Below are 122,114 nucleotides of genomic sequence, written 5' to 3'. Positions count from 1 at the left end.
AATAGAAATACTCCAAACTAGATCTACAAGAAAATAAGATTAAGAAAACACGGATTTACAAAGCTTGTAGGGAGAAAGGAGAACACAACCACTGAGCTGAATACAAAATTGTATAGAAAAAGATAAAAAGAGAAATTAGGGAAGCCAAGAGAGAATTGTGAAGATACACAGCAACAGGTGCATAAAACATTCTTCCAATATTACAATAGTAAAAGAGTAGTCAGGGAAGAAGATAAAATCCTAAGGGATCATTGCAAAGAGCATCACAGGATTTACAGTACCATGTAGTTACTCCTTAATTTTATAGGCAAATGCAGCAGGTATTCCCACAAACAGTCATGAAGTGAGTGACCAATTTTACTTTGTGTGATTGTTCGTCGGAACACCGGGAGAAATTCCCTTCTCTTTTTGAAAAGCGCCATTGGATTTTTAACCTCCACGTGAACAGTCAGATAGGACCTCAGCTTAACGTCCTCTGCCACTATCTCTCCTCTCAGGCTGACGAGAGTATCTTCCATGTTTTCATCACCTCAACAACAAGAACAACTTGCATTTATATAGTGCCACTCACGCAAGGTAGCAGCCCAGAGCGCTGACAGCTTGTATCCTCTACCACACTAAGATCCATGAATCGATCACCCCCATTATTGCCCAGATTCACTGGCTCCCCATTTCCCAGAGAATCAAGTTGATGATCCTTGTCCTCACCTTTCAAGCCCTCAAAGCCCTCCTCCCTACCTCTACGACCTACTAAAACTTTACCAACCAGTCTGTTTCCTCTGCTTGGCGGGCACTGGCTTGCTCCATGTCCCCTGCCTTGTCACTCCATCATTTGTGGTCGAGCCTTCAGACTTTCTACTTCATCGTGGATTCCCTCTGCTTCGCCCTCTCCTTTGCCTCATTTAAGGCCCGTCTCAAGTCTTTCCTCTTGACCGTGCCTTCAGTCATCCTCCCACCTCCACCGCCCCATGCTTTTCACTCCTCCAACCCCCAGTATGGGTGCAAGCCCTTGACTGTCCAGCAACTTTGGACATCCTCCCATCGTGAAAGATGCAATGTGGAGTCCTGTAGCTTAGTGGTTGGAGCACTTGCCTCGCACGCAAGAGACCTGGGTTCAATTCCCAGCAGGAGATTGAAACAAATTAAAACAATCATTGATTATTGAGACTTCCAGAAGGATAGACTTTAGTTGTGGAGGGCTGAGGAGACAGATGTGGTCAATGGATAATGACTGAATAATAATTACACAGTTAGAACATAAGAACATAAGAATTGCTAGATGAAAGAAGACCAAGGTCCATCCAGTTCACCTTCCACCATCACAGTAGTCGCATGATATTATTTCCTAAAAGAAATCTATCTAATTTGCTTTTGAAAGAATCGACACTTTCTGCTTCCGCCGTCTCCCCAGTGAGCCTGTTTCATACATTTACAACTCGCTCACTGAAACAGTATTTCCTCAGATTCGTTTTAAATTTATCCCACTTCAATCACAGGCCTTGTCCTCCAGTTCTACTGTTTTGGACAAGGTAAAACACTTATCATGGTCTACATTATCCAGTCCCTTTAGAATCTTAAAAAACACTATCATATCGTTTCTCAACCTTCTCGTTTCCAGCTTGAACATGCCCAGTTTACTTAATCGCTCCTTATAGTCCCTCCGTCCCATCAATCATTTTGGTTGCCCTCCTCTACATCCTCTCAATCGCCTGCAATATCCTTTTTCTACTGCGGTGACAGAAACTGCACACAGTATTCCAAGTGTAGTTGCACCAATGGTTGATAAAGTGACAAGGTTGTCCCACTACTTTGGCTCAATATTGCCCTTTTAAAACAATCCAGCCTTACTCACTGCCACCTAACATTGTTGGGAGAGCCTCAATATATTGTCAATCAGGACAACCAGGTCCTTTTTCATTTTCCATACAGATTATTTTCTTTCCATTTAAAAAATAGTTAATGTGAAAATAGAAAATCACCATCCCAATGCCATAAATATATCACAATTGAATCACTAAAGACTGGATTCAACTAAATAGAATCAGAAAGTCAGTAATAAAATAATAGAGGTTTTGATTATCATTTCCCAGAAGTCTGTAGATACAGCGGTTGTACCAGATGACTGGAGAGTGGTAAAAGTTCAACAATACAAATTTACATTTATATAACACCTTTCACGTCAGAAGGACACCTCAAGGTGCTGGGCAGTCTAAGGTTGCATCCAACCTGGGGTTAGGGGCTCAGGCGGTGATGTGGGGCTGGGGGGAGGGGTTCAAGGACAGTAAGGGGAGAGATGGCTGAAAGTATAGTGAGAGAGGAAAGATTTGGGGTGGACCTTGAAGGAAGTGAGGGATTCAGAGAGTGGAGGTAGGTACACTGAAAGCCTGACTACCAATGGGCCAGAGGATGTGAAGCAAGCTAATGTCCACTGAGAGGAGGGAATAGATGGGTTTGAGGAGGTTGTAGAGGTGGGATGGGGCAAGACCACGGAGGGCTTTGAAAGTGAGGACCAGGATCTTGAACTGTATCCTCTGTGTGATGGGAAGTGCGAGGATGGGGCTGATAGGATCATGGAGGCTGGTGCGGGAGAGGACATCGGCTGCAGAGTTCTGGATGATCTGCAACTTACAGAGGGAGGAGTTGGGGAGGCTGACAAGAAAGGAGTTTGCATAGTCAAGCCTGGATGTTATGAATGCTTATATGAGAGTCTCGGCGGCCTGCAGTGTGAGACAGCGGCAGAGCTAGGCAATGTTGCGGAGGTGGGAGAAGGCAGAGCAGGTCAAGGCACGGATGTGGGGTAGAAAGGATAGTTGAGGGTCAAACAAGACACTAATGTTCCGGATTGGTAAGATGGAGTGTGCATCCATGGATGGTGATGCTGTCAGCGCCTGAGGTGTGGAGGCGCTGACGGGAGCCAATCAAGGGGTTCTCGGTCTTGTTGACATTCAGCTGTAGAAAGTTAGCTCTTATCCAGGACTTGATGTCTGACAGACATTCTGCAGCTTGTGAAGGGAAGAGGCAAATGACTCACATGGCATAAGTGAGCAGACAGTTGGCATAAACAATCCCGGACATGATAATAATCTTTGTATTTGATATAGCACCTTATCACGTCTTCGAGACATCTGAAAGCGCTTCACAAAATATATTGTAAAGTGACTTGGCTATATTTGTGGGTGAAACGTAGCAGCCAATTGTGCACAGCAATGTCTTACAAACAGTCATGGATTGAGTGACCACATTTTTTTTTGAAGGGTTATTACCCCCCGAAAAGTGATCTGCAATTGACTAACAACTGGGTTCCTACTTTCTGCAAGGTAAACAGAGGTGTGTGGAATAAGGAAACTTGCCTAAGCTTTCACTCCGACCGAGAATCAAACGGCAAGCAGCAAGGGCTCTAACCTCTACATTACACCATTAAATCATCTTAGCCGTACTTCAAGGGCCGTGAGGTAGACACAAAACATATTTGAGCTTGGGCTGAAGTGTTGCACACAGAAGGAGATGGAACATGCACATTGAAAGCTGCATTAAAAAATTGGACCAAAGCCTATGAAACGAGCAATTCAGAATCACAAGAGGCTCTTGAATCTTGGTAATCACTTAGGTCATGGCTAGGTCCTGCTTCAAAATATCGTTGAGGGTTGGCATAAACCCATTGATCATGACATATCCCTGTCTGCACATCATGATGTTTGCCAACGTGGTCATTGTTTATAATGAAAGCAATAAAAGCAATATATATTATAAGCTATATTGAAAAAGTTTTGGCAATAATGACTGTGTAGGAATTGCAGTTAAACATGATCCAGACAGATACATTACAAGTATCTGTTCACAACTTGGCATTCCACTATTCCACCTCCTCGCATGGCCATTAAATACAAAAGCATATGTTGATACTCGCTCCAGCCTGAGAAATCCTGCGTTTCACCTGTGGAGTCCAAGGTTCCAAAGCAATGCCATTTACATGTTAGTTCTTGATGCTGTTTCCTAGGGAGTTACAGAACATCTATTAGAGACCTACTGACATATGTGAACTTATTAGTACACTCCAAAGTTTTAGCAGCTGGTAAAAGCTTGGCATAAATATATAGCTGATTCCAAGCATCCCCACGCTCCTCACGATACTGAATGTGCAGTAAGTCAAGGTGGGTAATAACAATGATAAGCATGATCATCTCCGACAACAATAATTTCTAGGTAACACTACATGGAGCCATAGAAGGAGCTCCATTCTGTCTGTTTTTCCAAGTCATGCTTCTCTATTATATTATTATTATTGAAATGATATTTTGGTAATTTTTAAGCGTTTGATATGATAATAATCACCAGGTGGACATTATAGATCCTGAGCAGGTTGGTAATGTGTTAGCTAGTATGTCACAGAGATAAGGCTTTGTAACTGAGGACAAAGCTCTTAAACTCGATCCTCTGGGGGCTGACATTGTGAAGCCGCGTAAGGATGGGGATGATTGACTCAAGGAGCTGATGTGGGAGAGGATATGAGCTGCAGAGCTCTGAATAATCTGCAGCTTGTGGAGGGGAGAGATGGGAAGTCCAGCGAGCAGGCAGTTGGGGTAGTCAAGCCTGAATGTGATCAACTGGAAAAACGTGATATCTCGGCAGCCTGAGGGGAGAGGAGGTGGGAGATGACTGAACATGTCAAGGAATCAACAGCTGGGTTCCATGAACAACAACAACAACAAGATTCCATTTATTGAGCGCCTTTCAAGTCGGGAGGACGTCCCAAGGCGCTGGACAGTTGGGTCAGGACCCGAGCAGGGGGGAAATGGTCAGGGTGAGGGGAGGGAAGGGAGGGAGCGAGGAGGGAGTAGAGAGTCGAGAGGGGAGCTGAGGCACGGTCAAAGAGAAAAAGTCTGAAGTCTGGAAGATGGTTGAGAGAACATTTTCTTCCAGCTGGTCAGGCTTTGATGTGAATGTGCTGAAACATATTTAAGTTAGCCAGCGACAATGACCACTTTCTGAAACAGCTTAACTTCAACAAGTCATTTGAAGCAACAACAAACTTCAGTGATTCTTTAAGATCAAAGACCTTTTTTTCAGGTGTGAGAAAATATCTGAAATTGTTTTAACTAATATCGGTGATGGCGAGAAGGGACGTCAGATCACTGGGAGGAACAAAGAGGGAGAGAAATAGAGAGAGAGAGAGAGACTTGATTATTTCCTGTACCATGAAGAAAAGTACTGTTTTCCTAAGCAAAACAATTTGTCAACAAAACTTTATTCTTATTAATTGTATTAATTATTTTATTTACGACTTTTAAAGTCTATGTACAGTATATATAAATTTATGGTATTCTTTTAGCATTTGGAATTAAAAGCTTATGTTTTAATTGGACAAAGTTTTGGTGAGATTTTTGATCTTTATTTCATGGTGCTGAATCAATAGAGATGAGTTAAACAATCAAACATGAGTGACCTTAAGCATTCATAAGACTCACTCTTTCTAAAAAAGAGTGGGTGCACTTATCAGACCCTTGACCGTACAACTCACACACCTACAAATTTCTGGAAAATAATAGTCAGAGCCTCAATTATTTCATCATTATCTTCTTGCAATATTCTTGGAAGCATACCATTGTGACCTGGAGATTAATGTTGTTTAAGCCCAATTCACTTGACAGTATATTCTGTGAAGCGCTTTGAGATGTCTCGAAGATGTGATAAGGCAGGCACTATATCAACTGCAAGGATTGTTGTTATTGTTTATGTTTCTCTGCAGTCCTTTTTGATAATGTTTCTTAGCCATGGTTATCACTTTTTTTTCCCACATCACTCCTGTGCTTAACATATAACCTGGCTCAGTCGGTAACATTCTTGACTTTGATTCAGGTGGTTGAGGGTTCAAGCCCCATGTCGGGACTTTGGAGTCAGTAGTCTAGGCTACTATATTGCTAGTGAGCACTGACTGACTTTAAGCGCTCTGAGACGCCGCCCGGCGTGGAGGACGCTATATAAATCCAAGTTGTTGTTGTTGTTGACTGCTGGTGGTGCGTTTCTTTGGCAAAGATATTAATCTGAGGTCCATTCTGCTCAGATGGATGTTAAAGATCCCATGACGCTAATCGTAAAGAGAAAGGATTTTCTCTTGGTGTGACTGGCCAACACCGCCCAGTAAAATTGGTCAATAACCTAAATTTTTTTGGTGAGATGTGTGCAAATTGGCTGCCACATTCTCCAACCTTAGAGCGGTCACTGCCTTGAAGTCGCTAACCTGCCTTGGCTCATTGTCCAGCACCAATACAAGCACTACATTTTTTTCTCCTTACTGTCATTCTCATTATCACTGTTATTTCTTTCTATTGCTATACTGACGCATTCTCCTGTAAATATACGTTTTCCTGTTCAGTTTCCACAATGTGACAACAGTGTCACGCTCAAGCGACTAGTTTTGAAGATTGAGGGGGATTATCGAGAATATATAATTTACCAGAAGTATGACGAGCAAACTTTCTGGCAATCCCTCTGTGCGGTGTATATAAACTCAGCGTCGCCACCGCTCAACAGCACCTCCAGCAGCAGAGATGCATCTCAGCAAAGCGGTGAGTGATTGTCACAGACACACAGACACACTGACCGACTGCAGCCACGAGAGACGCCTCACCATCCGCATGTACTGTATTGTGCTGGGGATGGGCTGGGGCTGTGCTGGGGCTGTGCTGGGGCAGTGCTGGGGATGGGCTGGGGCTGTGCTGGGAATGTGCTGGGAATGTGCTGGGGCTGTGCTGGGGATGGGCTGGGGATGTGCTGGGAATGTGCTGGGAATGTGCTGGGGCTGTGCTGGGGCTGTTCTGGGGCTGTGCTGGGGATGTGCTGGGGCTGTGCTGGGGATGGGCTGGGGCTGTGCTGGGAATGTGCTGGGGATGGGCTGGGGATGTGCTGGGAATGTGCTGGGAATGTGCTGGGGATGGGCTGGGGATGGGCTGGGGTTGGGCTGGGGATGGGCTGGGGATGTGCTGGGAATGTGCTGGGAATGTGCTGGGGCTGTGCTGGGGCTGTTCTGGGGCTGTGCTGGGGATGTGCTGGGGCTGTGCTGGGGATGGGCTGGGGATGTGCTGGGAATGTGCTGGGGATGGGCTGGGGATGGGCTGGGGTTGGGCTGGGGCTGTGCTTGGGGCTGTGCTGGGGCTGTGCTGGGGATGTGCTGGGAATGGGCTGGGGATGGGCTGGGAATGTGCTGGGAATGTGCTGGGGCTGTGCTGGGGATGTGCTGGGGCTGTGCTGGGGCTGTGCTGGGGATGTGCTGGGGATGTGCTGTGAATGGAGCCATTATGTCAAACTGGTAAAGTAGAAGGTAACAGCGTAAGTCACATCAGTCGATGTGCAACCGATTCATGACGAGGGTTTTAACTGTTTGCGAGTGATGCATACACACGTGAGCTCTAATGACAACCTTATTCAGTTTTGAATAAGAAGATATTATTGAGATTTACTTTAGTGATTAATGCAGATGAATATAGCAGGTCATTCTTAAATATGAGAATAACAGATACCTGGGGTGATTGGCAGTATAGCAACATTATGAGGTTCAAAGCAGATTGAAATTCCAATGAGAAAAATAGGAAAACAGGAACAGGAGGAGGCCATTCAGCCCATGGAGTCTGTTCCACCAGTTTATTGGACCCTAGCAGTACCCCAACATAGACTCCGGAGTCCCTACATTTTGGCTCTTGCTAACTTTCCGGAATTATATAAGCGGGATGCATCTCTCCAGGGAGAGAGTGCACATTCCACTCCAACAATCTATCTCTAGGATTTCCATGTGGGATGGGTGGGATGCACGCAAATCTCAGTTTGGTTTGGATACTCTTAAGCATGCTGATTATTTTCCTCATGTGTCAGACACCGACCGGGCTGACTGAGATTTTGCTAGATCTTTTAATCCCCGAATACTTCTACTACACCAAGGAACACCGGACCCATTATCACTTAGTCTACTCATATCCACATACTCTTAAACTCAACACCATTGTCCTAAACATTAAGAATCCTTAAAATACTGAATTTTGGAAAATTCTATAAAGTAGCCTTATTTTGTAAAGTGCAAGTCCGTTTAAGAACTGCAGAAAAAACTTACTTCTGATTTGAGTCTGAATTTAAGATTCTCTTGACAATTCTGCATGATTTTAAAATTTGCGCCAATGACTTTAAGGCAAAGGCCAGGTGAAAATCAAGGCATGTGAGTCATAAGCCCATGGGAGATAGACGGGGAAGTTTATAAACATTATTTGAGTCCAAAACGCAATATCAGGTGTGAAATCATTGGTGTGTATTTTTAAATGTTTTAATAATGGTTACTGTTGTCAGTTTCACTGTCCTTTGAATCAGTTTTCTGAAAGGCTTTTAGAAAATGTAGCTGCTGAAAGATTAATTTGACACCATTTGACCCATCATCATCATGTCATTTCCTCCAATATTTTATCCTGACGCTGCCACTCATTCCGATGAGGAGTATGCCAGGGCTCTATTTTTGGCCACCTCTTTTTTCTGATTTACACACTCACTTTTGTTGACATCGTTCACAGATATGGGATCAATTTTCATATATGTGCAGACAAAACCCAAATCTACTTTTCCTCCTCCTCTAGTCGCGAACCCAGATCCACCGAAGTTCTCTCTGCATGCTTGTCAGATGAGCTCCAACTTTCTGCAGCTGAATGAGGACAAGATGGAAGCCCTCCTCCTTGGCTCCCGTCAGCGTCTTCACAACTGCAGTACCAACCTCCTTAATCTCTATGGCATATATTCCTCAGACTCATCAAAACTGTGTGCAACCTATGTGTCTGGTTTGATCCTCAGCTGAACTTTCTACCCCATATCCGATCCCTGACCAATACACTTTCCTCCACCTCTGCCACATACTTCCAAAATAATGAGAAGACAGTCAATATCTTTTACAAGGCAATTACTGTAACGAGACAGCTAATTTCTTAAAATCTGTCCAAAGAACTCAACTATGACTATCATAGGAATTCCTGAGAGAATATTTTAGTTTTACGTAAGGTAAAATTCCATTTGGGATAGTTTGTTAAAGCTGTACTACCTGTACTGTACTGTGTGAATTATCAGTGTGTCAATAGAGTGGTCTTATACTTGATTTAAACTCCAGTCAAGCCAAAGAATGAATGGAATGGCTTAAACTGATTCTAATTTGTATATTTCATCAAGAGATTCCTTATTAAGTATTCAGAGTCAAGCAAATGGAAATGCCTTCAAAAATATGTGTAATATGTCTGCGCAAAATCGAATAATTCACCTACAAAATACCCAGTCACTACACTTTACAGTAAATCCTGCGAAGCCCTTTGAGACAGCCTCCTGACATGAAAGGTGCTATTTCAAAATTAAGGATTATTATTATGATAAATATTAACTTCACACAACTTCAAAGTATTTGTTTTATTGATGGAGAATCTTTAGGTGGTTTCCTTCATTCTGTGTCAATGTGGAGATTGAACTGTTTTTTCATGAGCTTTGATTCAAAGCTACATAGGCTGTGTTAATGAATGTATGAATGCTGTATTTTTAAACAGGTGCTAATCTCAGTTTTCCTTTACACACTGTAGTGCTTGCTTAGTTTGGCCAGCGTCCTTATTGTTTGTGCAAATCAAGCTGAATGCCAGCAAACCGTACCCACCTACCAGCACAGGGACCAGGAGACAGGACAGATGCTGACATGCAGCCGTTGCCCTCCAGGAAAGCATATGGTGAAACACTGCACAGGTCAAGATGATACTTTGTGTGCACCCTGCTTAGAAAACCACTACACACAGTTTTGGAATTATGTAAAGAAATGTCTATACTGCAATACTTTCTGCAGTGAAAACCAATACACTAAACAGGAATGTAACTCAACTCACAACAGAGTGTGCGAATGCAGAGATGGTTACTTCTTGGAATTTGAATTTTGTGCAAAGCACAAAGAATGTGATCCTGGATTTGGAGTTAAGATTGCAGGTAAAATAATGATAATCCTTGCATTTGATATAGCACCTTATCATGTCTCCGAGACGTATCAAAGCGCTTCACAGAATATACTATAAAGTTAATTGATTGTATATTTTGTGGGTGAAAATTCCTTAAGTGCTCTCTTGTTTGCAATCTGTTTTTTGTCAATGACACAATTCTTTAATTCTCTGAATTGAAGATTTTTTAAAATTTAACAGAATATATATTTATTTGTTGATAAATAAAACTTTTTTTAATGGGGGGGGAAGGTTTCCTCTGCGCACTCCACTTTGGTGCAGGGACCAAGGCTTCTGCTATAAGTAGCAAATAATGCATATTAAAATAATGAGGTTGATAAGTGTGCATCTTTGACCGTGCCTTCAGCTCCCCTCTCGACTCTCTTTCCCCTCCTCGCTCCCTCCCTTCCCTCCCCTCACCCTGACCATTTCCCCCCTCCTCACTCCCTCCCTTCCCTCACCCTGACCATTTCCCCCCTGCTCGGGTCATGACCCAACTGTGCAGCGCCTTGGGACGTCCTCCTGACGTGAAAGGCGCTCTATAAATGGAATCTTGTTGTTGTTGTTGTTGTTGTTGTTGCATCATTTGGTTCAGGTGATTCACTTTGTTTGGGTTCATCTCTTACAAACATTCTATTGTGGCCAGATGTTTTCTGATGGAAACGCATAGTTTTCGCTGTAGTGATGTAACACATTTTGTGTACATTAGAGTTCCCTTGCAATGTATGTCTGAACCATCCATCTTCATTTTCTGGACTATAGTGCGATTTCCCCATTATAAATCAATAACAAAAACATCACCATTTCAGCAATAGCTGCCCCCCATTGTGACTTTCTGAATGAAACACACGTTTGTCTTTTCGTAACTAATAATAATAATTCTTGCATTTGATATAGCGCTTTTCACGTCTTCTAGATGTCTCAAAGCGCTTCACAGAATATGCTGCAAAGTGAATTGACTGTATGTTTGTGGACTGTCTTTGTGTCTCTACGTTTTTTACACAATACTCACCATAATTGTGGAGTCCTGTAGCTCAGTGGTTAGAGCACTTGCTTTGCAAGCAAGACACCTGGGTTCAATTCCAGGCAGGGCGAAACCTTGGGCAAGTTTCCTTACTCCACACGCCTAATAATAATCCCTCCAAAAAACCCAAAACAATAATAAATTGGTCATTTTCAATCTACGACTGTTTGTGGGACATTGCTGTGCGCAATTGGCTGCCGCGTTCGCCCACAAATATACAGTCAATTCACTTTACAGTATATTCTGTGAAGCGCTTTGGGACGTCCTCCCGACGTGAAAAGCGCTATATCAAATGCAAGGATTATTATTATTATTATTATTATTATTATTATTATTATTATTATTATTATAATGTATTTTTTCACTCTGCTTGTCTTATCAGGCACTCCACACATGGACACACAATGTGAAATATGCCCTGACGGTTTCTATTCATCGATAAGTTCTACCACTGAGCAATGTAAGAGACACACAGACTGCAGTGCATTGGATTTAAAGCTGGACGTTCCTGGTACTTCATTATATGACAACTTGTGTGGTCCCTGCCAGCCTGGTTCCTCCAAAGGTGTTTATAAACTTTTATTCTCTCACATGCAAATTTGAACAAATGTGCAGCAATAGCCCAAAATCTGCTCTTTTAGACTGGCCGATAAGTTTTTAGTAAGGCATTATACAAATGTAATTTGTTGTTCTTGTTGTTGCAAGTATTAATAAAGTGCTTTGTTAGAGCATATTTGACCACCTGTAGTGATATGGTAGTACAGTTTAGGAATCCAGTTTTGGTCAGGCTTTCAAGTTTGGGGATTTTCTTTGGAGATGCTCACCTACACATCCACAGTCATTAAACTTCACAGTAAATCCTGTGAGACATTTTGGGATAAATTGCTGCATCAAATGGAAAGATAATTGGTATTTTGGATTTCAGTGAATAAACATAGATTGAAAATATAGGAACACCCACCATAAAAGGTAGTTTTTATGAAAGATGTTGGCATGATCTTCAGTGCTCCCTGTCTCCATTACAGTAGTTAATAGTAGAGTAGAAGAACCTCTTAGAATGTTAATTCACACTCAACAAAAGAACAATCTGTTGCCAGAAACCACTGGTGGAACTTAGATAGTTTGATATACTTGGTGAAACCTGTTTGATGAATTCTTCTGCTTTTAAGAAGCCAAAACTACCCTCCACCTCCTATTCCGGGATCCGTAACTGTGAAGCGCTCTGAGACGCCGTCCGGCCTGGAGGGCGCTATATAAATCCAAGCTGCTGTTGTTGTTACTCCAGCTCAGGTGCCCAGTCAGTGCTTCAAGACATCCTTCCAACTTGAAAGGCGCAATATAAATGTAAATTGTATTGTATTGTACAGTAGCATCTGCCTATAAAATAATTTTTTTTCTTTTTTTTAGTACTTAAATTGGGCTTGTTTTTTGGGTTGGAGCATTTATAACAATATTCACAACATTGAATTGTTAAATTCAATGACCTTTTCTATTAGGTTATGTCATACCATATATTTGCACTGGCGCTAGTGCTGTCTCTTTAAGCTTTGTACACAGATGTTACAAGACTACATTTTTGAATGAAGACGGAGACTGATTCAGATTCTGATCAGGTTTAACTTTGTTTGGATGAACTTGAATCAGAACAGAAAATCTCTCTGTTTGAGTTTGAGTCCGTCTAACTCCTGCCCATTAATCTTGGTTTCTATTATCTTCATTGAACATAATGTTACATCCTGAAATAGCTGATTAACAGACCCCAAGTTATTCTCTATGACGTCTAGAAACATAGATGTGGTTAAATAATTTCCTGCAGTCCTGCATCCTGACTTTGATGATAGTTGGGACGTTCTCCCGACATGAAAGGCGCAATACAAATGTAATTTTGTATTGTGTATGTGCTCTTTATCCAAAACTCTTATGAGTCTTCATAGTCTGAGTCACTACATCCCTAAACAGCAAGTGGAATTGTTCTCCTATGCTCTTCTATTGTGTGGCTGAGGGCATCACCACAGTCAGCCAGTTCAGTCATTGATGCCACCGGGGAGAGAAAATTCAGGCAGGGAGGGAGCAAATTTATTGGCATCTCTTCTAACAGTTTAAAAGATTTGTGCTTTTCTTTTATATTTGTCGTATGCTTTTTTAAAATCTTAAATCAATACAAAATTTGCTCTTTTTGTTCTTTCTTCCAGAGGGTCTTTCCAAGTGCGAAGAAATATTTTTCTATTTCGTATCACAACAAAATTTGAAGCAACGCCAAATTTTCAGTATAGGAAAAACTCTGCTTAAGCTGCCCAGAGCTAATATATTGGAAAGATGGAATAAGGGACAGCATCAGCAGCAAGTTATAGATTATCTAATAGAATGGAAGAGAAAGCAGAAAAAGAGGATAACCGTAGAAATGTTAGTGGGAGTACTGAAGAGAAGCAAAATGAACTCACTTGCCAGAAAAGTGTCAAACAAGTTCCTTAAAAAAATGATGGATTCAGTGCAAAATAACGAGATTTAATATCGACTGCCTTGCAGAGGTATTTTAAAGAAAATCAAAGGCAAGTTAGTTGCTTCCCAGATTCTATTCATTTTTCACAATATATTTCCATCTCAGTATTCTTCAAGCAGTTTAATAGTGATTAATGTGTGAATTTCTACTCATCTACCAATGGAACTTAGAAACTGTCTTGATTTTAAAATGACATTGTTTCAAAAAATTTTGTAAATTAAATAGCATTTATTGCACAAAGTCAATGGATCTCATTGTATTATTTGGACTGATTCATGGAGATGTGTGTCAAGGGAAACCCATCATTTCATTTCACGAATCACATATACAGAACTACCACACTGAAACAGACCATTCAGCCCACCCTGGTGTTGTTGATACTCCACCTGAGCCTCATACCCATGCTAATTCCCCACTTCTCTAGCCACACCCATACTCCTCTACGCCCTTCACGTTTGTATAGAATTTCCTCTTAAATCCATTCATGTTTTTTGTTCCACCTGTAGCATCTGACATTGAGTTCCACATTCTCATCTCGAAAATAAATTCCTTTGAACTTCTCTTTTAGATCTGTTAGTGACTATCCTATATTTACACACACTTGTCATGGACTCGCCAACAAGTGGAAAGAGTCTATTTATGTTTACTTTAATGAGACCATTTATAATTTTAATCATTTCTAGGTCCCCCTTCAATTGTTGCAGATTACTTGAAAGGCTAAACTGGCAATTGGACGTTGACCAATGAGAAGCAAGCAGGAAGCATAAAAGGATTTTGGGAAAGGGATTGGGCAACATAGTCACTAACAGATCTAAAAGAGTTTAGAGGAATTTACTGGGCAACAGCAAAATTACATTTGTAGAGCACCTTTCACGCCGGGAGGACGTCCCAAAGCACTGAACAGTCAGGTGTCGTGGCCCGAGCATGGGGGAGGGGTGGGGTAGGGGTGAGGGAAGGCACAGAAGTGGGAGGGTGACCAAAGGCCCGGTCGAAGAGAAGGGTCTTGAGACCGGCTTTCAAGGAGGCAAGGGAGGAAGCGAGGCGAAGGGACTGTGGGATGGAGTTCCAGAGTATGGCAGCAGAGAATCTGAAAGCCCGGCCAATGATGGTAGGGCGGGTCAGGCAGGAGACATGGACCAGGCCGGAGCCCACTGAATGGAGGGAGTGGGCAGGTTGGTAGGGAGTCAGCAGGTCAGAGAGGTAGGAGGGGACAAGCCCATGGATAGCCTTAAAGGTGAGGATGAGGATCTTGAACTCGATCCTCTGGGGGATGGGGAGCCAGTGGAGTCGGGCGAAGGTGGGAGTGATGGGGTCGTGGAGCCTGGTGTGTGAGAGTACAAGAGCTGCAGAGTTTTGGAAGTTCTGCAGCTTGTGAAGGGAAGAGTTGGGAAGGCCGATGAGAAGGGAGTTCCCATAATCGAGCCTTGATGTAACAAATGTGTGGGTGAGGGTTTCGGCAGCTTGAGGGGTGAGGCACTGGTGGTGTCTGGCAATGTTGTGGAGGTGATGATAGGCAGTGACGGTCATGGCACGGATGTGGGGGAGAAAAGACAGTTCAGGGTCAAACAAGATACCCAAGTTCCTGACTGGCTTAGAGAGGTTGAGTGTGCAGCCGTGGAGGCTGATGCTGCCAGTGCCTGAGTAGTCCCGGAGTTCAATGTGGAGGCAGAGAGGTAGAGTTGGGTGTCATCCGCATACATGTGGAAATTTACCCCATGTCTGAGGATGATGCCACCAAGGGGGAGCATGTAGAGGGTGAAGAGGAGGGGACCAGGGACAAAGCCCTGAGGAACACCACACAAGACGGTGTGGGGCTGTAGGAGAAGCCGTTTGCTGTGACGAAGTGGCGGCGGTGTGAAAGGTAGGACCTGAACCAGTCAAGGACAGAACCTTGAAGGTTGAGGTGGGAGGAGAGAGGTTGGAGGAGGATTGAGTGGTCCACGGTGTCAAAGGCGGCAGAGAGGTCGAGGAGGACCAGGATGCAGAGGGAGTCCTGGTTACACATGGTCAAGATGTCATTGTGACCTTGACCAGAGCAGTTTCTGTGCTGTGAACAGCTCTCTCAAGGACCTTGGATGGGAAGGGGAGATTTGAGATGGGCCGATAGCTGGATAGCTGTGATGGGTCAAGGGAAGGTTTCTTCAAGGTGGGGTTGATAATGGCTGTCTTGAGGGAGGAAGGAGCAGTGCCAGATGACAGGGAGAGGTTAATGATATCAGCGAGTAGTGGGGAAAGGAGGTGGAGCTGGGATTTAAGGAGAGGGGAGGGGATGGATTCCAGTGAGCAGGTAGTGGGCTTCATGGAGGATATGGTGGTGAAGACAGAGGAGGGGTTGACAGGTTCAAAGGTGTGGAAGGAGGAATGGGTAATTGTCAGATGGGTATCTGTGTGGGGTGGGGTTAGGGAAGGGTTGAAAGTTGGGAGGGCAGTGGCAGCTGAGCGGATTCCCTCGATTTTGGATGAGGAAGTCCAGCATTTTCTCGCAGTGAGAGTCAGAGGAAAGAATTGGTGAAGCATGGCGGGGAGGCGGAGGAGCCAGTTGGTGGTGGAGAACAGGAGCCTGGGGTTTCCCTTCGCCTCCAGGATTAACCTGGAATAGAAGGATGATTTGGCTGAGGTGAGAGCAGAGCAGTTGATCTTGATGAGGTCCAGCCAGATGTGGTGGTGGACCTTTAGGCTGGATTTGAGCCAAGTGCATTCGGCAGACCGCACCTGTCCCTTAAGTGAGCAGGGGTGGCTGGTAAACCAGGGTGAGGATCGGGAATAGGAGGCAATTTGGGAGGTGAGGGGGACAAGGATTTTGAGTGTGGTGGAGAGGGTGCTGTGGACAAGAGTAAACGCAGTGAGTAGGTTGTTGCAAAAGGTGGGCCAGAGGAGGAGGAGGTCAGAGGACTCCAGGGCAGTGGAGAGGGATTGTGGGGAGATCTTCTTCCATGGGTGGTAGAAGATGGTGATAGGTTTGGAGGCAGTGGGGAGAGGGATATTGGAGTTGGGGGAGATGAAATGGTGGTCAGAGATGGCCTTGTCAGTGATGGTGACATCCGAGATACTGAGGCCCCGGGTGATCACCAGGTCGACCGGGTGACTATGGGTTTGGGTAGCAGAGTGGATGTGGAGGGAGAGGCTGAGAGAGGAGAAGTCTGAGGAGGTGGAGCAGGAGGGGGTGAAGTGGCGGTTGAAGTCGTCTAGGATGATGAGGTGGTCGGGGCAGAGGGAAGCAAGGAGGGTGGAGATGTCAGATATGAAGGTGGGAGAGGATTTTGGGGGGTGGTAAAGTAAGAGAATTTTTAGAGAGAGGTGGGAAGGATGGCAGAGGCTAAGATATTCGAAAGAAGGGAACGAGCCAGTGGAGTAGGGGGATAGGGAAAGTAACGTCCTGGATATGAGGGCCACACCACCGCCATGACAGTTGGGGCGTGGGGCATGGTGGTAGGTGTCGCCGGGTAGTGTGGCCTCAATAAGGGGGAAGGTGTCACCTGGGGTGATCCAGGTTTCCGTGAGGGCCATGATGTCAATATTCTCATCGAGAATGAGATCATCGACGGCCAGGGTCCAGTTGGAGATGGAGTGGACATTTTGAAGGCCAATGCAGAGTGGGCAGTTGACAGGGGGATGTGTGGGATGGGAGGGGGTAGTGAGTTGGTTGGGAGGGAGGGAGGGTGGGGATGCAGATGAGAGAGGAGAGGTTAGCCCCTGGGGTCAGGGTCCGGGGTGGCTTGCGCCTGTAGTGGGGAATTGTGGATTGAGGACTAATACATAATGTCAGAAGTAAAAATGTAACCTGGAGTGAAATGGACGGTTTGAAAGAAATTTTTGGAATAGCATCAGAGATGATGAAACTGCCACAGGCATGTAATGAAACAAACTGTTGAATGTCTCACTGCAGATTTGGCGAACATGACTAAAACGATCTAAGTTGGGAACGGAGAAGATAAGCAGTCTGCGATCTTTTTGAATATAAGGGAATATTTTGGAACCCTAGAGAGAGGTGGACATGCCAGTGGAGGAGTTGATGATTATTATGGTGGAAAGATGCTGTGGGAAAAATAATGTAATAATTGACTGATTTAAATTTGGAACAGGAAATAGGGACCCAGAATCATTCCACCAGAATTGTGTGGAACTAAGATCCCAAAGTAAATGCTGCAATTACGGAATATTAAGAAAGGAAATGATACAGGACCAGATTGTTGTTGGCATAAAAGATAGTAGATTACGAGGAACGCTTTTGAAAAAAGGAGATCTAACGTTACTCGCCTGGCTCCCCATTCCCCAGAGGATCGAATTCAAGATCCTTGTCCTCACCTTTAAGGCCATCCGTGGACTTGCCCCTCCTATCTCTCTGATCTGCTGACTCTCTACCAACCTGCCCGCTCCCTCCGTTCATCAGGCTCCGGCCTGCTCCATGTCTCCCGCCCTACCGTCGGTGGCCGAGCTTTCAGCCTCTCTGTCCCCACACTCTGGAACTCCATCCCACAGTCCCTTCGCCTCGCTTCCTCCCTTGCCTCCTTCAAGGCCGGTCTTAAGACCCTTCTCTTCGACCGGGCCTTTGGTCTTCCTCCCACCTCTCTGCCTTCCCTCACCCCTATACCACCCCTCCCCCATGCTCGGGCCCCAACACCTGACTGTTCGGTGCTTTGGAACGTCCTCCCAACGTGAAAGGCGCTCTATAAATGTAATTTTGTTGTTGTTGTTACAATCGGCAATGGAGATAATAAGGATTGAAGAAGTGACAAAAATAAATATGTGAGATATGGGAAGAGACACAGAAATGGAACTAGATGAACTGCCAACAGACAAAGTTGAAATGATACAGATGAAGAGTATGGACTACAGAGAATATACAGGGCTGGAGAGGGGCCAAACAGAATGGACAAGTGTGGCAATGCGAATTAGAACATCCTATGAGGTGATGTCCTGCAGAAGAAAAAGAATGCTATAAATGCAAACGATATGGGCATTATGAAGGAATAAACAAGAAACTATGGAGAGATATAGCAGATACAAAGCACAGGAAAACAGAAAGAAGAGAGTACAAGAGGCCAAATAACCTGAGGAGAACCAGAATTGGGCAAATTAGATCCAGGGAATATGAAAGAAATGTAAGACTATATTTGTGATGTTTAATAAATGTTTAAGGCTTTTAATCAATCTTTATATACATTTAGAATGTAACCTACCTATAATCCTTTGGATTAACAATTAAAATTCTGTAGCCATACTGTTTATGTTAATCATGTTATTGTTGAGAATGATATGTTGTAATTACAGATACTAAAATTAGTTGAAAGGATTGATGTGGTGGCTGAGGTAAAAGGGAATCGTGAAGATTCTGATGGTGATAGTGGGCCTGTGCTGTCAGCTTGACCCACTCAAGGTGGGGACTGGAAATTTCTCAATCCCAGAATTCTAGTTCGTCTTAAATTGACCAAAGAAAATCACAAAATTCATGAATTTGTTTTGCTGAAATAGAACTGACTCTACGTATCACAAAGACATCAGTATTGATAACATCAGTACATTTAAACTGCCAAGAACAAAAGGAGCGTACCGACCTTGAAGGATATGTTTTTAACCCTACAGTGAATGGTAAAAACAAGCTGTTGAATGTCTCACTGCAATTCGGTCCTTGAGCATAGATGTAAGAACCAGAAAGAACCACAGAAAGAAAAGGCTGCAGCCTCAGACAACTGCCTATCGCAAGGCTGAGAAACAAGCAGACTGTGGGAGGCTGCCCAGAAGTTGTCCATATCTCTCTCTGTGCAAAGCAGCCAGCGAAGGGTGGGGGCTATCTCTGTGACAAGAGGAGATGGCGTTAGAAAGACATAAAAGAAAGATGTAATTTTGAAATAGTTGGAGTTGCCGTAGAGGTTCAGTGCACTTCCCAGTGGAATCAATATTGATTCTATTGTATCTGTGGTCTCAGTTTTAAGGATAAATTAAACTTTGTTTTACTTAATAAACCTTGGATTATTACACAACTGTATTGGTCATCTCCATCCAAATCTCTTACAGGAGAGACAGCTCAGATAAAGAATCCAGAGAAAGTGAACAAGAAGAGTACAACATTGAAGCAGTGGAACTCATAAAGAGAGTACACACAATAGAAAAAATGATTGCATGGTATATCTATGGTGTAACCAAGTAAGGAAAGTCATTTAGTGAAAATTAGATACAGGAGCACAGGCCAGTGTAATAGTATGGGAAGAATATATAAAATTAGGAGAACCAAATAAGGAAAAAATGGAGAAAGATAAAGATAAACTAATGGCACATAACAAAGGAGAAAATAAAACAGTCTGCAGAGTAGAGATAGAAGTGATCTACAAATAGAGACATCTATATTAATAAAACTACAATGCCTGTCTGCGCTTCAAGAAGGATCTCGATAACCGATTGACGTAGAGATGTGATTTACGCCTCATCGGAAAGGTCTTGCGTTTAATAATAATAATCCTTGCATTTGATATAGCGCTTTTCACGCCTTCTCGACGTCTCAAAGCGCTTCACAGAGCATACTATAAAGTGAATTGATTGTATATTTGTGGGTGAAATGCGGCAGCCAAATTGCGCACAGCAGTATCCCACAAACAGTCGTGGAGTGACGTGACCAATTTATTATTGNTTTTTTTCTTGAGGGATTATTATTAGGCGTGTGGAGTGTGGAAACAAAATGAAGTTCAGATTTTTATTTATAAATGGCTTCAGATCTTGAACATTTTTGCAGTAAATTATAAAGGAAATATTCAGATGTTTAAACACCATATATTGAATCTCAGCATTTTGAGTTATATTCCCATTTCTTGCATCAAAGTAAACAGACTAAACACTCTACAATTGACAGAAGATTTTAGTATCAAATGCAAGGATTAAGGTAATACCAATATGTGAATTCTCCTTGTGACAAGTTTCACAAAGATGACTCATGAAAAACTTTTCCTTTGTAATATACTGGTATAAATTATACTATACCTGCTGCCAAGGATTCAAACCTGAAAAACCAAATATTGAGCTCAAACAATTAACTGCAAAGGTGCTCCAGAGATTGCAATGTAAAATGAAATGAGAGATGGAGGACGATCGATCTGTAAAAATGGAGATATATGACACAATTTTGCAGGAGGGTTTCCGCACTTAATAAATGATTAAAAAAAACATAGAAACCCATCAAACCTGATCCACCAGTTCATCATCATTGCTGTATTTCAATTCAATTAATTAATCCGTCATTAATTCCCCAAGGCTTAATCCACTTTTTAAATCTCCCAATATGCGTCAGGGCATAGCAATCAACAACACCTTACAATTATATAATGCTCTTCACTTGGATAAAGTCTTGGAGCAGATTAATACTTTATAACCTCTTTGAATCCAAGAGAATGAAAAACAATTCAATACGTGTTCTGTGACGCACAATGCACAGGACATGGTGAGACAGCGTGGCCACCAGGTGTAACTGTAGTGCACCTATGACGCACAATGTGCCTCCATCTGTCTCCTTCCCCTGTCCTTCCCCTGTAGGCTGCTCATTGCTAATCACAATGAGCGCCCTCCCCACTCTGCACCATCTCTAGCCCCCCCAGCCTCCTGCAGGCTGACAATGTCCCACTAATCTGCCGCTTCTCGTCTCAGTGTGCGCAACAACTTGGCTGCCGCCTCCGAGCCGAGCTGGCTCTTCCTCAAAATGCCCCCCTCCTGGGAATCCTCTGCTGGGCTCATTGTGGCACTCAGTGTTGGCTGTCCAGGAGCAGCCACACCGACTGCCCTATTCCCCACTACCATCGCAAGCCACCCTGGACCCAGACCCAAGAGCTAACCTCTCCTCTCCTCCCTCCTGCATCCCCACCCTCCCTGCCAACCAATTCACTACCCCCTCCCATCCCAAACATCCCCCTGCCAACTGTACACTCCGCATTGGCCTTCCAAACGTCCAATCCATCTGCAATAAGACCTTGGTCGTCAATGATCTCATCCTTGATGAGAACTTTGACATTATGGCACTCACTGAAACCTGGATCACCCCAGGTGACACCTTCCCCCTCATTGAGGCCACACCACCCGGCTACACCTACCACTATACCCCATGCCCCAACCCCATGGTGGTGGTGTGGTCCTCATCTCCAGGGTGTCACTTTCCCTATCTCCCTACTCCGCTGGCTGATTCCCCTCTTTTGAACACCTTACCCTCTGCCATCCCTCCCATCTCTCATTAAAAAGTTTCCTAATTTACTGCCCCCCAAAATCCTCCCCCACCTTCATCTCTGACATCTCTACCCTTCTAGCTTCCCTCTGCCTCTGCTCTGACCGCCTCATCATCCTAGGCAACTTCAACCTCCACTTCAGCCCCTCTTGCTCCACCTTCTCAGACTTCTCCTCTCTCCTCTCCCAACCTCTCTCTCCACATCCACTCTGCTACCCACATTTATGACAACCACTCGACCTGATGATCACCCGGGACCTCAAGGTCATCTCTGACCACCATTTCATCTCCCTCAACTCCCATATCCCTCTCCCCACTGCCTCCAAACCTACCACCATCTTCTGAGATGCTGTCTGTCGTGGAGGGCGCTATATAAATCCAAGTTGTTGTTTTTATTGTTGTTCTACCACCTGTAGATCTCCCTGCAATTCCTCTCTGTTGCCCTGGAGTCCTCTGAACTCCTCCCCCTCAGGCCCACCTCCTGCACCAACCCATCCTCTGCATTTACTCTCCTCCACAGCACCCTCTCCACCACACTCAACGCCATTGACACCCTCACCTCCCGAACTGCCTCCTATTCCCGATCCCCACCCTAGTTCATCAGCCATCTCCGCTTGCTCAAGGGACAGGTGCGGTCTGCCGAACGCACTTGGCTCAAGTCCGGCCTAACTGGCACACCTGGCTGGACCACATCAAAACCTACCACTCTGCTCTCGCATCAGCCAAATCGTCCTTCTACTCCAGGTTAATCCTGGAGGCGAAAGACAATCCCAGGCTCCTGTTCTCCATCACCAAACGGCTCCTCCGCCCTCCTCTCTTTCCTCCGACTCACACTGCGAGGAAATGCTGGACTTCCTTGAGTCCAAAATCAAGGGAATCTGCTCAGCTGCCACTGCCCTCCCAACTTCCACCCCCTCCCTACGCCTTCCCCACACTCCGACTGCTACCCATCCCTCCTTGCACACCTTTGAACCTGTCACTCCCTCCTCTGTCATCACCACCATATCCTCCATGAAACCCACCACCTACTCCCTGGGCCCCATCCCCACCCCTCTCCTTAAATCCCAGCTACACCTCCTTGCCCCACAACTTGTCAACATCATCAACCTCTCCCTGTCATCAGGCACTGTTCCTACCCCCCTCAAAACAGTCACTATCACTACCCTTTAACCTTCCCTTGACTCATCACAATTATCCAGCTACTCTCCCACCTCCCTTTTCTGTCTGAGGTCCTTGAGAGAGCCGACGCCTCCCAGCTTCGCTCTTTTTCTCCTCCCACTTCCTCCATGTGACCTCCAATCGGGTTTCTCTGCTGCCCACAGCACGGAAACTGGTCTGGTTAAGGTCACAAACGACATCCTGACCATGTGTGACCTCTTGGTGACATCATCCGCAGACATGGGGTAAATTTCCACATGTATGCGGATGACACCCAACTCTACCTCTCTGCCTCCACCCTCAACTCCAGGACTACTGGCGTCCTGACAGACTGCCTATCCAACATCAAGTCCTGAATGAGGGCCAACTTTCTCCAACTCAACATCAGCAAGAACGAGGCCATCCTGATTGGCTCACACCAACGTCTCCGCACCTCAGGCGCTGGCAGCATCAGCATCCATGGCTGCACACTCAACCTCACTAAGCCAGTCAGGAACCTGGGTATCTTGTTTGACCCTGAATTGGCCTTTCTCCCTCACATCCACGCCACTGTTCCAGAGCGTGGGAACAGAGAGGCTGAAAGCCCAGCCACTGATGGTAAGGCGGGAGACATGGTTCAGGCCGCAGTCTATTGAATGGAGGGAGCAGGCAGGTTGGTAGGGAGTCAGCAGGTCAGAGAGTTAGGAGGGGGCAAGGCCTACAGGACTCCACTCCACTTGTGGAGTCCTGGAGCTCAGTGGTTAGAGCACTCGCCTTGCAAGCGAGACACCTGGGTTCAATTCCAGACAGGGCAAAACCTTGGGCAAGTTTCCTTATTCCACATGCTTAATAATAATACCTCCAAAAAACAAAACAATAATAAATTGGTCATTTTCAATCCACGACTGTTTGTGGGACACTGCTTTGCTCAATTGGCTGCTGCGTTTTGCCCACAAATATACAGTCAATTCACTTTACAGCATATTCTGTGAAGCGCTTTGAGACGTGTAGAAGATGTGAAAAGCGCTATATCAAATGTACGGATTATTATTATTATTATTATTACTGCCTACCACCACCTCCCAATATTGCCAGACTCCGCCACTGCCTCACCCCTCAGGCTGCCCAGACCCTCACCCATGCATTCATCACATCAAGGCTCAATTATGGAAATTCCCTCCTCATCAGCCTTCCCAACTCTTCCCTTCACAAGCTACACATCATCCAAAACTCGAACTCTCACGCACCAGGCTCCGTGACCCCATCACTCCCACCCTCGCCTGACTCCATTGGCTCCCCATCCCTCAGAGGAACGAATTCAAGATCCTCATCCTCACTTTCAAAGCCATCCATGGCCTTGCCCCCTCCTACCTCTCTGACTTGCTGACTCCCTACCAACCTGCCTACTCCCTCCGTTCAGCAGGCTCTAGTCTGCTCCATGTCTCCTGCCCTACCATTGGTGGCCGAGCTTCAGCCTCTCTGCCCCCACACTCTGGAACTCCATCCCACAGTCCCTTTGCCTTGCTTCCTCCCTTGCCTCCTTCAAGGCCAGTCTCAAGACCCTCCTCTTCGATCGTGCCTTCAGTCCCCCTCCCACCTTTCTGCCTTCCCTCACCCCTCCCTCACACCTCCCCCATGCTCAGGTCCTGACCTCTGACTATCCAGCGCCTTCCAATGTGAAAGGCACTCTATAAATGTAATATTGTTGTTTTCTGAATACTCTTTGGTCAGCCAGATGTCTGACACAGGTGGAAACCCATTACCATACTTAAGAGTATCCAAAACAAACTGAGAATTCCATAATAATAATAATAATAATCCTTGCATTTGATATAGCGCTTTTCATGTCTTCTAGACGTCCCAAAGCGCTTCACAGAATATACTGTAAAGTGAATTAACTGTATATTTGTGGGCGAATGCAGCAGTCAATTGCGCACAGCAATGTCCAACAAACAGTCGTGGATTGAAAATGACCAAGTTTTTATTGTTTTTTTGTATTTTGGAGGGATTATTATTGTGTATCCCACCTACACAAGAGATCAGGTTTACCTCCCTCAAACTCCACCCCCAGGATAGTCTCTGGTTAGTCATTTGCCATCCAACAAGCACAGGTTTGAGCATTGGTTAGGTGGTACTCATTGGGAGCTTCCTTGTGGGCAACACAGCTCAGCATGAAATGCATGAGAGCATTGTCACCATCTTCCTGTGTGCAGCTTGGACGCACGGTCTTATCACATCATTGAGACATCTCAAAGCACTTCACAGGCTTTTATTGTGAAGTCTATTGACTGTGCATTTGAGGTAACTGTGCCAGCCAATTTGATGATTGCTTAAAAGTTACCTCTGCGCTGAGCAAGTGGAGGAAAGGGCAAAAAATTCTCCCCTCTTTATTTAATGAAGTCCACAAAACATCACACATTCCCCAAATAGAACTGACTGTCCAGCAGGTCCAGTGTTTTCTTCGAGGTTGTTAGTTGAGCTGCACACATTGGCTGCGGGGGTTCACCTGCAAAACACACAGTCTCCACTTTATAACGTGCCCTGTGAAACACTGAGATGGGTGTCCTCCCCAAGAGATGGGACCACGATATCAAATGATCATTCTCTCCATCACTATTATTCTTTCTATTCTGCAGATTTCGCTGGAGTCACATTTAAGTCTCAGTGTATTAGATGGATCTAGTTTTGTTGCTGAAACGTAAAATGCTGACTGCTTGTGCACTGCAGCCTCTGCTGGAGAATATTACAGCAAAGAGGCACATCCTCCTGAAATCCACCACTAAACTCTATTTACTTTGAGTTTTTCTATAACCGATACCGGTAACTTGCAGGGTTGGTTGGCATATTAAATATGAACGGATCTGTATCATTTACCAGAAGTATGACGAGCAAACTTTCTGGCAATCCCACTGTGCGGTGTATATAAACTCAGCGTCGCCACCGCTCAACAGCACCTCCAGCAGCAGAGATGCATCTCAGCAAAGCGGTGAGTGATTGTCACAGACACACAGACACACTGACCGACTGCAGCCTCGAGAGACGCCTCACCATCCGCATGTACTGTATTGTGCTGGGGCTGTGCTGGGGCTGTGCTGGGGCTGGGGATGGGCTGGGCTGGGCTGGGGCTGTGCTGGGGATGGGCTGGGGATGGGCTGGGGATGTGCTGGGGATGGGCTGGGGATGGGCTGGGGCTGTGCTGGGGCTGTGCTGGGGCTGTGCTGGGGATGGGCTGGGGCAGTGCTGGGGCTGTGCTGGGGATGGGCTGGGGATGTGCTGGGGATGGGCTGGGGCTGATCTGGGGCTGTGCTGGGGCTGGGGCTGATCCGGAGCTGTGCTGGGGCTGTGCTGGGGCTGGGGCTGTGCTGGGGCTGTGCTGTGCTGGGGCTGTGCTGGGCTGGGGCTGTGCTGGGGCTGTGCTGGGGCTGGGGCTGGGGCTGTGCTGGGGCTGGGGCTGTGCTGGGGCTGTGCTGGGGATGGGCTGGGAATGTGCTGGGGCTGTGCTGGGGCTGTGCTGGGGATGGGCTGGGGATGTGCTGGGGATGGGCTGGGGCTGATCTGGGGCTGTGCTGGGGCTGGGGCTGATCCGGAGCTGTGCTGGGGCTGTGCTGGGGCTGGGGCTGTGCTGGGGCTGTGCTGGGGATGGGGCTGTGCTGGGGCTGTGCTGGGGATGGGGCTGTGCTGGGGCTGTGCTGGGGCTGGGACTGGGGCTGTGCTGGGGCTGGGGCTGTGCTGGGGCTGTGCTGGGGATGGGGCTGGGGCTGTGCTGGGGCTGGGGCTGTGCTGGGGCTGGGGCTGTGCTGGGGATGGGGCTGGGGCTGTGCTGGGGCTGGGGCTGTGCTGGGGATGGGGCTGTGCTGGGGATGGGGCTGGGGCTGTGCTGGGGCTGGGGCTGTGCTGGGGCTGGGGCTGTGCTGGGGATGGGGCTGGGGCTGTGCTGGGGCTGTGCTGGGGCTGGGGATGTGCTGTGAGTGGAGCCATTATGTCAAACTGGTAAAATAGAAGGTAGCAGCGAATGGATGTAAATCACATCAGTCGATGTGCAACCGATTCATGTCAAGGGTTTAACAGAAAAGTATTCACTTGTGATGCCGAATGGATTACTCCTGAATATATTTATTATTTATATTCTAGTATTTAGTATCTGTGATATAGTTATTCTGAATGCATTGGGTAATAACTCAGAGCTGATTACAGGTATCAATCAGAAAGTATCCGTTACAAAGTAGTTAATGTAATGAGACAACTATTTACGACTATCACATGAATTCCTAAGAGAATATTTTTACATAAAGTAAAATTTTGGTTGGGATATTTTGCCAAATTTGTATTGACTGGGTGAATTATTCACTCCCTTGGGACATCCTCTAGACATGAAAGGCTCCATATTAATGCAATTTGTTGTTGATATCAGTGTTGTTCAAAGCTACATAGGCTGTGTTAATGAATGTATGAATGCTGTATTTTCAAACAGGTGCTAATCTCAGTTTTCCTTTACACACTGTAGTGCTTGCTTAGTTTGGCCAGCGTCCTTATTGTTTGTGCAAATCAAGCTGAATGCCAGCAAACCGTACCCACCTACCAGCACAGGGACCAGGAGACAGGACAGATGTTGACATGCAGCCGCTGCCCTCCAGGACAACATCTGGAGAAATATTGCACAGGTCAACATGATTCTGTGTGTGCACCCTGCTCAGAACTCCACTATACACAGTTTTGGAACTACATACATAAATGTAAATACTGCAATAACTTCTGCAGAGAAAATCAATACGTTAAATATGAGTGTAACTCAACTCACAACAGAGTGTGTGAATGCAGAGGTGGTTACTTCTTCGAATTTGAATTTTGTATAAAGCACAAAGAATGCAATCATGGATTTGGAGTTAAGATTGCAGGTAACATGTCCTAAATGCTGTCTTGTTGCAATCTGTTTCTCGCCAATAATAAATCTTTATTTCTGACGATAATTTTTAAACTTCCGATTTAATAGAAATGGGAGCCGTAATGCTTTCTTTCACTCTGCTTGTCTTATCAGGCACTCCACACATGGACACACAATGTGAAATATGCCCTGACGGTTTCTATTCATCGATAAGTTCTACCACTGAGCAATGTAAGAGACACACAGACTGCAGTGCATTGGATTTAAAGCTGGACGTTCCTGGTACTTCATTATATGACAACTTGTGTGGTCCCTGCCAGCCTGGTTCCTCCAAAGGTGTTTATAAACTTTTATTCTCTCACATGCAAATTTGAACAAATGTGCAGCAATAGCTCAAAATCTGCTCTTTCAGGCTGGCCGATAAGTTTTTCTTGTCAGCCAGGGGGCTGCCAGAAAAAGTGGATTGACTGTGTATTTTATACTGAGTATTCCGTACTTGCCAACAAATGGAAATTGCTTGGAATGAATGGATGCTCCGAGGGATACAAACTGCTTACTTAATTCTGGAGAGTATTTGACACAGGTTGACAAAAGCTCTAAGAGTGTGCTGGAGTCCAACCAGCTAAAACCAAGTAGAGTGTCATTTAAATCCTGCTGTTTATCCAGCTAGGACCATCATATTTGTTAGGTTTTAGCTTTCAGCGTTAACAGCAGGAAAAATTCCTGTCCTTAATAATATCCTGAATCATTCTATATCTTTAGCTAAAACAAATAATGCAAGTATTAATATAATGCTTTGCTGGAACATTTTTGATCACCTGCAGTAATACATTAGTACTATGTAGAAATCTAGTTTTGTTCATGCTTCGAGTTGGGGATTTTTTCTGGAGATGCTCACCTATAATTCCACAGTCACTAAACTTTACAGTAAATCCTTTGAAACTGTTTGAGATGTTTTGCCAATGTAATGAGGTTCTATATGAAATGGAAGGATAATTGGTATTTTCGCCCACAAAATACACAGTCAATCCACCTTACATATCCTGCAAACCATTTTGAGATGTTTCTATGACGTGATAAGGCCCTATATTAAATGCAAGGTGTATTATTATTATTTTTAGACTTCAATGAATAAACATTGCCTGAAAATACAGGAACACCAACAATACAAGGTAGTCTTTATGAAACATATTGGCATGATCTTCAATTATACCTATCCCCATTATAAGTAGTTAACAGCAGAGTAGAAGGAGTCAATTGACGCTCAACTAAAGAACATTCCGCTGCCCGCAACCAAATTGAAAAGCTGATCACTCCCTTCCCAAGTCTTAGGTACCAAACCAGCCGTGAAAAGCACTTGATATATCTTCATAAATTAAAACAACAACTTGCAATTTGTAAAGCATCCTTCATGTAGGACAATGTCTCAGAGCACTTTATAGTGGTGGGGTTGCACTCCAAACTAATAGGAAGGGAGGGAGATGGCCATAGGTGCGGGCAAAGAGATAGGTTTTAATGATACTAATCCTTGTTTGATCTAGTGCCTTATCACATTGCTGAGCTGTCTCAAAGTGTTTCACAGTATATATTATAAAGTGGATTGCCTGTGAATTTTGTGGACAAAAGATAGGATTTGAAGATAGGTAGAGAGAGGGGAGGCAGAGGGATAGTGGCAAATAGAGGTTCGAGGCATAATGACTGGAAGCTTGGCCAGCAGTGGTGGCACAAAGAGGGCAGGGGATATGTAGCAGACCTTTGTTAGCTGTATAAATATAAGAAGCGTTGAATTGAACAGTAGTATCTGCACATGAAAGGAACATTATTTTATTGCTGGTTATTTTTATTACTGAAAAATTCACTTTTTTCCACTGCAAAGTTCTATATCCCAATGGGAAAACATTTTAGTTGGGAACAACCACTTGATTCAGAAGATGTTATACATCGTGTATCAGTGCAGAATGATTACAGGATGAGCTGGAAAAACGCAGTTTGGCTTTCAGAGATACCTGGGCTGATCAGCTTTTCAGGTCACTGTACTATAACAATATTCACAACATTTCAGATTAGTTGAAATTAATGAACTTTTTCATTAGGTTATGTCACACAATAAATACATCTGTCCTGTGCCCTGACACTGGTGCTGTTCACCTTTGAGTTTTATACACACATGTTACAAGACTACATTTTTGAATCAAGATGGACACTGATTCAGATTCTGGTCTGTAGGCCATTTGCTTGGATGAACTTGAACCAGAATAGATAGACCCTCTCTCAAGGCTAACGACTACTTCTTGGTGCCTTTTACAAGAATCTAGTCCACTTTGTTCCAATGAATTCTATTATCTTCATTGAACATAACGTTACATCCTGAAATAGCTGATTAACAGACCTCAAGTTATTCTCTATGATGGCTAGAAACATAGATGTGGTTAGATAATTTCCTGCAGTCCTGCATCCTGACTTTGATGATAGTTGGGACGTTCTCCCGACATGAAAGGCGCTATACAAATGTAATTTTGTATTGTGTATGTGCTCTTTATCCAAAACTCTCATGAGTCTTCATAGTCTGAGTCACTACATCCCTAAACAGCAAGTGGAATTGTTCTCCTATGCTCTTCTATTGTGTGGCTGAGGGCATCACCACAGTCAGCCAGTTCAGTCATTGATGCCACCGGGGAGAGAAAATTCAGGCAGGGAGGGAGCAAATCTATTGGCATCTCTTCTAACAGTTTAAAAGATTTGTGCTTTTATTTTATATTTGTCGTATGCTTTTTTAAAATCTTAAATCAATACTAAATTTTCTCCTTTTGTTCTTTCTTCCAGAGGGTCTTTCCAAGTGCGAAGAAATATTTTTCTATTTCGTATCACAACAAAATTTGAAGCAACGCCAAATTTTCAGTATAGGAAAAACTCTGCTTAACCTGCCCAGAGCTAATATATTGGAAAGATGGAATAAGGGACAGCATCAGCAGCAGGTTATAGATTATCTAATAGAATGGAAGAGAAAGCAGAAAAAGAGCATAACCGTAGAAATGTTAGTGAGAGCTCTGAAGAAAAGCAAAATGAACAAAATTGCCAAAAAAGTGACCAAAAAATTTGTCCAAAGGCGGTACACAATCTCTTCTATATGAATACTGATGGATTGCCTGAACAGATGAATTCTAAACCTCAATATTTACTTATGTCACCCAGCAGACAATATTGGTGAAATCATTTACTAGCATTAATAGGAGTACTATTTAATTTTGAATAAGACAAAGATACTTTGTTCATATTTTAGTTCAATGGTTTAGCTATAGCCATGCTTTCCCAACATTAGCAAATGAACAAAAATACGTAATACTCCTAGCTCATGCATGACCGTTATAAAGGTTGTTCTTCTTTTAAATATAACATTTAGTTATGAATTATATATAAAACAGCCAAAGTAAATGACTTAAATATTTTCCTGTATAATACTCTTAGATATGTTGTTTTCCAATATCTATTTAAAGATACCTCTGTTGGACTTTGTGCAAAACATGTCTACATTTACACTCATCTTAACTTGGAAAATATCTTGGATTAAATTGCCTAATTTCTCCATAATGTTCTGTCAATTAAATAGCATTCACTGCGCACCTCCCATACTTTACTGTTTTACACATCTTTTATTTGGACTGAATCATGCAGATGTGTGTCATGGGAAACTAGACATTAATTTGATGAATCAAATATGTAGAAGCTACAGCATCGAAACTGGCCCTTCAGTCAGTCATAAACTGGTGTTTATTCGGGAGCCTGACACCCATGCTAATCCCCACCTCCCGAGCCACACCCATGTTTCTCTATGCCCTTCAGGTATGTATTGAGTTTCCTCTAAAATGCATTCATGCTTTCTGCTCCAACTATAGTGTGACAATGAGTTCCACGTTTTTTTTGGTCAGTGGGTGTCTGACACATATGGGAGGAAACCCATCACCATGTTTAAGAGTATTCAAATCAAACAAAGAGTTCCATGTTTGCCATCTACACATGGAAATTTGCTTTTCCAGAATGGAATACGCACTCTTTCCTGGAGGGACGCACCATGTTCACCTAATTCTGGAGAATATTAGGTCAGGTTCCAAGAGTCTAGGCTTGGGCACCCTTGAGTGGGGTTGAGGAACATAGAAACAGGAGTAGGCCATTTGGCCTATCAAGCCTGTCCAACCACCTTCGAAGATTGTGGCCGATCAGCAACTCAATTCCACCCCCCCACCCTCTCTCCATATCTCTTGGTGCCCAAAACTGCACACAATACTCCAAATGGTGTTCGACCAGCATTGTACACAGCTGTGACATCCTTTTCTGATTCTTATATTCCAGTCCCCTAGTGATAAATGCAATATTGCATTACAAGAACAATTTGCATTTATATAGCGCCCTTCACACTGGATGGTGTCCCGGAGCGCTTTTTGATAACCTTCTGTACATGCAACCTTCAGCAGCTAAGTCCGTTGAAAGAAAGTGTTGCTTTGCTCAACAATCCTAATTACTCTTTCCAATTCTTCAACAACAACAAATTACGTTTGTATAGCGCCTTTCACATCAGGAGGATGTCCTAAGCCACTGGACAGTCAGGAATCCACACCCGAGTTGGTGGTTGGGATTAAGAAAGTAGGAAACCCACCAAATCACATAAATATAATTCGGGAAGGTTTTTTGTTGAGGCGTAATTAAGATCTACTGTGTGTCCATACAGAAGAATATCTGCTAATGATGTTTTCGGGAAGCAGAGGAGCTGATCTTTTCAAAGTGCAGGCACACTGTAAAATAGCTGTTTTAAACAAACTGTATGAGAATTTCCAATAAACACTCACACCCGACCTTATCATACATTATCCAAGAAATGTTTTCTAACTATAGGTTAGGTTAAAGTTAACCAAATAAATCTGATGATTGAATCCTGATGAGTATCTGCTGGGAATCTGTGGGTTCTTGCCACTATTGCGGTAAAGGACAGGAACAGCTTATGTAAACTCATTAAACTTGCCCAAGAAATGACTAAGTTTGGCCAAATTATGGTTGTGTCGTAAATTTATTTTTTATTTCAAACAACAATGTTATTGATATTTAATTCTCCTGGTCAGCTTAACTCTTATGTAAGGCATGACATTTCTTTCAAGGCAGAAGTGAAACCACTAATGTCTCCAAATTCCTGGGTTTGGAAATAAACAAAGAGCATTTTTTATAAAGGAAATAAATAATATCTAGAATCTGGAAGTGGACAAAGTAAAACTATTTTCGTTAAAGGAACCTCTTTTTACGTTGCCCAATCAGCCATGACGAGTCATTTAGTGACACACGTGTTTATGCCAGGATATGAGTTGCAAATCAGCATGGGCAGCAAACCACTCAGAAATGATGGAATTAAAATAGGAAAATAATGCTCCTCCGAACTTCACCCTTTGATGAAGTCCTATTAAGGATTTGACTCCATCCATCGCTGGTGAGGCTTCAGTTCCAGTATTGTGTCCAATTCTGTGCACCACACTTTAGGAAGGGTGCAAAAGAGATTTACCAGAATGATATCAAGGATGAGGGACTTTAGTTATGTGGAGAGACAAAAGAGACTGGGATTATTCTCCTTAGAGTAGAGGAGGTTGAGGGGATATTTAATAGAGGTGTTTAAAATTATGAGGGGTTTCGATAGAGTAGATACAGAGAAACTGTTTCATCAGAACATAAGAATTAGGAACAGGAGAAGGCCATTCGGCCCCTCGAGCCTGCCCCGCCATTTGATAAGATCATGGCTGATCTTCTGACCTAACTCTAATTACCTGCCCTATCTCCATATCTCCTAATTCCGCTATTTTTAAAAAATCTATCAGTCTCAACCTTGACAATGTTCAAGGACTGAGCATCTACAGCCTTCTGGGGTAGTGAATTCCATAAATTCACTACCCTCTGAGTGAAGAAATGTTTCCTCAACTCTGTTCTAAAAGGCTGACCCTTAATTTTAAGACTGTGACCCCTGGTTATAGATTCTCCTACCAGAGGAAACAGTCCCTCAGTAACTACTTTATCCAGCCCTTTAAGAATGTTATATGTTTCAATAAGATCTCCCCTAATTCTTCTGTACTCTAGAGAATACAGCCCTAGTTTATTCAGCCTATCCTCATAGGTCAATCCCCTCATCCCAGGAACTAACCTAGTGAATCTACGCCGCACACCCTCTAAGGCAAGTATGTCCTTTTCTAAATAAGGAGACCAAAACTGCACACAATACTTTAGGTGCGGTCTCACCAAGGCCCTATATAGTTGCAGCAAGACTTGCCTACTCTTGTACTCTAAACCTTTTGCAATGAACGCTAACATGCCGTTCGCCTTCTTAGTTGCTTGCTGCACCTGCAAACCAACTTTTTGAGACTGGTGTACAAGGACACCCAAATCCCTCTGAACACTAACACTATCTAATCTCTCCCCCTCTAGAAAATAATCTGTTTTTCTATTTTTTCTACCTAGGTGAATAGCTTCACACTTCCCCACATTAAATTCCATCTGCCACCTACTCGCCCACTCCCCTAGCCTATCTATATCCCGTTGCAATCTCTTTGCATCATCCTCAAAGCTTACTCTCCCACCTAGTTTAGTGTCATCCGCGAATTTAGATACGTTACATTCAATGTCCTCGTCTAGATCATTGATGTAAACTGTAAATAGCTGAGGCCCAAGCACTGATCCTTGATCCTTGTGGTTTCCTCTGGGGGTGGGTCAGTAACCAGAGGACACTGATTTAAGATAATTGGTAAAAGAACCAGAAGGTAGACGAGGAGAATTTTTTTTACCCAGAGAGATGTTACAGTCTGGAATGCACTGCCTGAAAGGGTGGTGGAAGCAGATTTGATAATAGCTTTCAAAAGGTACTTAAAAAGGAAAATGTAGTAGGGCTTATAGGATAAGAGCAGGCACAGGCATAATGGGCATAATTACCTCCTTCTGTACTGTAAGATTCTATGATTCTATGAATAGCATGGAAATAGTTATGGTAAAAAAGCCCAAAAGGTTTTTGTTGTCTAATTTAGTGAAATGTGACACACATATTTCTCGCCCACCAAGTCCATTACTTTCAAATTATTTTGTTGATAGAGATTTGCATGGAGTTTCGGGTTTAGACCCTAAGATTTGGAGTTTCAGATGGAGTTGAAAAGGAATGCTCTGAAGCATGGAAACAAATGATGAATTAAGAATGCTATTTTGTTCACAGCAATTTGATGTAAAATGCAGAATTTAGAAGAGGAACTAAAGTTAAGAGTTTCCAAAAGACGGTTTCTTCCATAAATCAGGCACAACAACTTAACAGAAATAGTAACTATCGGTTTCTGCTAAGCTTCCAGCTTTATTGTTTAAACTCTTCCCTTTTCCCTTTTTGATTACCAGATACTGCAACCAAACAGGATGTAAGTGCTTTGTTGCTGCACTGTTCCTGTACGTGGCCCAAATTTGTAACATATAGTATTTCATAAGATCAGTTTTAAACATTTCAGCATTTAAGGTTAGAAGCAATAGGTCTAGGAAATAGCCCTAGTTAGCTAGTCTCATTTCTTTAATTTGTTAATTTGTTTACAGTATTTACTGTAAACCGCCCACTCTGCCATCAAATCCCCAAATTCCCTCTTTGTACTAGAGGGTGTGGAAACAAGATTAATTGCAAGTCAAAACAAGTCTTCCTTAATTGAGACGTTCCCTGTCCAAGTGGATATTAAAGAGAAGCAAGATTATTCTAATGTCTTGGTCAACAATTAACCAAATTTCTAATTCCACCTTCAATACAGCGCTGACCTTTAGTAAACCGGCTGCCTGCTCAGGTTGCCATTAAAGATTTCATGACACAACTCAAAAAGAGAAGGAAGTTTCTCCCACTGTCCGGGCCAACAATCCTCCAAATGAAATTGTTCATTTGATTCATGGCTGATTGTGGGATATTGTTGTGTGCAAGTGGGCTGCTGCATTTGTATACAAAATACGCAGTCACTATACTTTACAATATGTCCTATGAATTGCTTTGAGATGTCCTCATGACATGATATGTGTTGATGGGAATTGCTAGGAATATTCTTATTAATAATATTATCGATCCAACAACAACAACTTGCACTTACACAGCGCCCTCCATACAGGTTAATGTCTCAGAGCGTTTAACAGTGGCGGAGCCTGACTCTAAGCTGGGGGGGAGGGTAATGGCCATAAGCACAGTCAAAGAGAAATGGTTTCAGGTGGGACTTGAAAGAGGGGAGCGAGGAGCCAAGGCGGAGGGATTGAGGGAAAGTGTTCCAGAGTTTTGGGGCATAGTAGCTGAAAACATGGCCTCCAATGGTGGGGCGGAGGGTGCGAGGGAAAAGCAGGAGCCCGGTGCCAGTCCAGTGGAGGCGCCGGGTGGTGGATTGGGGAGTGAGGAAGTTGGAGAGGTAGGGAGGTGCCAGAGAGTGAAGGGATTTGAACACGAGTGTGAGGATCTTGAAGTCGATCCGTTTGGTGATGGGGAGCCAGTGGAGCCTGGCCAGAACTTGTGAGATGTGGGTACGGAGTTTGGTCCGGGTCAGTATGCAGGCGGAAGAGTTTTGAATGAATAATAATATTATTAATAATTACTAATAGAGATGCCTTTGCGTCACAAGCTAAAGCTGCATTTTCCAGCGGTATTGGTCAGAGGTATATGTCCAGAACATAAAAAACCCCAGAAAGAAATTAATTATTCACAAATAGTTTACTAAGTTCCTCAGTGTGGTTTTGAAATGTGACAGCCCACGATACTAGTACTTGGTGTAGCACCTTCTTAAGATGTCTCAAAATGCCCAAGGTCCACTTGAATAGACAAATGGGACCTTGATTTAATGTTTCATCCAAAGTATGGCACCTCTGACATGGCATAAATCAAGAAATATTCAATCAAAAACATTTATTTTGTAGGCTGAGCACCAGCCTGTTGGCCACCACAGGCCTCAACAATAATTCCCTTCAAACATGGTGGTAATGAATCAGAATTTGGAATTTTGACTTTGAAAAAGATTATCCGAAGAATTACGCGTGTTTGAATGCAGAACCAAACATCCTGACCAAACAGATAAATAAGATTTAATGAATCATTGAATGATTTCAGATGAGATACACACACTTCAGATGTAGAAGTCCCCAGATATAAATAATTCATTTTCCATCTTTAAAGAGTCTAATATGCATTTGGAAGAGCCATTCCTAGGATAACATCTTTACTATCTGGGTTCAGATTAAAGGATTTATTTATTCCTACTTCCTGTCTAATAATTGGTATATTTTCCATAAAATTCATATGGAGCAGGCATTTCCTGTAGCTCAGTGCTTAGAGCACTTGCCTCGCAAGCAAGAGACCTCTGTTCGATTCGTAGCAGAGCAAAACGTTGGACAAGCTACAAGGTTATCGGAAAGAGCAGGTAAATGGGACTGAAAGAAATGCTCTTAAAAGAGCCAATACAGAAACAATGGTCTTTCTTCTGTGCTTTAAATTTCTATATTTCAGTGATTATATTGTATAAACCTGTTCAAAATTGCACCGTAGGCTGCCGAGATCCTCATCCACACATTCATCACATCCAGGCTCAACTACACAAACTCCCTACTTGTCAGCCTCCCCAGCTCCTTCCTCCACAGGCTGCAGATCATCCAGAACTCTGCAGCCTGTGTCTTCTCCCACCCCAGGCTCCACAACCCTAGCACCCCCATCCTCGCTGTCTCATTGGCTCTCCACCAGTCAGAGGAAACAGTTCAGGATCCTGGTTCTCACCTTCAAAGCCCTCCATGGCCTTTCCCCTCCCTATCTCTGTAACCTCCTAACCCTCTACCAACCTGTTTGCTCCCTCTGCTCAGTTGGCTCTGGCCTGCTTCATGTACCCTGCCTTGCCCACCCCACCTTTGATGGGTGGGCCTTCAGCCTCTTTACCCTCACCCTCTGGAACTCCATCCCACAGTCCCTCCACCTCGCCCCCTCCCTTGCCTCCTTCAAGATCCTCCTCTTTGACCGTGCCTTCGATTATCCTGCAACCCCTCCCCGCCTTTCACCCCTCCTGATCCCAACCACCAGCTCGGGTGCGGATCCCTGACTGTCTAGCGCTTTGGGATGTCCTCCTGACATGAAAGGCACTATACAAATGTAATTTGTTGTTGTTTTCATTGGAGCTATTCAGTTAATGTTATCTCTTAATCTCCCACTGATCCACATTCCTGTCTGAGAATATTAACATGGTTTTGTACTTTTGCCGCTGAACCTATTTGAAGGACACCAGCTGCACATATAACGTAGACCAAGAAAAACAATTTCTTCTTTGTTTCATTTATTTTATCCGCTCACTAGACTATTATTAAAATAAATGCAGTACTTTCGTATTTCCCATTATATCCCCACTATCAGCAATATTCTATCCTGGAGTCAGTCCAATTCACCGCATCCTCCCCATTTTCAAAGCTTTACAACTTTGACCTTGCTTTCGGTCATCTTTCCCCTCGCACTCCCACCTCCCGATTTATCTATTTCCATTTAAATAATTTGAAGCGTTGAACCTATCATTTAATACTGTACTTTTTGGACTCTTGATACTGTTGCCTTTCATTATACACTTCTTTGATCATCCTAAAAATGTATGCTGGGTCAGTTGGGACTTAGTACCCATATGGTATAAGTCATTAATCCGAATTAATGTCTGGATGTTTCAGGTGGATGTCAAAAATCCGATGACACTCCTCAAAAGGAAAAGGGACTTTGTTTCAGTGTCCTTTCAGATAAAATTGGTCATTCACTTACTTCATGGCTGTCTGTGGGAAGTTAATGTGCGCAACTTGGCTTCTGTGTTACGTTTCAAGTTCACACTTGACAGTAATTCCCAATAAAATGAGTTAAGATGATTCAATGTTACTAACATTTTTAATATAATGAGTAAGATTCATCTTCCAAGCAGATGTAATGTGGAAATTTGGAAAAATGCTGGCATCAGCCTGACTCATGTGGTAACTCTCTGAATCAGACAGTCTAAAATCAATTTAGAATGTTACTTTTATGGATCAGTCTCTATGCCAGTGATACGTTTGTGGTCAGCTGAGTCTAAAACATGCAGAAATTTATCACCATGCAATTGAAAATGGACAAGCTGGAAGCCATACTTCTTGGCTCCCATCAACACCTTCACTCCTGCGGATCTAAACTCTTCAAACTCCCAGGGCTCTCCCTCAGACTCACCGAACCAGTGCGCAAACTAGGCATCCAGTTCAACCCCCAGCTGTCCTTCCTTCCCCACATCCAGTTCCTGACCAGGACCGCCTTCTTCCACCTCCACCACATTGCCCGCCTCTGTCCATACTTTACCTCAAATGCAGCCGAACCCCTCGTGCATGCGTTTGTCACCTCCCACTTGGATTACTCAAACTCACTCCTTGCCGGTCTCCCCGCTCCACTATTCAAACGATCCAGGTCATTCAGAACTCTGCCGCCCGGCCCAAACTCCGAACCCACATCTCACCAGTTCTGGCTAGGCTCTACTGGCCCCCCCATCACCAAACGAATCGACTTCAAGATCCTCACACTCGTGTTCAAATCCCTTCACTCCCTGCCACCTCCCTACCTCTCCAACCTCCTCACTCCCCAATCCACCACCTGGCACCTTCCCTCAACTGGCACCAGCCTCCCTGCTCGTCCTTCGCACTCTCCACCACACTATTGGAGGTCGCGCTTTCAGCAACTAAGCCCCAAAACTCTGGAACATTCTCTCTGAATCCCTCTGCCTTGGCCCCTCTCTTCCCACTTTCAAGTCCCACCTGAAAACTTTTCTCTTTGACCGTGCTTATGGCCACCTCCCTCCTCCCCCCAGCTCAGCGTCAGGCTCCACTATCGTTAAGCTCTCGGCGATGTTACCCTGCGTGGAGGGAGCTATATAAGTGTAAATTGTTGTTATTGTTGAATATCCAAGAAGATAATGATCAAAATATAGCCGTGATCAGGATCATTTGTCGTAGAAAGCAAGAAATTGTCTTTTTCATACATTTCAGAACTAAAGGGAGGGAATTAAAATCAAACTAATCCTGTAGTCATGGAGTCCTGTAGCTCAATGGTAAGAGTACTCGCTTTGCAAGCAAGAGCTCTGAGTTCAATTCCAGGCAGGGCGAAACCTTGGGCAAGTTTCCTTACACCACACGCCTAATAATAATCCCTCCAAAAAACAAAAACAATAATAAATTGGTCATTTTCAATCCATGACTGTTTGTGCGACACTGCTGTGCGCAATTGGCTGCCGCGTTCGTCCACAAAAATACAGTCAATTCACTTTACAGTATATTCTGTGAAGCACTTTGGGACGTCTAGAAGACGTGAAAAGCGCTATATCAAATGCAAGGATTATTATTATTATTATAACTATATGATACAGAGAACTCAACTTTCATTTGTAATTAATATTACAAGATGTGAACTGCAGTATATGAGTTAGCTAATGCTGACATGCAAAAGTTGACACACACAACAACAACAAAATTACATTTGTATGGCGCCTTTCTTGTTGGGATGATATCCCAAGGTGCTGGACAGACAGAGTTTCGAACCCCGAGATGGGGGTCGGGGTGGGTGGAGGGCAGTGGGGGAAACAGGGTGATCGAAAGCACAGTCAAAGTGGAGGGTTTTTAGATGGGTCTTGAAGGAGGCAAGGGAGGGGATGAGGTGGAGGGACTATGGGATGGAGTTCCAGAGGGTGGGGGCAGAGTGGCAGATTGCCCGCCTGCCAATGGTGGGGCATGCGAGGTGGGGGATGTGAAGTAGACTGGAGCCCACTGAGCCAAGAGGGAGCAGGCAGGGTGGTAGGGGGTTAGGAGATCGCAGACGTAGTGGGATGTTTAACGTCCACCTGAACAGGCAGACAGCACTTTGTTTTAACATCTCATCCAAAGGAAAGCACCTCCAACAATACAACAGAACCACAGCACTGTGTTGGAGTGTTAGCTTTGAATATGTGATTCCAAGTCCTGATGTGAGCTTGAACCCACAACCTTCTGATTCAGAGGTGAGAGTGCTTCCACTGTGCCAGGCTGAAGTAATAAGGATTTCAGTAAGGAGGTGAGGTTAAGGCGTAAGTAGAAAATATTCTGGAAAAAGTATTAATAATGGAGCAGATGTGGAGTTTGAAAAGTGGGAGGGCGGTAGCCAAACAGGAATTCCAAGGTTGTATGCTGACCTTCGGCTCCTACCCTGAAGATGATTAACTGAGGTGCATATGATAGAACAGGATGAGACATGCTCATGCTTCTTCTTTCAGAAAGCGAACAGATAACTCTTATCACTGGGCTGAGGGACGAAATGGATTTGGTGCACGCGGAGCAGGCCAGTATGCAGGGATCACTAGATCCTTTTACGCCGACCTGTACTGTGAGAAACCCACAGAGACCATGGCCTCCCGGGATTTCCTTTCTGCCCTCACCGAGGTGCTGGATGAGGAGAGCCGGGAGCATTGACACAGGCCTCTCTCCCTAGATGAACTGACCAGGGCCACAAGAGCCCTTCAGACCAGTAAGACCCCCGGAGCCAACGGCCTCCCTGAGGAGCTCTACTTGGCTCTGTGGGATGTGATGGGCCCGAACCTGCTGGAGGCAGACAATAACATGCTGCTAGCAGGGACCAGGGCAGAGTCTATGAGGAAAGGCATCCTCTCCCTACTGTACAAACAAAAGGGGGAGAAGGAGGAGATAAAGAATTGGTGACCGATCTCGCTCCTGATTGTGCATTGTAAGATCCTGACGAAGTGATCTTCGAGCAGGTAAAGACTGTCCTCTGGCGGGTAATACACCGAGACCAGACCTACATTGTTCTGGGTTGAAGGATCTCAGACAGCCTTGCGTGGCTCAGGGATACCATCGCCTACATGCAGGACAGTGGGCGGTGAAGGCCTGCCTGGTAAGCCTTGATCAGGAGAAAGCCTTTGACAGGGTATCTCACAGCTACATGGATGAGGTACTCTCCAAAATGGGATTCGGGGAGAGAATATGCAAGTGGATCCGACTGCTCTACACAGACATCTATAGCCCAGTCACAGTCAACGGGTATGAGCTGTTCCCCATCAGGTCGGGAGTAAGGCAGGGCTGTCCCCTATCCCTCACCCTGTTTGTCTGCTGTATTGAACACTTTGCACAGGCCATCAGGAGGGACGAGAGCATCAGAGGTGTCACCATCCCGGGCAGCTACGGCACACAAGCCAAGGCCTCCATTTATATGGATGATGTCACTGTCTTTTGCACAGACAAACAATCAGTCTTCAGCCTGCTAGGCATTTGCAACCAGTTTGAACAAGCCTCGAGAGCCAAGGAAAACCACCAGGAAAGCCAAGTGATGTATTCTGGAGACAGGAAAGAACGCAGTCTCATACTTTCTGCGGTGATGCCAGACTTCATCAAAGTTCTTGGAATCTGGTTTGGGGATGCCCAGGAGTGCCAAAAAAGCTGGGTGGAGTGTGTAGTGAGGAAGAAACTGGTGATGTGGCACCAGCACTCTCTGTCCATCACTGAGAAAAATCTGGTGATAAAGTGTGAGGCCCTCTTGGTGTTATTGAACGTGGCCCAGGTCTGGCCTTTGACCAGGAACAATGCCACTGCAGTCACCAGAGAGGTCTTTCAACTGATGTGGGAGTCCAAGATGGATCATGTCCGCAGAGACACGATGCACAAAACTCTGGAAAAGGTGTGGAAATGGGTCCCTTACTTAGTCCTGATCCTCATGGCCACTTTTGTGTGTAGCTGCCTGAGGCTGTGCCTGGAGCCCCGCTACTCCACGACCACCGATGTCCTGACAGCCTGCCTGTCTGACATCGAGTCCTGGACGAGAGACAACTTTCTTCAGCTCAACGTGCGTAAAACTGAGGCCCTCCTGATTGGCTCGCGTCAGCGCCTCCGCACCTCAGGAGCCGACAGCATCAGCATCCAAGGCTGCACTCTCCACCTCTCAAAGCCGGTCAGGAACCTTGGGGTTCTGTTCGACCCTGAGCTGTCCTTTCTTCCTCATATCCGCGCCACAACTGGCACCGCCTTCCATCACCTCCGAAACATCGCTAGACTACGGCACTACCTCACCCCTCACGCTGCTGAAACTCTGGTCCACGCCTTTATCACCTCAAGGCTGGACTATGGGAACTCTCTCCTCGCCGGCCTTCCCGGCACCTCCCTCCACAAGCTGCAGGTCATTCAGAACTCTGCAGCTCGTGTTACTGTCCCGCACCAGGCTTCGTGACCACATCACTCCCACCCTCGCTTGCCTCCACTAGCTTCCCATCCCCCAGAGGATTGAGGTGTATAAATTATAAAAGGATTTAAAGTGCTGAATAGTGGGCAACTATTCCCTCTGGCGAGAGAATTAAGGATTGAAGGCTGTAAACTTAAATTTGAGACTAAACTGTACAGTGAAATAAGGAAGCATTGTTTATGCAGTTGGTGGTGGGAGAGTAGAATTCATTCCCCGAGGGGAGAGGAGGCAGTCAATTAAAGAATTTAAAAGGTAAATAGATAAATACTGGATTTAAAATAATAATTTGATCATTCAATCCATGACTGTTTTTGGAAAACTGCTGGGTGCAATTGGCTGCCTCGTTTCTCCCACAAAATATATAGTCAATTCACTTTACAGTATATTCTGGGAAGCACTTTGAGACATCGGAAAGATGTGATAAGGCACTATATCAAATGCAAGGATTATTTTTATGGACAGATTTACATAAAGGTGTGCACTGGAGAGAAATAATAAACAAATTAACCAAAAATAACCAACGTTTAAAAATATTTATAAAGAAAGACCTTTGTCCTCAGGAAGTTATTGCACTCTTGTTCCACATTGTAGTTGATAATTTGGGACACTTCCTCCTGCCATATCTTCAGCCCATAGATGCTAACATAATCCTGGATGTATTCAAATGAACGTAGAACCATCCATTGTGATAGCCATTTCTTTCAATTTGGGCATAAGTTCACTGGTCTACAATCAAAGAATACAGTGAGGTTTCAGGTTTTTACACAAACTATCACCCCCATCCTTGCTCAACTCCACTGGCTTCCCATCACACAGAGGATACAGTTCAAGATCCTGGTCCTCACCTTCAAAGCCCGCCATGGTCTTGCTCCCCCCTACCTCTCAGACCTCCTAACCCCCTACTATCCTGTTTGCTTCCTCCACTCAGCGGGCTCCGGCCTGCTTCACGTCCCCCTCCTTGCTTGCCCCACTATCGGCAGGTGGGCCTTCCACCTCTCTGCACCCACCCTCTGGAACCCCATTCCATAAGACTTAGGAGCAGGAGTAGGCCATTCGGCCCCTTGAGCCTGCCCCTCCATTTAATAATATCATGGCTTATCTTCTAACCTAATTCCATTTACCCGCCCTATACCCATATCCCTTAATCCCTCTATCCTTTAGAAATCTATCAACCTCAGTCTTGAATATGTTCAAGGACTGAGCATCCACAGCCTTCTGGGGTAGAGAATTCCACAAATTCACTACCGTCTGAGTGAAGAAATGTTTCCTCAACTCAGTTTGAAAAGGCTGACCTTAATCTTGATACTCTGACTCCTAGTTTTAGATTCTCCAACCAGGGGAAACAGTCTCACGGCATCTACCCTGTCAAGACCCTTAAGATTCTTATAGGTTTCTCTATGATCACCCCTAATTCTTCTATATTCTAGAGAATATAGGCCTAGTCTACTCAACCTCTCCTCATAGGTCAACCCCCTCATCCCAGGAAACAACCTTGTAAATCTACGCTGCACCCCCTCTAAGACGAGTATATTCTTACTTAAATAAGGAGACCAAAACTGCATACAATATTCTAGGTGCGGTCTCACTAAGGTCTTATACAACTGCAGCAAGACTTCCCTACTCTTGTACTCTTACCCTTTTGCAACGAACACCAACATGGCATTAGCCTTCCTAGTTGTTTGCTGTACCTGCATATTAACTTTTTGTGACTGGTTTACAAGGACGCCCAAATCCCTCTGAACATTAACACTACTTTGTCTCTCCCCCTCTAGAAAATAATTCGCTTTTCTATTTTTACTACCTAGGTGAATGACTTCACACTTCCCCACATTATGCTCCATCTGACACCTTCTTGCCCACTCACCTAGCCTGTCTATTTCCGTTTGCATTCTTATTGTGTCATCCTCACAGCTTACTCTCTCACCTATTTTCATATCATCCGCAAATTTAGATATGTTAAGTTCTATTTTCTCATCAAAATCATTGATATAGACTGTAAATAATTGAGGCCTAAGCACTGATCATTGGTCACATCCTGCCAATCTGAGAAGGACCCGTTTATCCCTACTCTCTGTTTTCTTCCTGTTAGCCACTCTCCAATCCATGGTAATATATTACCTTTAATTCCATGGGCTCTAATCTTATGCAACAGCTTTGTAAGTGGCACCTTGTCCCATGCCTTCTGGAAATCCAAATACATCACATCTACTGGTTTCCCCCTATCTAACCTGCTAGTTACATCCTCAAAAAACTCTATAAGATTTGTTAAACATGATTTCCCTTTCATAAAGCCATGTTGATTCTGCCTAATCATGTTATGATTTTTTAAGTGCCCCACGACGATGTCCCTAATTAAGAACTCTAGAATTTTCCCTACCACCGAAGTCAAACTAACTGGTCTATAGTTCCCCATTTTTTGTCTCCCACCCTTCTTAAATAGCGGTGTTACATTTGTGACGTTCCAATCAATGGGAACCATTCCAGAATCCAGGGAATTTTGGAAGATCAAAAACAAAGCATCCACTATCTCTGCAGCCACCTCTTTTAAAACCATAGGATGCAGCCATCAGGTCCAGGGGATTTATTGTTTTTTAATCCTATCATTTTCTCTAATACTATTGTTTTACTGATGTTCATTTCTTTAAGTTCTTCATTAACATTATCCTCCAGGTTCCCCTCTATTTTCGGTAAGTTTTCAGTGTTTTCTAACGTGAAGACAGAAGCAAAATATTTGTTTAATGACTCTGCCATTTCCTTATTCCCCATTACAATTTCTCCTATCTCTGCCTCTTTATGTACTTGGAAAAACTCTTACAATCTGTCTTTATGTTCCTAGGCTAGTTTACCCTCATATTCCATTTTATCCCTCTTAATCAGTTTCTTGGTTTTCCTTCGCTGTTCTCTAAAGCCCTTCCAATCCTCAGGTTTACAGCTCTTTTTTGGCAATATTATAGGCCTCTTCTTTTAAGTTTATACTTTCCCTAACTTCTCTAGTTAGCCAAAGTTAAACCACTTTTCCCGTGGTATTTTAATTTTTTAGGGGAATATGTGATCACTGGGAATTATGTATTATATCTTTAAATGTTTGCCATTGTTGGTCTACCGTCATATTTTTTAATCTAATTTCTGAGTCTATTTTAGCCAAATGCAAAGTTGGCTTTATTTAGATTTAAGACCCTTGCTTCTCTAACTTAATTTTAAATTCCATCATGTTATGGTCACTCTGCCCTAGCTTCCAAATTGCTGACTAGCTCTATTTCATTACATGAAACAAGATCTAGGATTGCCTGTTCTCTGGTTGGTTCCTCAGCATAATGTTCTAGAAAACCATCTCTAATGCATTCTATAAACTCATCCTCTAATTTACTTTTGCCAATTTGGTTTTCCCAGTCGATACGAAGATTGAAATCATCCACTATTAGTGTATTCCCCTTGCTACATGCTTCTCTAATTTCCTGATTAATACCGTGCCCAATACTGTAACTTGGGACGTCCTCCCGACGTGAAAGGCGCTCTATAAATGGAATCTTGTTGTTGTTGTAACTGTTATTTGGGGCCTACTCCCACTAGTGTTTTCTGCCCCTTGTTGTTTCTTACTTCCACCCATACATCCTGATTTTCTGATTTAAAATCCTTTCTACTGTTTTTATCTCATCCTTTATTAGCAGGGCCACCCCTCCACCTCATTTTCCACATTGCCTATCTTTCCTATATGTCTTTCCTTGAGCAGAGAGCCCAGGAGCGTGAGGAGGAACAGAGTGAGAATTCTGCTTGGGAATTAGATGAGAGTGGGAATTCTTCAGCAAGAGAGCTACCAGAGAACTGTCAAAAAGCTACCAGAGAGCTAGACAGCTACCAGAGAGCTCGAGAAAACTTTCATTCAGCCAAAGAGCAGAAAATCTTTGCTGAGGTCGGGGCAACCTTATATGGAAGCAGGTAAACAAGTCAATTAGCAACTAATCATAGGTCAGGTGTTGAAGATTAATTTAATTGCTTACCAGTCATAACTGAATGTTTTTGTTTGAGTTCTATATAAAGGGGAAGACTTGGCAGAGTTTCAGTTGAGGAGAGAGAGTTTAGGAGCATGAGGAGAAATAGAGAGAGTCCAGGATCATGAGGAGAAACTGAGAGAGAGTCCAGGAACCCATGAGGAGAAACTGAGAGAGAGTCCAGGAACCCATGAGGAGAAACTGAGAGAGAGTCCAGGAACCCATGAGGAGAAACTGAGAGAGAGTCCAGGAACCCATGAGGAGAAACCGAGAGAGAGTCCAGGAACATGAGGAGAAACAGAGAGAGAGTCCAGGAACACGAGGAGAAACAGAGTGAGAGTTCTGTTTGTGAATTAGATGAGAGTGGGAATTTGATGCAGGTGAGAACTTGTAAAGGAGAAACAAACCCCACAAGAGCCTGCACAAAAGGTCACATTCCTATGTTAAGAGGTATTGAATAGGTGTTTAGTATATAAGGAGTGTGAGCAATGTAATAAAAGGTGTGAAGTTACTTGTTTTTACCTATTTAGCCTGAAACTGTTGGGACAAAACATGTCTGAAAATCTGGCAGGGCAGCTGAGACCTGTTCCATGCACATGGTGTGCCATGTGAGAATGCCAGGATGGTTCATGTGTTCTGGACAAACATGTGTGTAGGAAGTGCCTCTGGTTGCTTGAGTTTGAACTCAGGGTTGCTGAGCTTGAGGAGAGGCTACAGTCACTATATAGGATATGGGAGCCTGAAGAATTTATGGATTGAACTTTTCAGGAGGTGGTCACCAAGCTTCACAGAGGGCTCAGAAGAAGGATGAGTGGGTGACCATCTGTTGTAGTACAAAAAAAGAACAGGCAGTAATAATATAATAATAATCCTTGCATTTGATATAGTGCTTTTCACATCTTCATGTCTCAAAGTGCTTCACAGAATAGACTGTAAAGTGAATTGACTGTATATTTGTGGGTGAAATGCAGCAGCCAATTGTGCACAGCAACGTCCCACAAACAGTTGTGGATTAAAATGACCAATTTATTATTGTTTTTTGTTTTTGAGGGATTTTTATTGAAAAAAGAAGGGGTGGCAGTACAGAAATCCCTTAAGAGTGTGTTACTCACAAACTGGTTCTTGGTACTGAATACCGGTGAGGATGCCTCTGGTGAGAAGAGTCAAAAGGTAATGGATGTTCAGGGGGATAAGAAGAAAAATGCCATGTTGTTGTTTATTGGGGATACACTAGTTAAAGGGATAGACAGGCATTTCTGCCATAAAAGATGGGACTTGTGCCTGGTATCCTGCCTCCCTGGGGCCAGGGTGCATGATGGAATGGGTGCAAAATATACTACAGGGAGAAGGGGAAAATTCTGAAGTTGTGGTCCATGTCAGAATCCATGATCTGGGTGATAAAAGGGCTGATACTCTCCTGGGAGAATATCAGAAGCTTGGGAAGAAGCTAAAGATAAGGACTTCAATAGTGGTGATCTCAGGATTACTCCCAATGCCTTATGCAAGTGAATACCAAACTAGGAGGATCAAACAGATGAATGCCTGGCTGGAGAAATGGTGCAGGAAGGAGAGCTTCAGGTTTCCAAACTACTGGGATCACTTCTGGGGCAGATGGGACCTGTACATGAGGGATGGGTTACACCCGAGCAGGGCTGGGACCAATGTCATTGCAAGAATGCTGTGGGGGAATGTTTAAACTGATTTTGAGGGGCAATGGGGATCAGAATGTAGTATTAGGGAGGGGAAACAAGTTACATAGTGGAGTCTTATCGCTCAGTGGTTAGAGCACTCGCTTTGCAAGTGAGAGACCTGAGCTCAATTCCAGGCAGGGCGAAACCTTGGGCAAGTTTCCTTACTCCACATGCCTAATAATAATCCCTCCAAAACCAAAAACAATAATAAATTGGTCATTTTCAATCTACGACTGTTTGTGGGACATTGCTGTGCGCAATTGGCTGCCGCATTCGCCCACAAATATACAGTCAATTCACTTTACAGTGTGTTCTGTGAGGCGCTTTGGGACGTCCTCCCGACGTGAAAAGTGCTATATCAAATGCAAGGATTATTATTATTATTACATAGTGGATTAGGAGAGACAAATAGAAATTAACCAAGGAATAGTCCAGCAAAGAGTAGAAAGACGGGGGAGAAATGTAGAGCAGATTAAGCTGGTATTAGAGTGCATGTGTGTAAATGCACGGAGCGTGACCAATAAGCTTGGTGAGCTGCAGCCTCAAGTTACCACATGGAGCTATGACGTAGTGGCAATTAAAGAGACTTGGCTCAAACAAGGACAACAACAAGATTTCATTTATAGAGCGCCTTTCACGTTGGGAGGACGTCCCAACGTGCTGGACAGTTGGGTCGGGACCCGAGCAGGGGGGAAATGGTCAGGGTGAGGGGAGGAAGCGAGGAGGGGTTAGAGAGTCGAGAGGGGAGCTGAAGGCACGGTCGAAGAGAAGGACAGTAATGGAAGCTGAATATTCCTGGCTACAACCTATTCGGGAGGGATAGGGAAGGGGAAAAAAAGGAGGAGCGGTGGCAATACTTGTTAGGGACACGGTCATGATCCTGGAAAAGGACGATGTGTTAAAGGGTCCAAAAATTGAATCTATTTGGTTAGAGTTAAGGAGCAGAAAAGGAGCTATTACTATGTTAGGTATTTACTATAGACCTCCAAATAGTGGAAAGGAGATAGATGAGCAAATCTGCAAGCAGATTTCGGAGAGATGCAAAACCAGTAGAGTAGTGATAATGGAGGATTTAAATTATCCTAACATAGACTGGGGAAGCACACAGTGTAAAGGGCAAGGAAGGGGAGGAATTCCTAAAATGTGTGCAGGAGAACTTTCTGGATTGATAGGTTTCCAGCCCAATGAGGAAGGAAGCAGTGCTGGATTTAGTTCTGGGAAATGAAGTGGGGCAAGTGGAGCAGGTTTCAGTAGGAGAGCATCTGGATAACAGCGGTCGTAATATCATTAGGTTTAGAATAGTTATGGAAAAGGACAACAATCAATCAAAGGTAAAGACCCTCAACTGGAAGTGGGCTAATTTCAGTGAGTGAAAAAGGGACCTGGTCAAGATAGATTGGCAGATAAGACAGCAAACGAACAATAGGAAGCCTTCAAGGGGGAGGTAGTTAAGAGACAGAGCAAATACATTCAACAGTCAAACCTCCCTGGATGACTAAGGAAATTGGGATTAAAATAAAACAGAAAAAGGAGGCTTATGACAAATGTCAGGTCCAAAACATACAGGATAATCAAGTAGAATATAGGAAGTACAGAGGAGAAGTGAAAAGGGAAATAAGAAGGGTGAAGCGGTTGTACGAGAAAAGATTAGCAGGAAACAAAAAAGGGAACCCTAAGGAATTTTACAAGCATATCAAAAGTAAAAGTAAAAGGTAGGGTGGGTCCAATTAGGGACCCAAGTGGAAATCTTGTTGAGGCAGAGGGCCTGACTGATGTACTAAATAAGTACTTTGTAACTGTCTTCACAAAAGAAGACAATGCAACCAATGCCAGAATATCGCAGGCATGTGAACAGAAATTGGATATCATAAAAATCAACAGAGGAGGTACTAAAAAGGCTGTCGGTGCTCAACATAAATAAATCACTTGGTCCGAACCGGATGCATCCTAGGTTACTGAGGGAAGCAGGGTGGAAATAGTGGAGGCTCTGGCCACAATCTTTCAATCCTCTTTGGACACTGGAGTGGTGCCAGAGGATTGAAAGGTGAAAAAAGTTCCTCCCCTGTACAAAAAGAGGCAGAAGGATAAACCTGAGAACTCCAGGCCAATCCGCCTAACATCAGTAATAGGGAAACTTCTGAAAAGAAACTTCTTTTCTGGAAAAATACGATTTAATAAAGAACAGTCAACACGGATTTGTTAAAGGCAGATCATGTCTGACAAACCTAATAGAATTTTTTGAAGTGACTGAGAGGGTGGATGAAGATAGTTCAGTAGATGTAGTTTATCTAGATTTTCAAAAGGCATTTGACAAAGTGCCACTTAATAGACTTATAAACAAAATAGAAACCCATGGTATTAAAGGATATGTGGCAACATGGATCCAGAACTGGCTAGGAGACAGAAAGCAGAGAGTGGTAGTAAACGGTTGCTTTGCTGACTGGAGGGAAGTGTGTAGTGGTATCCCTCAGGGGTTGGTATTGGGACCACTGCTCTTTCTGATCTATATTAATGATCTGGACCTGGATATAGGGAGCACAATTTCCAAATTTGCAGATGATACTAAGCTAGGAAAAGTAGTTAATGGTGAGGAGGATAGCACCAGATTCCACGGTAGGACACTCCAAGAGGACTTAGACATTTGGTAAAATGAGCAGAAACGTGGCAGATGAGGTTTAATGTGGAGAAATCCAAAGTGTTACATTTTGTTAGGAAGAATGAGGAGAGGCCGTATAAGCTGACGGTACAATCTTAAAGGGGACAAATGAACAGAGACCTGGGGATCCAGATAAGCAAATCTCTGAAGGTGGCAGGACAGGTAGATAAAGCTGTTTAAAAAAAAAGATACAGGATACTAGGTTTTATAAATAGGGGCATAGAATACAAAAGTCAGGAGGTTATGTTGAATATTTATAAAATGCTGGTTAGGCCTCAGTTGGAGTACTGCGTTCAGTTCTGGGCACTGCACTTTAGGAAAGATGTTAGGGCATTGGAGAGGTTGCAAAGGAGGTTTACCAGGATGATACTAGGAATGAAGGACCTTAGTTATGAGGAGAGGTTAGCGAAACTAGGATTATTCTCCCTAGAGCAGAGAGGATTAAGAGGGGATTTAATAGAGGTTTTCAAGATCATGAGAGGATTTGATAGGTTGAACCGGGAAAAACTGTTTCCACTGGCATGTGGTCAGTAACCCGAGGACACTGATCTTAGATAGCTGTTAAAAGAAACAGAGGAGAGGTTAGGAAAAAAATGTCACCCAACGAGTTGTTCGGATCTGGAATGCATTTCCTGAAAGGGTAGTGGAAGCCAATTCAACAACTTGTAAGAGAGAAGTAGATGGGTATTTGGGGAGGACAGGATTGCAGGGCTATGGAAAGAAAGCGGGCCAGTGGGATTGAGTTGGATTACTCTTTTAGGAGCCACCGCAGACGCGATGGGCCAAATGGCCTCTTTAGGTGCTGTATAATTCTATGACGTTGAATACCCTGGAATGTTTAGCTCCCACCCTTGGTCTCCCTGGAACCACGTCTCAGTAATAGAGTAATAGTCCTGCAGTCCCTCCGTCTTGCCCCCTCCCTCGCCACCTTCAAGACCCACCTCTTCGACCGTGCTTCCGATCTCCCTGCTTCACCCCTGCCCTCCCCCCACCCCGACCCCCAGCTCGGGTACATAACTTTGTCCAGCGCCTTGAGACATCCTCCCGACGTGAAAGGCGCTTTACAAGTGCAATTTTGTTGTTGTTGTATAACATGAAAACATCTCAAAGTACTTAGTTACAACACATATATGCATCAGTATCATATCAAAGGGATTTCTGATTAAACAGTATCTGTTGCCTTCGTTCCTCCGGGTCTGGCCTCCTCCTCAGCCACCGAGTCCTCCGCTCCACCCTCAGCGGCCGTGCCTTCAGTCACTATGCCCCGAGTCTTTGGAACTGCCTTCCTCACTCCCTTTGTCTCGTTCCCTTCCTTCCCATTTTCAGGTCTCTGCTGAAGGCCTTTCCTTTCAACCGCGCCTTTGGTCACCTTCCTCCCCCTCCCCCTGACTCGGTCCCGGGATCCGTTACTGTAAAGTGCTCTGAGACGCCGTCCAGCGTGGAGGGCGCTATAAAAATCCAAGTTGTTGTTGTTGTTGTAATCCTTCACATCCCCTCCTACCAAATAGCACTCCCTCTCCACATTTTACTTCACCTTGCAAGAATGTTTTGATATGACCAAAATGCAAAATACTGCAGGTGCTGAAAATCTGAAACAAAAACAGAAGTCACTGGAATACTCAGAGGAGAGAGAAATAGGTGTGTCTGGGACCCAGACGATGTGATAATGGTCACAGAAGAAGGGGAAGGTGAGCTGTTATGGTCTGAAATTGTTGAAATCAATATTGACCATTACCATATCATTTGGGTCCCAGACGCACCTTTTCTCTCTATGGTCTGTCTATTTTGTTGCAATCTTCCCCCACCCTACCACCCTGTCCTCTACCCCATTTTCTCCTTTGTCTTCCTTGCCCTGCCTCCCCCATTTCTGTTAGCCCTTAAAAGCCTCTCCCTCCCAACATGCTCCAGTTCTGACGAAGTGTTGTGGACCTGAGACGTTGACTCACTTTCCTTTCTCCATAGATGCTGCCTGACCTGCTGAGTGTTCCCAGCGACTTCTGTTTTTGTTTTGATATGACCGTCTCCAATGTAAAAATTCCCAACTTTTGCAATCTTTTCCTCCCTTTTCTTGTGAAGTGGCCTTTGGAAACCAAAAGCAATACAGTTTCAAAGTGAGACAGTTAGCCCTTCGCAAAATTTCCCCTCCCTTCATTCTCATTCCTTTTCTTTTGCTCTTTCTGTTGGAACCCTGTGATTTCCCACTCTCCCTCTCCCATAGCCTTTACGTCAATTGCTGCGTTGCTTTCTTTCTCTCTCTCTCTATTTGACTGTGCTCACACCCCCTCCACCCCCTCTCTCCCCCCGCACCCACCCCCCAACAATGACAACTTGCATTTATGTAGCGCCCTCCACGCTCGGCTGCATCTCAGAACCCTTAACAATGGTGGAGCCCGAGGCTGAGCCAAGGGGAGGAGGCAGGTGACCGTAGGTGTGGTCGAAGAGGAAGATCTTCAGGCGTGACCTGAAGATAGGGAAGGAGAGGGCGAGGTGAAGGGGTTGAGGGAGGGAGTTCCAAAGTTTCCTGGCATACTGGCTGAAGGCACGGCCGCTGATAGTGGAGCGGAGGATTCGGGGGACACAGAGGAGGCCGGACCCAGTAGAGCGGAGGCAGCGGGTACTGCTGTGGAGAGAGAGGAGGTTAGAGAGATAGGAGGGTGCCAAGGAATAGAGGGATTTAAACACTAGAGTGAGGATCTTGAAGTCGATCCGCTCTGTGACAGGAAACCAGTGGAGTTTGGCAAGGACTGGAGTAATTCGGGTGTGGAGTTTGGTGCGGGTGAGAATGCGGGTGGCAGAGTTTTAATTAGCTGAATTTTGTGAATAGTGGAGACTGGCGAGGAGAGTGTTAGAGTAGTCCAGCCGAGAGGTGACGAAGGCATGGACAAGGGTTTTGGCAGCTTTTGGGATGAGGTATTGTCAGAAACGGGCAATGTGGCGAAGGTGGAAGAAAGCGGTGTTGATCAGGGACTGGATATGGGGAGGAAGGATAACTGGATATACATCCTGACGCTTAAGTTGCGCACGGGCTCGGAGAGTTTTAAAGACAAGTCGGGTAGGTTGAGGAGTTTGGAACTATGGGACAGAAGATGTTGATGGGAGCCAAAGTGTATGTTCATGTTTAACTGCAGGAAGTTTGCGCTCATCCAGCTCTTGATGTCCGACAGACAAGCTGACAGAACATCAGGGGATTGGGGGTTGCAGCTGGAGGTGGAAAAGTCGAGTTGTGTCATCCACATACATGTGGAAGTGAACCCTGTGTCTGCAGATGACATCACCGAGAGGGAGCATATAGATGAGGAAGAGAAGGGGACTAAGGATGGATCGCTGGGGTATCCCACAGGTGACCGGGTGGAAGCGTAAAGATAAGCCATTTGCAGGAATGTAGTGTTGGTGGGTTGTAAGGTAGGACTCGAACCAAGTGAGTGCAGTCCCACTGAGGTGGATGATGGAGGACAGGCGGTGGAGGAGGATGGCGTGATCGACTGTGTCGAACGTGGCGGAGATGTCCAGGAGGATGAGGAAGCAGACGGAGCCCTCATCACAGATAGAAAGGATTTTGTGTGTCACAAACACAAACCCCTCAGTTTTTTTGATATTTGTGTTATGTTTATCTATTTTGCTGTTGCTGTTCCATTTTTCACTTTCTATCGGTCTCTCTTGTGTATGTCACTGTCTCTTTCTCTGTTTTTGACATTCTTTCTTCCTCTCTCCCTTTAGGGCCAATGACCCTCTGTAAGGAAACTATTTTTATTTAATAATGAAGCAGTGTGCATACAATTTGGATGTTAAAAGATTGTTTCCTTTATTACAGTTTAACAGTCAATAGTGATCCAAAGGGCACTGAACCACTATCACTAGATGCAATAATGGTAGCAGCCACTATCACTAGATGCAATAACGGATGCCAACTGACATAGTTTATTCCAAGTGTTTTTTCCAATTCTCCTTATCAGAAGTCATGTTCTTGGTGATCAAGGCCACCATATTTTTCAGTATTTCTGTAAACATTTTATTTTAATTCTTTCCTTATGCCTCATTAACATTCTCTGTGAATCCTGCACTTTCAGCTACTACTCTCCTAAGCTCTGGAACACTCTCCCTCAAAATCCCCACCTTGCCCCCTCCTTCCCCATCTTCAGGTCGTGGCTGAAAACCTTCCTCTTCGACAATACTTACAATCACCTCTGCCCTCCCTCCGGCTCACAATGTGCTCCACAACTGTCAAGAGTTCCTGAGACGCTACCCTGCATGAGGGTGCTCTATAAATGCAAGTGTGTGTATATGTCTCTCTCTCTCTCAGCATCTGCACGTGTCATTGCCTTTTTTTCTGTCACACTTTCTGTATATGCCACTTTCTCTTATCAATAAATCTACTCATCACTAACCCTCTCCCTCCCTGCCTCAGTCAGTCCCTTGTTGTCAGGGGTGAGGAGGGGAGTGGGTAAGTGACTGTTTTGGGGAGAGGTTGCTGTGCAGCACCTGTGCTCTTGGCCAAGTTTCCTGGCATTTTCCGAGGAAAGATTTTCCATCCTGGGATTTGGGGCATTAAAATCCCTGTATTCAGAAAGAGCACCTGGATTACAATCCATACTGGGAGTACTTATTGCAATCCAGAACTGAACACACCACTCCATGTGAAGTTAGGCCAATGCTTTGTACAACTCTAACTCTTACCCATTATTCCCTCCTGCGATTATGCTCTATTCTTCTTCTGTGATGGCCAATCTTTTCAGGCGGCCAACCCAATAAAACTTTCTTTATTATATTTTTCTTCATTTATGGTCCCGCAGCTCAGTAGCTACTGTAATCAAAATATTGATTTGGGGCGGACTTACCTGGATTGGTGCAGGCATTTGACAAGCCACATCTTAATGACCCCAAAGTAGCATCAAGAAGAAGCCGAACAAAAAGGTTGACCACTGCTGCATGATTTACACTAAAATCTATGAGCTGTTCTACGGGCTGATATTAGTGATGAGGGATTGTTATTATAGTCCATAGTGCCATCTAGTGTTATACCATGTGAAACACACAATGGCTGGATTTGACTGAAGCACAACACTTAAGAATTTTTATAAAGCACTTTGACATGTTTCGCAGGGATGAGTAATAATAATAAACAATGGTGCTTATATTTGGTATAATTAGAATCTAATAAGTGTTAAATATAGTACATTAAATAATAATCCTTGCATTTGATATAGCACTTTTCACGTCTTCTCGACATCTCAAAGCGCTTCACAGAATACTGTAAAGTGAATTGACCATATATTTGTGGGCAAAATACGGCAGCCAATTGCGCACACCAGTGTCCCAGAAACAGTCGTGGCTTGAAAATGACCAACTTATTATTGTTTTGGAGGGATTATTATTAGGCGTGTGGAGTAAGGAAACTTGCCCAAGGTTTCGCCCTGCCTGGAATTGAACCCAAGTATCTCGCTTGCAAGGCGAGTGCTCTAACCACTGAGCTACAGGACTCCATGAGCACCTTATCACGTTTTTGAGATGTCTCAAAGCGCTTCACAGAATATACTGTAAAGTGAATTAACTGTATATTTTGTGGGCGAAACATAAAATCTTTACCAGTTTTGGCCAAATGATAAACCTTTTAATAAAATGTGTTACATACCAATATAGAACATTCATAGAATGAATGGCAGATTAACGAAAGGCAATGAACAAATATAGCCAGTGGAAATTCTTCACTCATTTTACAATTATACATTATATACAATTTTAATACGGCACACAAATTTCAGATGTAAACTTATGAGACAGAGTGTGGGAAAGCTTGCCAGACACTACTATCAATGGCAAGCAATTTGGTTTTAACTAGTTAGAATCCAGCAGTTAAGTATCTCAATGCACTCTCGGGTCCCAAGCCTTGGCTCTTGCTAACCTGCGCCTAGTACTTTTCGGAATTAGGTAAGCAGGATGTGTCCCTCCAAGGAGAGAGTGCACATTTCATTCCAACAATCTGTCTATGGGATTTCCATGTGGAGGTGGGCTGCATGACACCCGGCTGACCAAAACAAAAAGAGGATGTGATTGCCCTGCTTCCATTGAGTTTGGCACAAATTTTGTTTTTATATAAGGAATGAGACAAAATCTACAAGTATTGGTACTGCGAGGAAATACAGGACCTGTTTGCTATCTCTAGATGTTGCTGTAATGCTTTGTTAATAATAACACAAGTGACATCTAGTGGTTGCACATCAGTACTGCATCCAATAGCCATTCAGAATAAAAGTATAGGGTAACCATATTACAAAGGAAAATGACCAAATTTTGTGCCGTTAACTACTATAATAGAAAACAGATTATAAGCAGCAGAATTAAACATTCATTAGCGTCAGTGATCAGTAAGTGTCTCTGGCCATCATGTTTTGTTCTTTATTATAATCCTTCCATTTGATACAGCGCTTTTCACATCAGAAGAATATCTCACAGGATTTGGGTATTTTGTAGGCATAGAGAATGATACCGTCAGCCAGTGAGTCCTCTATAGGGCCTTCAATGCTGCTCTGAGGTGGGCTAAGAGTCATTGACACACAATACTCTCTGCCTGCGATTCTCTCCCCTTTGAGGAGCAGGCACTCTGCGACTACAAAGAATTCTGCCTGGTGGGTTGGCTGAAAGCTGAGTAAACTAACCCACTTTGAGTCCTGGGTTACGGGGGAAATGGGGGAGGGGTCCCACATTGATATACCACCAGAGTCACTTCTCTGGTTCCTCTTTTTAACTAAATTGATGGACTACAGTATGGACTACAGTAGTACTGCTGAGAAATAAATTGGGTCCCACAAGTTGATTCAATAAGGCATTTATCCCTGGAATGTGTTACTGTCAAAAGTGTTAGGTAAATTTGGATTTTAGTTAAATCTATAGATTATAAATTAGATCGATTATAAATAATAATTGCCTGCTCACAAAGCCACTGCCTTCGATTGGAAAACTATTCAAGTTTCAAAGTACCATATGTACTTTCTGTGAATGTTTGGGTTGGAACAGCGCAAATAAAAATTGGAAGCACCTCTGGTTGCAAATTTCAGCTTGGTCGAGATTTTCCTCTATTTCTGTAGCATTTTAGAGAAGTCTTAAATACAGCCTTAATGTGAAAGCTTATGTGTAGTTCTTAAAAGAACTTGCAGAATGATTGCCCAAGCAAAAAGAACTTGCTGAATCATTGGCCAAGTAATCATTCTGCAAGTTTGTTTAAGAACTACAGAAAACCAAATGCGAAGTTAAGACTGAATTCAACAATTTGAAAAATGTTGTACGCTCTGAAATGCTACATAAAGTAAATCTATATCCAAGTAGTTCTTCTCCAATTTCATGAGCAGATGTCTAATTTAGTCGAAAGCCACAATCAGCACTTGTTATTTATTTATCTTCTTCCCTCCTACCCCCTCGCAATTTTCCCCTCTCCTGACCCACGCTATTGCCCAATCAATCATTCTTCATGTGTGACCCTACACACACAATGGATTGTTGGTATCCTTTTTGTCCATTACAGGTGGGATGTTATCACAATCGAGACCAGTCCTACCCTTAGGGAGAATGATTAAGAGTGGGAATCTTGACTGATTTTTTCCCTCCTCCATATTCAGGGGGAGATTGAGGATGATTGTAGTACCCAACTGGTGTATCAACTAAGATTGTCTAACTCAGCACAGAGCAGGCACAAATCTTGTGCATTCCAGGATTGGATACTCAAACCACACCATATTGTGAGTTACCCAAGGGGAATTTCTTATAAAATGGCAATCCATTTAAATAATTTGGTGACAGCAATACAAAGTTTCATGTTTTGCCAAAGCGCTAATCTGTTACTCGGCTGGATGCAGGAGGGGAACCTAGATTTTTTCTCATCAATTAAACAATAGTGTGGACTTGTTCAACACAGAGTTGAGGTAAGTGTTTGACAACTGCAAAGGCTTTCTGTGTTTTGTTTGTATTTCTTTGTTCTTGTGTAATCTTGCCCTTATTTTGTAGGTTATTCAGTAAATAAGGTATTTCATTTCAGAATAAATGAGAGGAAAAATAACAGTGCAGGCACGATAGACAATGGCACCACCATTCAGGAAAGCACGTGGTTTCATATACCAGGGCTCAGACTTGAAGGAGAAGTAAATGGCATAAAGTGCCACAGCAAAAAAATGCCCGATCAAAGTCATAGGATCCGGAGAAAGCCTAATGGAAAGAAAATAACCAATCAGTGCTGAAGAAAATGTACATTTATCAACAACGTCCATAATAATACCGGATCCCTCTTCCTTCCTTTCTTACACACTGAGACAAATTTCTATGAGGAGCAGCCAATCTCTGGTTAACTCGCTTCACGTGTGTGCCTAGGGACTTGGGGTCTACCCTGGGTTGATCCCTGAAAAAAGCATCTTTTAGCTACGTCTTTGAACAAAAGGTTGTGCACCTGTCCACAAGGAAGGAGAGGGGTTGGATCGGGAAGATGGATGAGAATATTTCTATAACACATTCCTGCACCTTCTATTGGCAGGCTTCCTTAAAACAGATTAGGAACATACCATGAATAAGACTAACAGCTTTACTTAGGTGCACACAAAACTGAACTGTAAGGGCAGCAACCTTTCCCCTTCTTTGTGATTAAGAGATGTCGTCTTCAAAGTTTATATTAAATTACTGCTAATTTTCATTGTTGGTACTCACACTGATAACAGCCCCACTGGCCCTGACACACACTGTCCACCCAACTTAAAGTAATGAAAACAGGCTTTCCGGAGCTGATGCAAGGAATCTGGAAATAAATGAAATAAAATGAATCACTTACACAGTAACAATTTCAGGCAGGAGTATCCCACTGGGTCCATCTAGCAAACTTATTAAACCACTGTGCCCAAAACCTCTGGATTACTCTGTCTCAATCCCTCAGCCTTGTGCCTTTCTTTAGCCTTCTTCAAATCACACTTAAAGTCTTGGTTGATTGTGCCTAAGATCACCTCCCCTTTCTCCCGGATTGGTGTCAAAAACTACACGGCTGCCCAGCGCTGGGAAACACTGCCTTGTATGAAGGGCACTATATAAATGCAAGTTGTTGTAATAACCAGAAATTATGTCTACTTTTCATCAAATGTCACCTACTGACTTAACCTCTTGCCCCTGCAATGGTCTGCTGCGGTATTCACCAGATTTCTACTCAAATTCTTATTTATATACTCACTGTTGGTCACATCATTGCAGGTATTGGCTGCAATTCCACATGTCTGCAAATGACACCCATCCTCCCTCTTCACTTCTACCCTAAATTCCAGGATTATTGTTGTTATTGTTAAACTTCCTTTAGCTGAATGTCAACAAAACTAAAGCCATCTTGTTTTTAGGATGCCATCCTTTTTGTCTCTGATGCCAATTCCATCAATCTCCTTGGTTGCTCACTCCAACTCACCAAGCCAGTGTACAATCCTGGTATTTGGTTGACCCTCAGCTCTGCTTAAAACCATTTATCTGATCCTTGATGAAGACTGCTTTCCTACATCTCCGGATCGTCACACATCTGTGCCCCTATCTCACCTGCAGCTTAGCTGCAGCTCCCATCCATGTATCCAAGAGTACATAGAAGAATATAAATATTATACTGGAAGCATTAAATGATAATTGGTAAAATCTTGCTCTTAACAATTTAATTTATGAATAAAGGCTATTTTTTCCCCTGGTCAATTTTCCTGCACTGATTACCCTACGATACCTCACCAAATGGTCCCTGTTCATGTGTTAGCCTTGACCGCAAATGTCAGTAGTCTAGGAATATTTTACCATGGTAGTATTACAACCAAGCCTCGTTCCTGTCCTTACTCAACATCAAGATACATACACCATCTAGCAGGACCCTCTGGATAGCAATCAGGAAAAGGAACCCCGTCGGGTTTTCCTCTCCCTAACCTGAAGTTCCAATGCCCCGACTGCTACCCTGGCTTAGATGATCACAGAAGAAGGATCAAACCTGATGCCTTCTTGGCTTGTAGGAGTCAGACACTCACAGGATAAAATTTACAGCAGAATAACAACAAATTGTCTTTCTTCATCTGAACCTCTCTTGTGATCAATGCTCAAGCATGGGATTCTTGTGTTATTCCAGTTTCTGTTACTAAGTAATAGGAGTTTAGCATGGTCACTAAGTGCAATTAAAACCCTACACTGTGTAATGGGAAGTGTATATACATTTAAGCCTCTATTGTTTCCAGGAGTCTGAGCTTACCATCTGTAGCAGCAAATAGTTCATAGAGAGCTTGAGCCAGAACATTGACCACAAAGGAATGAGACCTCTTCCTTGCCCAGTGGAATGTCTTCTTTGCCTGCAAAAGCCACAAGAGGTTAGGTCAAATTTATTTCCAAGATACAAGTGACTCTTCATATGTGTGCACAGTTCATGTGCAAATTGGATTTGATGTCTGAATTGTGCCTTTTTATCCCAAAGGAGCTATTTCAGTTTACCAGCTGTGGTCACAGACAATATACATCATGCCTTGTCACCTTCCTCACTGAATGGATTCTTGCTGCCAGTATCCAGTTTACACACATCAGAATTTCTTCTTTAAAGACCGTGACCGGAACGGTTCCAATATCATTTTGAATTTTATATCTCCAGAAACAACCACAAAACTGAATACATTAGGTATTCTGGAAGAATGAGAGAAAATGGGTCAAAGGACTTTCTTCATCCGAACCTCTCTAGTATAAGACAGACATCTTATGGAGGGGACTTCATAGAGGTATAAACGTTCCTAAATGAGAATGAGGAAGTTGACCCATAACAATACTTTTAGGCACAACATATCAGTAGAATAAGAGGACACAAATCCTGAGTTGCAAAGAGGAATTTCTGGACAGACATCAGGAAATATATTTTACCCAGGGGATAAGTAATAACTGGAAGGGGGTCAGTTCTCAGGACTCTGGAATTAGTTAACAAGCAGCTCAATGCTGTATTCGGGGGACAGTTGGGTCATTGAGTATTCTGGAAAAATGAAGGCTGGTATTTCCGCCTATGACAAGATTACTGGGATTGCTATACTGTTATGTTGCTAATAATAGATTACCAATGTAAGTAAACAGACAACATACAAGCCTCTGAAGTTGTTACTTATCTCTGTGTAAGGAAATACTTCCTGGTATCTTCCCTAAACTTGTCTTTCATATGTCCGAACCTATGAACGTTTTCATTAATCTCAAGGAAAATAAATTGCTTACTAGACATTTCAGTCTAACTCCTACCTCACTACAATTTGTGCCAATAAAGTCAAGTTACCAAGAATGGTCAGACAGAAAATCCAGCTCACTTATAAAATCCTGTGCTGCAGGGCATACCCCTCACCTGAAGCATTGCGGCATCATCGTAGAGATCTGGAATATTGCACAGGAGATCTCGCCATATCTTCACGTCATTTAGTACAACGCTCATACCCCCTCCTGTCAGAGGATGGCGCATGTTGTAAGCATCACCCAAGAGCAGCACACCTGGATAAAACACAGAGAAATGTTTCTTTTAAAAAATATTAAATCACAGCTTAACATTCACTAAACCCATTAACAAACAGAGTTCTAGCACAACACCCAATGCTAACCTTTTGATGAATACTTTTTTTTTGGTCAGCCAAGTGTCAAAAGTGCAACCCATCACCATGCTTAGGAGTATCCAAACCTGATTGAGAGTTCCATATATGCCACCTACACACGGTAATTTCCCTGTCTCTGAAATGGAAGTGCACTCTCTCCCCTGAAAGACACACCCTGTTTATCCAATTCTGGAGAGTACGAGGTGTATGACTGGAAACAGTCCACTAAGTACCATAAAGTATTGGTATTTATTTCACTATATGAGGTATTGGCAGCCATTCTCCCCTTCACCCATTGCCCATCAGAAATTTTGTTCCAGGCATGTTCCATTGGCATGCCCAGCCACATTGCCTCATTCAGGACATGTTAAAGATCATTAAGGAGGAATGCAGACTGCACTGCACAGAAGAGATGTTAACAAAAACATTTATTTGTGACAAGGAAAAGTTGCACTGTTTTTTCATCAACTACTTTAAAATTCATGTGGATTATTTTGCTGTAACTTTACAATGGAATTTTCTATTATAAAACCTTAATGATTTATTGCTATTTACAGTCATCAGTGGTCTAACAATAATACTTACATTTGATATGGTGCCTTTCACTCGAGGAAGAAGTCTCAAAAGATCGCAGGAGTGTATTTTATAGGTGATCAAAATATATTCTTGATATTGTATAGTTTAAGATTGGGAAGATGTTACTGGCACATTTTGCCAATTCATTGCCAAGTTTTACCTGATTTATACATGGGGGAAGGAGGCAGGAAGCTCGCAGGCATGGTCCGCAACCGATCATTCTGAATTGCAAGTAGGAATGGCTCTTGTATGTGCTCTGTTGAAGAAAAGTCAGCATTTATTCTTGAAGGTATCACAACAATGCATGTTTTCCAGCAACAAAAGTAACCCCAGAAGTTTTAACTACACACCAATCTCACTCTGTAATTACCACCTACTAAAGATAAATACCAAGTCCTGGACAGTTCTTGTTCGACCATCATCTAACTTGGTTTACTATCATAAGATAATATTGCAGGCTTATACTATGCACCAATATAAGTTTTTTTAAAATAGGGTAGTCAACACCATCACCAACGTACGATCATTATGTGCCAGAGGTTTTTGGTTGAAACTGCAGAAGAGAGCAAGCATCACCAGATAATTTCAGCGTTCCAAAAACATTGCCATCTACTGTCCTCTTGTGAGGGGGCATTTGCTTTTCTTGATACTGTGTGTCCAATGTTTCCATCATACAAAGTAGAACGGGTTCAGGTTCAACCTCTGGTTCATCGTGAGTTAATAGAGCTCACTCCAGGGTACAAGTTGGGGGTAGTAAGATTAATCTACTGCACCCGGGCTGGGGGGGGGGGGGAAACGAGAGGAGATAGAAAAAGAGGAATAGTTGCTGCTCCAAATTGCTATCCACCAACTCACCAACTCCTGCTGGTGGATTGCCATTTGGAGTAGAAACTGAAGTTGCTGGGAACACACAGCAGGTCAGGTAGCACAAAAGGTTATTGACCCTAAACATTAACTCATTTTCCTCTCTCTATAGATGCTGCCTGACCTGCTGCGTGTTCCCAGGGCCTTGTGTATTTATTTCAGATTTCCAGCATCTGCAGTATTTTGCCTGTTGGGAGTAGAAGCTATCTGTCTGGACACACATGCATACACGGCACAATGACTTGATCTTAGGCTGAAACCTCTTAAGAAGAGAGCCACTTTTTCATGCCTCCTTATAGTTAGTTTGGAATAGCATTGGCAGACACCCGGGGTGAGGGGGCTGCAACTTATCTCCTCTCTCAGGCACAGGCAACATATAGACCTTTGAAACCAGAGAGATAATGGAGGGATTCACATAAATGCACCGCACTTACCTGGAAGCTGTGGATAGATTTTCTCAATCATGTAGTCTTTAAGGTTCCTTGGAATTTCTCCTCTGATATCGATGAGCACTCGAGTTTCATTGGTTGATATTTGGTAGATAAGAATAGGGCTGGGGTTGGCCAGAACAAGTTCAGCGTGGTTTGGTTTGAATTGTGGAGAATCCTGAAAGGTACAAATAAATTAAAGAGCAAGTCCAGCACAGCATTGATTCCGATTTATCATTTCCACAACTTGTTACACTTTGAAGCTGCTCTGTTCAATTAACTGACCTGAAAATATTTCTTCTCACAATTAAATCCTGCACTGAAATAAAAAATTGGGAGAATACAATTTCCCTCTAGGTCACAACTTTGGCATTGTTGTAAAATAGATCACATATTGGACAAAACATGTACTGGGACAAATATTGGATAAGTTATGGTAATATTACATAGCTATAAATTAGTCATTTTAAAATATTGTCAGCCTGGATCAGTTAGTAGCATTCTTGCCTCCAAGTAACAAAATTGTGGGTTCAAGCTCCACATCGAGACTTTGAGCTCATGGTCCAAGCTGACAATCTAGGGCAGTGCTGGAGAATGTTTCTTTGTCACAGGTTTTATACGGGATGGAAAGCACAGAGGGAGGGGAGGCGAGATGAAGGGATTTCAGAAGAGTTACAAATTGTGGGTTAAAATACTTGCATAACGTTATTCTGGGGTGGAGGAGGTGGGGGCACTAAGAAGGCCAGAGCTGGTGGAACAAAGGTAGTGACAGCTGAGGGAAAATCATGGAAGCCTTTTAAAGTAAGAACTATCATTTTAAATTTGATTTGTTGGGAGCCAGGGAGCCAGTGGAGCTTGCGCTACTGGCATAGAGAGAAAATAAGACAAGAGATATAAACACTTTACTTTGCTATAGGGAAATGAAGCCAAGCAGTAGGTGATATGTAAACTGAAACTGGTCCATAATAAATACCATTTGAATTGTCTTACCTTCATAATGCAGCCAACAAAATGGGATGAAATGCTCACTTTGCCTTTCACCAAGTTTTTCCTGAACTTGGAGAAGTGGCCGTCAGCTACCACAGTCAGTGGGGCACGGAGTTCCTGCGATTTAACATCAATTGTCTTTAAGTAATAATAATAATAATCCTTGCATTTGATATAGTGCCTTATCGCGTCTTTGAGATGTCTCAAAGTGCTTCTCTGAATACACTGTAAAGTGAATTGACTATATTTTGTGGGCGAAATGTGGCAGCGAATTGTGTACAGCAGTGTCCCACATACGATTGTGGATTGAGTGACCAAATTGTTTTTATATATTTTGAAGGAAATATTACCCCAGAAAAGCGATCTGACAACCGTCTAACAACCAGGTCTCTACTTACTATTAGGTAAATAGAGGCGTCTAGTATAAGGAGACTTGCCCAAGTTTCGCCCTGCCGGGAATCCATAGCGTCTGAAGCTATTCAACCTCTAACCCACAGTTATACATGTTCCAAAGGGATCAGCTGCCCACTGGTATTCACTGACGTGGACATTCTTCCTGTGTGAGCCTAGACAGTGAGTTTCCACAGGACAGGCTATGTACCTGCAGGAGACGTCACATGCAGGAGAAATCTTGGCCTCAGTTAACATCTGCAAGCTTTCCAGCAGACTTCACTGGATAATGATCAGAAGTAAGGGAATACCGATTTGTTGTTTCCCTCCTTTTTAGTATGGGGTCACAAAAGACAGTTTTAGAATCCTCACCATCAACTGAGCTCAGAAGACTCAGCAGACCAGGGATCAAAGCGGAGATGTTTCTGATCTACATAGTTTAGGATCACAATTATAACATTAATAATAAGAAGAATTCTTGCATTTGATATAGCGCCTTTTCACTTCATTGAGACGTCTCAAAGTGTTTCACAAAATATTGTGAAAAAGTATAGTGACTATGTATTTTGTAGGCGAAATGCGGCAGCCAATTGCACACAGCAGTGTCCCACAAACAGTCATGGATTGAGTGACTATTTTTTTTGGGGGGAGGATCTATTAATAAATATAATTATACAATACCAGGTGTATTTACACAGTGACCTATCAATGGAGTTTATCCTAATGTTTTTATCTGTATTCTATTTCAGATATATGCAATTGCAAAACATAAGGGGAGAAATTTCATCTGTGTCTAGATTTATTCTATTTTCTTAGCATTTCAGAGCATCCAAAATTTGCCAAACACCTGAATACAATCTTAATTTTGAACACTGTTTTCTGTAAGTTCTGCAACTTATAAATAATGTAAATATAGACCCAGGTGCAAACCCCCATAATTATTTAATCTAAACAAACTGAAAATATAATTAAAATGAAAATAGTACGCCAAAGTATCATTGTTTGTGTGTCAGTCTGACACAGTAGTAGCACTCTTGATTCTGAGTCAGGAGGTTGTGGGTTCAAGCTTCATGTTAGGCCTTGAACTCAGTCTAAACTGACACTCCAATAAACTATGTAGATCAGGAACATCTCCACTTTGATCCTGGTCTGCTGAGTTTTCTGAGCTCAGTTGATGGTGAGGATTCTAAAACTACCTTTTGTGACCCCATACTAAAAAGTGCTCGGGGTCGGTTGCTTTGGTGGGAGGTGCCGTCTTTCGGATGAGATGTGAAACCAAGATCGTGTCTGCTTATTCAGGTGGATGTTAAAAGAACCCACAGCACTATTCAAAATGACAAGGAAGTTTTTCTCAGTGTCCTGGCCAACAATTCCCCAAATAAAATTTTGATATTCACTTCATGGCTGTTTGTGGGACATTGCTGTGTGCAAATTGGCAACCGCATTCACCTACAAATGCAGTCACTCCACTTTAAGCAAATCCTGTGAAGAATCCTCCCAACGTGAAAGGCACTAAACCAAATGCAAGAATTATTATTATATCTGTGGTGGTGGGAAATCACTTGGAAGAATACAAACTTGTCAATGATTATTAGAGCTGAGAATAAACTGAAATGATTTGTCTTTATGATCAGTAGCTCTACCTGTCATTGCACAGTGTCGGGAACCCAGGATACCAGATACATGCCTCTCTGGTGATTGTCATTTCAGATAAATAATTTACAAACCTTCACATCTCCATTTTCTTTCTCTCTATACTGAACTCCTGTAACTTGACTATCTTCTTCCAGCAAATGTGTCACAATCCCTTCGATGAATGTTACACTGTAAAACAGATGTTCGAAAGTTGGTTTATGTCTTTTTCCTTGAATTTGTCAAAGTGCTTTTAGACTTTTCACCACATAAAGTACTGCTACACAAGGTAAAGTAGCTGCTATTGATTAGCTTCAGAATACAGAGTATTGTGTTTAACCACTGATGTTGAGCTTCTCCAGTGGCTGAAATGAAGAATGGTCAGATGGGCGAAGAGTGATCCGTGGAACTGGGCCCAGTATGAGGAGTAAAGGCTTTCACGAGACAAAGGGGTGGCTAAACCTGTAGAGAAAAGCGTAGCATTGATGCAACTGCTAGAATTTCTCAGGAGGAGAAGGGGTGGCAGATGAAGCGGGGAGAAATATAAATGTTTCTGTGACACATTCAATCTTTACCCATTGCAACATTTGGGTTTCTTTCTTTTCCAGCTAATTAGATGCAGCATTGATAGAATAGTTAGGCAGAAAACAACTGCAGTAATTCTAGAGCCATGTGGTTCTGAATGTTATAACAAATAAATAATGAACGAGCGATCGTCTTACTTGGGTTCTGCCATAGCTGTTCTCCTGAGTCCCATGATGAAGCGCCCATGGTGAAATGCTGTTCCACATTGCACTTGACTGTTTTCATCCAGAGGGTAAGGGATCTCCACCTCGGTCTTACTCGCCATGTCATGTATAATGTAACCATTTACCGTGTGGGCATCAAGGCCTGCAGCAGCCTCTGGAGAAAAAAGAAAAATATATTCCTGTGCAAAATGTGCAGTTGCGCCTGTGTGTGTTTTCAAAGCGCACTTATAACTTTTTAATAGCTTCCCCCCTCCCCACCACTTGCGATTTTTCTGTCCTCCCCTTCTCCTCTGAAAGTGTTTACTTATTACTTTCAACAGGACATGGAACTTCCAATACCTCATCTGATCGGCATTAATCACATGTAAGTCTTAGTGGTGAGCGTCAGCAGGTTGTTCAATAGTGAGGACACTACAGCCGAGCCTAATCCTTTACATAACTAACATACCTTCCAGCTGGCTAATGTTCAGAAGCCTGGCTGATTATCCTCTCCCTGATCTAAGGAAAATTCAACTAGTATGTAGCACCCTAGCTGGTATGATGTGACGTTTCGCACAGAAAATATACAGTAAATTCACTTTACAGTATATTCTGTGAAGTGCTTTGAGATATCTCGAAGGCGTGATAAGTGTCTTTATCAAAAAATGCAAGGATTATTATCAGCTAACTCAACTCAGATCAAGGAAATCCTTTTTTTGTTTATTAGTTTAAGAGTAAGAGGCAAAGCACATGTTGCAGCATATTTTTTTCCTCTATTTGTTGCAAAGTTCTTCCTTCGGAATGAGACGTTAAACCGAGGCCGTCTCAATATTCAGGGAAATGCTAAAGATTCCATAGCACTATTTAAAAGAGAAGGGAGTTTCTCCCTGGATCCCGGCCTACAATCCTGCAAATAAAAATTGGTCATTTAATTCATGGTTGTTTATCGGACATTGCTGTGTGCAAATTGGCTGCCATATTTGCAGAGTCACTACACTTTAAAGTATATCTCGCTATAACAAATATAAGGATTATTTATTATTATTTAAAAGTCCAACCAAAATCTGGGTTTATTTTTAAAATGCAAGTTAAAAGATTTTATTTGTAGGATAAAGTTCAGAAAAAGATCTGAAGCATCTTATTAGTTAGGAGAGAGAAAATTATTACAATTATTCACTGAATTTATTGTCCCGAATGCTATAATTGTGTCATTAAATATTTAGAATATATAAACTTAAAAAAATTGGATTTAGAGATTGAAATTGTTTTTCCCCCAAAACAATCTTGAGTTTGTTCAAGTTAAAAATGCTCGATCAAGACGCTAGCCAACTTCCCAACACTGATCAGTCCATCAGGGAGGTGCACAAGACTTTAATTATTTCCTAAAATACAACAGATTTGGGAATTGTACGAGAGAATTGGAGGACAGCAAATGTAACTCCATTAAACAAGACAGGAAGGGACAAAACAAGCAGCTATAGGCTCTGAGTTCAACATCAGTGGTAGGCACATTACTGGAATCTATTGTCAGGGAAAGAATGGGGAACTTCTAAATAAATATGCAGAGATCAGCAGTGATCAACATGGCTTTGTGAGGGTAGATCATGAATCAAAAATTTAATGGACTTCTTTCACAGAACTGCAGAGAATAACAAAAAATGGGTAAACAGGCTTGATGGGCTGAATGGCCTCCTCCTGTTTTGGTTTTCCTAAAATAAATAAGATTATTGTGTGATTTTGTGCTAATCATCCATCTGGGGATGTGCCTCTCCTGAGCTCTCTGCTGGCACGGCTGATGTAAAGTACTCACTACCCGTGGGTAAGAATCAGCACAAGAGGGCAATATTCTTTACCCAGAAGGTAATTAACAACTGGAACAGCTTTCCCGGAAGGATGGTAGAGGCCAGGATAGTCAACTTGTTTAAAAACAACTTGATGCTCTGATTAAAGATTGTAAGAGTGGGTCCTAATGACCTTTTTCATCCAACGATCTTGTGTTCTTGGAATGAATACACTATCGTACCACACAACCAGAGAATGGAAAGGTTGTGTGGTTTTGAGGAAGGTTGTGTATCATACCAGGCAGCGCATTTACCCACTGAGACAGCAGAATATCTAGAAGTCTGCAATTTTAAACATGTAAACAAGAATCAGTGTTCAGGCCATTAGTCTCCTTCAGGGAAAGATTCATTCATATAAATGCAATTTGTTGTTATTTAACTTTGTTCGTTCTGCGAATTCCATGTTAATGTTATTGATCAGCAATTGTCTGTACCTTCAAGACCAAGTGCTCTCAGTGCACGGACTCCACCCGGCTGCAAAAGCTCTCCAACAATCCTATCTGGTTCCTTCAAGTCTCTCTCGATCACAGTCACCTTCCTTCCATCCCTCCCGAGGACTGCAGCCATCGCAGATCCAAGCACTCCTGAGCCCACGATGATAATCTCAGGGTCAGGCTGGAGACGGATCTCGTCCTCTGTCTCAATGGACTCAGAGAAACTGACTTCATTTTTGTTGTGCTGCATCAGGAAAGAATACATGATAAACCCCTGCTTTTCTTTTAAAGTCCTCTTATTCATTTTTCCGGCTAAAATCAGCTGAAATGGTTTTAAATATTGACTAAATAAAAACCATTAAATGTGCTCACCTACAAATACACATTCTCTACACTTCTCAATAAAATTCCTCCCGACGTGAAAGGCGCTATACAAATGTAATTTTGTATTGTATTCCAAATCCATGAGGTGCTACATCTTTTTTGGGATTAAATATTACGTTAGTGTAGTTATGAGCATAGAGTTAAAATTCTTGTTAGCTTCATTACACCAAACAAAGCTTGCTTTAATGTGAACCAGAATTTAATTATTCAACAACAACTTGTATTTATACTGCAATCTTCATGTAGCATAACATCTTGCAGTGCTTCACAAGGTGGGTGTTGGACCCCAAGCGAGGGAGGAAGGGGAGGTGACCTTAAGTGTGGTTGAAGAGTTAAATATTTAGGCCAGATTTAAAGACTGACAAAAGAGGGGGTGAGATGGAGACTATCTCTCTTTGGCGGTCTCAGTAATCCAATTCCTGAGCCAGGATTGGTTTGCGGTATTCCAGGGCACTGCTGATGACAGCACAGCCTGAGGATCTGGAAGGGCAGACCAGTCACTGGGCACAGGGATTCTTCACACTCAGCTCCTACATACCATGCAAGCCAAAGCCCTAACAGTTAGGGTGGTCCTAGCTGGACAAGCAGCGGGAAAGCTTGCCAGACAGCGCTATCAATGGCAACCTGTGGGGCTTCAGGTGGCCAGGCTCAAGGAGTACCCCAAAGCACACTCGGGGATCCCCAAGCCTTGATTCTTGCCATCCTACCCCTAATACTTTCTGGAATTAGATAAGCAGGATGAATACCTCCAGGGAGCGCATTCCATTCCAACAATCTATAATAATCTTTGCTTTGATATAGGGTCTTATATAAGACATCTCAAAGCGCTTCACAGAATATACTGTAAAGTGAATTGACTGTACATTTTGTGGGCGAAACACGACAACCAATTGCGCACAGCAGTGTCCCACGAACAGTCGTGGATTGAAGTGACCAATTTTTTTTTGAAGGAATTATTATCCCCGGAAAATCGATCCACCAATTGACTAACAACCAGGTTCCTCCTTACTGCTAGGTAAACAGAGGCGTGTGGAGTAACAAAACTTGCACAACATTTTGCCCTGCCGGGAATCAAACCCAGGACTCTTGCTTGCGACGCGAGTGCTCTAACCACTGAACTACACGACTCCACAAGTCTCTGGAATCTCCACATGAGTTGGGATGCGTGGAATTCTCAGTTTAGTTTGGATACTCTTAAGCAGGGTGATGGGTTTCTGCATGTGTCCGACACCCGGCTGACCAAAAGAAAAAAAAGAAATGGAGATGAGGGAGGGAGTTTAGGTGCATGGAAGCTGAAGGTCCAAAGGATCTACAACAAGCCTGAGTTGGCCTCAACAAGTGCTTGACAGTGGCGGAGCACGACATGGAGCCGGAGGGTGGGGGCAGGTATCCGCAGGCATGGTCGAAGAGGAAAGTCTTCAAGCGCAAGGATGGTGGTGGGGAAGGATGGTGCAAGGTGGAGAGATTGTTCCAGAGTTTTGGGACGTGGTGGCTGAAAGTTCGGCCAGATGTTGGAACGGAGGGCACAAGGGGAAGGAGGCCAGAGTCAGTTGAGCGTAGACAATGGGTACTAGGTTGGGGAGTAATTAGATCGGAGAGATAGATTGGTGCCCGTGCATGAAGGGATTTGAAGATGAGTGTGAGGATATTGAAATTTATCCATTCGGTGATCGGGAGCCAGTGGAGCCCGGCTAGAACTGGTGTGATGGGGACTACGGAGTTAAAGCGGGTTAGTATGCAGGTGGTAGAGTTTTGGGTAAACAGGATTTTGTATTTATAGAATCCTTAAGAAGACAGTGGACCCTGACAAGGACTGGATTGAAGGGCATGCAGAATTTGGTGTAGATGAAGATATGGACAATGTACTTTTAATAATAATCCTTGCATTTGATATAGCGCTTTTCACGTCGGGAGGACGTCCCAAAGCGCTTCACAGAACACACACTGTAAAGTGAATTGACTGTATATTTGTGGGCGAACGCGGCAGCCAATTGCGCACAGCAATGTCCCACAAACAGTCGTAGATTGAAAATGACCAATTTATTATTGTTTTTGGTTTTGGAAGGATTATTATTAGGTGTGTGGAGTAAGGAAACTTGCCCAAGGTTTCGCCCTGACCTGCCTGGAATTGAACTCAGGTCTCTCGCTTGCAAAGCGAGTGCTCTAACCACTGAGCTACAGGACTCTACTTTTGGCTGAAGCTAATGGTTGATGATCTAGACTTTTCGAATACACTCCATAGCTAAGCGACAACAAAAATGTGAGATGGGGGTCAATGTGGTGAAGGTGAAGAAATGGGCAACTGGGTATTTGGTTGATTCCTCATTTCTCCTTCCTGCTTCATACTGGGACAGGGATTGGATATCAGAGACCAAATGTGAAGCAGAAAGGAAAACTGAGAAATGAACCAAACACCAGAGTCGAGCATTGGTTTGGTGAGTTTGAAGGGAGTCAGGGAGCTTGACAAGGTCAGAGATGTTTTCCTTTTTTGTTTATTCAAAACAAAAACTTAAAATAATTGTTTTATTATTCAAAAAAGTTCAAATAAAAGTACTTCAGAAAAGTAACTTAATCTTGAAAACGCATACTTAGCGATCATAGACTGGCTACAATTGTCAGTTCAGAATAGTGGTTTCTTATACTGCACACACCACCTCACAATTGCCCTGAATTTGATAATAATTAACAGCTTAAAGGACCCACTAAAAATTCAATACGAATTCCCTGTTAAACAGGAGATTGATTTTATTAGCGATTTTGCTTTGAATAAAACTGAACATTTTCATAAACATAGCTCTGTGCCAAATTGTAAAGAGAAGGGAGTTTCTCCTGGTGTCCTAGCCAATAATCTTGCAAATAAAATTGGTCATTCACTTGTGAGGCATTGCTGTGTCCAAATTGACTGCCACATTCACCAACAAAATACACAGACACTACAGTTTACACTAAATCCTTTGAAGCACTGCTGTGAACTTGTAAGGATGTTCTTCCGACTTGAAAGATGCTATATAAAATACAAGGATTATTATTATTAAATCTCATCTGAATCATTTGAGGCAGACTAGAACTTGTGAATATCTAAGCAACAAAATATTTTTTAATAATTAATCACATAGTATGCTATGACAACTCTAATATAATTAGTTGCTGACCTTTATTATTTAAAATGGTATTCCATCTATAAACTATATTTCAAATGTAATCAATATAACACTACCATTCCTTATGTCACAAGAACATTCAATAGAAGTTCAGTTGAAGCAGGCTGTTTGGCCTATTTGATCTCGTCTGTCCAGAATACCCACCCAACTGTTTTTCCGTTGCAGCATCACTCGGTTTCCTAAAACAATTCCAATGACCTTTAGCTTGTTCAAAAAAATGCAAGAATATTGAATTTCCCTAAATTATGATGCTATTTTTATGTTGAGTTATTCTAGTAAGAGAATACATATATTAAGAGATAGCTCTGATCAAATTAATGTATCCTACATAACAATTACTTGTATTTATATAACGCCCTTCAGGTGGGGCAGCTTCTCAGTGCAACTCACGAAGCCCAGTCAGGGGGAGGGAGGAGGTGATCATGAACATAGTCAAGGCAGAAGATCTTCAGTCATGATCCAAAAGAGGGGAAGGATGGGGCAAGGTGGAAGGATTGGGGGAGAGAGTTCCAAAGTTTCAGGGCATAGTGGCTGGAAGTGTGGCCACCGATGGTGGAGCAGAAGGGAAGAAGGACAAGCACAAGCGGAGGCAGTGGGTAGTGGAGTGGGGAGAAAGCAGGTTAGATAGGGAGGGCCAGGCTGTGTAGGCATTTGTAGACAAGTGAGAGGATCTTGATAGGTAGCCAGCAAGGACGAGTGTGATGGTGTACAGAGTTTAGTGTGGATGAGTAGCACTCTGGGATGCTATCCTGTGTGAGGGCACTATATAAATGCAAGTTGCTGAATATTTGGGCTTCGGAGTTCTGAATCAGTTGTAGTTTGTGGGTAGTGGAGTTGGGGAGACCAGAGAGGAGGGAATTGTAGTTGAGGTGGGAGGTGAAGAAGATGTGACAAGTGTTTCGGCTGTGATGGGGGTGAAGTACAGTAGGAGGCGGGCAATGTGGTGGAGATGGAGGAAAGCTGTCGTGGTTAGGGACTGGATATGGGGGAAGAAGGATAGCTGTGGGTCAAACCTGACGCCCAGGCTATGCGCAGGTTCAAGTAAGACTTAGCGAAAGGTCGGGAAGTTGAGGAGGTCAGAGCTACAAGAGAAGACGTTGATGAGGAGCCATGAAGTATGGCTTCCATCTTGTCAACGTTCAGCTGCAGGAAGTCTGTGCCCATCCAGGCCCTGATGTCTAACAGACAAGCTGACAGAACATCAGCGGTCCTGGAGTTTTGGGTGTCATTTGCATACATGTGAAAGTTTCCCTCGTGTCTGCGGATGACATCCTCGAGAGGGAGCATGAAATGAGGAAAAAAAGGTGACCAAAGATGGAGCCTTGGGGTACCCTGCAGGTGACCCGGTCGGGGCGGGAGGAATGAACATTTGTGGAGACAAAGTGATGGCAGGTTGGTTAAGTACATATTGCTGTATACATATTTTATGATGTGTAAACCTAATCAATATCAGAATTGTGTAACATTGCCCAACAGTCACAGATAACTTCATTTTGACACAAATGTTCGTCTCCTCCCCCCCTCCCCCCACCTTTTCTACAATAAACAAACCTGGCTGTTCCTACCTGCGGTGCTTTGCCTGGCTCGGTGCAGTTGGAGGCTGAGTTTGGGTTTGCAGTCCCTCTGAGAAGAGATCTGACCAGGGGCAGGGCCGAGATGAGCTGGGAGATGAACCCCAGTCTGGAGGGTTGCTCTTTCTCTTGCCCCTGCCCATAGCGATGGCGATAGGACAGGATCAATCCCAGCGTCAAAAAAGCCAGGAATGCCACCAACAGCTCCTTGTTCGCATAGCTCACACTCAGCAAGTCATCGCATTTCTTATACACGTACGTAAAAGTAGCGATTCCAAGGAAAGTCCACATTTTTCAAATCCTTCCCTAGATTTAACCGAGCTGCGATTAAAATGAACTAAAATTCCAACACTGGGTCTAACCTTCCTTTTTTTTTAAAAAAAAAGCTACTTTACTGCACCAAATAAAACGTTAGTTTTTTTCTTGATGAATTCCTATGCTTTCTTGACTGAGATGTTCTCTCTGTGTTCGCCCTCCCCCCTCCCCCCCCCCCCCCACCCCTCCCCACCACCCCACGGTCGTCTTTTTCTTAAAACAATCTTCTTCACGTTACTTATCCCCAACCGATCGCCGTGTCACTGCGAGGAGAGAAAGAGAGAATCAGAGACGAGAGAGAGAGAATAAAAATCCTGTCAAGGTGGTTACTGAGATCATTCAAACAGCGAGAGATGTACATACAGTAAATAGCAGTTCTCTTTACCCAGCTATAAAGAAGCTATACAGACCCCCCTCCCCCACCCCACCACTGCCCCCTCCCTCCCTATTAATACCCCTACAATTAATCCCCCCCTCTCTCTGCCACACAGAGGTACCCTTCAGGAATTCATCTCAATCCCACGTTTAAAAATACTGTCCTCTGGAGCATCACAATCGGAAGGGCTTGAGAGGATTTTCCTTATTTATTTTTATTTTAAATAAAGGAGCCCGAGATGGTGTATAATGGTACCTGTTTGCTCTGTGCAGTGCAGTGCTGTGCCAGGCTGGGATACAGGAGGCAGTGCAGGGCAGTGCAGTGCCAGGCTGGGATACAGGAGGCAGTGCAGGGCAGTGCTGTGCCAGGCTGGGATACAGGAGGCAGTGCAGGGCAGTGCTGGCCAGGCTGGGATACAGGAGGCAGTGCAGGGCAGTGCTGGCCAGGCTGGGATACAGGAGGCTGTGCTGTACCAGGCTGGGATACAGGAGGCTGTGCTGTACCAGGCTGGGATACAGGAGGCTGTGCTGTACCAGGCTGGGATACAGGAGGCTGGGATACAGGCTGCTGCTGCTGCTCTCCCTCTGCCCCGCCTGCCGCCCTCTATTTAAATGAGATGTTAATGAGGGAACACAGACAGCCGCAGCCCCGCCCCGCCTCCTGCCGCCCGGCCAATCGGGAGGCGGCCGAGTGGGTGAGCAGAGCTCACGCTATCCCGGGCTCGGCCAACCAGAGCGGCCCGAACGCGGCGCCAGTCCCGCCCCCGCTGGTATGATGCGACGTCACAGAGAGTCTCCCGTCGCTCGCTCAGAGAGCGGATCAGAGAGTCAGTCACTGCCACTCACTGTGCCACTGCCACTGAGTCAGTCACTGCCACTCACTGTGCCACTGCCACTGAGTCAGTCACTGCCACTCACTGTGCCACTGCCACTGAGTCAGTCACTGCCACTCACTGTGCCACTGCCACTGAGTCAGTCACTGCCACTCACTGTGCCACTGCCACTGAGTCAGTCACTGCCACTCACTGTGCCATTGCCACTGAGTTGGTCACTGCCACTCACTGCCACTGAGTCAGTCACTGCCACTCACTGTGCCACTGCCACTGAGTCAGTCACTACCACTCACTGTGCCACTGCCACTGAGTCAGTCACTACCACTCACTGTGCCACTGCCACTGAGTCAGTCACTGCCACTCACTGTGCCATTGCCACTGAGTTGGTCACTGCCACTCACTGCCACTGAGTCAGTCACTGCCACTCACTGTGCCACTGCCACTGAGTCAGTCACTACCACTCACTGTGCCACTGCCACTGAGTCAGTCACTGCCACTCACTGTGCCATTGCCACTGAGTCGGTCACTGCCACTCACTGCCACTGAGTCAGTCACTGCCACTCACTGTGCCACTGCCACTGAGTCAGTCACTACCACTCACTGTGCCATTGCCACTGAGTCGGTCACTGCCACTCACTGTGCCACTATCACTGAGTCAATCACTGCCACTCACTGTCACTCACTATGTCACTGTCACTGTTACTCACTGTGTCACTGTCACTATGTCAGTCACTGTGTCACTGTCATTGTGTCAGTCACTGTCACTCATTGTGTCACTATCACTGAGTCAATCACTGCCACTCACTGTCATTCACTGCGTCACTGTCATTGTCACTCACTGTGTCACTGTCACTCACTGTGTCACAACAACAACAAAATTACATTTAGAGTTCCATTTCTGTGTCTCTTTCCATGTTTTGCATATTTATTTTTGTCACTTCTTCAATCCTTATTATCTCCGTTGCCGATTGTAACAACAACAACAACAAAATTACAGTTATAGAGCGCCTTTCACGTCTGGAGGACGTCCCAAAGCACTGAACAGTCAGGTGTCGGGGCCCGAGCATGGGAGAGGGGTGGTGTAGGGGTGAGGGAAGGCAGAGAAGTGGGGGGGCAACCAAAGGCACAATCGAAGAGAAGGGTCTTGAGACCGGCCTTGAAGGAGGCAAAGGAGGAAGCGAGGCAAAGGGACTGTGGGATGGAGTTCCAGAGTGTGGGGGCAGAGAGGCTGAAAGCTCGGCCACCGATGGTGGGGCAGGTCGGGTGGGAGACATGGAGAGGGCCGGAGCCCACTGAACGGAGGGAGCGGGCAGGTTGGTAGGGAGTCAGCAGGTCAGAGAGGTAGGAGGGGACAAGGCCATGGATGGCCTTGAAAGTGAGGACGAGGATCTTGAACTCGATCCTCTGGGGGATGGGGAGCCAGTGGAGTCGGGCGAGGGTGGGAGTGATGGGGTCACGGAGCCTGGTGCGTGAGAGTACACGAGCTGCAGAGTTTTGGATGATCTGCAGCTTGTGAAGGGAAGAGTTGGGAAGGCCGATGAGGAAGGATTTCCCATAATCGAGCCTTGATGTGACAAATGAATGGGTGAGGGTTTCGGCAGCCTGAGGGGTGAGGCAGTGGCGGAGTCTGGCAATATTGCGGAGGTGGTGGTAGGCAGTGCCGGTCATGGCGCGGATGTGGGGGAGAAAAGACAGTTCAGGGTCAAACAAGATACCCAGGTTCCTGACTGGCTTAGTGAGGTTGAGTGTGCAGCCGTGGAGGCTGATGCTGCAGTGCTCGAGCCAATAAGGAGGGCTTCGGTCTTGCTGACGTTGAGTTGGAGAAAGTTGTCCAGGACTTGATGTCAGACAGGCAGTCGGTCAGGACGCCAGTAGTCCTGGAGTTCAGGGTGGAGGCAGAGAGATAGAGTTGGGTGTCATCCGCATACATGTGAAAATTTATCCCATGTCTGCAGATTTTGTCACCAAGGGGGAGTATGTAGAGGGTGAAGAGGAGGGGACTGAGGACAGAACCCTGAGGAACACCGCACAAGACGGTGTGGGGGCTGGAGCAGAAACTGTTTGCCGCGACAAAGTGGAGGCAGTGTGAAAGGTAGAACCTGAACCAGTCCAGGACAGAACCTTGAAGGTTGAGCTGGGAGGAGAGGCGGTGGAGGAGGATTAAGTGGTCGACAGTGTCGAAGGCAGTGGAGAGGTCGAGGAGGACGAGGAGACAGACGGAACCCTGGACACACATGGTCAGGATGTCATTTGTGACCTTGACCAGAGCAGTTTCCATGCTGTGGGCAGCACGGAAACCCAATTGGAGGGGGGGAGTGAGAGGAGAGGAAAGAGCGAAGCTGGGAGGCAATGGCTCTCTCAAGGACTTTGGATAGGAAGGGGAGGTTTGAGATGGACTGATTGCTGGATAGCTCTGATGGGTCAAGGGAACGTTTCTTCAAGGTGGGGGTGATAATGGCTGTTTTGAGGGGGGGGAAGGAACAGTGCCTGATGACAGGGAGAGGTTGATGATGTTGGTGAGTAGTGGGGAAAGGAGGTGGAGCTGGGATTTAAGGAGAGGGATGGGGTCCAGGGAGCAGGTGGTGGGCTGCACGGAGGATATGGTGGTGAAGGCAGAGGAGGGGTTGACAGTTCAAAGGTGTGGAAGGAGGGATGGGTAATTGTCGGAGTGCGGGGTGGGGATAGGGAGGGGGTGGAAGTTGGGGGGTGGGGGGCAGTGGCAGCTGAGCGGATTCCCTCAACTTTGGATTCAAGGAAGTCCAGCTTTTTCTTGCACAGAGAATCAGAGGAAAGAATCGGCGAGACCTGGCGGGGAGCGCAGAGGAGCCGGTTGGTGGTGGTCACTGTCACTCACTGTCACTGTGTCACTATCACTGTGTCAGTCACTGCCACTGAGTCAGTCACTGTCACTCACTATGTCACTGTCACTATCACTTACTGTGTCACTGAAACTGAGTCAGTCGCTGTGTCACTGCCACTCACTGTATCACTGCCACTCACAGTGTCACTGTCACTCACTGTGTCACTGCTACTCACTGTGTCACTGCCACTCACTGTGTCACTGTCACTGAGTCTGTCATTGTCACTGAGTCAAGCACTGTCATTGTCACTCACTGTGTCACTGTCACTCACTGTGTCCCTGTCACTACCACTTACTGTGTCACTGAAACTGAGTCAGTCGCTGTGTCACTGCCACTCACTGTATCACTGCCACTCAGAGTGTCACTGTCACGGTTACTCACTGTGTCACTGTCACTCACTGTGTCACTGTCACTCACTGTGTCACTGCTACTCACTGTGTCACTGCCACTCACTGTGTCACTGTCACTGCCACTCACTGAGTCACTGCCACTCACTGTGTCACTGTCACTGAGTGTCATTGTCACTGAGTCAAGCACTGTCATTGTCACTCACTGTTACTGTCACTGTCACTCACTGTGTCACTGTCACTACCACTTACTGTGTCACTGAAACTGAGTCAGTCGCTGTGTCACTGCCACTCACTGTGTCACTGTTACTGTCACTCACTGTGTCACTGTCACTGAGTCTGTCACTGAGTCTGTCACTGTCATTGAGTCAGTCACTGTGTCACTATCACTGCCACTCACTGTGTCACTATCACTCACTGTGTCACTATCACTCACTGTGTCACTGTCACTATCTGTGTCACTGTGTCACTGTTACTCACTGTGTCACTGTCACCGAGACTGTCACTGTCACTGAGTCTAATAATAATAATAATCCTTGCATTTGATATAGCACTTTTCATGTCTTCTGGACATCTCAAAGCGCTTCACAGAATAGACTGTAAAGTGAATTGACTGTATATTTGTGGGCGAAATGCGACAGCCAAATTGTGCACAGCAGTGTCGTGGATTGAAGTCGTGGATTGAAGTGACCAATTTATTATTGTTTTTTTTTCTTGAAGGATTATTATCAGCCGTGTGGAGTAAGTCTGTCACTGTCACTCACTGTGTCACTGTCACTCACTGTGTCACTGTCACTCACTGTGTCACTGCCGCTCCCTGTGTCACTGTCACCGAGTCTGTCACTCAATGTCACTCACTCAGTGCATTACCACTCAGTGCAGTTACTTACAGTGTTAAACAGTGCAGTAACTCGGTACTCACTCCAAGAAACACTCAATATCATTCGGTGCAGTCTCTTAAATGACTTACAGTATCACTAGTCCTGTAGCTCAGTGGTTAGAGCACTCGCTTTGCAAGTGAGAGACCTGAGTTCAATTCCAGGCAGAGGGCGAAACCTTGGGCAAGTTTCCTTACTCCACACAGAGCCTAATAATAATCCCTCCAAAAAAACAAAAACAATAATTAAATTGGTCATTTTCAATCTACGACTGTTTGTGGGACATTGCTGTGCGCAATTGGCTGCCGCGTTCGCCCACAAATATACAGTCAATTCACTTTAGTGTGTTCTGTGAAGCGCTTTGGGACGTCCTCCCGACGTGAAAAGCGCTATATCAAATGCAAGGATTATTATTATTATTATTATTAAATGCACTCACTCAGAGTCACTCAGTGTCACTCATGCAGAGTCAACAACAACAACTTGCGTTGATATAGCGTCCTTCACACCGGATGCGTCTCAAAACGCTTAACAGTGGCGGAATCTGATGCCGAGCCAGGGCGAGGGGGAAGGTGACCGTAGCCACGGTTGAAGTGCAAGGTCTTCAGGTGCAACCTGAAAATGGAGAGAGGGAGCAAGGCAAAGGCATTGAAGAAGAGAGTTCCACAGGTTCGGGGCATCGTGGCTGAAAGCACAGCCACCAATGGTGGGATGGGGGACAAGGAGGCGGCCGGGGCCAGTCGAGAGGAAGCAGCGGGTAGTAGTTTAGGGAGAGAGCAGGTTGGAGATATAGAGGGTGCCAGGGTGTGAAGGGATTTAAATACAAGAGTGAGGATCTTGAAATCGATCTGCTCTGTGACAGGGAGCCAATGGAGTTTAATGCGGGTGAGAGTGCGAGCGGCGGAGTTTTGAATTAGTTTAATCTTGTGAATAGTGGAGCAGGAAAGACCAGTGGGAGGGGGTTTGAGTAGTTGAAATGAGTGTCATTCACTCAGTCACTCACAGTCACTCAGTGTCACTCAGTCACTCCAAGTCACTCAGTCATTCCATGTCACTCAGTCACTCCGTGTCACTCAGTCACTCCATGTCACTCACATTCACTCAGTCACTCCGTGCCACTCACAGTCACTCCGTGTCACTCACAGTCACTCCGTGTCCGAGTCACTCATTCCTCTTGTTTTATTTCACATTTCCAACCTTCGCAAGTTATTTCCCCGTTCTGTGTGATGGCGCTTTTTTTAAAACAAAAATATATGCATATATTTCCTCCAGTGTATTTGTTTTTAGAGAGAGAGAGAAAGAGAGGGAGGAACAGCCTGAGTGAGCGAAATACTGTACAGCTTAAACCAAAAGCGAGTGAGTGAGGTTTTGCACTGAGCCTGTCACCCCCCCACCCCCAGGCTGCCCTGCCCTGCTCTGCTCGCCCTGCAAGCTCAGCATTAGCCATGGTGGTCACATGCTGGGGTGACAGGAAGGAGTCATATGATCAACACTGGAGAGGAGGAAGGGCTGAGCTGCAAACCTGGGGGAGGAGACACATCTATGCAATATATAATATATACATATATATATATATAAAATCTGTGTGTGTGGGAGGGGAGAAAAGGTTGATTTACTTTTAGTTATTATTTTGCAATTAAAAGGATGCAGAGAGGGAAGTGAGTTTGACTGAGAGGGAGAGAGAGGGAGAGAGACTGACTGAAGAGAGAGAGAGGGAGGAGCTGGAAGAGGAAGGAGCTGCAGGGAAGGAATGGCACACGATTCAGAGGCAATGCAATACCTGCTTTAGCTTTGCGTGTGTCTGGGGTTGTTTGCAGAAAGGGTGTTTAGTGTGTCGGATTGCATTTGGGGGTGTGTGGGGGGGTTGGCAGCAGTACTCTCTCCCCCTCTCTCTCTCTCCCGGTCATCATGGTGGATTTCCTGGCCGACAACAACCTGTGTGGGCAGGCGATCCTCAGGATCGTGTCCCGGGGTAACGCCATCATAGCGGAGCTCCTGCGCCTTTCCGAGTTCGTGCCCAGTGTTTACCGGCTCCGGGACAAGGCTGAGCAGCACAGGTTCGGAGACATCATCTGCGACTTCAGCTACTTCAAGGTGAGCGGGTGGGTGGGTGGGGGACGTGCTCACTGCTCCACTGATGTGCTGCTGCTGCTGTTATTTGCTGTGAGTGCAAAGGTATTGACCCTCTGGGGTGTTGCTGTGCTGCTCACTCGCTGCTCCTGGGGTTCACTGTCACTCACTCCGCACCTCTTAATAATAATAATAATCCTTGCATTTGATATAGCGCTTTTCACGTCGGGAGGACGTCCCAAAGCGCTTCACAGAACACACTGTAAAGTGAATTGACTGTATATTTGTGGGCGAACGCGGCAGCCAATTGCGCACAGCAATGTCCCACAAACAGTCGTAGATGGAAAATGACCAATTTATTATTGTTTTTGGTTTTGGAGGGATTATTATTAGGCTCTGTGTGGAGTAAGGAAACTTGCCCGAGGTTTCGCCCTCTGAACTCAGGTCTCTCATTTGCAAAGCGAGTGCTCTAACCACTGAGCTGCAGAGCTGCTCTGCTCTGCAGGGACTCTCCTGTTGCCCTGCACACAGCATGGCTGAGGCTCAGAGAGCACAGGACAGTCAGTCCTGGCAGAGTTTTCTTGGCTGTAGTAGATCAGACACCGTGAGACCAACTTTGTTTTAGTACTTTCAAGCTCAAGGGTTGAACCTGGTGACTGCTCTTCACTAATTGGTTTTTAGTTGCCAACTTCTACACCGCTGCACCTGAACAGAACTTAGTTTATCTCCAGCCCACAGTGAGAATAACAGAGAACTTGTGCTACAATTTTAGACTGTTGGCTTGAACAGCTAATGTTCACACAATAGTGTGCGTTAAACAACCTGGAAATAAATGACCGCTTGTATCTGGGGGTTACTGGCCAAGACACTGGGAGAAACTCCCTTTTCTTTTCAAGCAGTGCCGTGGGATCTTTAACATCCACCTGAACAGCCAGTGGGGATTGTGGTTTAATGTCTAATCCAAAGGTACCAACCTCCGGCTCGGCTCTTGCAGCATTGCTGTGGAGTGTCGGAGTGTAAGTTTAAAGTTCTGATGTAGACTTGAACCCACAACCCCTTGCCTCAGAGGCGAGAACGGAGGCAGGCTGGCACGTGAACTGAAAGTTTCCTCCTGGGAGCCTTGCAGGAAATAAATGATGATGTGAATGGATTTCACAAGGCTTTGATGCTTAATGAAAATGCTTTGCACAAGAGATGCAGTGCCGGCTGCCTCATTAATCTTGGAGTGTAACAAGTACACTGTACAGTGGTATAGAGTGTGTTGCACAGACCTCTTTTTGTTACATTGCTCACAATTTTAGCTCATAGGAACATAGCAATAGGAGGAGGCCATTCAGCCCTTCAAGCCTGTTCTGCCATTTAATTAGAACATGGCTGATCTGCACCTCAACTAATCCTTTCAATTCCAATTTCCCGCTTTCTCCCCATATCTCTTAAAACTCTGACCTACCAAAAACCTATCAACCTCAGTCTTGAAGGAGTGGATGGATCCAGCATCCACGGCCTTTTGGGGGAGAGAATTCCAGATTTCTACCACCCTTTAAGTGAAAAAATGCTTCCTGGTTTCACTCTTAAATGACCTGATTCTTATTTTAAGACTATACCTCCTTGTTTTGGATTCTCCCACTCGAGGAAATAGCTTCTGTATATCTATCTTATTGAATCCCTTTATCATCTTAAACACTTCAATCAAATCACCCGTGAACCTTCTAAACTCAAGGGAATACAATCCAGGTTTACACAGCTTTTCCTCATAACTTAACCCTTTTAGGCCTGGTAACATTCTGGTGAACCTGTGCTGCATCCCCTTCATCCTTGGAAGTGTCTCCAAACTTGGAAGAAGATAGTGTTTTCCTATCTTGCCTTGGCCTGTTTTGCCAGAGTATAAGTCATGGCAGATCATGGGTTGAGCATTAAGGAAATTGTGAGAACCCACTTCCTCAGAAACCAACAATCGCTTGCATGGAAAACTATATAATTGTTTAATTCTGTTTGTGGTAATTTGTCTGAATGAGATGATATTTGGGGACATATTGCCAGTAAAGTAATATTGTGGATCAAACTAATTTTGTGCTGAAGTGGAGCCGATCCTGCTTATAACATTGAGTAACTGTGAAGTGCATCCCCATAAGAAGAACCATATCAGAGAGCAGCATAAGCGACAGGTGAAAATATATATTATTTGGGGAGGGTGGTTGGGGTGGAACAAAATCAGTTTAAGGGTTGGTTCCCTGAAACTAGGTTTTGTTCAGCGGGTGCCATGGCTTGCGGCTGAGAACTAGCTGTGGTCCTCCTCAGAGCTTTCCACTCCCAACTCTCCTTAAAGAGGTGAGTTAGAAAGATTGGGATGGCGAGAGAGGCTGAGCCCCCCCCAGCCACCTGCGGAGACATTGGATAAGTAACAAAATCTTGCATGAGAGTTTTACCCAAGTTTGGGTGTGAGGGGATCTTGAGCGAGAAATGCTCCTGTAGCTCATTGTACTGTTCTAATATTCCCTATCGCCCAATCCTGCAGGTTACTGGTTACACCAGAATAGTCGTAGTTCGAGATTTGTACTATAACTATCCCGATATAATTCAATGCAATTTGCATTTATATTGGGCCTTTCACATCTTGAGGATGTCCCAAAGCACATTAACGGTGCTGGCTGGGTACCCGAGCTAGGGGTGGGAGATGAGGAGGTGAGGAGGAGAAAGATGACCAAAAGCACAGTTGAAGAGGTATATTTTGAGATTTCCCTTGAAGTCGGGGATGGAGGGAACAAGTTGTACAGACTCTGGGAGGCAGTTCCAGAGAATATAAATATTCAAGAATGAATAATTGAATTGCAGATGAGGGTGATGAGAATTTTACATTACTGTCATTTAAAAAAATTGGCTTTTATTTCTCCCTCCCTGCAACAAAAAACAATAACAATGAAATTATTTGCTTCAGGGTCCTGAATACTATGAGGGTAAGTTGGAGTCTAAACCAGATCTTCAGGATTTGGATGAAGAATTTCGTGAAAATCACATTGAAATTTTGACTCGGTTCTACCTCGCCTTTGAAAGTGTTCACAAGTACATTTTGGATCTGAACAGGTAAAAGTGCAAACAGATTGTTACTTGTTTCTGCGGATTTGTGGTCTCGCATGCTGATTTTATTAAGCTGAAATTGTGAGTGAAACTGATATGCAGATGAGAAAACTGCTCGTTGTTTGAATTGTCTGTACTCTGCTATTGGAGGACCCAGTCAGTTCCTCCTCAACTCTGTATAAATCTGCGTCACATGATAAACTTGCAAATGTATTAATTATTAATGTTGAAGCTCCTCAAAATGCTTCTCAAGTAATTGCTGTCGAGTGTGATGACTGGTTTTGTATGGCAAAACGCAGCGCAAAAACGGCAGCAATTTGTGACCACAAGGTCCAGGAGAGTTGGGAAATGAACGAACGATAAATCTGGAGAGTGGTTGGCCTGGCCTTCAGACAAAGAACTCCCTTCTCTTTTTCAAATAGTTTCCTAGTGGTGCACAGGAGTGTCAGCCTAGACTGTAACTAGGCACATATCCTGATGTGGAGCTAGACCGTAACTGCTATCTCACAGCTGAGAAAGCCATCCTGAAGTATGTTTACAGTGCTCTGATTCCACCTGTTCTACAGTTACTTTGTTTTACTTGTCAAGATCATTTTTTAAGCTGGTCTAATTTGCATCTCCTGGATGATTTGCATCTTTCAGGTTCCTTGAGGATCTCAATGAGGGTGTATACATTCAGCAGACTCTTGAAACAGTCCTGTTAAATGAAGATGGAAAGCAACTTCTTGTAGGTTACTGTTGGTAATGATGGTTTGAGGAATTTAGTTTTTTTGGGGTAATGGCAGGGGAGAGAAGGAGAAGAAAGTATCTTCTTGCTGAGACGCAAGTGAATTATGTCACTGACCTGGACACAACGCTAGTCTGGATTTATGGGATGAAAGCCTTGTTATTTGTAATAGAAGATCATTTGAAACAAGGATCCTTTGTGAATTGGATTTGCTGTCTCAATCTAGGGTGTAGTGGATATTGGCCCACAGCACAGAATGCCTTGTGTACCATGAAACATGGATCCGTGAGCTAGACTGACAAGCTTTTATTTGTTGTACACTGCACCGAGGTTCCTGAGCTGGCGTGGGCTAAATGGCCTGTTTCCATGCTGTAAATTCTACATAAAACTAAGATTTACAAAACAAAAACCATATCCAGTTGTGATCTTCCAGCTATCTTATTCTCCTGTGCTGTTTCGGATCTTTACCAATGCAATAAATTCAAATTTAAAATAACGGGCAAGTTTTCCAAGTTTCTTTTGAAAAAAAGATCCGTTTTCAGAATATGGTTGAATTTAAGAATTTCACACACTTTTGCACGATTGTATATTTTAAGACAAAATGGTATTAAAGGCTACGACTGGGTGGAATTTCAGACCAATGTTTGTCAATGTCTGTGTGCTAGATATGCCTTCACATCTGTGTGTGGTGTATGTAGGTTTGCACCTCTCTAGAAAGATGGACCTTATCAAATGGACTAATTCAGATCTGTAATTCCTGGTTTCCAGTTATTGTTGAAAAACATGAACTGAATGAGTTAGGTTGGCAATTTATTGCCAACGTGGTTGAAAATACCAGACAGATAGTGCAATGGTGCTCTATTTCCCAGGTCACTAACTTTCCCTCAAACATAAGATTTTACAATCAAAACTGTTTTAATTGTCACAGCTTCATTGTTGTTGCTATATATTAATCATGAATTGTATTTTCTACAACTGATCATACTGTGTTGATGTCTTTATTCAGTGTGAAGCCTTGTACTTGTATGGAGTCATGCTGCTGGTTATTGACCACAAGATTGAAGGGGAGGTTAGAGAAAGGATGCTAGTTTCTTACTACAGATACAGGTAAAGTACACTCGGCAAAAATCCTACCTGCTGAGGTTCAGTTCCATGTACGACGTGGGATGTTTTGCAAAAGGAGAACCGATTGAGTTCAGATGACAAGGCAAACCATGAGCAAAAAGTTCGGGAAGCGCATCAATGTCACCTAAACTTGTGGATGTGTCACAAACCTGAATCTGTTTTGTTCCGTCTCATTAGCTCTAATTTTCCATAACAAAGAAACTGAAAGTCTGACACAAAAACTTTGCAGGATTCCCATGAATTTGCACAATGTACTTCTGGTTAACGAAATGAGATCCTGGGCTGATTCCTTATTCAGGAATCCCATTATAATACTCTGTATTATACTCTGTTGGGTCCTTTCTTGAAACTTTTTTTTCGGGGATTTTCGGTCTACTGTGGCTTCCTTTTTACTGGGAGTGGGTAGATGACCTGCTCTAAGAGCGCTCTCAGTGCAGTTTTGAAACCTACTCTCCTGATTGTTTAATGATAGCTACATTGGACCCTGTTATAACATGGGTTCGCTTATAATTTGTGTGCCCCACGGATACAAGGGTGCTTCCACGCTGTGCAGATAACCTTAGCTAGTGAGTAGATTAGTGAGGTTCTGCACTACGCACACTTCACGTTAGTTTTGTAAGATGACATTCTGTGTGCGTAGTGCAGAAAGTAATTTAGAAGATACCTGACTATCATGCAGTGAAAGCAGTCTACCGTATATTTATCCAGTTATTAGAGAGTGATCTAGATATAGATTTGGTCTCTTTTTTTTAATCCGTTGCTCACAAACACCCTATTGTACCTTCTATTTAAATCTTATGTCTTTAGTGCTGCTCGCTCTTCTTCTGACTCCAATCTGGATGATATTTGCAAGCTGCTGCGTAGCACTGGTTACTCAAGTCAGACAGGTGCAAAGCGGCCTCCAAACTATCCGGAGAGCTATTTTCAAAGGGTCCCCATCAGCACAGTATTTATCAGCATGGTGGTTGGCCGACTCCGATCAGATGACATTTATAATCAGGTGAGTAAAATTACATATATCTGCAATGGATAATAATAATAATCCTTGCATTTGATATAGCGCTTTTCACTTCGGGAGGATGTCCCAAAGCACTTCACAGAACACACTGTAAAGTGAATTGACTGTATATTTGTGGGCGAACCCGGCAGCCAATTGCGCACAGCAATGTCCCACAAACAGTCGTAGATTGAAAATGACCAATTTATTATTGTTTTTGGTTTTGGAGGGATTATTATTAGGCGTGTGGAGTAAGGAAACTTGCCCAAGGTTTCGCCCTGTCTGGAATTGAACTCAGGTCTCTCACTTGCAAAGCGAGTGCTCTAACCACTGAGCTGCAAGACTCCACGGATGGTGGCAGTTGATGGAAACTACTTTATATATTTTTTTATTTTTGTCAGTAGCCTCTTCCTTTTTCCTTTCCTTACTTTGGGTTAGTGACAAGTTATAAGATACTGAGCTATTTGCGATAATAATAATAATCTGCATTTGATGTAATGCGTTTCATGACATTCGGGTATAGTTTTGGAGAAGTTATTGATGTTGACCTTCGTAGGGTATTGAACTATTTTGGATAAACTAAAGCTGAATTCACCTTATATTATGGAGAAGTCTGCAAAGATAGGGACATAGCTGAGAGGCAATCTATGAAAAGAGAAATGACTTCTGGTATCAATCATTATGTTATGTGAAGCGCTCTGACACAACCTCCTGATGTGAAAGGCGCTATATCAAATGTAAGGATTATTATAATCATTTGCTCATTTCTGCAGATTGCATGAAAAGTGAACCTTGTGACTGACATTACTCAAGTGACTATTTTGTTTGTTTCTGTTAGGTGTCAGCCTATCCTCTGCCGGAACACCGGAGCACTGCCCTTGCCACTCAGGCTGGCATGCTCTATGTTATCCTGTACTTCGAACCATCCATTCTTCACACCCAACAGGCCAAGATGAGGGAGATAGTCGACAAGTACTTTCCTGACAACTGGGTAAGCAACACTGGTTACTTTACACTGACAATTCGTCTGTCGGTGTGGACTAATATCAGATCATAAAGGAGAAAAATGCATTAATACTGCTTTTGTGACTTGTATTCAGTTTGCTTTGGGCAGATTATTTCGAGAAAATCACTGCAGTTTTGTTTCATTAAAAATTCAACCAGTCTGTGCCAGTGTTTGTACTCCACACAAGTTTTCACCCATACCTTACTCCCTCAAGTATCCTACTATGCAGTTTTGGTTTTACCTCCTTATTCATCCATACCTCCCATTATTAATTAATTTTCCCTTACTTCTTAATGGAATACATTTCTCCTGCACCTTTTCTATCTTGTGCTTAATCTTCTGTTGTTGCTCTTTCTTTGTTTGCCAATTTTTTCCTCCAATATACTTTGGCCAGTTCATTCCTCATACCATTATAATTAGTTTTTTTTCCGATCAAGGTCTTTGTCTGGAAGGATGAAATCAAATGAAAGTGCATTCTTCATCTGAACTGACCTTGTGATCTGGAGGACCCCTATTTGAGTCTTCCTTCATGCAATGGTATAACATGTTGCTTGGTGTAGATGAGTTTGGACGTGTAAATAAAAGATATTTCAACAAAAGTTACCAGCTGTTTCCTCTTTCACATCAGGTGATCAGTATTTATATGGGGATCACGGTAAACCTGATAGAGGCTTGGGAACCATACAAAGCAGCAAAGACAGCCCTTAATTATACACTGGAGCAGTCAAACATCAAGGAGCAGGTATGATCTTTTAAGGATGGGCCACCCTTGTTGTAAATGGACAGTATTTTATACTCAAAATATAGTGTCTAGTGATCTTGTGTGTTGAATTCCGGGTTGTGTTTTGCAGGCGGGTCGATATGGTGCGAGTGTTGAGCGTCTACGACTGCAGGAGCAGCAGTTTCTAAAGGAGGGCTTCTTGAGAGAGGAGTACGTGTTGGACCACATTCCCAAACTATTAAACTGTTTGAGAGACTGCAATGTGACTATTCGCTGGCTGATGCTTCACACTGCAGAATCGGGTAATAATAAATAATCAACACATTTGACTATACAGTGCCTCTCATGTCAAAACCTCCTAATTAGGATAATCACTGTCAAGTGTAGTTACTGTGTACTTTGTAGACAAACTTTTTGAATTGTACTATGGGATATTTAACTTCTGCCTGAACAGCACACACTTTGCACACCAAGGTCTTACAAGCTGTCATGAAATGAATGACAAATTTATCTGGAGGATTGTCAACCAGGTCACCAGAAGAAACACTGTCCTCTTTTTGAATTGTACTATGGGATCTTTAACGTCTGCCTGAACAGATCCCATGGCACACTTCACAAGTCATGACCTGAGACCTCCCCACAACTTTCTGATTGAAAGTTAAGAGTCCTTGGGAATGAGCTGACAAATTTGCTTTGGTTATAATTTGGGAATAGCTTCCATTGTTCGCAATCCTACCGGCAGGTTGCTTGCTCAGGTTGACCAGAGCACAGTGTGCAGTTGCGGGAGGTGTTGGTCTTGCCTTTTGGTCAGGAGTTGTAAATTCAGGCCCCACATCAGGTCTTCAGCTCATAATCTATATTGATTCTTCAGCACAGTAAACAGTAACAAAATAGATCTTTATTATCCTGGGGAAAAGCAGCTGCCTTTAGTGAAACAGCATCAGAACTGGGAAATGGAACCATTTCCAGTTCAGATGTCTGCCAAATGCAACAGATTAGGCAATACAATCCAAAATTCTCTTTGTTTCATTTATTGCTGATGATTCAGTTGTCATTCAACATTGCCCTTGACTATTACCATTCTGTTCATGGAATGAGTCTTTGTCCTACTCAGCGATTATAGATCTGGCTAAGATGGTGGTACTCTTACCTCTGGGTCAAAAGATTGTGGGTTCAAGCCACATGGCTGACATTCCAGAGCATTTCAGTGGAGGAAAGAGTTGCATTGTCGGAGCCTTCATCCTTTGGATGAGAAATTAAATTAGGTCTTCTGCTCATAATGCACTTTGAAATGTTATTTTGAGGATTATTATTTATTGTTTGTATTGTACCCAATGCTCGCTTTCATGTTGGGTAGTAGAGTATCTTTCTGTCTTGCTCTTTCATAGTGTATGATCCAAACAACAAGCGACTGCGGCAGATTAAAGATCAAGTACTCAGTGACTCCAAATACAATCCCAAGGCCCTTTTCCAGCTGCTACTGGATAGTGCTCAGTTTGAGTATGTCTTGAAGGAGGTAGGTGATTCTCTTTGAGGCTGGCATTCTGCAAACAAACATTGCTTAAGTGGATATGATGACAAAAGTAATACGTAAATCTTAAAAAGTACTGAAGAGGAAACAGTAGCACAAATGCTGCAAATTCAAGATTGTATTTACTCTGCACCAGGTTTTCAGCTATATTTAATCACCAAATTGTTTATTTACATTACATCCAAATAATGTCCATCAAATTACAGATTTGATTAATATACCTAATAGAATTTTGCACTTTATGAAAGTAATCAACACTTAAGTTTTTGAACATTTAGTTATCATTTTGAGGTCACCTTTTATGCTAAGGTATTAGCATTCCCCTTTCTGGCCATAAGAATCTTCCTTCCATGGTGAGATGTACAGAGAGCATAGGATAGGATTGTAGGGAACTTGTGGACCTGTACATCTTCAATGCTACTTTCACCTTTAGAATATAGAATACAGTAGTGTAAGGAAAAGGAGCTGAAATGTACCTATTGTTAGTTTTATTTATGGGAATGTTAAAAGTTCTTTGTTTTTCTTTGTTAGAACTAAAATTCCAACTAAATCCCATCCTATGGGATTCAATTCTGTTTCATTGAAGTTTGCTTTTCATTTCCTGGTTTTCCTGCCAGATGTTCAGGCAAATGCTCTCAGAAAAGCAGGTAAAATGGGAAAGCTTCAAGAAGGAGGGTTCTGAGAGAATGACTGAGCTGGCGGAGGTCTTCTCTGGAGTAAAACCGCTCACCAGGGTTGAAAAAAATGGTATGTGACAGATCATGATGACTTCTTAATGTGTGGGGGAATAGTGTGCCTGTGTTCTGCTGTTTTCTGGTTTTATAAATTGTCTATTTCAAGTATCCTTTGTTATATCTGAGGATGGAATTTAAAGGGTAGTAATGCTGACAAAAAAGTATCTGGACCCAAAGCATTTATAGTCACTTCAAACTTTGTACAACAGAATCCTTATTTTCTGAAATAACCTTTTGCCATCAGAAAATCTGCAAGCCTGGTTCAGAGAGATCTCCAAACAGATCTCCTCCTTGAACTATGAAGACTCCACAGCAGCTGGGAGAAAAACAGTGCAGTTAATCCAGGCCCTGGAAGAGGTGAGGTCAACCAGAAAACCATACTGTTACAGTCTCTGCAAGTTGAAATGGAAATCCAGTTATGACTTTAAAAGATTTGGTTCAGTTTTCAAATTCAAACGGTGTAAAACATAGATTAACAAGTTAGATGTTTTTACAATGCACCTTTAGATCACTGTGTCCAGTAATGTTTTTTTAATGAGTGCTCTTCCATTTTATCTGGTCTAAAATCGGGGATTAATTTGTGGTCTGTGTAAATTGATTCGTAAATAGCCAATCGTGCAAGTATAACAACTTGTACCCTTCAACATAGGCAGTATTTTAAGTCCTCCTGTGTGTTTATGTGTGTGTGTGGTGCCATCTGTATGTCCATCCATCCCATTTCAATCCCAATCTTAAATTCTACTTCTGTGAAATTGGGTTCCGGGAAATCTCAGATGGGGCAGCAGTCAAAATGTTCCAATTGCCCCCAAGGTGCATGCATAGAGACGTTTATAAAGAAAGGATTAGTTCTCGACTGGCAGCCAATTGTGCACAGCACCGTCCCACAAACAGTCATGGATTGAAACTGACCAATTTATTATTTGTTGTTTTTTTTTGGAGGGATTATTATTAGGCGTGGTGCCGTGGGCAAATCTGGTAGTTTAAGTCCACATAGTCGTGTTCTCCCAGAGACATCCCTCTCCCTGGTAGTGCTGCTGATGGTGAAGATTTCAATTTTCTTGCTCAGGTCCAGGAGTTCCACCAGCTGGAATCCAATCTGCAGATCTGTCAGTTCCTGGGAGACACTCGCAAGTTCCTCCATCAGATGATTCGCACCATAAACATTAAGGAAGAGGTACTCATCACTATGCAGATCGTTGGAGACCTTTCGTATGCTTGGCAGCTCATTGACAGGTAAAAAACACATTAATTCTGGAAAGGAGTCTTGAATTTTATGTTGGATTTATGTGTGGATTGTCACAGGATTATGAATAAAACTATGAAACTTTTGTTGAAATTGCTGTAAGATTATAAAGGTCTGGGATATTCTCATTTGTAGAGGAGGTATAAGTAAAGAGATTATGCCTTTTCTTTGACGGGTCTTGTCGCAGGAAACCTGTTCAGTATTGAATGTTCCTCTTCTGCTTTTACAGTCCACGAATGGTTTCATCGTATGTCCTGCAAAAGTAACTGACTTTACCATTGCTGAATATTGAAGCCTATTTTTCGATAAGTGCACATAACCGCACAACACTTCTTAATTTATGGTGTTTGTTAAATAACCATGAGAAGTGGTTTGATCAAAATCACTCCTGCTTCACTCCTTTTATCTTCGTCACCGACACAAACTTTATGGTGCGAGGGGAAAAACATTCAGATCTGTGCAAAATACACTCCAAACATTGTAAATCCACTTGTGTGTAAATCCTCCTGGTTTGGGGTTTTTAAATGATAACAACTGTGCAGCATTTTGTGAATGAAACCAATGTAATTCAATAAGAATCTTAGCAAGACAAAAAAGTGTTTAGACAAAAGTAGCTGGCCAGAACTATTGAAACTGGGAATTTTTCACATGTCTTTTCTAAAACAAAAATTGTTTGCTTAAACATGGTGTCTGGTGTAGCAATCCAAAGTAGGCTATGGTTCAGATGCAATGCAATGCCTAGTGATCTTACTAAACCTTCAAGAAATCTTAGATTTGAACATATTGATGCTGTATCTGGAAGTTGGTAGCTGAATTAAACTCTGTCCAACTGATTGCTACACAAGCAATGTTTGCACATAGAGGTTCGGTGATTAAAACTGCTTTCTCTTGGATTTTTTTATATATACCTATAGTTGAAAATATGCTCTCTGTATTTTGCTCTTTCGGCTTTTGCATGCAGTGTTTCTTTGCTAGATCACATGTTGTACTGCTGCAGTTAACCTGTGTGTTTAGACCATGGATAATCTCATGCCACTTCTCCGCAGCTACACTACTATCATGCAAGAAGGTATTCGAGTTAGCCCTTTCATGGTAACCAAACTTAAAGCAACATTTATAAAGGTGAGTGGAGGCGGAGGAGTGAAATTCTGGAGGTTGAATCTGCCAACCCTGGTATTTGAAGTAATGCTTATTGAGTTGATGTGATCGTGTGCTTATAGAATTAATGTGATTATATGTTGAACCACTGGCACTTTTATTTATTTGATTGTCCACTGAAGCTGAAATGCGGGCGGTACGTTTCTCTGCCTGATTCAGACCGATGTCTCTGCAGTGTTCTCACCAGCAATTTGGAACTGACAAGAATCCATTGCGTTTTGGTGCAATTGGAGTCCTCTCTTATTTTTTTTCCCCCCCCCTCTTCCTCTTTTTTGTGGGGGTTTCCCACAAGTCATTTGTAGCTCAATCATTCCGGCCACTTATCACTGTAATCAATGTTCAATCTCTTATTTTTAGGCTAGTGATTAATTTTGTTCAGTCTCTGGTTTGTCGGGCAAACCACTTGCCTTTTAAAAATACCAATGACCTGTGGAGAAGGACGGTTTCTATGAAGATGCCAGGTTCCACAGGTTCACACTCATTTAACTGTAAATCTGCATAATCAAGAATAAAAAAAACACAGGCAATTAATGTCACCCTTTTTAGTGATGCACTGGAGATTTGTGTTTGTAAACGTACATTTGTGAGCACGGTTTTGTGCATGTTGAAAGCTATGATCTGTTTTAACGAGCAGTATCACTGAAGGTTTGCAAAAATTGACATTCATATCTGGAATTAATTTGTTGTCCTGCCTTTATTTCAGTTGGCTTCAGCCCTTGACCTTCCCCTGATGCGAATAAATCAAGCCAATAGCCCTGACCTGCTGAGTGTGTCCCAATATTACTCCGGAGAGCTCGTGGCCTATGTTAGAAAGGTAGGTCTCAAAAATGATTCAGTAATTCACAACTATAGAGGCCAATCCTGTTCTCGGTCTGTTGCTTAACTCACTTAATTTAACCTAGGTGATTTATGTGGCAGAGCTTTTACTGTCTCTGAAAGGAATGATTTCAAGGTCCACATCTACAAATCCTTTGATGCTTTAGCACTTATCTAGCCGACTCCTATCTGATTTTTAACCTACTCCTCTGCTAGGCCCCTTTAGCACACGTGGGCCTGCTGCGCATCCTTCACTCCACCAATGGTGGCTGAACAATCAGTAACATTGCATCCATTGTCAGGAACTCCCTCCATCTTGCCTAAATACTGTCAAAAAATATACCTCTTCAACTGGGACGATGGTCACTTGCGCTCTCCCCCTCCTCCCTTACTCAGTGTCCTACACCATCGCTGTGAACCACTCCGATATGTTTACCTACATGAAGGGTGCTATATAAAAATGTGTGAATGATAATAAATAAACCTTGTATTTGAGATTGCGCCTTTTACGTTGCAACAAAATCTCAAAATACTTCACAGGATTTACGGTAAAGTATGGTGACTATATTTTGTAAGCATCAACCAATTTGCACACAGCAGTGTTATGCAAACAGCCATAAAATGAATGAGCAGTTTTATTTGCTTTATTTGAGGGATTGTTGTCTTATCAGTCTATTATTATTTTAGGTGTTACAGATTATTCCAGAGAGTATGTTTACATCCTTGGCAAAGATTATAAAACTCCAGACACATAACATTATGGAAGTTCCAACTCGTGTGGACAAAGATAAATTGAAGGATTATGCTCAGCTTGGTGCAAGATATGAGGTATGAGGGGGAGGGAAGGTGTATTTGACTGGATTGGATGGTGGCTTTACTCATGTGGTGTTGGTTAGTTGGTGCTGAAGATGAAAAAGGTATAAGGTGCTAAACGTTCTGGGTTAGTATTTTGACAGTGTCACAGACTTGTAGTTTCCGCTACATTCTAATCTCTATCCTCTGGGGTGGGGTGGGGGATGGGGGTAAGCAGGGTCTTTTGGGCTGAGGTAGCACAGAAATGTCGGAATCATGTCAATCCTCTGTGGCAGTCTCAGCCAGGCAGGTCCACCGGACAAGCAGGAGTAGCTTCCCACCCATGCAGCTTTGGCTGGTTAAATTCCAGCAGTACCCTAACACATACTCTAAGGTCCCCAAGCCCTGAAATCAGGTAAGTGGGATGTGTCCCTCAAGGGAGAGAGTGCGCATTCCGCTCATCCACAAAACACAGTCATTTCATCTTACGGTATATCGTGTGAAGCTGTTGGAGCTGTCCTCCTGATGTGAAACGTGCTATACCAAATGTAAGAATTATTATTATTGCCAATAATAATATTCCAGACACAGGGGCATTTCCATATGTAGGTGGCGAACATATGTGGAATTCTCAGTTTAGTTTGGATATGCTTAAATCACGGTAATAGGTCACCACATGCGTCAGACAAAATGACTGTGACATTTTTGTGTGAAATTCTTCATCTTACTATTTTCCGTTCCAAAAGCAATAAGACTTTTGTCAGTTGTTTTTCTTGAAGCTGGTATCACATTAACTTTTGTTTTTAAATTTGCTTTAACCCCAAAGGTTGCTAGACTTACCCATGCAATATCAATATTCACCGAAGGCATTCTCATGATGAAAACCACCCTTGTTGGTATCATTAAGGCAAGTGACATTTGCGGTTCTGTTTCTCTGACATTGGAGATTCTTAAAATTACTTTACATTCATGTTTCTCAATCACGCATCTTCTTCCACAGCTTAAATGGTGATTGTTTGGGACCTGACACTCACTTTTAGTTGAATTATATTGTATAATAATAATCTTTGTATTTGATATAGCGTCTTATCACATCTTCGAGACGTCTTAAACCACTTCATAGAATATACTGTAAAGTGAAGTGACTATATTTTGTGGGCAAAATTGCAGCAGCCAATTGCGCTCAGCTGTGTCGCACAAACAGTCATGGATTGAGTGACCAGTTTATTATTTTTTTTTATCTTGTATTGTTCTTCATCGTATTATGAGAAATTATTGTGACTGCATGAGTCAGTTGATGGTGAGGTTGAGAATATAGCATCCTGCATATGTGACATGTTTAACTGCCACACTGTATTTAATACTTTTTTGAACCCTTAGTTTCACAGTTGTTTATGATAGAATTACGTAGCGTGGTGGTGCATGCAAACAGGGCAAAACCAAAGTGCAAAAACAATTCTGTAAATTTCAAATGATACAAATTAAAAAGTATGAAGGGAGAAATATTCAGAGTATAATGTGTGATATTTACATTGTGATCTTATTGCACTTTTTTTCTTGAGAGTAGAAATGCTACTGAAAACTCAAAATTCAGTTTGATATGAGCTGTGATTACTCAATGTTGTTCAAAGTTAGTTAATCTATTATTGAGATAGATCCATAACATCCATCCTTATTTTGATAACTTTATCTGGAGAGCTGGTGGCTCAGGGTTAGGCGCTGACAGCATCAGCATCCAAGGCTGCACTCTCCACCTCTCAAAGCCGGTCAGGAACCTCGGTGTTCTGTTCGACCCTGAGTTGTCCTTTCTTCCCCACATCCGCGCCACAACTGGCGCCGCCTTCCATCACCTCCGAAACATCGCTAGACTATGGTACTACCTCACCCCTCATGTTTCTGAAACTCTGGTCCACGCCTTTATCACCTCAAGGCTGGACTATGGGAACTCTCTCCTCGCCGGCCTTCCCGGCACCTCCCTCCACAAGCTGCAGGTCATTCAGAACTCTGCAGCTCGTGTACTGTCCCGCACCAGGCTTCGGACCACATCACTCCCACCCTCGCTCACCTCCACTGGCTCCCCATCCCCCAGAGGATCGAATTCAAGATCCTCATCCTCACCTACAAGGCCATTCACGGCCTCGCTCCCTCCTACCTCTCCGACCTACTATCCCCCTACCTACCTGCCCGTACCCTCCGTTCCTCTGGCTCCGGTCTGCTCCACATCCCCCGCCCCAACCGCCCTACCATCGGTGGCCGGGCCTTCAGCCTCTCAGCCCCGAGGCTCTGGAACTCTATCCCCCAGTGCCTTCGCTGCCTCCTCCCTTTCCTCCTTCAAGGCCGGTCTCAAGACCTTTCTCTTTGACCGTGCCTTCAGCTCCCCTCTTGACTCTCTAACCCCTCCTCGCTCCCTTCCTTCCCTTCCCTCACCCTGACCATTTCCCCCCTGCTCGCTCTCTCTCTTCCCTCCCCTCACCCTGACCATTTCCCCCCTGCTCGGGTCCTGACCAAACTGTCCAGCGCTTTGGGACGTCCTCCCGACGTGAAAGGCGCTCTATAAATGGAATGTTGTTGTTGTTGTTAATTGGATATTAGTAAACTGGGCACCTCTCAGATCTTAGGCAAGTTACTGCTGTTCTCTCACACACTCCTCTTGCGCCACTCCTCCGTCGAGACCCTCATACACGCCTTCATAACATCCAGGCTTGACTATGCAAACTCCCTGCTTGTCGGCCTCCCCAACTCCTCCCTCCATAGGCTGCAGATCATCCAAAACTCTGCAGTCCGTGTCCCTCCCGTACCAGGCTCCGTGACCCTATCACCTCTATCTTCCCCCACTTTCACTGGCTTCCCATCACACAGATTCAATTCAAGATCCTGATCCTCACCCTCAAAGCTTTCCATAGCCTTTCTCCGCCCTATCTCTGCAACCTCCTAACCCCCTCCCAACCTGCCTGCTCTCTCCGCTCAGCAGGCCTGCTTCATGTCGTCCACCTCGCCCACCCCACCGTTGGAGGGTGGGCCTTCAGCCAACCTCTGGAAATCCATTCTGCAGTCCCTCCACCTTGCCCTCTCCCTTGCCTCCTTCAAGACCCGTCTCAGGACCATCTTCTTCGACCGTGCCTTGGGTCACCCTCCTTCCCCCCCCCCTTATCTTACCCTCTCTGATCCTGACCCCCAGCTCTGGTCAGAAACACTGATTGTCCAGCACCTTGGGATGTCCTCCCGACATGAAAGGCGCCATATAAGTTTAATTTTGTTGTTGTTGTTTTACGTTTCCCTGTTTTTGACGTTTCTTTTTAAACGGTCTAAACATTTTTTGGTGAACAACTTTCACAAGGAGGATGAATGTTCCCAGAAACCTTTTGAGGGGGATTTCAGTCCTCCAACATTATTGAGCAGAGCTCAGTCTACAAAAACTAGAGGCCATGTATCAATCAAATGTCTTTTCCTTTTATAAAGGTGGATCCTAAGCAGTTGTTGGAAGATGGGATTCGGAAGGAATTGGTCAAAAGGGTTGCCTTTGGTCTTCACAAGGGGCTGATCTTCAACCCTAAAGCCAAGGTGAGAGGATGCCCAGATTACAATGAAGACTCCACTGTGTATACGCACCCCGTCACCTGGCTCTTTTGAAAGAAAAGCAAAGTTATTAAAGATCATTTGAAAACAAAGTACAAATTGGTAAAGTCCATTTGCCCCATCAAGCCCATTCCTTTCACAGACAATGTAAAAGGCTTCCCTATCATACACTCAATTCCTCCTACGTTATAATTCTTTACGTTTTGAGCCTGGATGGTAATTGTATTGTAACCACTGTATTGTGGATGGTAATCCATGCTCAAACCATGAACAGCATTAGCAGGCTCAAAGACCACAGTCAAACACAACCCTACTGTATCCTGATGTTAAAATTCACTGAGTGGCAGTGAGAAGTGGAAACCCGAATCAAAGTTTGTCTTTCACGGCCCCGGGGGAGCTAATGGCAACTGAACTATTGACCTTATGATTTCTTAGGCAGTGCATTTGGCTGTTGGAAAGCCTGTTTAGTTTTATTGGGAGGCTGTTTTGGAGATGGTCCAGAGAAGGTTGTCTCCATGAAAGCACTGTAATATTGTGTGTTTCTGCATATTTGCCAGCTTCAGTATTTTGGGGGGGGTGGGGTAGCCTAGTTCCTCTGCACATCTCTGGAATATGTTAGCTCAGGGCCAGGTCCCAAGGATTTTCTGCATTAAAATCAGTATAGGTAAATAGGCTGAAGATATATTTCTTTCCTATAGCTAAAGGGCATTACTTTTAACAGAATTCCGTATTCGAGTTTGTCTTTAACAGAAACCTCAAACTCCTATGGGGGTTAGAATGGGTTCTGAACTATTCAGCATTTGTGTTGTAATCTTACATATGTATATATGGTGATGTATAATCTATACGAATTATTGATAAAATGACAATAAAATGAGAAGAATTGATAGACGTACAAATCAGCATGGAAACCAGTTTGTGTAAAAACCTGAAACCTCACTGTATTCTTTGATTGTAGACCAGTGAACTTATGCCCAAATTGAAAGAAATGGCTGCCACAATGGATGGGTTCTACCGTTCATTTGAATACATCCAGGATTATGTTAGCATCTATGGGCTGAAGATATGGCAGGAGGAAGTGTCCCGAATTATCAACTACAATGTGGAACAAGAGTGCAATAACTTCCTGAGGACAAAGGTCTTTCTTTTTAAATATTTTTAAATGTTGGTTATTTTTGGTTAATTTGTTTATTATTTCTCTCCAGTGCACACCTTTACGTAAATCTGTCCATAATAATAATCCTTGCATTTGATATAGTGCCTTATCACATCTTTCCGATGTCTCAAAATGCTTCCCAGAATATACTGTAAAGTGAATTGACTGTATATTTTGTGGGAGAAACGAGGCAGCCAATTGCACCCAGCAGTTTTCCAGAAACAGTCGTGGATTGAGTGATCAAATTATTATTTTTAAATCCAGTATTTATCTATTTACCTTTAAATTTTGTAATTGACTGCCTCCTCTCCCCTCGGGGAATGAATTCTACACTCCCACCACCGACTGTGTAAAAAATGCTTCCTTATTTCACTGTACAGTTTAGTCTCAAATTTACGTTTACAGCCTTCAATCCTTAATTCTCTCGCAAGAGGAAACAGTTGCTCACTATTCAGCATATTAAATCCTTTTTTATAATTTTATACACCTCAGTAGTACTTTTTATAAGGCTTTCTGTGTCTTAATAACAGATGTGCTTTCACTGTTGCAGATTCTAGACTGGCAGAGCATGTACCAGTCCACCCACATCCCAATCCCCAAATTCCAACCTGTCGATGAATCAGTGACTTTTATTGGGCGACTGTGCAGGGAAATACTGAGAATCACTGATCCTAAGTAAGTGTGTGTTTGTGAACCATGCTGTTGCTTTCCTATGTTTTCATCATGCATCACCTACAAGGCCATTCACGGCCTTGCTCCCTCCTACCTCTCCAACCTACTATCCCCCTACCTACCTGTCCGTACTCTCCGTTCCTCTGGCTCCGGTCTGCTCCACGTCCCCCGCCCCAACCGCCCTACCATCGGTGGTCGGGCCTTCAGCCTCTCAGCCCCCAGGCTCTGGAACTCCATCCCCCAGTGCCTTCGCCGCCTCCTCCCTTTCCTCCTTCAAGGCTGGTCTGAAAACCTTTCTCTTTGACCGTGCCTTCAGCTCCCCTCTCGACTCTCTTCCCCCTCCTCGCTCCCTCCCTTCCCTCCCCCTGACCATTTCCCCCCTCCTCGCTCCCTCCCTTCCCTCCCCTCACCCTGACCATTTCCCCCCTCCTCGCTCCCTCCCTTCCCTCCCCTCACCCTGACCATTTCCCCACTCCTCGCTCCCTCCCTTCCCTCCCCTCACCATTTCCCCCCTGCTCGGGTCATGACCCAACTGTGCAGCGCCTTGGGACGTCCTCCTGACGTGAAAGGCGCTTTATAAATGGAATCTTGTTGTTGTTGTTGTTGTTTGTTTCTAGGATAAGGATTGCCTGAGGTACTGGAGGCTGTTAGTGATTTGCAAGGATGAGGTTAAAGGATGTGCAGAGGCCTGTGCAGGAAAGAAATTGAGATGCAGATTTCTGGATCAATTGAAGGTTTTGGAGAGTGGATTCAGGGAGGCTAATGAGGAGGAGAGCATTGGAAAATCTATCCTTTAGGTGAATCAAGGCAGCAGTAGAGGTGAACGAGAGGCATAAGTGTCAATTTTCTGGAGGTGGAAGTAAGTTGGGTTTGGCGATGGAGCAGATGTTGGCTTTAAAACTCATGCACAAACTCCAGATTGTGCACTGTGGTGGAGCTAATATTGTCCACATACAAACTTTACTGGAGTGAAAAGGGTCATAGTTAAAGGAAATTTTAAAGTATAAATTTTTAGGAGATTATTCCTAAACTTATTCATAATATTTTGTTCTCTCCTCGTCCCCATTTTCAGACTATGTAATCCTATTAGAAACCTTCCTTCCCTTTGACCAAAGCCATGTCTGAAGTGAGCGGACGTTTCTTGTCACATCTATCAATGATCAGCTTTCATGTTGGTAAAGTAGGGGCTTTATTTTCTTCTTGGTCTTGGATGCTGGTTATAAGGTTGTCCTCAAACCAACGATTCATTATCTGCCAGGTACCATAGGTTAGCTGTGATTGAACATCTGACAGGGTCCCTGCTCAATATGACTATCCAGTGGCTTTGTGTGCAAGTCAGATAAGGAGAGGATTGAAGAATGACTGCTTAGGTGAACTAATGGCACAATTCAATGTCTTCAGGCGAAGGGAGAAAAAGGCAACGGAAAAAGAAACAGTTTCCTAGTCACACATTTCACGCTAAAACAAAAGTGCTTACAATTACTGTGCCCTTTTTCCATCACTCTAAACCATGTGGTCCCCAACCTCCTTGCTACACACTGATCTTTTCTTTAAGTGATAGAGATTTCTGTTTTGCTCAGAGTGACCTGCTATATTGACCAAATCAACACATGGTACGACCTGAAGACTCATCAAGAAGTGACCAACAAGCAGCTCTTATCAGAACTCCAGAACTCTTTAGGCACATTCGGGCTGAATGGGCTGGACAGACTACTCTGCTTCATGATTGTGAAGGAGATCCAGGTAAAGGGGAAATATCTCATGGTTGTAGATTACACTGAATATGTGTCACCTTAATATCAGCCAAGCTCTGCTCTACCTGTTTCATTCTGAATCTGTATGTGAAAATTTCTCCTTTTAACAGTCCTGATCCCTGACTGTACAGAGCCTTGGGACGTCCTCCTGACCTGAAAGGCGTTTTACAAATGTAATTTTGTTGTTATTATGAACATTTCCCAATAGTTTGCAATGATAAATGTATATTATTTTTGTCATTTCGTTACCTTCTCCATCCCCCACTAACCACGCCTTGGCTTCTGAGGTCATTGGGACTGTGTTTATATTAAAGTGAATATAAATAAAGTTAAATGAAAAAGTAATGATACCAGAGATGAAAGGATATAGGTAGGAGAGATGAGAGACATTTGGACTCACCCCGTTGGAGCAGAGAAGGTTGAGGAGTAATATGATAGAGGTGTTCAAGATAATAGCAATTCTTATTTGATATTATGCCTTTCACGTTTGGACAACGTCTCAAGGCACTTGACGGAATATACTATAAAGTGGAGTGACTATTTTTGAAGGCGTACGTCTACAAACTAATAGTTTGAGAGAATTAATCCTGAAAAATTTTCCGCTAGTTCAGGATTCGAAGAGTAGGTTGTGAATTCAAGATTATCACTAGGGGAGTAAAAGAAAAGGTTTGGAAGAACTTCTCCCAGAGGGTTGTCAAGATATGGAATGATTTTCAAGCAGTGGATGTCAGAGTAGAGACAATTGGGCATTTAAAAAGAATTGGACAAGCAAATGCAAGGTACTGGTGTTAGCGGATACATGGAAAGAATGGTAATTTGGATGGACGGTTTCTTGGAGAAGCAAATACCAACACAGAGAAATGAGCTGAATGGTCACATTTCTATGATAAGCAATATTAAACATAATGTTTTAATAAATGTTTGCTTTGAAAAGAAATCCTGAACCTACCGGCTTCTGACTCGGACGTAAGAGTGTTACCAACTGAGCCAGGATGACAACATTTTTGCTGTTTGTAAAATGATGAAATGTTAAACCTTGCACTCCAGGTATTCTCACCAAGTTTAAACTAAAGATTTTGCAGATCTGCACTAAGTTCAGTCTTGCTGGACTTCGATGGTGGATGAGAAGATGCTGTATTTTCAAAATGCCTGTGTTATTTTGTAGACTTTCCTGCTTGTGCTTCAACGAAACGTGCTGAGAGATAAGGTGATGTTGGACACTTTCAAATTGTTCTTGAATCAGGTGGCCCCGCTGAAAGGAATCGTAGGTAAGTCAGTCCACAAAGCATCTGCAGTGTGTGGTGGCCTTTGGCACTCTATTGTTTTTCATTCTGATTTCCCATCATTACCAATCCTTAGTCAATAGTTGATATCAAAAGAGTGAATGGGAAAATAATTTTGAATATATTCTAGTTTAGCTGGAGGAGAGCAAACATTGTTAATTTGTTGAATGTTATTGTGCTGATTGGAGAAGGAAACAATCGGTACAACAACTTCAACAAAATTTGCATTTATTTAGCAACCTTCATGCAGGATAAGGCCTCTGACAGCTGAAACCAGTACTGTACAGTATTAATGTGTTGATCCCAGAAGGAGGACAAGAGTTTAAGCCCATCTGATTATCCTCTCTGTGCGTACATTGGCCAAGAGATTGCAGCCCAAAAATTGGCTATTGTGTTTGCCCACAAAAATACAGTGACTATACAGTGTATCCTGTGAAACATTATGAGACATCCTTCCAACATGACATGCACTATATCGAATGTAAGGATTGTTATTATCCCACATCTCATAGAAGCACTTGAGGCTGAAAGCCCATCGTTACCAATTTGGAATTTGGGAAAAATGTTATGGGGGCTCTTTTAAGTTGTTTTTTTTTGTATCCAACTTGGATACATCTTTCTTCTAAAAGACAGGGTAATCTGCATATAATGGAATTAACACAGGGGCTTCTCTCCAGAGGGAGTTTGCACACCTTTGATGAAAGGATAGGAAAACTAGTCATGTTTCCCACATCACATAAACAGATAGATAAATTAATAAAGAAGTGATTAATGGGATGATATGTTGGTGGGATCTCTGGCAATGTCCACAGACTTCACTGCTCTGTGAGAAGACAGGGTTAAAATACATTTATTTTCCTAGATTCTGTGCTTTAATGCTTACTTAGAACTTGCATTGTCAGCTTGTCATGTCAGACATTTCAAACACTTCACAACTAATAACTGTCAAGTTTACTGATTCTGTAAGAGGCCACAACAAGAAAACCTTCTGGAAATATTTGAGCTTGTGTTTTTCATTTTCATTAATTTTAGCGAATTCCAGCAAAGTGTATTCCACTGCTGTGGCGAAAACTCAGAAAATCTGGTCCGTTTATCAAGATTCTATTCTAAAGGTAACTATGTTCAGACTCTATCAAAATCCTTAATGTTTACTTAGTTATTACTTCCTCCTTTTTAAAGTTTTATTCTGGATTATTGATTTACAATAAAATGGTGTGGGGGGAGGGAGGAGAATATCTTCAGACGAGGTCACAACCAAGGCAGTACACAATGTGGTGGAGCCCAAGTCCAGTTCTACACCACAATTAGGATCCCAGTCACTTTGGCAGCCCTGCTGGTGCAGTTGTAGACCAGGAGCTCACTGCTACGAATCCTGGTGCATGCTGAGTTTGCTGGTCAATGCCAGGGATACATGGGGATTCTAAATTGGCCCTTCTTTCTCAGGATTAGGGAGGGGAAAATCAGCCAGGGTTCCTCCTCCATCTTCAGGGCTCCACTGGTTATGCACTTTTGTGGTAGCCAGGTGTGTAGTAGTCAGGCTTCTGTGTGACACAGCCTACAGTTTGATGGCTTGCTGAGACACACATGAACAATGCTACTGCATTTGGAGAAGAGGGATATGCAAGTGGGAAGTAAGAAAATTCTAAAAATAATTGGATACACAACATTTTTTTCAGAAAAGTATCCCAGTCAGAATACTGGTCTGTGGTGTCTCCACTGTGCTAGCTTGGCATATTGCTTTGTGGTGTTCAATAAGATAAATGGGACAATTATGTCCTGAAACTTGTGTATCACGAACAATAACAATTTACAGTAGCTTTCATGTCAAGAGAACATCTCAAAGGGCTTCGCACTTATCTTTTTAAAATGTTTGGAAGTGGTTAGGGTTGGGAAGAGTTTCTGTTGATAATTATTTATTTTTTAAAAAAATGAAACTTGGCATGAATGGTAAACTGGAAAGAGTATGCAGTATGTCTGACGCATCACCCGTCTCCACAAATACCTCTCCCCAAAAGCCGCTGAAAGTCAGAGCTCTGCCGCCCTCATTCTCACCCGTACTAAACTCCGCTCCCCTATTACCCCAGTCCTTGCCAGACTGGACTGGCTCCCTGTCCCAGAGAGGATCGATTTCAAGATCCTCACCATCGTATTCAAGCCCCTGTACTCCTCTGCATCCCCTTACTCTCTGACCTCTCTCCTCAGCACAGTACCCGTTGCCTTCGATCCTCCGGGTCTGGCCTCCTCCTTGTCCCCCGAGTCCTCCGCTCCACCCTCGGCGGCCGTGCCTTCAGCCACTATGTCCCGAGGCTCTGGAACTGCCTTCCTCACTCCCTTCATCTCGCTCCCTCCCTTCCCATTTTCAGGTCTCTGCTGAAGACCTTTCTTTTCGACCGCGCCTTTGGTCACCTTCCCCCCCGCCTCACCCTGGCTCGGTCCCGGGATCTGAAACTGTAGAGTGCTCTGAGACGCCGTCCGGCGTGGAGGACGCTATATAAATCCAAGTTGTTGTTGTTGTTGTTGTAGGTCTAAGTGACCTTTAGTGTTAAAATCTGTTTGATATGAAGAGCTGGAATAGTGTACATAAAAGATTGATGAATTGAACAATTGCGCTATTTTATATTCAAATCTGTCCAAAGAGTGCATGACTTATATCAGGACTATATGGAAAAGGCCTGACTAATCCATGGATTGCTGCCCATTTAATCATTAATAAAGCCTAACTCAAAAGAATATCCCCTCTCTCTAAGTAGGAGGTATTACGTTTTCTAACGTGCGATTGGGTGTAATATGATAGGAATGATCTTTTATATAACTCCTTAAACATTTTAAGATGCTTCGTAAAATTTTCTGCCACTATAAAGGGAAGAACAGGCACATAATTATTGCCAATGGAATGGTCTGTGCTGAATGGGCTCGATGGGCCAAACAGACTTTTCTACCTAAATTCCTGTGTTCCAAACTTGATGGAGAGAGAGCAGTCAATTTTAATCAAAGTGCAGTAGAAATCTGTTATAAACCAAAACATCCAAATATGCACAGAAACCAGCCAGCTTCACACAAACTTAAAAATGAATGTTAGCTTTCAGGTCACAGGATACTGCTGATCTCATTTCCTGAGTGGCGAGCTCGGAAGTGACGTCAGTGGTGACCTGTTGCCTGCAACTCAGCCATGTGTTTAATGTGGGAAGATGACCAGGTTGTGGAAGCCCCCAATTTTCTGTGGGCATGTGCAATGAATCCAGAAATGCTGATTGCACCCTATTACTGTTATTATTTAACATTTTATAGATTTCTCCTCCTCCCACCATCACCAACTACCATGTAGCCCTCCCTCCCCACCTTTAAACCTTGATGTTCACTGCATACACGGTTATCTTGCCCCTCCCCCATTCTTGTCAGCTCCTTAACCCCCCCCCTCCCTACACTGAGCCTCGGCTCAGCCTCCCAGGCAGCTTTGTAAAGTCCTTTGAAATATCCTCCCCCCATTCATCTGATTTGAGAAAACTCATTCCTGAAACAAATTATCTAGTGTAGAAATGTATGTTTACATGGCTATTTACCTATTGTAATGGGAATTATCTTTAAAATTACTGTGCGCTGTTTGAATTATGAATACTTATCTATTTGCTAAATTCTGCCTTCATCTGTTCTGCCGTAATTAACAGGATTATTCCTTTTAATGTGTAGGTGGGTCAGATGCAGATTCTAAGGCAGCAGATTGCCAATGAGCTGAGCTATTCATGCAAGTTTGATTCCAAGCATCTTGCCGCAGCACTGGAAAACCTCAACCAGTAAGGACATCAGTTATCCAGAACACTAGGAACTGCCAGTTTAGATATAACTTCCATTATCTGAGCATTCAGAAGTCAATTAATGTCTCTCACACTGATTGAAAGGGAATGTCGCCTTAGGATAATTATGTCATTGTTGTTTACCTGTTTGGCTCCCCGACTTAAGGTCAAGGTTTGGCACGTTTTTTTGCAATGACTTTTATGGAGCTCTGTCAACATCCATTTTCGGTTGCTTCTATTGACCGAGGTCACTGAAGTGATCTCAGCCAGTTTAAAAATAAGTTCTCCCCCAAGTTGCTCTCCCAAATAAGGTTGGGTATGGATCCCACTTTGTCCGCAGTTATCTCCCAGTCGATCTCAATGCTACAATCAAACAGTGTTGGCGAGTGGAAAAATCAGCTTGGTTCCTGTCTCAATCAGCCTGCTGTTACACTTCCTGATCCCAACCGCCTGCACAGGTCCAAATCCCTGACTGTCCAGTGCCTTGGGAAATCCTCCAGACGTGAAAGGCTCAATACAAATGTAATTTTGTTGTTGTTGTTGTTGAAAGGAATTGGGGGAAGCTAGAACAACCACAACTTGCATTTATATTGTGCCCCTCATAGAAGCTAGTGTCTCAGAGCGCTTAGAAAGAGCGGATTAGTTTGTTTAGACACCTGCACAGAGTGTAAATACTTGCACAGATTACTTTGGTTGATTGCCCTATTTTGATGCTGTAGATTTTATGTAATTCTTTCACGTGTTGGTTAATAGAAAAAACTGCTCTTGCAGTCTGTCTCTCTCTTTCTCTCCTTGTCTTTCTCCCTCTTACAGACAGTCTCTCGGCACAAGCAAGTGCAATAAGCGACACCCTTTTGATCCTATAATTGTACAAATTTTATACTGATTAATTGTTGCATACACTTTTGTTAGAATTTTACGGTACAAGTTTTTTTATATACATGTCTCAAAGGAGTTCTGAATGTTTGCTAACATGCAGGTTGTTTTTCTGTCCAGAGCACTTTTGGCCGATGTTGAAGCACATTACCGGGATCCCACACTGCCTTACCCTAAAGACGATAACACTCTGTTGTACGAAATCACAGCTTACATGGAGGCTGCTGGCATCCACAATCCTCTCAATAAGGTGTGTGTATATGTTTGTGTGACATAGAGAGATGGAGGTCGAGAGGGAAGAGGGAAGGAAGTAGAGGGATTAAGTTGTTAATGGATAAATAATTGCGATATTCTATGATGTTGATCCTTGGCTATGTGGTAGCTGTAGAGTTTGAATATCAGTCTTGAATCCCTCCTTTGGCTGTTAGTCCCTTGGTCTCCAGTAGTTCCTGGTTGGCCACAGGATATTGCACTGCACTGTTTCTAAGGAGGTTTGCACACAGTAGATACTTATTTAAACCTCCATCAGTCTGTTCACTAAACTGCTGGTAGAATCTTTGTTTGTAGAGTGGCTTTCACTTTATTCATTTGCCGAATACTTCCTTCACTCTTATTCTCTCTCATGTCCAGTTTGACTATTTGCTTCAAGTCTGGATTACTGATGTGCCAATTGTGTTCTTCATCTGTTCTTGTGCGATGATCTATGCAGTGCGGAACAGAGACATATGGTGAATTTATACTTGATATGTAATAGCCTCATAATTTAAATTAGGGTTGGTGATCATCCCTGGTATAACAGTGAAAATCAGTCATCTTCAATAGAATTGATAAAATACTGTATTTTACATTCCGATGCAAATCAAGGGTGTATAAGATTGTATTTAATTAGTTTCAGTGAATTTATGCTACTCAAGGTTGAAGCATGCTGATGCAGGGAATTTTTCCCCCTCTATCCTCAAGCCAGATAAAGAAGCATAGATTAGCTGCAGTGTAAAGTTCCCTCTGCTGTGCTCCAGCAATGTACTTGCCTCAAAAAAAGCTTTAGAAATGTTATCAGTGGGTATTTTCTATGCCTATACAAGCCATTCTGAGGTTGTTGATTTCAGGGCAGTTTTGGGTGTGAGCCCACAAACATGCGGCTAAAACTGCCAACAATTCATTTTATGTTGGATCTTTGCTGCCTCAGTCCTTCTGGGCTGGTTTCAAACCTAGCTCCCAGAAGTCAAAAGGACACTTTTAATTGGACCACTTTAGATCATTTAAATCTTTGAAATAAAATAGTATGCCAAATATAAAATGGCAAATTCTGCCATATAATTGGAAATTGGAGCAATGAAACACAAGCTATGAGTCACCAGAGTACTTTACTAAATGGAACCTGACCTTTCCACGCACTTATGTTTTTACTATCTTTCTTTTTTCTAGATATATATAACCACAAAGAGGCTGCCATATTTTCCGGTGGTGAACTTTCTATTTTTGATCTCTCAGTTGCCAAAAGTTCAGTACAGTAAGAACCAAGGTGAGTGCACTATGTGTAATCTGAGCATGTTTTGTAAAACAAATACCTGGATTTTGTGTCCATTTGTAGAAAAGAGGACTGGGGCATTTCATCTGCAAAGATAAATGATAGGTCAGTTTTTTATTACTGATTTTAGTTTTAGAGTATTTACTATAACCTCCCACACCCTTTCTTTTTGTTGCCCACCCATTGCCTTTTAGTTGGCAGTATGGGATATGAGCTGTAGATTGCTGTCTGGATTATAAATAAACAACCCTTGCATTTGACATTGATCCTTTCACATTGGGAAGATATCTCAAATCCTTCACAGGATTTACTGTAAACTTTAGTGACTGTGTAGCTTGTTGCCAACTGAGCCAGGTTGACTACTGCAAGGAAAGGAGTCTTTGTGCATTTTTTCCTTTCTCATGTTTTATCCTCCCCCACTCCCAGGGTATAGTATAGTAATCTGTCCCAATCTGTTGTGTTCTGATTAACACACTATTTATTACCTGTTTCTTGCAAAATGTTGCAGGTGAAAGCTGCTTGTTTAGATGCCCATTTTTATTTGGGGGATGGAAAGAGAGAAGAAGAGAGGCAATGACAAGATCCCAAAGCTCTAAGAATACATCCCACGAAAAGTTGAAAAAAATGTTCCTGGTCTGATTGATTTTGAAAGTACAGTTTGGAGAAAGGGAGGCAATATTACAGACTTAAAAATGAGTATTCTCAGATTCAACTGTAACGGTTAATACATTTGCAGTAGGTTAATGCCATGGTTGTTCCAGTAAATTGCACCCAAAGTAGTTTCAACTTGCCTAAAATAATAGTGTAGGTACAATGTCAGGACTTGGGATCCCCTACTTCCAGACTTAATTAAGATGGGGCTCTCTCCCCCTCTCCCTCTTCTTTCATCCTCTTCACCCCCCTTCCCCCTTCTTTCTCTCCCCCTCTTTCTCTCCCCCCTCCCGATCTCTGTCTCTCCCCCCTCTCTCCCTCTCGCTCCCCCTTCTCTCACACTCTACCCCCTTCTCCCCCCCTTTGTCACCCCCTCCTCTCTCTACCCCCCTCTCTCCCCTCCTCTCCTCTCCTCTCTCTCCCCACCTCCTCTCTCTCTCCCCACCTCCTCTCTCCCACCTCTCTCCCCACTCTCTCTCTCTCCCTCTCCCCCCTCCCCCCCTCTCTCTCCCCCCTCCTCCCTCTCTTTCTCTCCCTCTCTCTCCCCTCCTCTCTCCCTCTCTCTCTCTCTCTGGCCCGACGACCTTTTTCAAATAATGAATGTGGCCGCGGCAGCCAAAAGATTGGACCACCCTGATGTAAAGAATGAGTTTGTATTTCCATTTGCAGGGATGGTATGTAAGAAAGCTGCAGATCCCATCGACTGGCCACCTCTGGTGGTGGGACTTGTCACGTTGCTGAAGCAATTCCACTCACGTTACACAGAGCATTTCCTGGCCTTGATTGGCCAGTTTATCCGCTCCACGGTGGAGCAGTGCACCACCAGGTTAGTGTCGCTGTCTTTGATTTTAGAGAGAAAAAGAGAGTGTGTGGTGCTGGTACACTTAGCTTCTGGTTACTACAGCTTCATGACAATATTATAATTATATTATAAAAGTCAAGTCTTTCTTTGCCTCTTTGTATAACTGAGCGTGAAGATGGTATTACTATACATTTGGAAATGGTTTATTTTAATGTACAGTTGTGCAATATATAAGCAATTTTGATTTGTTTTATCTTTGCTCTTTCAGTCAGAAGATCCCAGAAATGCCTGCAGATGCTGTAGCTGCCTTGATGTTTTTGGAGAATTATGTGTATTACACAAAACTACCCAGAAAAGTAAGGAAGTCTGCATAGACATTGTTCAGACAAATGGTCTTCCTTTGATAGTTGCGTCTTAGTTGAAATAATCTTAGACGCCATGCTTCGCCCAGGTCGCACTGCAAAGCTTAATAGGGTGAAATAATCACCCAATGTTATCATTAATTTGGCAACAACTTGAATTTAGACGCATGATATCAGCCAAAGTCTGCTTGATATAGCAGGTAGCACTCTGAGATTGAAGTTTGTGGGTTCGAGTTCCAGATTAGGACTTGTGGTCTTTGGCTAGACTGAAATTCCAATGTAGTAATAGGAAAGTTGTAAGTGCTGTCTTTCATATAATGATATTAAAGCAAGGTTTCTTCTTGCTGTTTGGGTGGCCAAACACTGTTCTAAAAGGGAGAAAGAGAAGGGAACAGCTGTCCTCCAGAGTAATTAGTTATTCACCTCATGGGTGTTTGTGGGACCTTTCTGGTAGAAATTACTGCCATGTATGCTACAGACAGCTGCGTCACTTAACAATCAATACCTGTGAAGTGCTTTGAGATGTTTTGTCGTGATAAATTGCTATAAAAATGCAAGTTATTTCTATTTAGATAGCATCATTAATATAAAAGAATAAGTGTTGCAACCAAACAAATGCAGTGATAGACGTAAGCAATAAGTAGGAAACATATAGAGGTGACTAAAGCCACGTTGAAAGAGAGCAGTTTGCTTGAGAGGTTGCAAATGCATTCGGAACAAGACGGGCAAGGAGGTTGAACACTAAGCCTCTTATGATGGAGTGCAAGAAGTTGCACAGTCTCAAATGGGGTTGGTGGGGGGATGATAATGGTAACTATGTTATATTTGGGCTGCTGCCATTGCAAGGCAGTAATACTGAAAAATCTACTGACTTGCTTTTTTTTCCGCCTCCAAGGTTGTGGAAGCGCATGTCCCAAGTTTCATCTTTGACGAATTCAGGACTATTCTATAATAATGTTCCCTGATGAGAAGATATACACAAACTTCATCAATGTTCTGTGAAAGCCTGAAATCTTGTCAGGAATTGGTGTGTGTGAACATCTATTTGACTGGCAATATTAAATAAAGTACTGAGGAGTTTATGGCTGAAAAGTCCACATAACCTTAATTTCTGATTTCAGTAAATTGTATAATGATATTGTCGATAATATAATAGCTGTAATGTATTCTCTGTCAAATGTAAATTATGAAAAATAACCTGTTTCAAACATTACCTTTTGTATTGCAATAAAATTTGGAATTTCAAGCAAAATTGAAAGCTTTTTTTAAGCTAGTTATTATTGACTTTTGTAAAGTGATGAAAGAGTGCAACTGAGACACCGCCCCCGCCATCACATCTTGGTTTGGTTTCTATGTAAGAGATTTTGTTGCAAAGAGAACCAGCATCAACTGGACTAGTGCTGTCTGGTCAGGAGATGAGCAGTAGCAGAAGCCAGACGGCCACACGGCAGCAGGACGGTGTGTTGTGAAGGAGCGATGACCAACATTTCATACCAGGAGAGAGTGAAAAACTAGACTAAGAGACTCAGAGACACCGAGAGGAAAGGACCGTCCATGTAAGAGACTCAAGAGACACCGAGAGGAAAGGACTGTCCGTGTAAGAGACTCAGACACACCGAGAAGGAGGGCAGATAAACAACCTACACAAAGTGGTTTCCATTCTCTCCCGGAGGAAGGATTGGATCGTCTTTGAATCCGAAGGGTCCCTGGTTGTATGTATTGACTGATTATTAAAATATTAACTTTTGTATTACACTGTGAGGAAGCCATAAACTTACAGATTGGCACCCCGGATGGGTCAGTGAGAATAAAAAGTAATTTGCTGTTATTCATAAATGTAATACAAGGTATTAAATACTAATCAATTAATCTGGTAGTCCAGCAGCCTAGTTGGTTAGTGATGGTATAAGTGTGAGATCACTTGGCAAAGTTAAGGAAGTTTCCTTCGAGTCAGTGTAAGGTTGGAAGTGAAGGAGTTAAATCCCAAACAACTTGCATAGTGGGTTAAAAAAAGGAAGAGACAGAAGCAGAATATTTAACACTCAGTATTATATACAGTAAATTAGAACAATAGAATGAGGATTTAAGAGCACGTACAATGTGCAAACTCAACTGTGGAGACCTGTAGCTCAGTGGTTAGAACACTTGCCTTGCAAGCAAGAGACCTGGGTTCAATTCCAGGCAGGGCAAAACCTTGGGCAAGTTTCCTTACTCCATAATAATAATCCCTCCAAAAAAACAAAACAATAATAAATTGGTCATTTTCAATCCACGACTGTTTGTGGGACACTGCTGTGCACAATTGGCTGCCACATTTCACCCACAAATATGCGGTCAATTCACTTTGCAGTCTATTCTTGAAGCGCTTTGAGACATCGAGATGACGTGAAAAGCGCTATATCAAATGCAAGGATTAATAATATTAAATAATTAAAAGTCAGAAAGGCTCCAATGTTTCACATAAAGTGTTTGAAAGTCAGATTACAATATAATAATATATAATAATATCCTTGCATTTGATATAGCGCATTTCACGTCTTCTAGACGTTTCAAAGCGCTTCACAGAATAGACTGTAAAGTGAATTGACTATATTTGTGGGCGAAATGCGGCAGCCAATTGCGCACAGCAGTGTCCTACAAGCAGACATGGATTGAGTGACCAAATTATTTTTTAGAAGGGATTAATACCCCCGGAAAAGTGATCCGCCAATCGACTAACAACCGGGTTCCTACTTATTGCTGGGTAAACAGAGGCATGTGGAGTAAAGGAAACTTGCCCAACATTTCGCCCTGCTGGGAATCAAACCCCAGTCTCTCGCTTGCAAGACAAGTGCTCTAACCACTGAGCTACAGAACTGCAATACAAAAATTAAAAAATACAATACAGATTAGTGCGTTAAAGAAAATGCTTTCTGCAGAGAAAGAAATGAATATGGCCCTGCAAAGTTCCTCAGGTGTGGACTGGGATGACCTCGATGATGAGACGGTGACCAATGGATGAACGGGCCATCAACACCTTCGTCTGTAACGTCTGCTGCTACTATGGCGTCTGTGACGCAGCAATGGATGTGGATACCACCTTCATATCAGGCAGGTAATCAACTGACACCTATCCTTGAAGCGCGTATTATTACCCCCTACGCACTTCGCGATTTACAAGGAATGGCTCCAAAATTGCCTAAATACAATGGCACGGGAGATGCTCTAGTGCATTTTAAAGCAGTTGCACAAATAGCTGTACTTAATGGTTTAAATGACGAGGAGCATGCTAAACCGATTTTATTTAAGCTGACGCCTACAGTTTTTCATGCTTTGCCAGTTGATGTTAACTAAGACAGGGAATAGAAATGCTACTCAGTCAAAGGGAGATGTTTTCGCTTGTGTGGGATTTGAAAGAGGGGATCCTTACAGAACAGGCATTTGGACAGAGATTATGGGCATATTATAATTGAGCACATGGTGGAGCATTAACCAGAGCAGCAATAGCAGGACTGGAACTTGACCGGCATTCACCGCCTTGGATTAGGACAGCTCTGCAGGAAATGTATGATTCAAGGGATCCTATCCATTCAGAAGTGTAGGTGATACCTGCCCCCCCCACGCTTGGGTCCTGATCCCAAACTGTTCAGCACCTTGGGACGTCCTCTAAGCGTTCTGAGACGTTACCCTGTGTGGAGGATGCTATAAAAGTGCAAGTTGTTGTTGTCCTCCCGACTTGAAAGGCACTTTACGAATGTAGTTTTGTTTTTATTGTTGATTCGCAGGATGCAGTTAAAATGGAATGCAGCCCCGTTTAAGCAGAAGCAAGTAAATGTGTCAGCAGTGACACATTGGAATGGTCCAAGCGCATCCCCTCCAATGGCAGAAGAAGGGCAACGGAGGAATGAAGGGTCGTCAGGTAATTTCTCGCAAAAGAGAGCCAGGCAGCGGTCTACTAGTGGCGGAGACTATGGTGGTCGAGGAAGTTGGAGGCGGAATAAAGGTGGAGGAGAACGGAGGAATTATTCTCCCCGAAAGCTGGGAGACTCATCCCCACGGGATGTGAATTATATCAAAGGTTCGGAATATGCCCAGTTGAGACACAGTCTCCTGGACATGATGAAATGCCTTGTTAAGAAGGGACTAGAAGAAAGTAAAATGGAATCGGAGAAACCCGTGACAAATACAAAATTACAAATCCAAATCTCTTTTATACTGATGCAGAGGGCAATCTCTTGTGGGTTGTCCCCCAACAAGTTTGTAATGACATCATTTACATGGTGCATGACTTACCAACTAAAGTACACCGAGCATACGACAATACCTTGAAACATGTTCAAAATGTGGGATAGTGGCCAAAAAGGGAGTACCATATACAGAATTATTACAACAATTGTCTTATTTGTGCTCAGCACAATCCAGATCCAAAAAGAAAAAAGGCTCTTTTGAGACATACCAGACCAATTGAGGACCCTGGGTGGATCTCCAAATTAATTACATTGGTCCTTTGCCGGGTACAGCGTGGGGAAATCAATCTACAATACAATACAAAATACAATACACAATTACATTTGTAAAGCGCCTTTCACGTCTTAAGAATGTCCCAAGGCGCTGAACAGTCAGGGATTAGAACCTGAGTGGTGGGGATCAGGGAGGGTGGAGGGCAGAGAGTATAGGAGGGTGTCCAAAGGCACGGTTGAAGAGGAGGATGTTGAGACGTGCCTTGAAGGAGGCAAGGGAGGGAGCGAGGCAAAGAGAATGTGGGATGGAGTTCTAGAGGGTTGGGTCAGAGAGGCTGAAGGCCCGACTGCCGATGGTGGGGCAGGCTGGGTGGGGGACATGGAACAGGCCAGAGCCTGCCAAGCGGAGGGAGCAGACAGGTTCATAAGGGGTTAGCGGAGCGGTAGGAGGGGGCAAGGCCATGGAGAGCCTTGAAGGTGAGGATGAGAATTTTGTACTCGATCCTCTGAGGGATGGGGAGCAAGTGGAGCCGGGCGAGAGTAGCTGTGATGAGGGAGAGGACACGAGCTGCATGAGTTCTGGATGATCTGCAGCTTGCAGAGGGAGGAATTGGGAAGGCTGACAAGCAGGGCATTGGCATAATTGTGGCTAGTTGTAATGAAGGCATGTATGAAGGTTTCGGGAGCCTGAGGGGTGAGACAGTGGTGGAGTTGGGCAATATTGCGGAGGTGGGGGAAGGATCATGGCATGGATGTGTGGGGAGTAAAGACAGTAGAGGGTCGAATAAGACAAGTAGGTTGCTGACCGGGTTGGTGAGGTGGAGTGTGCATTTTTGGGTGCTGCTGCTGACAGTGCCTGAGGTGCGGAATACTATATATTTTGGGAGTTCTTGATGTATTTTCCAAATGGGTGGAAACCTTTCCAATACGCAATGCTACCGCCTCTGCAACTCCTAAAATATTAATTCAACATATTTTTACTCCCTCAGTCTATTGGCTCAGATCAGAGTTCTCACTTCACTGGCAAAGTCATGCAACATGTAATGCAATTGCTGGGAATTAAGCAGCGATTTCATATTCCATATGATCCACAGACTTCGGGTATTGTAGGGTATATGAATTGTTCCCTGTAAACAGTGCTTAAGAAGTTGGTTCGGTATGGGTCGGGGGTGGGGAAGTGTTAGGTATGGGTCGGAGGGTGGTGAAGTCCGAGCAGTTAACGGGAAAAGATTAGGGAACAAAACAGAACATGACTTGGGATATGATTCACTGTTAAGGCAGTTAACAACAACAACAAGATTTCATTTATAGAGCGTTATTCACGTCGGGAGGACGTCCCAAGGCGCTGGACAGTTGGGTCGGGACCCGAGCAGGGGGGAAATGGTCAGGGTGAGGGGAGGGAAGGGAGGGAGCGAGGAGGGGGGGAAATGGTCAGGGTGAGGGGAGGGAAGGGAGGGAGCGAGGAGGGGGGGAAATGGTCAGGGTGAGGGGAGGGAAGGGAGGGAGCGAGGAGGGGGGAAATGGTCAGGGTGAGGGGAGGGAAGAAAGGGAGCGAGGAGGGGGTAGAGAGTTAAGAGAGGAGCCGAAGGCACAATTGAAGAGAAGAGTTAAGATAGATGTAGCATTTGAGATTGCAGGAAAACGGTGATATATTGGTACAGACATCTTGTGTAATCCAGCCAGCGAGGTTAAAAGATTCTGATTAAGATGGGAAAATGATAAGTTTTAGCCAGGATGTGTAATGATTATAGAGAATAAGTTATGCAAACTTTCCCCCCTCTCTTTCCTCCCCTCTCCTAATCACTCCCCACTATCTATCCCCCTCTCTTTCCCCCCATCTTCCTCTTCTACCCCCTCCTCACTCCCCTCCTTTCTCACCCCTCTCTCTCCCCTTCTCTCCCCATCCTCACTCCACCTACTATCACACCCTCCTTTCTCTCCGCCTCCTCTCTCTCTCCCCCCCCCCTCGTCACTCTCCCCCCGTCCCTCTTCTGCCTCCCCCCATCCATCTTCCGCCCCCCCCTCCCTCTCCCCCTCTTCCCTCTCCACTTCCTCTCCCGATCACTCCCCCTATCTATCCTCACTCTGTTTCCCCCTTTCTGCCCCTCTCTTTTCTCCTCTGTCACTCCTCCCTCTCCCCACCTCTCTCCCCCCTACCCTCCCTCCCCTTCCTACTCTCTCCCTCCTTTCTCTCCATTCCCCTCTCCCCCTCCTCTCTACCCCTTTCTCCCCACCTCCTCTCGCCCCTCCTCTCTCTCGCCCCTCCTCTCTCCTGCCCCTCTTCTCTCTCACCCTCCTCTCTCTCACCCCTCCTCTCTCTCACCCTCCTCTCTCTCACCCCCTCTTCTCTCTCACCCCTCTTCTCTCTCACCCCCTCCTCTCTCTCGCCCCCTCCTCTCTCTCGCCCCCTCCTCTCTCTCGCCCCCTCCTCTCTCTCGCCCCCTCCTCTCTCTCGCCCCTCCTCTCTCTCGCCCCCTCCTCTCTCTCGCCCCTCCACTCTCTCGCCCCCCCTCTTGCCCCTCCTCTCTCTCGCCCCCTCCTCCTCTCTCTCGCCCCTCCTCTTTCTCTCTCTCGCCCCCTCCTCCTCCTCTCTCTCGCCCCTCCTCCTCCTCTCTCTCGCCCTCACCTCCTCTCTCTCGCCCCCTCCTCCTCCTCTCTCGCGTCCCCTCCTCCTCCTCTCTCTCGCCCCCTCCTCCTCCTCTCTCTCGCCCCCTCCTCTCTAACACACGCCCTCTCCCACTTCCTCTCTCCGCCTTCTCTCCCCTTCCTTTCTCCCTCTCCACTCTACCCCTTCCCCTCTCCCCCTCATCACCCTTCCCTCTTCCACTCCTTTCTCCCCTTCCCTTCTTCCCATTCGCTTCTTCACCCTTCCTCTCTGCACCCTCTTCTCTGCCTCCTTTCCCCTCCTCTCTTCCCCTCCCCTTTACACCTTCCCCTCCTCTCTCTCCCTTCCCCTCTCCCCCACATCTCCCCTTCCCTCCCCACTCCTTTCTCCCCTCTACCCCTGCACCTCTCCCCCTTCCCCTCTCCCCCTTCCCCTCTCCCCCTGCTCCTCTCCCCCTTCCCCTCTCCCCCTGCTCCTCTCCCCTTCCCCTCCCCCCCTGCTTCCTCTCCCCTTCCCGTCTCCCACTGCTCCTCTCCCCTTCCCCTCCCCCCCTGCTTCTCTCCCCCTTCCCGTCTCCCACTGCTCCTCTCCCCCTTCCCTCTCCCCCTTCCCCTCTCCCACTGCTCATCTCCCACTGCTCCTCTCCCACTGCTCCTCTCCCCTTTCCCTCTCCCACTGCTCCTCTCCCCCTTCCCTCTCCCCCTTCCCCTCTCCCCTTCCCCTCTCCCAACTTCCCCTCTCCACTGCTCCTCTCCCCCTTCCCTCTCCCCTTCCCCTCTCCCCCTTCCCTCTCCCACTTCCCTCTCCACTGCTCCTCTCCCCCTTCCCCTCTCCCACTGCTCCTCTCCCCCTGCTCCTCTCCCTTGCTCTCTCCCCCTTCCCTCTCCCCCTCCCTCTACCTCTCCCCTCTTCCCCTTCCCTTCTTCCCCTTCCCTTCTTCACTATCCTTCTTCCCTTTTCCTCGACGCCCCCCTCTCTGTCCCCTCCACTCTTCTCCTTGTGCCCTCTCTTCCCCTCCCTTTTCCAACTTCCCCTCTCCCCGTCCTCTTTGCCCTCTCCTCTCTTCCCCCACACTCATTTCCCCCCCCTCCCCTCTCCCTT

General features: G+C 43.9%; 5 protein-coding genes across 6 annotated transcripts; 4 read left to right on the top strand and 1 right to left on the bottom strand.

Moving 5' to 3' along the window:
* Positions 1-6,497: 6,497 nt before the first annotated feature.
* LOC103187846 (tumor necrosis factor receptor superfamily member 11B) lies at positions 6,498-13,686 on the top strand. The gene is made up of 4 exons (XM_007907526.2): positions 6,498-6,566; positions 9,591-9,981; positions 11,396-11,578; positions 13,206-13,686. Exons 1-4 carry the CDS (start codon positions 6,549-6,551, stop codon positions 13,520-13,522), a joined length of 909 nt encoding a protein of 302 aa, XP_007905717.2. The 5' UTR covers positions 6,498-6,548; the 3' UTR covers positions 13,523-13,686.
* Positions 13,687-25,792: 12,106 nt separating this feature from the next.
* Positions 25,793-31,320, top strand: LOC103187847 (tumor necrosis factor receptor superfamily member 11B). 2 transcript variants are annotated; one of them, XM_007907528.2, is made up of 4 exons: positions 25,793-25,836; positions 27,355-27,583; positions 27,886-28,068; positions 30,556-31,320. In XM_007907528.2, the coding sequence occupies exons 1-4, from the start codon at positions 25,819-25,821 to the stop codon at positions 30,861-30,863; spliced, it is 738 nt and encodes a 245-aa protein (XP_007905719.2). In that variant the 5' UTR covers positions 25,793-25,818; the 3' UTR covers positions 30,864-31,320. The 2 variants fall into 2 exon arrangements, with proteins under 2 accessions (XP_007905719.2, XP_007905718.2); XM_007907527.2 differs by having other exon boundaries at positions 27,355-27,745.
* A 25,604-nt stretch (positions 31,321-56,924) lies between these two features.
* Positions 56,925-76,402, bottom strand: sqlea (squalene epoxidase a). The gene is made up of 11 exons (XM_007907529.2): positions 75,909-76,402; positions 70,799-71,042; positions 68,518-68,698; positions 67,891-67,987; positions 65,777-65,890; positions 64,793-64,964; positions 63,655-63,750; positions 62,678-62,820; positions 61,562-61,658; positions 60,016-60,103; positions 56,925-59,523 (listed from the first exon to the last, which is right to left on the bottom strand). The coding sequence occupies exons 1-11, from the start codon at positions 76,203-76,205 to the stop codon at positions 59,331-59,333; spliced, it is 1,722 nt and encodes a 573-aa protein (XP_007905720.1). The 5' UTR covers positions 76,206-76,402; the 3' UTR covers positions 56,925-59,330.
* Positions 76,403-82,983: 6,581 nt separating this feature from the next.
* washc5 (WASH complex subunit 5) lies at positions 82,984-115,227 on the top strand. Its single transcript, XM_007907530.2, has 28 exons — positions 82,984-83,617; positions 86,529-86,674; positions 87,311-87,395; positions 88,402-88,502; positions 89,328-89,520; positions 90,356-90,508; positions 91,152-91,265; positions 91,375-91,546; positions 92,633-92,760; positions 93,393-93,522; positions 93,754-93,866; positions 94,576-94,742; positions 95,799-95,874; positions 96,614-96,724; positions 97,414-97,554; positions 98,345-98,425; positions 100,978-101,079; positions 102,053-102,232; positions 102,801-102,925; positions 104,503-104,665; positions 105,842-105,944; positions 106,992-107,071; positions 109,647-109,750; positions 110,747-110,876; positions 112,052-112,148; positions 113,475-113,631; positions 113,876-113,963; positions 114,865-115,227. Exons 1-28 carry the CDS (start codon positions 83,432-83,434, stop codon positions 114,919-114,921), a joined length of 3,483 nt encoding a protein of 1,160 aa, XP_007905721.1. The 5' UTR covers positions 82,984-83,431; the 3' UTR covers positions 114,922-115,227.
* Positions 115,228-116,938: 1,711 nt separating this feature from the next.
* LOC121852919 lies at positions 116,939-118,277 on the top strand. Its single transcript, XM_042347000.1, has 2 exons — positions 116,939-117,063; positions 117,734-118,277. Exons 1-2 carry the CDS (start codon positions 116,963-116,965, stop codon positions 118,275-118,277), a joined length of 645 nt encoding a protein of 214 aa, XP_042202934.1. The 5' UTR covers positions 116,939-116,962.
* Positions 118,278-122,114: the final 3,837 nt, after the last annotated feature.

The sequence above is a fragment of the Callorhinchus milii genome, unplaced genomic scaffold, assembly GCF_018977255.1.
Source record: "Callorhinchus milii isolate IMCB2004 unplaced genomic scaffold, IMCB_Cmil_1.0 Scaffold2, whole genome shotgun sequence".
Classification (NCBI taxonomy): Eukaryota; Metazoa; Chordata; class Chondrichthyes; order Chimaeriformes; family Callorhinchidae; genus Callorhinchus; species Callorhinchus milii.
Note: the sequence above shows the minus strand (reverse complement) of the source record. Positions and strands in the feature narration are given on the sequence as shown.

Excerpts from the sequence above, each read along its gene's own strand:
- sqlea (XM_007907529.2), bottom strand. The coding sequence starts at position 76,205 with ATGTGGACTTTCCTTGGAATCGCTACTTTTACGTACGTGTATAAGAAA. Across the intron at positions 67,988-68,517 it reads ACAGCTATGGCAGAACCCAA|TGTAACATTCATCGAAGGGA; the intron begins GTAAGACGATCG and ends TCTGTTTTACAG. Across the intron at positions 62,821-63,654 it reads TTCCCCCATGTATAAATCAG|GTGTGCTGCTCTTGGGTGAT; the intron begins GTAAAACTTGGC and ends TGTTTTATCCAG.
- LOC103187846 (XM_007907526.2), top strand. Across the intron at positions 9,982-11,395 it reads ATTTGGAGTTAAGATTGCAG|GCACTCCACACATGGACACA; the intron begins GTAAAATAATGA and ends TTGTCTTATCAG. Across the intron at positions 11,579-13,205 it reads CCAGCCTGGTTCCTCCAAAG|AGGGTCTTTCCAAGTGCGAA; the intron begins GTGTTTATAAAC and ends TCTTTCTTCCAG.
- washc5 (XM_007907530.2), top strand. The coding sequence starts at position 83,432 with ATGGTGGATTTCCTGGCCGACAACAACCTGTGTGGGCAGGCGATCCTC. Across the intron at positions 94,743-95,798 it reads GCTTGGCAGCTCATTGACAG|CTACACTACTATCATGCAAG; the intron begins GTAAAAAACACA and ends ACTTCTCCGCAG. Across the intron at positions 101,080-102,052 it reads TCTTCAACCCTAAAGCCAAG|ACCAGTGAACTTATGCCCAA; the intron begins GTGAGAGGATGC and ends CTTTGATTGTAG.
- LOC103187847 (XM_007907527.2), top strand. Across the intron at positions 27,746-27,885 it reads ATTTGGAGTTAAGATTGCAG|GCACTCCACACATGGACACA; the intron begins GTAACATGTCCT and ends TTGTCTTATCAG. Across the intron at positions 28,069-30,555 it reads CCAGCCTGGTTCCTCCAAAG|AGGGTCTTTCCAAGTGCGAA; the intron begins GTGTTTATAAAC and ends TCTTTCTTCCAG.
- LOC121852919 (XM_042347000.1), top strand. The coding sequence starts at position 116,963 with ATGGATGAACGGGCCATCAACACCTTCGTCTGTAACGTCTGCTGCTAC. Across the intron at positions 117,064-117,733 it reads ACCACCTTCATATCAGGCAG|GATGCAGTTAAAATGGAATG; the intron begins GTAATCAACTGA and ends GTTGATTCGCAG.